General features: G+C 38.4%; 4 protein-coding genes, 1 long non-coding RNA gene and 2 pseudogenes across 6 annotated transcripts; 3 read left to right on the top strand and 4 right to left on the bottom strand.

Moving 5' to 3' along the window:
• Positions 1 to 16,384: 16,384 nt before the first annotated feature.
• Positions 16,385 to 19,382, bottom strand: LOC147544309 (Tetratricopeptide repeat (TPR)-like superfamily protein). The gene is made up of 2 exons (XM_086638314.1): positions 16,827 to 19,382; positions 16,385 to 16,738 (listed from the first exon to the last, which is right to left on the bottom strand). The coding sequence occupies exon 1, from the start codon at positions 19,314 to 19,316 to the stop codon at positions 17,016 to 17,018; it is 2,301 nt and encodes a 766-aa protein (XP_086494440.1). The 5' UTR covers positions 19,317 to 19,382; the 3' UTR covers positions 16,385 to 16,738; positions 16,827 to 17,015.
• A 5,113-nt stretch (positions 19,383 to 24,495) lies between these two features.
• On the top strand, positions 24,496 to 25,696 carry LOC147544308 (AAA-ATPase At2g46620 pseudogene; annotated as a pseudogene).
• Positions 25,697 to 36,551: 10,855 nt separating this feature from the next.
• LOC147544307 (uncharacterized) lies at positions 36,552 to 43,182 on the top strand. Of its 2 annotated transcripts, XM_086638384.1 has the most exons (3): positions 36,552 to 36,709; positions 36,960 to 37,291; positions 43,064 to 43,182. In XM_086638384.1, exons 1-3 carry the CDS (start codon positions 36,557 to 36,559, stop codon positions 43,089 to 43,091), a joined length of 513 nt encoding a protein of 170 aa, XP_086494510.1. In that variant the 5' UTR covers positions 36,552 to 36,556; the 3' UTR covers positions 43,092 to 43,182. The 2 variants fall into 2 exon arrangements, 1 of the variants encoding a protein (XP_086494510.1); XR_015224294.1 differs by lacking the exons at positions 36,960 to 37,291; positions 43,064 to 43,182 and adding an exon at positions 37,429 to 37,499 and having other exon boundaries at positions 36,603 to 36,709.
• A 2,544-nt stretch (positions 43,183 to 45,726) lies between these two features.
• Positions 45,727 to 48,011, bottom strand: LOC147544306 (late embryogenesis abundant protein At5g17165 pseudogene; annotated as a pseudogene).
• Positions 48,012 to 48,596: 585 nt separating this feature from the next.
• On the bottom strand, positions 48,597 to 49,268 carry LOC147544305 (uncharacterized). The gene is made up of 3 exons (XR_015224066.1): positions 49,039 to 49,268; positions 48,854 to 48,942; positions 48,597 to 48,778 (listed from the first exon to the last, which is right to left on the bottom strand). It is a non-coding gene; the product is annotated as an uncharacterized LOC147544305 (long non-coding RNA).
• A 23,068-nt stretch (positions 49,269 to 72,336) lies between these two features.
• LOC147544304 (uncharacterized) lies at positions 72,337 to 73,432 on the top strand. The gene is made up of 3 exons (XM_086637709.1): positions 72,337 to 72,568; positions 72,657 to 72,844; positions 72,944 to 73,432. The coding sequence occupies exons 1-3, from the start codon at positions 72,473 to 72,475 to the stop codon at positions 73,236 to 73,238; spliced, it is 579 nt and encodes a 192-aa protein (XP_086493835.1). The 5' UTR covers positions 72,337 to 72,472; the 3' UTR covers positions 73,239 to 73,432.
• Positions 73,433 to 74,283: 851 nt separating this feature from the next.
• Positions 74,284 to 77,232, bottom strand: LOC147544303 (cell division cycle 20.2, cofactor of APC complex-like). Its single transcript, XM_086637045.1, has 5 exons — positions 76,796 to 77,232; positions 75,991 to 76,263; positions 75,023 to 75,874; positions 74,705 to 74,914; positions 74,284 to 74,608 (listed from the first exon to the last, which is right to left on the bottom strand). The coding sequence occupies exons 1-4, from the start codon at positions 76,889 to 76,891 to the stop codon at positions 74,774 to 74,776; spliced, it is 1,362 nt and encodes a 453-aa protein (XP_086493171.1). The 5' UTR covers positions 76,892 to 77,232; the 3' UTR covers positions 74,284 to 74,608; positions 74,705 to 74,773.
• Positions 77,233 to 132,660: the final 55,428 nt, after the last annotated feature.

Below are 132,660 nucleotides of genomic sequence, written 5' to 3'. Positions count from 1 at the left end.
CCTTCTTCTTGCTTGACTAGAAGATAGCTTGGGAATTAGCTCACTTTATCCTCTCTACTTGATGTGGTAGAGTAAGAAATCTTAGAGAGAAATTCCACACTTTATTCTCTGCCCTAAGAGTGTTTATATAGAACCCTAATGAGAATACACCTCCTCAAAGGTTTCCCAAAACACCCTTTAGAATAAGATTTAGGGAAATAGTCGAAAATAGCAATTAATGATATTTTCTCAATTCCCTAAGGAGGAGGTGTCTAAACACCACGAAATTTTTCGTGCATACTACTGGGTATGTCATAAACTCACCCTCCAAAATTCAGCACAATCCGAGTCCCGGAAGTACCCGAACCGGCCTAGACCCAAAACCCTTATTTCGGGCCTTTTTGCTATCTTTTGCCCAAATTCTATTTAGGCTTGTGAGATATGTTTATGGGATATTCCCAATGTTATATCACACTCCCACTAGTCATATCATCCGATTAAATACCCATTCTTATGTGTAACCCGATGTAGGATCCGATAGAAGTTAGCCGCGAATTACTTCGTAATTCGACGATCGTAGTTGGTTTCTAGCTAAACACTACGACCCCTAAATCAATCGGACTTGATGATCTTCTTCATCAATTGTCCTAGCCGACATATTGCTCGCATTTCCATCTTGGTCGAAGGACATCTCCTTCAACTCCTTCAAAAAACACATCTTGTTGATTAAAAAACTTACTATAATATGGTTCACTATTTGAATTTTCCAAGTTACTATTGATCATGGAAATGAGTCATGAGAGGGTTTATGGTTTATATAAATAATAAAATTTCATCATTCATGTAAATATAGTTGTGGGGGACTAAAACACTCTATCTATCTTTTTTTTCTTTGTATAAATTAACCACAACCCTCTAATATCATCCATCGAATCTGGAAAGAATTTTCATCTAGATGTGCGCAATCACGCGTGTCCACCTAAAATTCTCTGTCATCCATAAAATTTCCTATCATTGATTTAGTTGTGACAAAGAGTGGAACTACCTTATTTGAGTAATGATAGAGAACAAGAAAACTAGACAGACTTTGGACATACATCTTATGTGGCTTGCTGTGATTCATGTTTTTAATGATCCTAATCTACTAAGCGACGAATCACGACATAGGATGTATGTCCAGAGTCTATCTAGTTTTTTAATGATACTTTCCTCAGACTGACGCCCCGGGTCCGGCCAAATCCCATCATTCATGGAATTGGAAAGTTATCAGAAAGCACTATGATCTTATATATAGTCATATCACTTGGGAGGTGCACACGGGGGAAAACATTAACATTTGGAAAGACAAGTGGATCCCTGGAGTTGACTAGCAAATTCAAAATATAAACAACTCAAGACTAGTGTATCTCAACTTATTAGTAGTAACAGGTGGGATGATAACATTCTTAGACAAAATTTCACTAACACCATCAACAACCTCATCAAAGCTATTCCTATTCAGGCTGAAGGAACCGATAAAAGGAAATGGAATCTAACTCAATCAGGAAATCATTCCGTCTGATCCATGTATGAACACTTGAGTTTGATTAACCAGTCTACTCCTCCTGAGGAAGTGAACTGGAATTTTATTTGGTATATTCCCACCATCCCTCGCATTCAGCTATTCATTTGGAAAATTTGCACTAAAGCGCTTCCAGTTCGTAAACGTATAGGTAAGTATATTGGTGATATGTTTAATTGTCCAAACTGTATATTAATAGAAACTATTGAACATGCTCTTTTATACCGTCGCCTTGCGAAAAACATTTGGTTTCACTTTAATATTATCTCGACTAATATCCCTTTGAATGGATACTCTCGTGGCAGAATCTGCATCAACTTAGTTGTAACAATTTTATGGCACATATGGAAAACCAGGTGTGATCACTGCTTTCAACAAACCTTATACAATGTTAACACTATTTTAGATCTTATTAAAACGTTTCCCAGGATTAATGCTGCTAAGTTAAAGGCTCACCATGCGACTGTTGCCAGATGGCAACCTCCACCCCATCCTTTCATTAAAATAAATGTTGATGCATCTTTTGTGAATGTTGAACAGCTGATCTGTACTAGTTTCATTGTACATGACTCTCAATCAAAATTTGTATTTGCTAACATGAATACTGCTAGAGCCAGAAACAGTGAGGAAAGTGAGGCGTTAGCCATTCTCAACAGTCTTATTTGGGCGAAAGAAAATAACCACATGCAGGTCATAATTGAAAGCAACAACATCAACTTGATCAAAACCCTTAATAACCCCAAACATCAAGTGCAATGGCAATCTTTGGTGCATATTCGTAGTATAAGAAACTTCAAACGTGATCTCCAGCAGGTTAAATTTAGTCACACCAAAAGAAATGCTAATTCTCAGGCAGACAAACTTGCTAAATGGTCTCAAAAGAAGGAAAGATCTAAAATGTGGAGTTGTATTCCCTACTTTCTTTTTCATATGTATTGTAATGCCACTCTAAATGCTTAGTTCTTAATATATTTATCCTTAACAGAAAAAAAAGGATTCAACTTGAATTTCTATCTAGGACCTAATCTAAGTTGCCAATTAATTTCCATGACGCAAAATTGTTAGATGCCAATAACCTAATCAGAATGGCCTTAACTTCCATCCTTCTATGTGTAAGTGCAAGTTTCTATTTTTTCAAGTTGCAACTATTAACTTTCTTTTCTCGATTCCAATTGTAAAGAAAAATCAATTCGAGTCGTCTAAACTTTGAGTTCTCATTAACCAAAATCGATTGTGTCAAATCGTAATTCGAGAATAAATAAGTTTGTTAAAGCATAAAGATAAACCTTGTGCTAATCATTGTTCTGTGTTATTGTCAACAACAAGACTTATTTTATAACAATTATAACATTATAAACAAGTTTAAATTTTGTGATTCTAGTACGGCTTAGTACTCGGTAAACCGAATACCTAACAAGATGAGCATATTTGTGAGGCATGGTATATTGGTACTAGTGATATAGTTATATAGCTAAACAGTAAATAGAGAGATGCAAAGTCAAAAGTTGAAAGAAGTTACCTCTTTTGGTGATCCAAGATGGTAAATTTGATGAACAATCTTAGTTTGTTTGTACAATTACATGCTTAAATTGGTGAATTAAATTAAGAGAGGATAATTCTAAGGCCCAAAAAAGGAGCCCAAATAGGAAATCCAACCCAATAGGGAATTATATCTAAAAAAAAAACCAAAATGTGATATTACCTTCTTATCCCCCCAAAAGAAATAGTTACCTCTTATGTCCCTCACTCATTTCCCGCCCAAACACATGCCAGCCAGCCTCTCTTTTTCTCTCTCTGACTTGATTAGACACAACCCACATGCCAACCTCTCTCTTTCTCTCTCGGTCTCCGCGCTCTCTCTCTTCATTCAAACGCTCTCTCTTGATTAGACACAAAACCCTCTCCATCTCTCTCTCTTCATTCAAACGCTTCCTCTCTATCTCTATCTCTATCTCGATCAAACTCTATCTCTCTTCATTCAAAACGGTGCATCTCTATCTCTCTCTCTATCTCTTTTTCAACTGAAATCATTTCGGCCATTAACCCCCTGAGAATCGAAACGTTACCGGCGAATCTCTCTCTCTATTAAAGCTATTTAAGCAACTTGATCTACTCATTTCTCTCTCTATTTCGCTCTCTTTCAACAAATCCAGTGCTTCTCTCTCTTGTTCGAGCATCATCAAACACAGGAACGTCTCTGTTCTTCCTCTAAATCTTCTTCCTCTCTCTGTTGTTGGTAAATTTTTAGGATTGTTTGAACATTTTTGGAGTTTCTTCTTTCAGATTTTTGGTTGTTGGTAAAGTTTTAGGGTTGTTGGTAAAGTTTTAGGGTTGTTGGTACAGTTTTAGGGGTGTTTGGACATTTTGGGGTGTTTTCAAACAATTAGGGTTTATTCTTTCAAGTTTAGTACTTTGATCTTGAGTTTGTTTGAACATTTTGGGTTATTTTTCAAAAAAGTTTTAGGGTTGTTTGAACATTTTAGGGTTTAAGTTGCTCTTAAGTTTGTGATAAAACATTTTGGTTGTTGTTTGTGATTTCGGAAGCATGCATCTTCACAGAAGGTAATTTGGGTGTTTATGGTTCTTCATCAAGTTTCTAGGTTAGGTTTGTTTTAACATTTATGGTTGTGATCCGAAAGTTAGGTTTCTGTGGAGACATTTAGTACTTTGTTTTCGATTTTTGGGTGTTTGTCTTTGTTGATGAAATAAATGGTTTATTTTAAAATTCTGGGTTGTGTTAAAGAAATTAGGATTATGTTTAGACATTTAGTTTGTGTACATACATTTTTGGTTTGTTTCAAACATGTGGGGGTCTAATACAAACATATCAAATTTTGCAGATAAATTTACAAAGATGGTTAAAGCTGCAACCAAAAAAGGAGATGCTCCTGCAACCAGACAACAGGCTCCAGTAAGAGCTAGCCCTAGAAAGAGGGCTAGTGAAGAGCCATCATCCGCTGGGCCTAGCAAAAAAGGCAAGAAAATAGCGAGTCCTTCACAGGCTAAGGTATGATATTCTATACACATATGTGAGAATCTCCTCTAATTAATGTTTGTGCTCTCACATTTCTTATAATGGTTTGGCATATTTGTTAGTGTGTTGTCATTCTGTAAAATGTTGCCTCACTTAATGATCTGTCATTATTGTGTAGACCATTAGCCCAGGCTTATTGTGTAGACACATTGCAAGATGATCTGTCATTATTTATAGTGATGTAGCATTCAGTGTAGTGTTCAACATTTTGTTGAATGCCCTGACATATCTGTTACTGTTTGTGTGAAGCATCGATCGTATACATCGAAAACGAGAGAGCCGATGGTGGAGGCTCAACCAATAGAGGCTAGGGAACAGAAGAAGAAAACTACTTTAAATTACAAATGTAATTTAAAAGCAGTTTTTAAGGTGGCGTCGGATTCTCTTTGGGACATGACTGAGAGCAAAAGAAGATGTTGTTCGCTTCCCCATTCGGGGCCTTCTTTAAGGCACTGACCAGTGGGAGTTTCCGAAAAGAGAATGTCATGGAGAAGCCTAACAAAGCCATATTTGATCTGCTCAACTGCTTCGACAAAGAAAGCCAAGCCTTCAACATCGGAGGGAAGATTATTTAGTTCACTCCCAGAGATGTTGCTTTGCTATTGGGAGTCCTCATGGAAGGACATGTATATGAAACATTCCCAACCAATGTCACCCTAGATGCTACAAAGGACCAGTTTCTGAGCAAGTATTTCAGAGACTGTATTGTAGAGGGCAAGTCTGCATCTTTTGGCGGTCCCAGCATCGAAAGGTCTTTGAGTGTGGCTGCAAGAACAAAGGCTTCTACCATTGAGTTCTTGAAACTCTGGATTATGTACATGGCAGCCACATTCCTATTTGCTTCAGCTGCCGGCTCCTCGGTTATCGGAAGTTTTTATCACAATCTCCAAACGGAGAGAATGATAAAAAGAGTTTCATGGCCGAGAGCTATTCACTCCTTCATGATGGAGAGAATTAACAAGCACTCGGAAGACCCGAGCAAAGCACAGGCTGCCTGACTCTGCTTCCCGTAAGTAATCCTGATCATGAACTCAAATGTTTCATAATTTCTTATAATGATACAAGTCAAATTAGTTTGTTCTGACATTCTGTAATATGTTTCATCATTATTTGGGGGACTAACACAATGCTGAAACATTTTGCAAAATGTATGGGAATCTTATAATATGTTTTGTCATTCCCTGTGATGATACAGAAAAACACTTCTGACCTATTTGTGTTTAATTTATTTGCAGTACTGGTATTGCATGCATACCAGGATCCATGAGCACCTGGTAGAGGAAGTAGGGGTAAGTCCAAGAATATCACGATGGATGATCGAGTCATTCTTCATTATAGGACTGGAAGCAGAATTGGCTAGCATTGAAGATGAGCAGGTAATGTGTTTTAACATTTACTATAATGTCTCTGTGATTTGCATAAATGTTCTAACATTGCAGATGTATGCATATTTTGGGAAGTGTTGAGATAATAACCATATGTATCCATCCTTGTAGGTGAAGCTGGAGTTGGTGCCGGAGACTGTTGAAGAGGAAGATTTGTTAAAGACAGTGAGAGGGTGGTGGTGGAGATGAATGATGAGGAACAATTTCATCTTTTAGATGAAATTAAAAAATTGAAGGAGGAAGTTGAGAGGTTGAGAGAAGAGAATCAGTTGGTTAAGAAAGAGAGAGAGAAGTATTAAGAGAGGAATTGGAGATGATGAAGAAAGAGAGAGAAGAGAAGAATGATGTTTTAGAATTTAATTTTGGTGTCGGAGGGGAGGTGGAGGGTCGAGAGGAGGTGATTGGTCAAGAGGAGGTGAGTGGTGGACAGGATGTGGAGGGTGGGCAGGACGTACAAGGTGGACAGGAGGTGGAGGGTCGCCAAGAGGTAGAGAGTGGAGATGGTGGAGAAAAATTAGATGGTGGAGAAAAATTAGAGGGTGGAGATGAAGTAAGAAATGAAGTAATGGTAAAGCAGGAAGTAGCACAAAAAAATCCCGAACAAGTAAATGTAGAAGCCCGCAACGAACAAGAAAATAATGTCGAAGCCCAAACTGGAGAAGCAGAAATAGACAACAAGGGTAAGAAGGCAATTTCTGAGTTTGTAAAGGGTCAATCTTCAGGTGATGTGCAAAACCAGGAGCAGACAGAGAGCCAAATAGCTGGGTCAAGTGAGTAAATGCTCACGCAATTTTTTATATCTGTTCACATTCTTGTCTTTGCTTGAAAAGAAGTTAAAAATGTTGAAGCAAATACCAAAATGCTCCAACATTTAACATAATGTTTTAGTTGAAGTCTACATTGATAAAGCAAATGAATATTGTTTTTTTAGATTCAAGTTGGTTTTATTTCTAGTTTTTTTTTAAAGAACGTATTAACTTGTGTGGAATCATTCTATCTTCTCTGAAATTCTTACTTATTTGTCAGATGATTGGTATGAACATAAATTGTTCCGCCATCGTTACAAGTTTTTTGATAAACAGTAAGTAAAAGAGTTTTATCGTACTCCCACGATGTCTTTTACCATGACAATTGAAGACTGTCTTTTACCACGAACGACAGTAGAGTGGTCGGCTAAGTAATAAATAAGAAACAAACAAGTAAGTGTTCTTCTCCACATAAATACGTAAAATGTTAGAACATTCGTGATAACGTTTATATATATTGATCAAGAATTGGAGAATTATTTATGTTAAGTTTTGCTTTTCTATCAAATGTTGACTAGTTAAACGTGTGGTGATGGGAACAGGTGAAAAGCAATTTCCGAGTGTTTTGAATGTAGGTCAAAAAGAGATGGAAGAAGTTGACTTTGAGCTGACTTGGCCTTCAACTTTCTTTTCAGAAGTTTGCGAGGTGGCAAAAGAATATGAAAATTATGATATCGTTGAGAATGAAAGTTCTTTCGAAGACGATTTTGTAGATAAGCCAAAGGTTGAAATGGTTGTAGTTGGTGAACAGAAAGATAAAAACAAACCAAACTCTTTGGTTAAAAGGGTAAAAACTCAGCCAAGAACCCGAACTATGACCGAAAAAGCAAAGCAACTCCAAAAGAAAACAATTAATGTAGAAGAGATTGTAGAGTTGGGAGCCCAAAGGTCAGAAGAGGACAAAGGTCAGAAGCTTGGAAACTGGAGAAAAAGCCTAGTCTGGAAAAATGTGAAGGAATAAGAAAAGGGTTTGTTGGAAGAATTCCTCAGGGATAGTAACAAAAGGTACGAGTAGGTTACTGTAATGTTGATGCACTAACATTAGTGATTGTGTTGTAGCATTTTGATTCGCTTACTGTAATGTCCCAGCATTCCTTGAAATGTCCTAACATTAGTAGCGGTGACAATGTATTTTCCAAATTTTGCAATACAAAGGTCTGGTTCAGTGACGGGATTAACGACATCTGTGGGAAACAACTCGATATGTTAATGAGAATCTGGAATGCGATTCACAAATCATTAACTGGGCGAGCTCCTTCCTCACTAATCACCAAAAATTGAAAGAAAAAAGTGTTCTATGCCTCCCATCCGAAATATATGTAAGTTAAGTGATTAGGATGTTTTTTGGAACCCAAAAAAAATACGCAGATGTTCTTGGGGAGCCAAAATTCCCTACGCAAGGAGAAAAGTAAGTGTTTTCACTCTTTATGATGAATGTTATATCAGAAACCTTTCATGTTTTCAGTCTTCTGACAAAAAGTCACGTCATTATTAGTAATGTGGTCTCATTTCACATTATGTTTCAGTATTGTCTCTGACTGTGGAAACATTATTTGTTATGCTTTAACATTTCCTTTGTGGCGTGAACAGCCCGGATTGTGGTCTCTTTGTAATTTTGAAAATTGAAGAGCTTCTAGAAGACTGCATGACAACCGAACCCAAAGAGCGTACACAAAACCCAGATTGGGTTTCCCTGACACAAAGGAAGAGGGCTAAGCTCACCCACAAAATATTGAAGGAGAATACGATATATTGGAGGATGGCCCGAGCTTGAAAGTGTGGTTGCCCCCACACATGTTTTTTTTGTAAAGGATCTTTTAATAAAAAATGAAGTAGTTTTTCAGGTAACGGGTTATGTTCATATCACTAAACCCGAAACGACTTCATTCTTGATTAGATTACAAACAAATATGGTTTGTAAATTATTTTGGGATGTTAAGTACTTACAATGATTTGGAATGAGATATTTATGTGGAAACAATATGATGTAAATTTGAATATATTATTATTTTTCTTCTTGAACATATGTGACATGCATTGAGGACAAAGAGTTTGTTTCAGGAAAGAACATACACAGAAATGTTAGAACATTCCGCCAAATGTTCGAACATAGTGACAAATGTTTGTGAAATATGTAATAATGTGCATTCATTAATGAGAATGTTCTAAAAAAACTGCATAATGTTGACACATAGTAAATAATAGCTAGCCATGTAAGAATTCATTCACTGAACATTTAGTAGAATGTTTTGAACGGTAAATATATTCACTAGACAAAAAAATATTTACTAAGACATTTAAGTCTATTTACTAAGACCAAAAGATTTTACTAATACATTCAACATAATGTAGAGACAGTCTCTTCTATGTTGAGACATATCGTTGAATGTTAAAGCATTTAGTAAATGTGAACTACAGTTGGGCTCGACATGTCGCACTGTTGTGATAAGCGGGTTGGTTGCACCTGCGACATATTTTTTTCTCCTCGTAACATCTCCGGAACTCTGCAACCGTGTTGTACGAGGTCTGTCGAGTGCCCTTTTAAGTAGTGGAGGAAGAGTCTTGGTTAATGGATCAAAAGTATAGGGTTCGTCAAAATTTGGAACGGAGTAAACACAATGTTGGTATGTGTTTCTGTAAGCCTCCACCGTCCAGACGGGATCATAAAAACATGTACTATCACCACGAGTCTTGTTGATGCATAGCATTGCATGTTGACACGGAAGCGAATCTACTTGCCAACGCCGACAAGAGCATGTGAGAGTACCAAGATTTACGGAATGGCGTGGAGTCGAATATACTTCATAAATAAGTGGGGCTGCCTCAACGTATCTCCACGTCTCCGCAACTTTGTATTTCGCTTGCTGTTCCAAGTTAATGGATGGGCAAAGAAATGTATTCCATCCAATAGCGGCGTCTCTATGCTTTCTCATCTTTTTCATAATCTTCCGTCTTATGGCATCCAACAATGCTGTAATAGGGAGGACGCGGGCTTTCTTTATCATGTTGTTGAAGCTCTCAGACAGTTGAGAAGTGATGGCGCCATACCTGTAACAAAATATTATAACGAATGTCACAAAATTTAATGGGATGCTTATAATAAACCATGTCGTGTTAGAACATTTCACGAGATGTGATAACATGTAACAGAATGACGGAACACTAGAAAGAATGCCCTTCCATAACGGAAGATATGATTAAATGTGAAAAAATAACTGAGTAAACTTAAAGTGTGTCGATAACAGGGTTAATGGTGTTTCAACATTTCAAGTGAAAAAATAAAAGAGTAAACAAAATACCTACCCCCTGGGAAAAAAGAATCGGCCCATGATTCTGGATTAAGGGATTGGAAAAACCTCTCGACATTGGTTCCACCCATCTCAACCATTTGTTCAATGGTTGCGTGATACTCACTCTCGGGTAATGTCCGTGCCGCCGTAAACATAAGACTCTGAAAATAACGTGACTGGCGCGCCCCGTTACGTATTCTCAAGTTCAGATTACATCGTAAGTGCCAAGCACAGAATGAGTGATGAGCGGTGGGAAAAACATTCTTCACGCCTTTTAGAATTCCAGCATGTCTATCCGAAATAAAGGTGTAACGTTTTATCGGATCCACCACTAATTTCAAATTTTGCAGAAACCAATCCCAATTATGATCATTCTCAATGTCCACAACTGCGTAAGCAATGGGGAAAAGACCTAACAAAAAAAGAAAGAAATACAAAATTATTTCTGTTGATGCATAAAACAATATTGCATAAGCATTTTCATAAATGTCTACACATAATTGGCGAATGAAGATTGACATATATAAATGATGCAGCATCGCACCGTCTGTCGCGACATTTTAGTTAATGTTCATAAAATCTTGTGAAGTGTTAGCAAGAACATTAGAATGTTAACGTAAGATATGAAAATGAAAACATACCGTCGTTTCCGTCCTTGGTAACCGCAGCTAAAATGCAGCCATTAAAACGAGTTTTTGCGAATGTTCCATCAATATAGATCACAGGGCGACAGTGTTGAAACCCAAGGATAGATGCGTGAAGGGCAATAAAAACTCGAACAAATCTGTTGGTAGTGGGCTCGATTTGCAAATCAATTCTGCTATTGGGATTAGTAGTCGCCAAAGCATCTACGTACCACTTCAACTTTGCATAGGAATCACCCTCCTGCCCAAATACTTTGTCCATCGCAACCTTCTTACCACCGTAAGAAAAGTAATAGCTCAACTCAACACCGTAATCGTCTTGGAACTTTTCTTTAACTTCAGCCGTACTCCAATCTGGGTGTTTTCTGATGTCTTGATCAATTAGGCTGCCAACAAGTTTACTAGACAACTTCGGATCCGCAGGTTTGAGAACAACATCGGAACAATCGTGTTTCGGTTCGTACTCTTTCAACAGAAACACAGATTTACATCCTAATGGTGCAACCGCATGGACTCTCCAATTACATCCGGGTTTAGAGCAAACGGCAGTCACACGACCTGGTTCATTCTTGATATATTTGTAGTTATTCTTGGTCGCAATGGTATATCGACCAAGAGCGTGTCGAAAAGCTTTGACACCACAGGGAAATATTTGCCCAATTTCAGTAAATATGTCGCCCCATGATTCACATACTAACTTCTTATCATTGTTTTGAGATGTAGAAAGTGACCTATCAGTTTCCATACTGCAAAATTGAATAAAATGTTATGAAAATATCGTCAAATGTCTTAACAGGTTGACAAATGTTAATATCAAATGGGAAATGTCGTATCATTTGGATGAATGTTCACACATATCTTTCACTGTCCTAAAAACTGGAAGAATGTTTTACCATGGTAAAAAAATGTTTGAGTTTCTGTGAAATGCATATTAACTGGGAGAATGGTGACATTTAACAAAATTTATTAACACATAATAAAATACTGTTAACATTTAACACAATATTCTACAAATCTAAACAATGTTAACACAAACTGTAAAGTTTTGTTACAAAAACAGGAAAGCTTTAGAGAAAATAACAAATAAACTGTACGGACAAATCAAAATGAACGTACAAACCGGAAATATGTGGTAAAATCATATGATCCACAAAGAAATGTCTGATCATTTCATAAAATGATGGTCACAGTGATCATTATATAGCATTGCAACAAATATGTTAACACATTCTAAAGTTAGGTTAACATTTAACAAAATGTTCTCAAAATCTCAACAATGAAAGTATAGAAACAGAAGTTGAGAGAAAAAACCCTAAACTGTACGGACAAAGCATAAACATTACGCACAAATCAGAAACTAATCATCACAAAAGAAGGATGAACAAATAATAAAAAGTTACCTGGTTTTATAGAAGAAGAAGATGATGACTGAAGTTTCTAAAGAGAAGAAGATGATGAATGACGGTGATGACTGAACCACGAAAACGTGAAAAGGGTTATCTCTCCTCGGCTCGGGTTTTGTAGAGAAGAAGATGATGAATGAATGAAGGTGGAATAGATTGAAGATGATGAATGAAGGTGGAATAGATGAAGTTTATGTCGGCTTCTATAGTCTACAGAGAAGAAGATGATGATGAATGAAGGAAGGAGCAAAGTAGAGAGAGAAGAAGATGATGATGAATGAAGGAAGGAGCAAAGTAGACAGAGAAGAAGATGATGAATGAAGGTGGAATAGATTGAAGAGATGGCCGGTAAGGTTAGAGAGAGAAGAGAGAAAAGAGGGTTTGGTGTTGGACGGTGAGGTAGAGAGAGAAACCAAACCCAGATTATGGAAGGAAGAGAGATATTTTGGTGAGGGAGTAGTAGTTGGATATATATATATAGGAGGGCAAAAGAGGGATTAGAATAAACCATTAGGTCTTAGAGATACAAGTTGGGAAGAGATGGAGCATAGGGATGTGTATTTGGGTTTGATATGAGTTATTATTTGATTATTGGGTTTTGGGTGAGATAATAATCCTTGTTGGTTTTTTTTGTATTTGGGCCCAAAATTTGGGCCTTTCATCAAAAAATTCTTAAATTAAGTGCTTACTTTGAGAGCAACACATACATTTGCATTAATTCCTTCACTTCTCATGCTCAAAGCGTTCTCAACTATTCTCATGAAAATTGATCTTAGAGCTGAGAGGTAGTTTCACAATTGCTTTTTCATGACATCTGATTATATAATGCTATACCTAGTAAATTGTTCATATTTAAGAAATTTTGCTTGTCATGATTAAATTCAATTTCTAACAAAAAAATAATATAATTCAGAGTTAATAGAAATAGGAAGGTTTGATCTAGTATTAAACAATTCATGTCTTATAAAATACAAATATGAAATGTTGGAAGAAACTGTATGTGATTATAATTTGTCAAGTTTAAAATTCAACTTTACTTAGGTTCTGTTCGGATTGTGCTTTTCAATTCTATTTCGATAATATTTATATAGATCATGATGATATTTATCTATGAAACTAGTGACAGTAGGTTGTTGACAAACAACAAGAACTAGTGACAGTTGGTCGTAATATAAGAAACTTCAAACGTGATCTCCAGCAGGTTAAAATTAGTCACACCAAAAGAAATGCTAATTCTCAGGCAGACAAACTTGCTAAATGGTCTCGGAAGAAGGAAAGATTGTATTCCCTATTTTCTTTTACATATGTATTGTAATGCCACTCTGAATGCTTAGTTCTTAATATATTTATCCTTAACAAAAAAAAAAAAGATTCAACTTGAATTTCTTTCTAGGACCTAATCGAAGTTGCCAATTAATTTCCATGACGCAGAATTTTTAGATGCCAATAACCTAATCAGAATGGCCTTAACTTCCATCCTTCTATGTGTAAGTGCAAGTTTCTATTTTTTTCAAGTTGCAACTGTTAACTTTCTTTTCTCGATTCCAATTGTAAAGAAAAATCAATTCGAGTCGTCTAAACTTTGAGTTCTCATTAACCAAAATCGATTGTCTCAAATCGTAATTCGAGAATAGGTAAGTTTGTTAAAGCATAAAGATAAACCTTGTGTTAATCATTGTTCTGTGTTATTGTCAACAACAAGACTTATTTTATAACATTTACAACATTATAAACAAGTTTAAATTTTGTGATTCTAGTACAGCTTAGTACTCGGTAAACCGAACACCTAACAAGATGAGCATATTTGTGAGGCATGGTATATTGGGACTAGTGATATAGTTATATAGCTAAACAGTAAATAGAGAGATGCAAAGTCAAAAGTTGAAAGAAGTTACCTCTTTTGGTGATCCAAGATGGTAAATTTGATGAACAATCTTAGTTTGTTTGTACAATTACATGCTTAAATTGGTGAATTAAATTAAGTGCTTACTCAGAGAGCAACACATACATTTGCATTAATTCCTTCACTTCTCATGCTCAAAGCGTTCTCAACCATTCTCATGAAAATTGATCTTAGAGCTGAGAGGTAGTTTCACAATTGCTTTTTCATGACATGTGATTATATAATGCTATACCTAGTAAATTGTTCATATTTAAGAAATTTTGCTTGTCATGATTAAATTCAATTTCTAACAAAAAAAAAAATACAATTCAGAGTTAATAGAAATAAGAAGGTTTGATCTAGTATTAAACAATTCCTGTCTTATAAAATACAAATATGAAATGTTGGAAGAAACTGTATGTGATTATAATTTGTCAAGTTTAAAATTGAACTTTACTTAGGTTCCGTTCGGATTGTGATTTTCAATTCTATTTTGATAATATTTATATAGATCATGATGATATTTATCTATGAAACTAGTGACAGCAGGTTGTTGACCAAAAACAAGAACTTATATTCCATTTTCTGTAAAATTGTAAGATTTGTGAACTAGTGCTCTATTTTGTGCAAAAATTGATCCATGCCAGCTATATTTATTTTGCACATTCTTCTTTCGACCATTTACTTTATGTTCACATTTTCTTGAATAAGGGTTATAAGATGTCCTCATGAATTATTCCTATCTGGCTTACAACAATATGCTCTTCTTTTGAACGTGATATATATGCTCTAGCATCTACTTGTATATGCTCCTATAGTATCTATCTGTAAATGATACTGTAATTTTTATTAACAATATACTTTAGCATCTTCTCCACTTCATCTTGGCCCTTATTTATGATTCCTGGTTTGGTCTTTGTTCACATCTGATTAATGCTTCAACAAATACCGTCAAAACATTTTAGCAAAAAGATGTACCAAATCAGAGCCGGTCGAGGTCGGGGTTACTTAACAATTGTATAAAAGTACTCTAAAAATGTTAAGCCAAACCAAGAAAATGGCCGAAGTGTTTGTAATAAAGGAAGGACCCGACCTCACATCTCAAACAAATGATAGCCCACACAATGTAATTGATTTTAGAAAAGAAGGTGAAGTTGCCCTGCTTTTGAGTCTGACGAATGATTTATAGTGCCCACACTCCCAAATTCATTCTCTCTGACAGCATTTCCAATGCAAAACTCAAAAACAAAAAAAGAATCTCTATTAGTTATATTTGTCTAGTTCCAATTGAGTTTCTCACTCCTAAATGGCTAAAATATGATCCTCAATTCTTGTGTGTTTCTAATTCAAAATTGTGAACTTGTTCGTTTAGTTATGTAGTTAAGTGGCACTGTTATTTTTGTAAGAAAGTAAGGGTGCTTTTAAAGGCATCCGGCCAAAAGGCTGCTCTGTTAGCACCAGGCCCAACCGCTCCTTTCTCTATTAGCACCGTTCAATTATGTAGGCACCGGTCAAGTGGAGTACCCTAACCCCTCCATCCATCTCTGTTATTCTTCACATGCTCACGGATTGGCTAATCCGTTTGTCTTCACATACTCACGGATTAGTCAATCCGTGAGTATTTCAGTCCACATAGAAAACAGAGACTTAACCTTGAAGTAGTTATTGGATAAACGATTAACAAGAGAAGAGGAAGAGAAAGATTAATAGACTAAAAAAGATTAGAGAGAGAGAAAGATTAGAGAAAGAGATGACAAGAAGAGAAGAGGCAATATTGGATAAACGTGTTGAGTTGAGGAAGACAGTGGAGAAATCAAAACATCCACCTGACCACCTCCTTGTTTTGATTCCAACATATAATCATCTTCATCGTCCGATCAAGTAAGCTCCTAACAAATTCTTGTTTGGAATTTCAATTTTATTTTATTTTCAACATCCTCTGTTTATCTGTAAGTCCTCTCTCTCTGTACTTGTCTGTTTTGTTTGCTCAATTTTTTCTCTCTAGATTCTTTAATTTCGTGGCCCCTGTTTTATTTGGTCAGATTGATGGTTTAATGTGGTTTGATTGTTGGGTGGCTTTAATGTGGTCTCTCTCTAGATTCTTCATTGTTTGGATCATGTTCTATCTTTTCACTTCAAGTAGATATTAAGTAGTTAATTTCTTAGTCCACTTTACATCTCTACCTAGCGTTCTGTTTTAGAAGAAAAATAAATACGTATTATTTTGGAAGAAGAAGAAGATAGAAGAAGCAAGCGAAGGAAAACGTTACCCACATGAAAAAACCGATGCTTATAAAGAACTCGGGTCAATGGCCATTGATTCGAATCAATAAAATTTCCGGATGCTAACAGCCTCTTTTGACCCGGTGCCTTTAGAAGCACCCAAAAAGTAATCAGTTATTTTGGAAATATACTAAGATATGATTTTTATTGATTGAAATTTAAATAACGACGAATTGGACAATTTGAGATGGATAAAATCTATGTACACATAACAGTGCGCCTATGACAACATCTGAACCCACAACCAAATTTGTAAAAACCATCGGTTCTTATTTTGTTCCCAACCTTCATCTCCCATATCTTGCCGTTTTATGAAGTAACCACAATCTTTCCTCTGTTAGAAAAGAAAGGAAATCCCTTGGAATGAAATTTAAGCTTCATGTCATAAGGATCTTGCTCTCTGCTAAAGAGGTACACTGCTCGTCTTCTTTTACTTCGTTCTTCAATTACCGTGAATGAATGAAGGATTACCTGCATGTAAAAAAAAAGGACATATGAATGACACAATGAAGAAGTATGATATAAATAAATAAAAATATATTCAGGCCTAGTGTTTCACCTCATCATGAGCAAACGAAGAACACCACCCAAAGAGAAGCGAGCTACATCTGAGCTAAGCATGGAGACGGAAGTCTTCTTTCGTTTCTCGACGGTGAACTAGACCTACGAGCTTATCACAAGTTTCACAACTAAACCCACTGAGGTAATAGTCTACCATGTCGACCATATGAAGTGAATTAGTTAGTTTCTATTCATCCAAGGGTTCGCTTGAAGTGAATTTTCGTGCAGGAACATAGCCGGCTTCGATCATTTGCAACCTTAACTCTCCTAACATTATATATATCTCAGGGATTTTCGGATGTGATCTATCTTCTACTAAAAACACATGAACATCGTTCTGAATTTCTATCCAACTTCGTCCAGGAACTTTTTTGACACCTCTAGTTCTCATCAATTTTCTCATTCTAGCAACATCTTCCCACTTACCCGTTGAAGCGTATATATTACAAAGTAATACATGAGCTGCAGAACTGGATGGATCCAATTCCAATATACCCTCTGCAGCTCTCTTACCAATCTCTACATTTCCTTGAGTTCTACAAGCTGCAAGTAGAGTTTTCCATACAATAATATCAGGATCAAACGACATTTGAGTGATAAAATTTTCTGCCTCTTTTAGTCGTCCAGCACGGGCAAGCAAATCAACCACACATGAACAATGTTCTCTTGTTGGAGCGATTCCGTGATCAGTTTCCATGGTTCTAAAGTGCTGGTAACCTTCCTCTACCAATCCAACACGACTGCATGCCGAAAGAACACCGACATAAGTTACATGGTTGGGTTTAACACCTAAATCTCTCATAGTTTTGAAGAGTTTGAGAGCTTCATCACCATACCCAAATTGAGCATAACCAACAATCAAACTACTCCAAGAAACAACATCAGGATTATTCATTGAATCAAACAATTTTTTAGCATTTTCAAGGGCACCCGATTTCGTGTACATATCGACTAATCCATTCATAACTAAAATCTCGATGTCTAGGCCAGTTTTGAGAGCATAACCATGAATTTGATCACCCATTTGTACAGAGGCTAAATTTGAACAAGCACCCAACACATTACTCAAAGTGATTTCATCCGGTTTACATTGAGACCTATTCATTAGCTTGAATAATTGAAAGACATCGTTTACCTGGTTGTGTTGCAGAGCTGCTGTAAGAATTGCATTCCAAGAAACTAAATCCACCCCACCTTTCATATCTTCGAAGATACTGAAAACTCGAGAGAGATCTGCACATTTCGCATACATTGTAAGGAGTGTGTTACAAATTGGAATATCCGAGTTAAAACCTGTTTTGATAATGTAACAGTGAACCTGTTGGCCTTGACAAAATGTAGAAGAACATGTGAAAGCACAGAGCAAACATAGAATGGTAATCCTATCAGGGACAAATCCTGAATGCCTCATCTGAGAAAATAAAGATAAAGCTTCAGTAGAGTCCCCACTATAAGCGAACCCAGCTATAATTGCATTCCACGAAACTATATCAGGCATTTCTATCTGAAAAAAAGCTGTTTTAGCGGAATCTAAGTTACCACATTTTGCGTAAAAGTCACCAAGAGAACAACCAGCAAAAGCATCTCTCCCGAAACCAAATTTTATACTCATTGAATGTATCTGTTTACCGTATTCTAATCGTAAAAGACCACTACAAGCACTAAAAACACTCCCAAATATAAACTCATTTGGGATGCAATTATAGACACCCATAGATAACATTTCCTTGAAAAGTTGCAAAGCTTCAAACTCATAACCATGCTGAGAGAACCCGCCGATGATCGAACCCCATGTTATTATATCTTTCTCAGAAATCCTATCAAACAAAGCCAATGCATCATCAATCAGATTGAACTTTGTGTACATTGCAACAAGTGCATTTTGGGTATTGAGATTCAAACCTGAATCAGATTTTAAAACTTCAGCATGAAACTGCCTCCCTAATTGAGAATCATTTAGACCCAAACAAACTCTTAACATACTTCCAAAAGCAAATTGATCTGGCAATATACCCAAACGACGCATCTGAAAATATAGATGAATTGCTTCCTTTTCTCGGCGATTCTGCGAATACCCAGAAATCATAGAAGTCCAAGAGACTAAATTCCTTTCAGTCATTTTATCAAATACGTTTCTTGCATCTTCCAATGACCCACATTTGCCATACATGTTAAGAATATGATTGTGTAAAATAACATCTGGTTTAGACTTTGATCTTATCAGATGATCATGAACTCTAAGACCATGTTTAAGAGATCTAAGAGAAGAACAAGCTGAAATCAAATGGGCATAAGTACTAGGTTTTAAATGGAAATGTGATTTATTTTGTAGGAAATCAAAAGCTTGGAGAGCTTCTTTGAAGAGTTTTTGTTTGCAGAGTGAACTAATATAGTCGTTGGTTGATTGTTCAGTTCTAAATTCAGTTGGACAGTTGAGGTAGCGGGTATTTGTCAGAATTAGTCGTTGAGGTTTGAAATTTCTAATCATTCTTATAACCTGTTGGGGAAGATGAGAAGAGAGAGAGAGTTGGGTTTGGCTGGAATAATGTGCATGTACCATGAATTTTAAGAAGGGTTATTTCCCAAATGGCCCCAACTTTGTGACCAGCTTCCTGCTTGACAGTAGGGGGTCAGGCAAGAAGCGGGTCACAGAGTTGGGGGCCATTTGAAAAATAACCCTTTTAAGAAATGTTATTTGCCCCGAAATAGGGGGCCACCACAGGTATGTCTGGCTCCCATTAGTCGGGCTACGTGGAGAACAAAATGGGCCGATCAGTGGGAGTTTGCCACATCAGCTTTCCTCCATTGGTCAGTCTCCAAATTCGGACCAAATAGCATTTCTCGTGAATTTCGAAGTTTTAAAGTGGTTAACTTAGTTTTTTGACTAATTGTATTCATTTATTTTCTTAAGGACGTTTCGGGAAACAAAAATATTTTAAATGGCACCAAAATTCTGGATGGAAAATCTAATTTTCTTTTCCTCGAGTTCCCAGAACCGCTTTTTCTCTTCAAGCTGACGAGAGTCATCGACAGACTGCCATCACCGGAGGCTCTTCAAGTAAAGAATTTTGATCTTCTTATTCTTCCTCTGATGTAGCAGAAGACTCAGAAATTTTTCAGACCTTTTTAAAAAACGTTGCAAAATTGAAAACTCATAAAGAATGAAGAAACTCCTTTAGTTTTATTTGATAAAACTAAATGAATTAAGCAACTACTAAATTCCCTTTATATAGTACTCCCTCCGTCTCACAATGATAGTCCATTATTCCTTTTTGGGTTGTCTCACAATGAAAGTCCCATACCATATATAACCTATAATATCCAATATTTTGGCAAATATACCCCTCTTTAATTCTATCAACATCAAGTGCATTTATTAGGAAAGATAGTGCATGCACTAGTTTTGTCCAATAAAATTCACTAGATTGTATTACAATAAATGCTAGCACTCTTATTTAATGAGGACAATATGGGAACACACAAAACGAAAATAAATCGGGTGAGTTTCGATAATGGACTTTCATTGTGAGACGGAGGGAGTATTAGGATTTCCTGTACCTAATTAAACTCGAATTAACGACTTTTACATAAATAAAAATACCATAATCTAGAGAGGAAATTATTTGTTTTGGTGAAAAATGATCACTCAATTTTTTTATGAATTTTTGGGCTTATAGTCCAAAAAACGGGTCCTAATAGTAGATATAATCCTCTCTAATTCTATAAAGGGTTTTAAAACCAATAAAATAATATAAATGGATATCTAGTCCATTTGGTCTCATCTAGAGAGAAAACACAAATCTCTAGAATAAATATTATTTCATAATCCCTAATCTAACCTTTCCATATTTTATAACTGATTTATCTTCGAAATCTATGCATATCTTTTTCCATATTTATCTCTCATATTTCTCTCCAATCATGTTTCTATTCAAAGTAAGGATATCTTCATTATTATCTTCCATATTTCTCTCCAATCATGTTTCTATTCAAAGTAAGGATATCTTCATTCTTTTCAGTAACGGAAACTCTTTATTTGATCTCTCTAAAACCGATTTAGTTGACAAACCTCCATTAAACTCAGAAAATCTTCTTCTTCTACATTATATTGCTGTCCAAATTCATCATTTATCAGGTTTAATACTTTCGAAATCTTTATAAACACCATTGTTAATATCTAATATTTCTTCCTATAACTAAAACCCTAATTATTTCGCTCTATTATAAAACGTATCAGAGTTATGATACATATCTATAAGATCTGTTTACTAATTCATTAACTTCGAATGTATGATATTTATTTTCTCTCTCTAAAATTTTCATAACTGTTTAAGATCTTTATGTTTATTCCTTATTCAATGATTCCTTCAAAGTTAGTATGTTATGTTTGCATCCAGTGATAATATCATATTTCTTTAGATCTATGTTTAATCTTCTGTTGTTTCTTATATTTCGTGAGATCAGATTATCAATCATCTATCAAATGTTTGATGTTTATTTTCTTTCTCTCTCTTAAAATTTCATTTATGTTTTTGATCTTGATGTTTAATCCTTCAACTCGAGTTTGACATTATTGCAATCAATCATCATAGCCAAGGTTACCAGATTCGCGGTACGTTCCGGTACGCGGTACGAAAACGGGTACGCGGTACGCATTTTAAAGTGTATCCGGTACGTGGGGGTATACTTATTCGGTACGCTAATTCGGTACATAATTCGTTTAATACAAAATTTCAATTCGTTACTTAATAAGATATTCCAGAATAATTGGTCTTTGGAAACTATCCTTAATTTAAAATCGGAGAAAGAAAAGCAGTTGGAGATATTATAGCAATTGTGCTTTACTGTTTAGTTTATAAAAAGAAGTTAAAACCCTAGATCTAAATCCAACGGCCACAATGTATTAGGAAACCCTAAAAATAACTGTATAAAAAGAAGTATTCTCTCCCCACCCCATCAACTGGCCGACTCTTACTCTCTTTCTCTCTCTCTGCCGAAAACTACTATTACACAAGAAATGAAAAACCTAATACAGAGGAATAGAAGGAAGAAGAAAGGATAAGTTATTGGCTTTTTGCCATCACCTAAACTTCATCTTCTTCCTCATATTACTCTGCATTTTTTTTCTTTAACCATTCACCAAGAATTTTATATCTCAAAAGAACTTGGAGCCTTCAACTCATAAGATCGAGGTATGTATTTGCTTCACAGAGTTCACCCTTCTTCTCTTAAAAACGATTCGCTAGATCGAGCGATCTGGTTCGCGAACGTATCCTGAAAGGGTTCGCGCGAACCAGATCCCGATTCGTGGGGTGTTCAAACGAATCTGGTAACCTTGATCATAGCAGATATCTTTAGATTTGTAGTTTAAGCATAATGATATTCTCATTTTTTTTTTTCTTCAGATCAGGTTTTCAATCCGTACGGATTTATGAAACATTTGTTCTTTCGTACGGTTACTCATAACAGAATTTACAGTACATGTACTTTATCGTAAATTACCACAATTTATAGTAAATTATGGGTAATTTATAGAACATTACCCGTGCTTTAACACCAAAACAGTACTCATTTCATTAGTAGAAATACTTCGCTTTACTATCAAATCTCGTGTACTTTGCAATAGAGTATATATAATTTACGTATTTCTTCATGTTCTTACCATTATGTATATAATTTACGTATAAGTGCACATAAATTGTGTATTATTTATTTACCATTACGTGTACTTTTCACCCAAAACAGTAGCCTTGATAAGTTTACCAAACTACTCAAAACCTTCAAATGTTGTCAAAATTTGACAAACATTATATATAATTACGAAACTGTACATGTAGTTTATTATACAATATATGATTTTCTTTAATGTATGTGTATTTATGTGTGTAGATTTGATATACCAGATAAAATTTCTAAGAGAATCGTCAAATCAAAGTGAGTCAACGAAACTAATGGAGAGTACATGGATGAGCACCATTTTTGAACCAAAGAAGATTTTGTACTTTTTTTTTGTAACAGAATGTAAAGGATGTGTAATGTAAAAGAAATTATGTGTAATTTATTGAACAAGACTCACATACATTTGATAAATTATGTTGTATACTTGACAAATGATGGTTTCTTCGTCATAAATAATACATAATTTACGTATTTGTTTCATAATTTGTATTCTATGTGTATTTATGTATGAATAAAACGAAAACACATCTTGCTTTAATGTTCCTAGAAAGATATACTATTTCCAAAACTGAAAGTTAAGTGAGAGAAAGTAATATATATGTTTTGTATATTAACCCCCAAATCACGCTAAATTGATCCTTGAAAATATACTATTTCCAAATCTGAAAGTTAAGTGAGAGAAAATTGATTTGAATCGAAAAAAAATTATAAATATCAAAAGAGAGAGAAAATTGATTTGGTTTCCAAATCTGTAAAGAGAGAGAAAATTGATTTGGTTAAGATTTTTGTTTTGAATTGATTTGGAAATAGATTTGCTTTCCAAAACGGTTAGAAGATAGAAAAAAATCAATTTCGGATTTATACGTTAGTTGCTTTAAATCCCCTAAATCACATCCACATTAGAAACATTCCAAATTGACCCTGGAAAATTAAAAATCCCGTGATTTTTGTAGGAGGGACATGGACGGTAGTTCTCTCATAAAGAATGGGTTATTATGTCCATAATGTAAAAGGACTAAATATCCATGTTTTGAGAAGATTGGATCATAAACCTTTTTTGAATATTATTTTGGTCTATATACCCACGGACTCTTTTTTTATACCTATGTATTTTCGTAATTTAAGACAACTCGCAAGAGGTTTGCAACAACTTTGCAAGAGGTTTGCAGCAGCTTTGCAGGAGATTTGCAGCAGCTTGCATGAAGTTTGCAACAACTAACATTGCAGCAGCTTTGCAACAACTTGTAAGAGAGTAGCAAAAAATATTGAGTTTTTAACCAAATAAATACAAATATTTGAACTTTTAACCAAACAAAGTACAAATTTTGGTCTTATAACAAAACAAATTTAACTAGTCTTTTTGACTTGAAATAATTTAAAATCGGGTCTTAGGCCAAATTTTCTAAATCTAGAACCTAGAAAGTTTCTTAAAAATATAAAGCCACAGAATATAATAATTTTTTACTAACCTAAAATATTAAATTACTAGATTTTAAGACATTTCAGATTCTAGAAATATCTTCTGAAAATCTCTGCATCATCCTCTAGCCCCACCACCACCTTTGGCCACCATTCTCTCCCTCAGATTCTAGAAATATTCTAGAAGTATCCTTATTTTTTCTAGTTTGGAGGTTTATTCCTAAATCGGAAAACGAGTTATAACGTGGGAGAGTAGGGGACACTCTCCTTCACATTAACAAAGAGCGAAGAAGAGAAAATGCTGGTGGTCGTCGGAAGAGGTGGGGGTGGGGGGGGGGGGGGGGGGGAAGAGAGGAAGAAGATGTGAATTTTTTTGAAGGATTGTCGTCAATGACATTTTTCCATTACCTTTGGCCTGCGTAAAAGAAGAAATGTTGGTGAAAGTTTAGGCAAAAAAAAGTTCTACTGAAGTTCTTGTACCTAATTTTGTCTTTTTTTTTTTCCGGGTGCGTTCTTTTAAGTACATTTATTCCTTTTGTATCTTCTTCTCTATCTTTCCCCAATTGAACATGGTATATTTAGCAAAACAACCTCAAAAATATACTAATGGTTCCTTCTTTGTCTATTGATATAGTAAAATAGCATAGGTAAAAAATAGGGATATTTAGTGTTTGGGTCAAGGATAAGTATCGGCTTTAGTGTTTGGGTCACATGTTTGTCCGTTATAAGGTCTAGGTCACGGACTAACCATTGACCCGTTGACTAATGACGGTAGTTACCGTCATTAGTCAACGAGTCAATGGTTAGTCCGTGACCCAGACCCTAAAGCCGAAACTTATTCTTGACCCTAACACTAAACCCGAGTTGTTGTGAGCCGTTCCAAGTCTCCTTTGATGCTGCCATGAAAACCGAGTTAGTCCCTTGAAATCCCAAACTCGAGGGTGCTTCCATGAACGTCCAAGCTGTTGCCACCTTCCATGAACCGAGCTCAACTCCTTCTCGTGTCGGCCTAAGCATTGGTCGTGCGACCAAGCTTTTGCCGGTTAATTCTCTCTCTTTCCCTCTGTTCAAACTCTCTTAAACCCTAATTCTCAAGAACCCTAGAAAACCCCCAACTTCAGAAAACCCTAAATTTTCCCCCCTTTTCATAATAAAAGGTGGAGATCTGTTCATTACTCATCCAACAACTTTCGATACAATCGCCATGGATTCAAATCTAAAAACACAAAGTAAAATCCGATCTAAAATCTTTTATTAAATCAAAACAATATTACCGTCGGTTAGTTTGTGTTTTTGGAAACGAAGTTATCTTCTTCACGGTCCTCCTGGAACTGGAAAATCACCATTCATTTCCGCCATGGCTAAATTCCTCAACTACGATATCTACAATATAGGTTTATCAAATGTTACTGATGATTTTGACCTAAAAATGCTTCTTCGTCAAACAACAAATCGATCAGTTATTTTTATTGAAGATTTATATTTATATGCGAAATCAACATCTATAAGTTTATCAGGGAGTTTGAATTTCATGGATGGAATTTTCTCTACTTGGCTGAAGAAAGAATCATGGTGATTATTATGAACAGCAAAGACCAAATTGATCCATCAATTTTAAGACCTGGAGGATCTGATGTTCAAATTTATTTCCCTCTTTGTGATTTTAATGCATTCAAAACTTTAGCTAATAGTTATTTAGGGCTTAAAGATCATAAATTGTTTCGACAAGTTGAAGAAATTCTTCAAACAGGAGCAACAGCTCGGGTTTAGTGTTTGGGTCAAGAATAAGTACCGGCTTTAGGGTCTGGGTCACAGACTAACCATTGACTAATGACGGTAGTTAACTATCGTCATTAGTCAACGGGTCAATAGTTAGTCTGTGACCCAGACCCTATAACGGACAAACATGTGACCCAAACACTAAAGTCGGTACTTATCCTTGACCCAAACGCTAAATACACAATTAAATGATTAAGACAAAAACTAAGTTAAAGAGATATTAGTAGTAAAAGGGGCTACTTCTCCCATCATCAAATAACTCCATCTTGCAGTAAAGAATTAGCCCCCTTTAAAAGCAAAAAAGTGTTTAACTAGTGAGATTCAATTAGATACAATGGTCACGTACCACTGCACAATGACCTTAAATAATTGTATATTTTTCATAAGCAACAAAATTAATGGGACTAACTTAAAGAGATTTGTGTGAAAAAGTGATTATAACTAGCTTTGTCTTTTTGCATTTAGATGGGTTTGTGCAAGTAAACAGAAAACTCTTCGGTGGAACATTTTTTTTTTTTGTTTTGTTGAGAATCTTGGGTGGAAGTGGAATTTTTTTTTTTGTTGAAGAGTGGGGGGGGGGGGGGGGGGAGAGAGAAAACTAGGAAGCAAAAGAGTTGTGAAGATCAGCAAGTGAGTGCCAAGAGCGCTTTCTAGCATTCTGACTTCCCCATTTCGCTAGTTTGTCTGCCATAAGGTCGTTCTATCGTGGAGTGAAAGAGAAGAGGATGCGATCGAAGTTCTGCCGAAGATGGGTAATGTTGTCTATGTGTTTGCGTGAATGCAAGTTGATTGCGGTATTGCTATTGTGGACATGCCTAATCAAGTTTTGATTGTCGCTTTCAATGTGTATGTGCCCAATGCAATAGCATGGATGATTGCGCGACATTCACATTCTTCTGCATTTTGACCTCTAGTTGTATCTGCTAAGGCTGCGATAAAAGCGGCGTGGGAATCGTGAATGATACAACCTATGCCTACTGGTTTGGATAAGGCAGTGAAGGAAGCATCGACATTAATTTTGAGGAAGGGGGCCTGAGGAGGAGTCCAAGGCTGAGATGTAACCATCGTTGAAGTGGTTTTGTTGGTGATCACCCCTGTAGAAGTTCCTTTGATTCTCATGATAAGCTGCATTAGAGATTGATCCTGTGACATGAAACATTTTTCACAACGCGATATCCATAAAAACCATAATATTTTCGCATAAAGGCTCACCTTCTCCGCTTATAGATCCTTCTAGTGAAGAATCCAATCGCAGAGACTAGTGATGTGCTCAGAAATAATATTGAAGTGAAACCATATAGCGTGAGATCGTTCACAGTGAAGTAAACCATGGGTGATCGTTTCAGTATTGTTGCAGTACTCACAATTGTAGATATTACCAATGAACTTTCCTATTTTGTCTGTTACGGTAGACTGTTCGTACAACATTTCCACATAAAAAGTTTGATTCTAGGAGTCGTAATAATGTTCCAAATGTGTTTCCATTCCCTCGTTTCATATGAATAATTGTTGGTGTCGAGGTGATTATACATCGAGCAAATAGTGAAGTTACCTGATTTGGTTAGGGTCCATTGCATAGTGTTTTCCTTATGATCCTGTAAATTAATGCTAAGAATCGCATTACATATGTTCATGTCAAAGCATTGATCAATGGTATTGGTATTCCATTAGTTATTACTAATAAGTTGCGCCACTATAATTAATTGGCTGTTAGTGGTGTTTCTCAGGGATGTTGGGTGGTCTGGTATCGAGTAGTCAGACCAAATGTTTTTTTTGGTATCCCAAAAAATGAGGCGAGACACATAATGTTTAACTAAAGATTTCCAGAACCAGGAATGGTTAGATTTTGCCAGGGGAGGGTTTTTATCCTTGGGATAGTATTTTGCTTTCAGGATTTTGGCCCAAGGGGTCTCATGGTTTTTATCCTCGGGATGCGCCAAACCAGCTTGCTAAGAAAAGCATGGTTGTTGAAAGTCGGGAGCCTGAATCCTAAGCCTCCCAGCTTACGAGGAAGGTATGTGGCAGACCAGTTGATGGTGTGAATAGAACGAGTTTTTCCCCCACCAGAATGACCGTTGGATGGTCTCAATGCGGTTGCTCAAGCCTTTGGGGATGGAGAAGCACTGCATCTGGTATCGGGGAACGACCGCAGCAATTGTAGAGATTACAATGAAGCGACCAGCTTGGGACAGGAGATTGGTGTGCCACTTGGGCAGCTTATTTTGGATTTGGTCAAGGAGGGAGGAGAACGCGTGTTTTTTATTTGTGCCAATGAAGAGGTGAGTGCCGAGTTATTTGTCTAGAGAAGAGGATTGATGGACTTTAGGTTGCGAACGATCATTCTTTTAAATTTCGGGTGTGTATTTTTGGAGAAGAAGATAGTTGATTTGGAGTAATTTATCATTTGTCCCGAAGCCGCACTAAAAGTGGTGAGGATCTTTTTAAGATTACTGATGTTCTCGAGAGAGTTCTGACCGAAAATAATGCAATCATCAGCGAATAGAAGGTGTTTGATTGTACGATTGGCTTTGGGAATAGAGAAGCCGATGAAATTATCCGGGGTGGAAGTGGAACTTGGAAGTAGTTTTTGTTTTGTTGAGAACCTTAGGTGGAAGTGGAACTTGGAAGTAGTGGTGAGTAATATAAGGGTTAATTTTTATTTTCGCCGGCCCCTAAAGATAACTAATTCACCAAAATGATCTCCTAAAGTTGATCAGTTTCAAAATGCCTCCCTATCTACTTTTTCTCAAATTCTTTTAGGGTTCGTTTGATACATGTGCAAATATGTGGGTAAGAAAGTTGTTTTCTTTCCCGCTGAAAAAAATGGATTTCTTACAAAACACACACAAAGTTAAGCGTTTGATATGACTTCAAGATCAAAATATACATATAACAACTCTTTAATCTGAAATTCTTTGTCACAAGGAAAATAGACAAATTACACATCTACATCACTATAATTTTAGCTCATTACTCTTGCAATAATTTATCCAAATGAAGCTACCATTCATCCTGAAAATTTGTCTAAAATTTCATTTAGTAAATTTAACAAACACCTAATAAGCACACATTGTTCTGAAAAATTTGTCCAAATATTGATTGAGTAAATCTAACAATCACGTATGAGCATCCAAAAACACAAAAATTCTTATAATTTTTGTGAAGTAAATTTGACCAAAAACTCACGATAACCCATCAAGTTATATGACTATTAAGAACCACCCAACATACCAACATATAAAGTTAGTTCAAGCTAACACATTTAGGGCAACATAAAGAGAAATCAGAGATTTTGAGATAGAGATTTAGAAATAGAGAGAGATTGGTAAAATGCTTACTTGATTTTGTCCTCTTTCTCCTGGCTTCTTTGTTTCTGTTGAAGGTAAGAAAGTGATTGATATGGAGATGGAACAACAATATATGACTGTAAGTCTATAGATTTCAAGAAGGAAGTAGTGATTTAGGCGGGAGATGAACCATCTGGTGGGAGAAATGAATCAAGTGGGAGCGAAATATTTTGCCCGAGGAGAGAGATCGCAGAAAGAGTGAGGAAGAAAGTGACTTTCTCACCTATTTGATGGTAAAAAAAATTAGCCTATTTTTCACCTTTTAATCCAATAGAAAAGTACTTTCTTACTCTAGGGACTCAATCAAATGGTGGAAAATGGGTTTTCTTAGGAAAGTCGACTTTCCCATCCCATTTTCCTACGCATAAAACAGACCCTTAATGACATGTAATTTGAATTCTCTTTTTGGCCTTGATTATCTTTTGTCAGATTTTGTTTTTTTTTGTCATAATAAAAAAGAGAAGTATTAGAGAGACCAAGTCCTCATCTTTCATCAATTTTTGTTCACCATCTTCATCTCCACCACCATCTCATCTTCATCTTCACCTCCACCGCAATCTCTTTTGCATCTTCATCTTCAGATCTTCTCCATCTCTCTTCATCTTTATCAGATAAACTGTCAATCCATCTCTTTATCTCTACCATTGTATCATATTCATCTGCACTGCCATTTCTTTTGTTGGGTTATGTTGTACTCTCCGTCTCTCCGCAGTTAAGGACGGAACCAGAACTTTTGTTAAGGAAGGGGGGGGGGGGGGGGCGAACTATTCTAGTCATAAATTTTATACATAAATAAGTCATAAAGATTAAACTCAAATATCGATTCAATTATTTGAGATTTCGTAGGGGGGACATCTATGGTTGAAGTTTTAGTATTGAATGTGAATCTTCTTCTGCTCCGTCAATATTTTTTCTTTTAAAAATTGACTGATTGTAGGAGATTTCCTAAACTGTAAATTGACAAAATATCGTACGAATGCTACACTTAATAGTAAACAGTAAGAACAGTAAGTAGACTAATAAAATAAAGGTTGATCTTTTTCGATGCCACTTTTGGATCGTCATTACTAATTCTACTACTCCCGCTAGCCATTTGAATTGTGCCAACATAAAATACATTTTTATCGATATTAGTTAAATGTTTACTTGCAAAAATATATACAATTAACTTGTAAATGGAGAGAAGAGAGAGAGAGACTATTTCTCGAATAAATTTATTTGCTCTTGAATTACGATTTGAGAAACAACTGATTTTAAATAATGAGAGAACAAAGTGTGGATTCTCGAATTGATTTCTCTTTACAACTGGAACCGATATACATTAACAAATAAAAAAACAATGGAAACTTGAAATAATAGAAATTTGAAATAATATAGACTTACAATAACAGAAACTTATGGCCGCGGTCATTCAAAATAGATGATTCCTATTAAGAACTCTAGGCGGTGTTAGAAACTTGTGTGAGATCATGGGGTTGTAGACAGGGACGGATCCAGGATTTTCACCTAGGGGGTGCGGATCTATATACTTAAATAATTTTTTTTTTTTTTGAAAACAGAGTAATTAACAAAATATTTATATTCATTAATTATATTAATACTTCAACGATTACAAATGCAATTGACATCAGAGAGTTCATATTTTGAAATGTTTTCACAATCGACTCATTGCCAATTTCATCTCATTCCAAGGTCCCTCTCTCGTTCTCTCTCTCTGTATTGTTTCTATTTTAGGGTCATATGAATTAGGGATTCTTCCAATTCTAACTGATTTAGATAAAGGTTTTAACAGATTAGGCAAATACAGAGAGAGAGAGTTCAATTTGCTTCCTGATTTCATCAATCTTCAAGCAATTTCGTAAATTTTCAAGCGATTTCATCGAAATCTTCAAGCAATTTCGTCGATATTCAATTGATTTCGTCAATCTTCAAGCAATTCCATCGATTCTAAGCGATTTTAGCAAGCTTCAATTTAAGTTTTCCAAAATTTGTGTTTTCAATTTACCATCTAAAAGGTGGCAAAAAAATTGGACTATTTCACACCTTTTTTTCACGTACGAACTCGATTTTTACATACAAATGGCCAATCAAACGAAAATTCATTTTTTTATTAGATTTTGCCTAGATCCTTATAGGAATTTAGGATAGTGGAAACTTGAAATATTAAAACTTAAAAATAGTTTGACGAGACTCGAACCCAGTACCTGACGCTCCTAGGCCCTCCAAATTTAAAGCCTTCACCATTGAACCAATTACTACTTGATGTTATCTATGAACACAATTAGGTATATATAGGTTTAGACACATAAATGTGAAAAAAAGCACTTTAAATGCTTGCTAAAGGATTTGAACCCACGTCCTCACAATCCCGCCATCAACCTAACCACCCTTTAACCACTAAGCCAAGGATTTCTTTGTGTCACCTTATTGCATCAGAAATCATATATTCAATTATACTTACATATATATTAAAAAAAGGTCTACTACTACTGAATTTCTTTTTCGGGAGGATCCACGGGGTGCGGCCGCACCCCCATGGATCCGCCCCTGGTTGTAGAAACATAAGGTGGACTTGTTAAGTTCTGGGTTAGGTTTGAATTAAAGAGGGGCCAATTAAGTTTAAAGGAACAATATATTTATAACTTAATATGTCATAAGATGGGAAGTAGTGCGGGTCAGGGGGCCATGGCCCCTCCTGGCTCATGCTTACCGACGTCCCTGTCCGCAGTACTGTTTGCGGAATTTCAGATATCTAATATCTAGCATTAATCGATAGATTAGGATCACATGCATAAGTCCGATGTGAATTAACACGAGAGTTATAGTCATACCTTAAAAAGCTTCCTCTCTAAGGAAAGAGAGTTATAGTTATATGCATAAGTCCGATACGAATTGTAGCTCTTCCACTTTAGATACACGAGCTCAACCACAATCACCATCAAGTTGTTAGCTAAAATCTTGAGCAATTCAAACTCCTCTTTTGGTAGTTTTACTTTCACCCTAGAACTATAAGAAAAGAGAGTTTCCAGAACCCAACGAGAATTCTTCAAGGAAGTCTTAGTGGGGGTTATTCGTTCAAAACTTTTATCAGATCTTTAAAATTCTTAAGATCTTTGAAGTTTGGCGCTATTGGTTTCGACCTTTTTTTAAGAGTTTCGAAGTTACGTGTTATTGATTCAGACCTTTATTTAAGAACTTTAAACTTTCGTGTTATTGGTTAAGATCTTTTTTTAATAAGTTTAAATTTTTTATGAAAAATTAAGAACTTTTAATGAAAGATCTGGCCCAGGAACTTTTTAAGACAAATTTACTTATAAATCAAAGATCCACCTAAACAGGTAGATCTTTGAAATTCTCACTTTGGGTGTACTTAAAAATTATTATCAAGCCCGTTTGTTGGGGGTGAGGGGTTTTATTCTAAAATGATACTTTAAAGTTTAGCCCTTAAAATAATATAACGTTCGTTGTAATCTCAAACATTAGTTTGGACGGCTTAGATTTGAAATAATATAAGTTTGATTTTAACAAAAAATTCCGGAGTTTCAAAGTTTCAATAAAAAAGTTTCCGAACTTTTTAATAATCAACGACTTTAATGTCCCGGACCTTTAAAAGTTTCAAACCTGAAAGTTTCTGAACCTTTAAAGTTTTGAACATTTATGTGCTAGAACACTTAAAAGTTATGAGATCTTTGGAGGCTCAGAACGAAAAAAATCTAGTAAAAAGGTCTTAACGAATAACAAGCCCTTAGAAGCCTTAATTAGAGAAACTCATGTAGAGAAGTCTACTCGTGTCTTCCTCCCCGCAAGAGTCGGCATGGTCTTCCCTATATACTTTTGGTAAAAAAAAAATCCTTTTTTAAAGTAGAAGTACTTCTACTATAAACAAAAGTACTTAAATTTTTAGTTGCCAAACAACGCGTTAGACAGGATTAAATTTATGTGCCACAAAAAATCAAGCAGAAAAAAAGATCATGGGACAATTTTTTCTCTCACTAAATCTAGTCTGGTCATGTACCCCGTCCAGGATTATGCCTGGCATAGTACATGTTTTGAAAACTAGTCTCTTTAAGAGGCTATCTTGGTGAGTTGGCCATAATGAGGCGAAAATGAATTTAATCCATTATATAATATATGCATGTTCCACGCCTACATATGGAAACTTTCTTTTATTATTAAAAATCAAACATAATTAGTAGTTAAATTTGAATACAATGAAGTTACTCAGATTCTGTTTTCTCTTATCTATGAACACATGAAAGAGGGCACCATAAAAATAATTAAACTATTATGATTTATATTAAAACAAATATCTAGCTAAAAGATCCGTCGCGCTAATAGTCTCCCTCCAAACGTAATAGTAAGAAAAATTGACTGAATCAAACATCTAAAACTTCAATCTCCTCAACGAGTATCATGCATGGATCTTTTGCTTATGTAATTTATATATAGTTAACTTAGAATCACGCTTTAGATGAAGATTGAGGAAACTAATTTCTAAAGCTTAGAGAATTACAGTAAACAAAGCGATATTTGAAGTTTTATGTATCTTCTACTACTTCAAGCATATGGGAAAATTTGTATAGAATAGGTGAACGTTCAAAACGTTTCTCTTTTTCTTTCTCCACAAACCATGATAATAATTTTTTCTATTTATAACTATATTTGTGAACAATCAATAAATTTTTATATTTTAAGTGAAAAATTGCCGTACGTACCATAGTTATTGTTTCTAACCTCTGATAGTTATTGTTTCTAACCTCTGGGTGTATCTATAGACACCCTTAGTTATTATTTTTGGCGACCCCTCCCGTAAAGTTCAAGAGTCATTTGCCTGTAACTGGACGTCAAAAGCAACCGTAGAGGGCGAATTTAGAATTTCCCTTAACCATTTATTCTTCAATTCTTTAAATCTATTTTAAATTAGAATAAGCAATTAGACACAACCTCCCCACTTCCTGCTTAATAAAGAACAATCTCTATTAAAATTGATCACCACCTTGACTCAAAATATTTCAGTCTTATTATATTTAATTAAGAATTTTGTGCTTAATGAATCTCTCAAATCTTGATCCTAACTTTTCCATATGTTTTATGTGAATCCCCCCAAATAATTTACAATATCTTCAACTTTAGAGCATAGATACCCAGTCAGATAGTAAATCTCCTTATATGATATTCAAAATATATATCCCAACTCTAATACAGTATTGGGACAATTATGAATTAATTATCTTTACTTTTAACTAGGAGTCTTACCTCATTCAAAATATGATATTCAAAATATCTCAACTGTGTTAAAATAGCTATTCTAATAGGGTATTAGGACAATGATGAATTAAGTATCTCCACTAATCCACTTGAAAAAAAGATAGAATGTTGAAGAAACCCTAATGTATGTACTACTAAATGAGGGGATCCTCCTTAACCATGGGCTAATAGTTGGTTGACAGTTGTTAAGCTTTCGCAATCCTTAAAACCAATTTCAGTTGGATGGAAGAAAAATTGAGTCAAGTAGATTAGGGGATGTAAAATTGACATTTTTTGATTCCAGACATTCAATAGTGGTAGGTTCATTTACTTCTTTCCTAGGTTAGCTAAATGGCTAAAACAAAAGTGCAAGAAACAAAAATAAATTAAGAGCTGGTGTGACTACTCTGTCAAAGTTACATGTTTAGAGTACTTAGATCTTCTTGATGCAATATTTTGTAAAGTAATTTTTCTCATTAATCTTTTGTATTTAAGAGTTTAAGATAATTTCTCTCCAAATAGTAAGACGACGAAATTATTCTTGTTCTTATGTGTACAAAGTTAAAATTCACAAGATATACAACATCCCCTTCATATATTAGATGGGGGATGGTTTATAAAAAAGTTCAAGAGAAACATGCTTTTGGATTTAGGGGTTGAAAATCGTGTTCATGTTACAAGCAGATACGGAGACAAAAAAGTACTAGCTTGCTACGCAGGCTATCGTCCTCGGTTAAGGATTTTCTAGATATCAAGTAATTTTATATATACGACCCAGCATTAATAAAAAAATATTACAATTACTTCATTAAAATATTAAATAGATAAAACTAATCAAAGCCTGCAATAGGTTAAAGGATTTGGAAGTCAATACCAACTTAAATTAGGAGGTAGACTAAACGCAACAAATAAATATCTTTATATTAGGGAGGATAAATCTAAGGCCCAAAAAAGGAGCCCAAATACCAAATCCAACCCAATAGGGAATATTATCTAAAAAAAAACTCAAAAAGTGATTTTACCTCTCTATCCCTCCAAAAGAAATGCTTACCACTTATATCCCTCACTCATTTCCCGCCAACAACAGGCTCTCTCTTTCTCTCCCTGACTTTGATTAGACCCGACCCACATGCAGCCTCTCCTCTCTCTCGGCTTCCGCGTTCTCTCTCTCTCTGATTGAACAACTCTCCACTATCTCCCTCCATCAAAACGATTCATCTCTATCTCTCTCTCTATTTCGATCAAACTCTCTCTCTTCATTCATACCGGTCGAACTCTATCTCTTTCTCTATCTCTTTTTCAAGCGAAACAACCACAGCCATTAACGCCTCTTTCATCCGAAACGTTACCGGCGAATCTCTCTCAAGCAAACCTATTTAAGCAACCGGATCTACCCATTTCTCTCTCTATTTCACTCTCTTTCAACATATCTGGTGCTTCTCTTTCGATTTCTCTCTCTTTCAAACACAGGTACGTCCCTGTTCTTCCTCTAACTCTTGATCGTCTCTCTGTTGTTGATAAATTATTTGGATTGTTAGAAAATTTTTGAGGTTTGTTGTTTCAGATCTGTGTTTGTTGTTAATATTTTAGGGTTGTTGGTTCAGTTTTAGGGGTGTTCGAAAATTTGGGGGTGTTTTCAAAGAATTAGGGTTTATTATTTCAAGTTCAGTAGTCTGATCTTGAGTTTGTGAGAAAACATTTTGGGTTGTTTTTCAAAAAAGTTTTAGGGTTAAGTTACTCTACAGTTTGTGATAAAACATTTTGGTTGTTGTTTTGTGATTTCGGAAGCATTTGGGTGTTTATGGTTCTTCATCAAGCTTGTAGGTTAGGTTTGTTTTAACATTTAGGGTTGTGATCCGAAAGTTAGGTTTCTGTGGGGACATTTAGTACTTTGTCTTTGATTTTAGGGCTCTGTCTTTGTTGATGAAGTGAATGATTTGTTTTATCATTCTGGGTTGTGTTGAAGAAATGTTAGATTATGTTTATACATTTTGATAGTTGTTTGTGATTTCGGAAGCATGCATCCTCACAGAAAGGTCATTTGGGTGTTTATGAATCTTCATAAATTTTCAAGTTAGGGTTGTTTTAACATTTAGGTTTCTGTGGTGACATTTATGGGTGTTTGTTTTAACATTCATGGTTGTGTAAAAGAAATTAGTATATGTTAAGACATTTTGGTTGTGTACATACATTCTGTGTTTGTTTCAAACATGTGGGTGTCTAATACAAAACATAACAAATTTTGCAGATTAAAAAGATGGTGAAAACAAACACAAAGAAAGGAGATGGTCCTGAAAAAAGACAACAGACGCCAGTGAGGGCTAGCCCTAGGAAGAGGGCTGCTGAAGAGCCATCCTCTGCTGGGCCTAGCAAAAAAGGCAAAAAAGTTGCTAGTCCTCAACAAGCAAAGGTATGTTATTGTATACACATCTTTGACAATGTCCTGTAATTAATGTTTGTGCTCTGACATTCCATATAATGGTTTGGCATATTTGTTCGTGTGTTGTCATTCTGTAAAATGTTGCTTCAAATAGTTATCTTTCATTATTGTGTAGACACATTCCAAAATGATCTGCCATTATTTATAGTGATGTAGCATTCAGTGTAGTGTTGAACATTTTGTTGAATGCCCTGACATATCTGTTTCTGATTGTGTGAAGCATCGAGGGTTTACTTCGAAGACGAGAGTGGCCAAGGTGGAGCCTCAACCAAAACCAACAGAGCCTAGGGAGCAGAAGAAGAAAGCTGCTTTTAATTACAAATGTAATTTAAAAGCAGTTTTTAAGGTGGCCCGGGAATCAATGATGGATATTACGGACGAGCAAAAGAAGATGTTGCTTGCTTCACCCTTCGGGGCCTTCTTTAAAGCAGTGACCAGTAATACTTTCCGAAAAGAGAATGTGATGGAGAAGCCTAACAAAGCCATCTATGATCTGCTCTACTGCTACGACAAACAGAGGCAAGCCTTCAACATCGGAGGGAAGATGATTGAGTTCACTCCCGGAGATGTTGCTTTGCTGTTGGGAGTCCGCATGGAAGGACAGGTTTACGAAGCATTCCCCACAAATGTCACCATAGATGTGGCTAAGGACCAGTTTCTTAGCAAGTATTTCAAAGACTGTATTGTAGAGGGGAAGTCTGCATCGTTTGGGGGCCCGAGCATCGAAAGGGCACTGAGTGTGGCTGCCAGAACAAAGGCTCCTGCCATTGAGTTCTTGAAACTCTGGATCATGTACATGGCAGCAACCTTCCTCTTTGCTTCAGCGGCCGGCTCCTCGGTGGTCGGGACTTTTTATCACAATCTCCAAACGGAGAGAATGATAAATAGAGTTTCATGGCCGAGAGCTATTCACTCCTACATGATGGAGAGAACCAACAAGCACTCGGAAGACCCGACCAAAGCTTCAGGCTGCCTGACTCTGCTGCCCGTAATTTTTCCTGATCATGCACTTAAATGCTTCATAAATTCTTATAATGATAAAAGTCATATTAGTTTGCTATGATATTCTCTAATATGTTTCATCATTAATGCTGAAACATTTTGCAGAATGTTTGGGAATTTTATAAAATGTTATTCTATCCTTGTGATGATACAGAAAAACACTTCTGACCTAAGATTGTTTAATTTATTTGTAGTACTGGTATTGCATGCACACTTGGATCCATGAGGACCTGGTAGGAGAAGTAGGGGTAAGTCCTAGAATAGCTCGATGGATGATCGAGCCATTCTTCCTTAAGGGACTGGAAGAAGAGCTGGAAAGCATTTCAGAGGAGCAGGTAATTTGTTTTAACATTTGTTATAATGTCTCTGTGATTTGATGAAATGTTCCAACATAACTGAATCCTGAGTGACATTGTGTGAAATGTTGGAGCATTTACATGCATCTTTACACATTTAATTAAATGTATGCATTTATTTGGGAGGTGTTGAGATAATAACCATATGTATCCCTCCTTGTAAGTGAAGGTGGAGTTGGTGCCCGAGTCTGTTGAAGAGGAAGAGTTGTTAAAGTTCACTGACAGGGTGGTGGTGGAGATTAATGATGAGGAAGTAGAAAAGTTGAAGGAGGAAGTTGAGAGGTTGAGAGAAGAGAATGTGTTGGTTAAGAGAGAGAATGAGATGTTTAAGAGAGAGAGAGAAGTATTAAGAGAGGAATTGGAGAGGATGAAGAGAGAGAGAGGAGAGAAGAATGATGTTTTGGAATTTGATTTTGGTGTCGGAGGGGAGGTTGATGTTCGAGACGAGGTGATTGGTCGAGATGTGGTGATTGGTGGAGAGGAGGTGGAGGGTGGGGAGGTTAGACAAGAGGTGGAAAGTGGAGATGGTGGAGAGAAGATAGTGGAACAGGAAGTAGCCCCAAAAAAACCGGAACCAGTAAACGTTGAAGCCCGCAACGAAAAAGAAAGTGATGCCGAAGCCCTAACTGGACAAGCAGAAATAAACAATAAGGGTAAGAAGGCAATTTCTGATGAGTTGGTAAAGGGTCAAACTTCAGGGGAGGGGCAAAACCAGGAGCAGATAGAGAACCAAGTTGCTGGGTCAAGTGAGTAAATGCTCACGCAATTCTTTACTTCTGTTGACATTCTTGTCTTTGCTTGAGAAGAAGTTCGAAATGTTGAAGCAAATACCAGAATGCTTCAACATTTAACATTATGTTTTTAAATCAGGCTACATTTGAATATTGCTTTTTTAGATTTAAGTTGGTTTTATTTCTAGTTTATTTTTTTTTAACCAACGTATTAACTTGTGTGGAATCCTTCTATCTTCTCTGAAATTCTTACTTACTTGTCAGATGATTGGTATGAACATAAATTGTTCCGCCATCGTTACAACTTTTTTGATAAACGGTAAGTAAAAGATTTCTATCGTACTCCCACGATGTCTTTTACCACAACAATTGAAGACTGTCTTTTACCACGAACGACAGTAGAGTGGTCGACTAAGTAATAAATAAGAAACAAACAAGTAAGTGTTCTTCTCCGCATAAATACGTAAAATGTTAGAACATCCGTGATAACGTTTATATATATTGATCAAGAATTGGAGAATGATTTTTGTTAAGATTTGGTTTTCTATCGAATGTTGACTAGTTAAACGTGTGGTGGTGGGAACAGGTGAAAAGCAATTTGAAAGTTTTTTGAATGTAGGTGAAAAAGAAACGGAAGAACTTGACTTTCAGCTGACTTGGCCTTCAGCTTTCTTTTCAGAGGTTTGTGAGGTGGCCAAAGAATATGAAAACTACGAGATCGTGGAGAATGAAAGTTCTTCTGAAGACGATTTTGTAGATAAGCCAAAGGTTGAAATGGCTGAAGTTGTTGAAACGAAAGAGAAAAACAAACAAAACTCTTTGGTTAAGAGGGTTAAAACTCAGCCACGAACCCGAACTATGACCGAGAAAGCAAAGCAACTCGAGAAAAAAAAAAACAATTAATGTAAAAGACATTGTAGAGTTGGGAACCGGAAGGTCGGAAGAGGAGAAAGGTGAGAAGCTTGGAAACTGGAGAAGAAGCCCAGTCTGGAAGAATGTGAAGGAACAAGAAAAGGGTCTGTTGGAAGAATTCCTCAAGAAAAGTGACAAAAGGTACGAGTAGGTTACTGTAATGTTCATGCAGTCCCAGTAATGTTTGAGCATGACTGTAGGTGTTGCATCATTTATATTCGCTTACTGTAATGTCATAGCATTCCATGAAATGTCCTAACATTAGATAAGGTGACATTGTTTATTCCAAATATTGCAGTACGAAGGTCTGGTTAAGTGACGGCATTAACGACATATATGGGAAGCAGCTTGATATGTTGATGATGAATCTCGAATGCGATTCACAAATAATTAACTGGGCGAGTTCCTTCGTCACTAATCACAAGGAATTGAAAGAAAAGTGTATGCTATGCCTCCCATCCGAGATCTATGTAAGTTAACTGATTAGAATGTTTTCCTATCGTCATCTTTTATATGAGTGAACATTTTGATAACTTTGTGTTTGTTCTACAGACAATGATAAAGTCCGAGGTCAACCAAGCTTCCATCGAACAAATGCTCAACCGTACGTTGAGTAATAATGCTGGGAAACCGGAAATATTATTTGTGTGTGCACCAATCTGCCAACAAACAAAGGGAGACGCAGCAAGGGGGGCACTGGACACTCTTGATATATAATGTATTTCTCCATCGGTGGACCCATTATGATTCGATGTCATTTGATAAGAAGATGGCCAAGGAGTGCTACGAAAATGCCAGGGAGTACGCGGCATATGTGGAGGATGTAATGGAAGAGGTGGGATTCACAATGTTTGGAACCCAACAAAAATATGCAGATGTCGTTGGGGAGCCAGAATTCCCTACTCAGGGAGAAAAGTAAGTGTTTTCACTCTTTATTTGTTCCAACATTATGATGCATGGTTTAATTAGTTTGAAATTGTTCCAACATTCCGAGAAATGTTGGAACAAAAACCTTTTATGTTTTAAGACAATTAATAAAAAGACACGTAATTATTATTAATGTAGTCTCATTTAACATTATGTTTCAGTATTGTCTGTGACTGTAAAAACATGATTGGTTATGCTTTAACATTTCATTTGTGTCTTGAACAGCCCGGATTGCGGTCTGTTTGTCATTTTGAAAATTGAAGAGCTCGTGGAAGACTGCATGACAACATGACCCAAACAGCGTACGGGAAACCCAGATTGGATTTCCCTGGCACAAAGGAAGAGGGCTAAGCTCACCCACAACATTTTGAAGGAGAATACGATATCTTGGAGGATGGCCCGAGGTTGAAAGTGTGGTTGCCCCGACATATGTTTTTTTTGTAAAGGATCTTTTAATAAAAAATGAAGTAGTTGTTCAGGTAACGGGTTATGTTCATATCGCTAAACCCGAAACGACTTCATTCTTGATTAGATTACAAACAAATATGGTTTGTAAATTATTTTGGGATGTTAACAACATACAATGATTTTGGATGGGATATTTATGTTAAAACAATATGAAGTAAATTTGAATATATTATTATTTTTCTTCAACAACATGTGTGACATGCATTGTCCCCTTAGAGTTTGTTTCAGGGAAGAACATACACAGACATGTTAGAACATTCCTTTTAATGCTGGGACATATTGACAAATGTTTGAGATATATGTAATAATGTTCCTTCATTCATGAGAATGTATTCAGAAAACTTCATAATGTTGACACATTGTAAATAATAGCAAGACATGTAAGGATTCATTCACTGAACATTTTGTAGAATGTTATAACATATTCACAAGAGAAAAAAATATGTACTAAATACCAAAAGATTTTACTAAAACATTCAACACAATGTACAGACAGTCTGTTAGATGGTGAGACATATCGTTGAATGTTAAAGCATTTAGAAAAATGAGAACTACAGTTGGGCTCGACATGTTGCACTGTTGTGATAAGCGGGTTGGTTGCACCTGCGACATATTCTTTTCCTCCTGGTAACATCTCCGGAACTCTGCAACCGTGTTGTTCGTGGTCTCCCTGGTGCCCTTTTAACTAGTGGAGGAAGAGTCTTGGTTAATGGATCAAAAGTATAGGGTTCGTCAAAATTTGGAACGGGGTAAACACAATTTTGGTATGTGTTTCTGTAAGCCTCCACCGTCCAGACCGGATCGTAAAAACATGTACTATCACCACGAGTCTTGTTGATGCATAACATTGCATGTTGACACGGAAGCGAATCTACTTGCCAACGCCGACAAGAGCATGTGAGAGTACCAAGATTTACGGAATGGCGTGGAGTCGAATATACTTCATAAATAAGTCCGCAACTTTGTATTTCGCTTGTTGCTCCAAGTTAATCGATGGGCAAAGAAATGTATTCCATCCAATAGCGGCGTCTCTATGCTTTCTCATCTTGTTCATAATCTTCTGTCTTATGGCATCCAACAATGCTGTAATAGGGAGAACGCGGGCTTCTTTACCATGTTGTTGAAGCTCTCAGACAGTTGGGAACTGATGGCGCCATACCTGTAAGAAAACATTATAACTACTGTCACAACATTTTCAGGAATGCTTATAATAAATCATGTTGTGTTAGAACAGTGCACTAAATGTATCAACATGTGTCCGAATGGCGGAACACTAGAAAGAATGCCCTTCCATAACAGAAGATATGATTAAATGTGAAAAAATAACTTAGTAAACTTAAAGTGTGCCGATAACAGGGTTCATGGTGTTTCAACATTTCAACTGAAAAAGAGTAAACAAAATACCTATCCCCTGGGAAAAAGGAATCTGCCCATGATTCCGGATTAAGGGATTGGAAAAACCTCTCCACATTGGTTCCACCCATCTCAACCATTTGTTCAATGGTTGCGTGATACTCGCTCTCAGGTAATGCCCGTGCCGCCGTAAACATAAGACTCTGAAAATAACGTGACTGGCGCGCCCCGTTACGTATTCTCAAGTTTAGATTACATCGTAAGTGCCAAGCACAGAATGAGTGGTGAGCGGTGGGAAAAACATTCTTCACGCCTTTTAGAATTCCAGCATGTCTATCCGAAATAAAGGTGTAACGTTTGATCGGATCCACCACTAATTTCAAATTTTGCAGAAACCAATCCCAATTATGATCATTCTCAATGTCCACAACTGCGTAAGCAATGGGGAAAAGACCTAACAAAAAAAAAATAATACAAAATTAGTTCTGTTGATTCATAAAGCAATATTGCATTAGCAATTTCTGAAATATCCAAACATACGTGGTAATGATGAATGACATCAATAAATGACGCAGCATCTCACTGTATGCAGCGTCATTGTAGATCATGTTCTTAAAATTTTGTCAAGTGTTAGCAGGAACATTAGAATGTTAACGTAAGATGTGAAAATGAAAACATACCGTCGTTTCCGTCCTTGGTAACCGCAGCTAAAATGCAGCCATTAAAACGAGTTTTGGCGAATGTTCCATCAATATAGATCACAGGTCGACAGTGTTGAAACCCAAGGATAGATGCGTGAAGGGCAATAAAAACTCAGACAAATCTGTTGGTAGTGGGTTCGATTTGCAAATCAATTATGCTATTGGGATTAGTAGTCGCCAAAGCATCTACGTACCACTTCAACTTTGCATAGGAATCACCCTCCTGCCCAAATACTTTGTCCATGGCTACCTTCTTACCACCGTAAGAAAAGTAATAGCTCAACTCAACACCGTAATCGTCTTGAAACTTTTCTTTAACTTCAGCCGTACTCCAATTTGGGTGTTTTCTGATGTCTTCATCCATTAGGCTGCCAACAAGTTTACTAGAGAGTTTGGGATCCGCAGGTTTGAGAACAACATCGAGACAATCGTGTTTCGGTTCGTACTCTTTCAACAGAAACACGGATTTACATCCCAATGGTGCAACCCCGTGGACTCTCCAATTACATCCGGGTTTGGAACAAACGGCAGTCACACGACCTGGTTCATTCTTGATATATTTGTAGTTGTTCTTGGTTGCAATGGTATATCGACCAAGAGCGTGTCGAAAAGCTTTGACACCACCGGGAAATATTTGCCCAATCTCCGTAAATACGTCGCCCCATGAGTCACATACTAACTTCTTGTCATTATTTTGAGATGTAGAAAGTGACCTTTCAGTTTCCATACTGCAAAAATTGAATAAAATGTTATGAAAGTATCATCAATTGTCTTAACAGGTTAACAAATGTATGAACATCTAGTGTAATGTCGCGGCACCAGAAAGAATGGCCTGGCATGCGTAGGAATGTTTAGTTATCGAGGAGAATGTCGTAGAATTATATGAAATGTGTGAGTTTATGCGAAAATGATGGATAACATTCTACTGAATGTTTCGAATATGTGGTATAATCAGGTGGTCCAAGAAGCAATGTCTGATCATTCTATCAAATGTTGGTCAAAGTGATAATTCAATTCTATGAAACAAATGTGTTAACACATGATAAAGTACTTGTAACATGTAACCAAATGTTCAGAAATTTTAGTAAATGTTAACACAAACTTAAAAGTTGTACCAGAAACAAAAATAATGTACGGACAGCGAAAGAACTGTACGGACACTTCAGAAACTAAGCATTAGACGAGAAGGATGAACAAGAGCATAAAATCTCATAAAAAAGAGCATCAACAGTTACCTGGATTTATAGGAGAAGAAGATGGTGATTCGAACAAGTTGATGGCTGAAGCAGAGTCTAGAAACGAACAAGTTGATGGCTGGAGAAGATGAATCGATATGATGAATGAAGAAGAGGGTTTGTATCTCGGTTTGCGTCTGTAGGTGATGACTGACCGAAGATGATGAAAATATTAGAGAGAGAAAGGTGAAAACGAAGATGATGATCGAAGAGATGATGACTGTAGAGAGATGAAGGTGGAAAATAGGGTTTGTGTTTCGGTTTAGGTAGAGAGATGTAGTGAAACAGATTTTGGAGAGAGAAAGTAAATCAGATTTTTGAGAGAGAAAGATATGATTTGTTAGAGTTGTTGGATATATATAGGAGGGCAAAAGAGGGTTTAGAAGAAAATAGGAAATCTTAGAGATACGAGTTGGGCCCGGATTGCACATTGGGATGTGTATTTGGGTTTGATTTCAAATATTAGTTGATTTTTGGGTTTTGGGTGGGTTAATAATCCCTATTGGGTTTTTTTTTGTATTTGGGCCCAAAATTTGGGCCTTTCATCAAAATTTTCTTTATATTAATCGGGAGTGCTACGATAACGAAGAACTTAAAAAAATCTTTTTTACACTTATCATTTCACTGTAATAACTACCGACGTAGTTTGTAAGGGTTTGGCATTTTATTCCACAGCAGTGGCATAATTGTTAAGCTTGATGTTGGTTTGAACTTCTCTCAAGATTTGACAACTCATCCGTAACACATAAAAAAAATTATTGGAATAATTTCACATTGGTTGTAGAAGGGACAGAGAGTGAATCTATAACTGTGAAAAAAAACCATTCATCTTGAGCTAGTGTTTTGGGGCGAGAGAGACTCAGTACCACCTAACAAAAACTATTAAGTTATACTAATCTTTTTCCTCTTCAATTCCATCAAAATTGTATCCTTTTTGTTGTTCACTTATGCTTTAATGCCGATCCTTTTATGGCTGTTTTCTTAATTTACATTTTCTTTTTCTCACTACATAAACGACTATATAAACGAACTTTTCTATAATTTTATAATAGTAACAACCATAGTCTATTTTGCAACAAAAAAAAACCATTTCATAATTAATCTCACTATCACTTCAACAACCACACAACAACTACTACAACCATACTATATAACTACTAGAGAGCCAGTTCCTTTTCCTCTTACCATTTTACCTTCTTCTACTATTAGTTCAAACCTTATTTCACATACCACATTTATTCTACAATTTTGTTATATCTTGGTACTTGTGAATCATGACCACCTTGATTTGGATTATGATGATCAATTTTGTTGTGGTTTTTCGACATCCTCTAGTGGACGAAACCAAGCTTTAAGTTCCAATACTGATTCAGGATTACTTCCACCACTACCACTCGTACCAGCCATTGGTTCTCCACCGTTGATTAGAGTTGATGGTGGCCCAAATACACCAGTGTGAGGGTTAGGACCCCAATACTTTTCAGATGAGGGCTGGATCACATCATCTGGTAATACACTTGCACACACCTGATCATCAATGTTCTTATCATACACCGAGGAGTAGTGTGCACTTCTCCTGCTTCATCACATATCCCATATCAATTCATGCCAAAATAATATCTCATCAAAAAAAAAAAAAAATTCATGTCAAAATAGTAGTATTACTTAAAACATAATTATCTATTGAGGGTATTATTTTCTGTTAACTAATAAACACCACATGGGAATATATACAAATTTTAAATTAGAAACACTAAACTAAATCAGCTCCTCCTTAACAAAAAAAAAAAAAAAAAAAAAAAACTAAATCAGCTCCGATCCGCAAACGGTCAAGTAAACTCTAGAATCTCGTGCCCCAACTTATTAAAATCCTATCTTCAAACATATATTTACCATGTCAGAGGGTACCAACAATGATCTGGTTTGATCAAGTAAGATAGTTGACATAGGTCAAAAACCCTTGGTTGGAGTGGGAAGAGGTATAGTCAGTCTTCCATCTTAGAGGTCAAGGGTTCAAGACACGCTAAACAATTCAAAAAAAGATAGCTGACATAACATCTTTGTTTTTAAAGTGATATAACATCTTTGTTAGTAACAATCCTACTATCTTCGATTTAGACATCATTCACACTCCTAATCTAGTTTCACGTGCATTTCTTAGACCACCCAAACTTCTTGAATTGACCAATCTACATTTCGAATTTTCGTATAAACATAGCCGAATGTAAGAAAAATATTACGCAACTAGTCTAGTTAGATTTCAATAGACACTTGTACGCAGGTGAATAACATAACAACAAGTTTACTACCTATCCTCGCAACAACAATATTCTATCGAGTTTTTAGGTCGGAAGAGTCACGATCGATTAAGATGGACGATTAGAACTTAAATAAATTTATTTTTTTCTCCCCATTCGTCCCACCCGAGATTTGGATTCGTTAGTGGTGGGGTAAAATAACATTTTTCTATAAAATGGGTTTTGGGAGTGCGTCCACATTTGATTAATTTCAATAAAAAGTCCAAAATTTCTTGGGGTTATTTTACCAAGTCTTTACTTATGGGAGGTTGGGGAACACAAATATTGCAATACACCTCATCCACTAAATACATCTCATCCTATTCTATGTTCCTCGAGATTTAATTTACTTGTATAAACCCTAAAAAGTGACACGGAAATAATGTAAAATTCCTATCAAGAATCAATTTGGGATAAACTCAAAAAGTCCCATAAACATTTAAAGTTGAAAAACTCTACAAGGTCATCAAGAACTTCGAAAAATCTCTCAACATAAAAAAAAATAAAATAAGAACTTCGAAAAATCGGTGGGTGCTGGCGCACCATTGGGGGCATTTAAACTTTGGTCGATCTAGTTTGACCAAATTGACTAGAAGCCTACCAAATGTTAAGTCCCAATTGACTAGAAGACAACCAAATGTTATCACCCTTTGGATTGTATGTCTCTATTCTTCTCTTTGTCAGGAGAGAGAGAGAGAGAGAGAGAGAGAGAGAGAGAGAGAGAGAGAGAGAGAGAGAGACAGGAGGATGAGATAGAGGCGAGAGAGAACACTGATGATAGTGATCTAAGGCGTTATAGATGAAGATTAGAAGTTAAAATACAAACAAGTTGATTTTGGAATTTAAGATCGTCCCCTAGTTAATTGGGCCAAACCAGATTGACCCACAGTTTACCTACCCACCCAAAACTAACTACATGCCCAAAGCATCAACCGAAAAATATTCTGAAATGAAGAAAAATCCGTCAGAAGACGTTTCAGTAACGATAGAGAGAGAGAGCAAATGAAATTAATTAGAGAAGAAGATTTCAAGGACTAATGACTTGAAATCACTAAATAATTCCACAGTCTAGTAAAAATTAGCTAAAATAATAAAGTTAATCGTGAGATTAGGTGAAACATTAGGGAAATAAGAGAACTAATGAATTAATTACCTGATGGTGATAGGAGAAACTGGTGAAGATGGAGAAGAAAGGAATTTAGATGGATGATTGGAGTTAGCATTCAAGAGTTGGTTTATGAATTTCTTGCTGAAACTTCCAAATCCTCGGCTTTGCAAATTAGCTGCCATGCAATAGAAGAGAGAGACAGAGTGAGAGAGAGAGAGAGAGATTAAAGAAATGAAGATTAGGTGTAGAAGACAACAACTTCAAGAGTGTGATTTTATCTCCTTGTCTACCCTATACAATCTTTATTTATAGCCAACTTTCTCTCTCTAGATTTTCCTCCACTTTCGGTCATTCTTTCTCGTTTCTCCCTCTTTCACCCGTCAAACAAGTAATTCAGCTTTTTCTTTAGGCCAGCGCTTTGGGGAAAGCTAAATAGTTTCCGGGGTGTGAAGACTTGGTCAAAAATTAGTCAATTTTGTTTGACAATTTTATTTAGGGGAAAGCAAAATAGCTTCTCCACCTCAGCTCTCTCTCTCTCTCCACCTCACTTCTCTCTCTCCGCCTCATCTTCTCTCTCCCTACCATTCTCTCTCTCTTCTCCTATTAGGTCGCCGGCAGGAAAATTTTCCGGCCGGCGACCATGAAAAAAAAAAAAATTTCAAACCGATAATCAAACAAATAAACATTAAGATTAGACAAATCAAAGACTAATGTAATGTTCAATACCTGCAAGCATCCACCGTCTGAAACAACTAGCTCTACGGGAAGAACATGGTGAAGATAGAAATCCGAGGAAGTTGAGTGAGGCACTCTAAACGAAGGTATCTCCTTCTTCCTCCTTGCTGACTTGAGAGTCTTAGGAAGGGTTTTCACAACAATGACATCCTTAGCCAATGCTACTATGAATTCGTCCTTATTATAAAGGTAAGCAAAACTCTTGAATTCAGAGCTGCCAAAAGAAATGTATCAAATGACTTGAAAAATTCACTTAATTACTAAAATCCGAACATGGGACGAGAAAAACCTTATTCCTTTGCTACTTGTTGTTGATTGGAGCTCAGCAATAACTAGGGTAGCATTCAGAAGCCGAGCAACCACAACCACATCACATATCTATAAGATCAAGAACATTAGACTTCTTCCCATAAACATGATGAAGAATAGAGAGCATCATATCAAAGAAAAAGTGGTTTGAATATGATGACATACTGAACTTCGGATTTGATGGAAACCTCCTTGTATCCTGACAGATATAAAACCATTTGTTTGCAAACCAGGAGCTGCAATGAGTTTTTCCCAAAATTAGGTTAACTTGTTCGAAGTATAGCTGTTATTCGACCCGAAAAAGAAGCATATACCAGAAACCTAACAATATAGAAAACACCTACAAAAAAGAACACTTAAACGCCTGCCATTTCCCCTCTGATCCTACCACACCAATAATCATAATGACAAGAATGACTTGTTAGAATAAACAATCTTCCTCAACAGACTGGAACTCGGGCGAAGGGAAACCCCTTCGCCGGAGTTTCTAGAGAGAGAGAGAGAGAGAGAGTGAGTGAAATTTTTTTTTTTTTTTCATGGTCGCCGGCCGAAAAATTTTCCGGCCGGCGACCTAATCGGAGAAGAGAGAGAGGTGAGGTGGAGAGACAGAGGTGAGGTGGAGAGAGAGTGAGGTGAGGTGGAGTGTTTTTTTTTTATTTCCCCTTAAAATTTATTTCCCCGGAAAATTTCTAAAATTCTACATATTCCCCTTAAAATTTCACACCCCGGAAACTATTTAGCTTTCCCCAAAGCGCTGGCCTTTCTTTAAGGCTTAATTTCATTTTGCTCCCAAAAGATGACCTAACTCATCAAAACCTCTTAAAATTGATCCGCTTCTCCAATGGTCACCTTCTTATATTTTCTTTACCTTTTACAGCATCTCCGCGGCAAAAAAAAAAAAAAACCTTTGAACGCTACGTAAGATGTTTGGAATTTTTATTAAAAGCTTTCTCCAATGCAACATTCAATTTGAATCTCTAAAATGATGTAGAGGCAGTTAAGTAGAGATATTTCACGATGACACTAGAGATATCTTTAATTGTCAAACTCATCAATATTTGAATTTCAACCAATAAAAATCAAGTCTTCAATGTCTTTAAAATAACTACTCCAAATAACTATGTCACATAAGTAAATAAACAAAAAATTTAGAGTTTTGTATTTTAGACAAAAAAGAATTAAGGATCTCTATTTTCGCCACCTAAGAGTGAGAATCTCAATTAGAACTTGACACATGAGACAAATAGTGACTTTCTTGAATTTTGCATTGGAGATGCTCTTACTCCTCATTCCAACATAGTTCCCTCACATGAAAAAATAACCAACACAGTCTCTCTTTCTCTCAAGGCCCGTTTGATATGTCTGAAAATGTTTGATTCGAAAACCATTTTTTTCTGATGGAAAAGAAAACAAAGTTTTTTTTTACGAAACTTCAATTTTTGGTGTTTGGTATAGGGGTGGGAATCGGTCAAATCGTCTGCGGGCCTTAACTTCATCGGCTGGTCTCGATCAAGCAACCAAAATCAATGTTTGCCTAATAACTCGATCCGGTCAATATTAACATTTCCCTATACCATTTTTTGCTTGTGACTGACTGAACGGTCGGGCCTCTCGGATATCGAGCATTCGTTCTCAGGACAAACCACCAAGTACAATAAAATAATACCTAAAATAAAAGTTCAAAATATTTTAACTTCATTAATTAAGGTTACATTAATGCATTAATGACCTCATTTGCTACAAAATAGAAGTTACAACATTGAGGGTAAACTATTTTTAAATTACAAAAGTACTAAAAATGTCACAATGATTACGAAAGAATTTCTCTTGTAAATCCTAGATTCTCAACATTCCATATTCAAAAAATGTGCATTAAGAAAAATTTAAAGTAATTCGTTATTTAGTTAGGATATGAAAGTTAACCCATAAAAGTTGGACTTAAGATAAAAATTATCTTAAATTTGTTAACTCGAGAAATGAGTCTGGGATTGTCGGAACAAAAATTGGATTTGTCTCCTAACAACCTTCGGATAAGAAGTCAGTAAGAGGATCAAATTGAGTAAAGGGATCTTTAAATTCACTTTGCCACCACTCTTTAAGGCAATCAATGCACTCCAACATTTCAGGAGTAAGACTACTCCTATAATCACCAAAAATTCTCTTCCCTAGAGAAAAGTTGTTTCAGAGGCCACTATAGAAGCAAGTACTGTAAAAACATCACAAGCAATTTGGGACAAAACAAGATAACTTTCGTTCTCCTTTCACAATCCAAGAACATCACGACTCAATTTCATCTGCTATAGGCGCGGACTCAGAGTTAAAACGAGTTATCTCCTCCGATGCAGAAACCAAAGGATCTGTTCGAGTTTGGTTAATTCTTTTCCATAAGGCATCCCTGCTAGAGGGGAGCCCTAGAGAATCAGAAGTAGCATATTCTAAAGACCCAACCACACCAGTTGCAGTCGAAGAAGAAGATGAAGCTAATGGAACAACATTAGTAGAAGATGTATACTCGAAAAATATCTCCCTCAACTTAGTAAAAATGTTGGAGGCCTGAACAGAAGGACACTGAGAAACAGAAGCTGAAAAATCAAAGCAAGATTCAAGCTCATTCAAGACTAACCCAACCTTATTCTTGTCGTGGGTCAATAACACAAGCAATGCAAAATAAAAGGGGAGACTGACCCTTACACTTGACAAGTTTCACCTTCATTAAGAAATGATATCAGAAAATAACTCATCATGTCTATGCTCTTTAAACACCTGGCATAAATCAAGCGAGTATTCTAAAACAATGTTAGTAGTAACGTAATTCACAACAGAAAAATGGTTTGTTGCATCATAAAAACTCCTAAGAAACTTACACAAAAAGTAACTCGACGTGTTTCCAATCAAATTCAGAAATAAGACATGGGGCAGATTAATCGGACAAAAATATGAAGTAAGAACATGCCTGCAAGGAATAGCCGAACTTAACATCAAGTAAGTCGAGTTCTATCTGTGTTTTACATCAAGTTAAAGTTTCTTTGCAGGCATCACGTTAGCCTCGCACAAGGCCTTCCTAGTCTCACTAACTTTAATGAATTCAAAGTTTGATTTCAGATGATCAAGCATTTCTGGAAATTCTGAAACTTTCAAACAATCATGAAAAACAAGATTAAGTCTATGACAACAACAAGCATGAAACAAAGATCCACCCAATGGTAAATTTGGAAACAACTGAATCAACTTACCAACATACACAGTATTAGCACTTGCATTATCCATTGAGAGACAAAATTATATCAGAAATTTTTCACTCAACAAGTCTATCATAAAGAACATGTGCAATGTTATATCTCGTATGTTTTCGTCAAAGAGTAAGATATAATCTTTTTTGAACACACCAGGGCCGTGGCTGAGAATTTGGGGGCCCTGTGCGAAATTTGAATATGGGACTTTAGTGTAATAGAAGTTACAAACAAAAATCGAACAAAAATGTTAGATAATTTATCAGTCAGTAGATGAAAACCATAGATGAGCATAGTTAGGCTAAAACGATAAAAGTAAATAAAATTCTTTGTACAAAATATATAGTTTAGATATTTATTTATCAAAAACACTTCAAAAGTTGAAATAAACACATCCAGAATAAAAATTTATTAAGCAAAAAATGTAATGTAGCATAAATAAAGATTGATAACAATTATACACTCAACCCGGAGAAATTTCAACAAAAAAAAACCTCATAGGGAGACAAAATGAAAAGGGCGGCCCAATTCCACATAGAAGTTTTGTGGTGAAAGAGGCACCAAAACAATAGTTAGTGGCGCCTATAGATCCCACCCAAGGACAATAAAAAACTTATGCTGGCAGTGGGAATCGAACCTGCGTCACTTGCGTTATAACCCACGTCCCTAACCAATGAAGCTACTCGGAGTTCGTTGTCATAAATAGCTACATACATGCTATTCAAATACAACCTCTGTATGAAGTAGGCCCCTTATTGTGGGAGGCCCAGTGCGAGCGCCCTGCCCGCACTGGGTCAAACACGGGCCTGGGACACACCAGTCTTTATCAATAAAGTGAGCCGTAAGGGACAAATAACTTAACCTCTAATTTGAAGATCACAAATCAGAAGTCACACTAATTTTACCATGAGCATTTACAAGAGTCAATTTTAGAGACTCATTCTTTTCCCTAAAATATTTCAACATATCATTTGGAGCAGTAGCTCTTGAAAATGATCTACAACTTGGATGAAAGCTATCATTGATTAAAAAAAAACTCAAAGTAAGAGTCCTCAACAAAATCGACAACTTAGCTGTGTTCTTTCTAGCCCTAACTTGGCTAAATGTGTGCCATATCCCCCAAGTTTGTTCACAACAATCTTACACTGATTGAGATCAATTCTCAGTCTGTTAGCGCAAGGTGTAGTGTGCCTCTTGAAACATGTAGTATCACTTCTTGACTTGGGGTCTCTGATATCTCAACACATCTTGCATTTGGCCATCTTTTTATCCAGAAATTTTTAGTACCAAAAATATCAATGAAATCATAATTAATCCAAATCTTAATAGTCGTATCTCTGTTGTAAAGCTTTATAGCTGCTGGAAAGACTTCAACTGCAAGAGCACAAGTAGTTGCAACACAGATATTGGTCGAAGGTTCACCAGGGTATGCAGACCATACGTTTGCAGGAACAACAACATGTGCACTAAGGCATGTATCCATAACCTCAATCCAAACCATAACAAATATTAGTTTGAAAGCAAAGCGCCACTTTCACAATAATCAGAGAGAGAAGAACTAACATCATGGGTAATTTGTTTAAGTGAACATGTAAGGTTGATCGGTTCAAACAGAAGTTACAAAACTGAACATTTCCTTTAACCTATTTTAAGAACACAGAGAATCTCATGAAATTAAACACACCATCCTACAGATTAGTTTACAAAAAGAGGGCATAACATCAGGATCAAAATCATTCGACCTTTATCTATGGCAACAAATAGTTTGCACGGTTGAAAAATAAACAGTATTATTCTGAAACTACTTTTTTTTTTTTAAGTAAATCTACTTTCCAAAAGAAAAGGCAGAATATATGATGATCAAGGCCATTACCTCAATTTATTCAAGAAACTAATTAGAGGGGCTCATCCAAAGAATCATTAATAGTCGATCTAGTTGATGAAACAAATCGCATGAACATATATGTATGATCAAATAGATGGCCATGTCAGATCATTTTGGTCAAACAGAAGGGATAGTCAGATCTGCTTGATCATATATATCGCATAAAAGTATAAGTACTGTAAGTAATAAAAGAAATAAAATAAAGTCGAAAGAGATTCTACCTTATATAACAAACTATCGAACTCAGATCAAACAAATTGCATGGACATAATACTTAGATCAAACAGATCGCATAAAGCCATGGATATATATGTATGATCAAATAGACGACATAAGCAGATCTGTTTGATCATATAGAAGGAATGGTCAGATATGTTTGATCAAACATATCGTATGAAAGTATATATTTGATCAAAGTATTATGAATAATAAAATATAAATCATAAATAAAGTCGAAAAGGATTTTTACTTTATAGAAAAGTAATCAAAGTCAAAACCAACAAATTGCACGGACTGATGGACATAATACTTTGATCAAATAGATCGTATGGAGCCATGACATATCTGTTTGATTACGTATATCGAATTGTCAGAATCTGTTTAATCAAAATATTTCAAGAAAACAAAACTAAAGAAAAGGAGAAAGAGAAACTGATTATTAAACATTTAAATTTTATAACTACAAATAGATCATATAATTACAAATGAAGTAAATAACTGGAAATGTTAGGGTGTCTTAAAGGGTGCTTAGAGGATGCCCAGTAAATGTATCAATTGCTAAGAACAAACCCTATAATTGTTTTTGTAAGTACAAAAGAAACCTAACATCTCTTGATCTACTTTGAAAAGACTATAGTAGCTACAAAACCATCTTTTGATCTACTTACATTCGTCTTTGCTTCTGGTTTAAGCAACAACTCACCTTGAAAGATCACCGAACTCAAAGCTCCTGACTTCAATCTCTCTTTGATTTTAGGGTTTTCGATTTCAAAGTTGATTTACAGAGAGAGATATGAGAGAGAAAGAGAGAGGGAGAAAGTCTTGATTATTGTTTATCAATCCCCCATTGAAACTGTTGCTTAAGATTGAGAAGGAGAGGGACGGGAGAGAGAGACGGTCGGGAGGGAGGAACATGAATGATATGATCTAGGGGGGGTATTGTTTTTTTTTTTTTTAAAAATCTTGGTCGTTCAAGATTGAATGGCCAGATCTCGGTCAATTTTTTCAACCCGCCACGTCACGAGGGTGACTGGACTGGGCATCCTCTAACTCTAAGTCACCCTAGCATTTCCGTTAAATAATAATATGAAAAATCGCTTAGTTCCACATTATTTATAACCCTAGGGTTTATATGTAGTAGAGGAAGAAAGCAGGTTGATCAGAAGATGGAGAAAGTCAGAGAACCTTAGTCCTTCGCAAGTTAATCAGATGAGAAAGTAAACCAGATTATCAGGAGAAGAGTTACGCTCATGTGGATTGATAAAAGTCTGAAAGACTCGAGAACAATGAAGAGTCTGAGATTCAAGACATAAGAGGCAGATAGAGATGAGGAGAGAAAAAGAGACAAAATGAGGTGGTTGAATGGGACGTAAGAGGGGCTTATATAGAAAGAGGAAAGGTTGTCTGGGTGCGATTGAAACCGTAGGGTTTCGTATTTGATATCCAATCGCCTCCTATATGAATAGTTTACTACGGCTCAAGGGTCTTGGTAGGTAGCATCGGTCAGTCAGTCGGGTCAGACATACCTTAGGGAACTTAACGGTCGGGTGTTTCAGGTACTAACTATCGGGTATTGATCGGTCAAGTCAATCGGTCCGGTAGCCCGGTCAATCACCTCTAACCGTTTCTTGTCTACTAAATAGCCGACTGACGGGTCCGGCATTCCCATCACGGTTATCGGGTACTTGCGGTCCAAAACGTACTAGGGGGGCCCAAAGCGGGTACCAGGCCTTCGCGCTGTTATCCCACCCCTAGTTTGGTATGCCATGAGAAAATTTAAAGGGAACATCTAAAGGCACCTTACGATATTATGGTCGACACCTCTTTTACACATAAAGGGGCAGCAATTGCAATAAGACCAAACGCCTTTAGAAGTTCCTAAATTTACTCTCACTCCCAAAATCGAGCAGACCAACAACTCCGCCTCCATCCTGCAATTAAGGTTATAGGAAGCAAATCAGAAACAGTGGAAGTTCGTCTAAAGATGAGGTGAGATTTAGAACCTATGTAGGAAGTTTCTTCAAGCAGATCTCTCGTAGCCACATAGGTTGGATCAGAAAGAATTTGGCTTCTTTACATTTTAATTTACCAATTAAACATTGATATGGCGATTGTGAGATAGAGAAGAGAGAGAGAGAGAGAGAGAGAGAGAGAGAGAGAGAGAGAGAGAGAGAGAGAGAGAGAGACACAAAGATTGAGAGAGGAAGGCCTCCGCCGATGTAGACTTCAAGAAAGTAAAATATTTCACAGATGTAAACTTTGTATATATATACACATACACATGATTATATAGTAGAAATAAATTAGACTATTAAGAAAATGAACCACGGTAAATTGGGTCAAACAAAGAGTCGTAATGGTAAAATGAACCAAAAGGTCAAAAGCGGAACAAAAACATGACATTTATATCCTAGTCTTGCTCAACCCACCTCGTATTAAATGTCAGTATCCAGATTTTGTAAAAATGCTTGTTTGGTCATCTCAATCGTTATTTTGCTTTTCTTTTTTTATTTCTATCTGTTAGTTCACTCCTTATTTCCGAAAGGAAAATGCTAAGTGTACTGACAAGATGAGTCACACGAGTAAAAGAACGGTCCAGATCAAAGTCAAATTTTGAAAAAATTGGAAAACCTTTTGTCTTTTAGTGAAAACGACTCATCATGTCAAGGATCTTGTCAAGGATTTTGTCATTGTAGCACTCCCGTTTTCGAAATGTTTTGTGACCGCTTTTGCATCCCCTTTTTTTTTTTTCTTTTTTTGTTGCTTTTCACCATATTTTCTCTATTTTCTTACCGTTTTGTCATTGATTTTTTTTCTGGAAGTATATTTTTCTTATTCTTTTTTATTTAATTTCGAATATATTCTTGTACTATTTTCTTTGTTGATTTTTGTGTCCAGATAGTTTTTCAACTTAATGATGATCGTATTTTGAAACTTTTTTACCATTTTGTCACAAAGAACTATTTATTCTATACCTATGTCGTCGTTAAAAACACGTGTTTGTCTACCAAACTAGAGTTTGCCTTGAACATACTGGTGTTTGTCTTAAACAAACTGGTGCTTATTTGTCATTTCTTTCATTTTTTTCTTCAGATAACTTGTTTGTCCCATTGGCCCAATAATGAACATACAACAATTGGTATCGAGCAAACCACAGTTTGTATCCAATTAACATCAATTTAGAAACTAATCTTATCAAACAAAACATTATCACAAACATATATACAAAAAACATCAAATATATATATATGACAAATCAAACACAAATAAAAACATCATCAAACATAGATCAAAACGGATATATAAAAGTACCAAGCTTTTCAACACAAACCGAAAAATCTCATCATTACTCTGATTATCAAGAACAAACAACTAGTGGCATAAAGCAAAAAACTGTATGTACCACAAGGTAATTCTGTCTTAATGAGAAACATGCGAACGTCACCCGCGTTAGTGGACACATCACGTCAGAAAGTGTCTTCTAATGGTCTAAACTGCCACCAAATTAATTAAATAATTATTTTTTTTTGTTGTATAGATTTTTAGTGTTTTTTTCGCCATTAGGCTAAATTATTTTGGGTAAACCATCATTTTTCTCAAGAAAAAGTGAGATTCAATTAATTTTTATAATTTTTTCCTTAGACAAGATATCATTTAGGGATGTTGATATCTGAATGACCACGAGATGGTTCTTTAAACTAGTTAGAGAGCTTGCTTTTGCCATCTCTTTCATGCCATGTAGGGGAGCTGATAATTGCCTACATATTAATCAAACCATTTAAACTCTTTCATGCTATGCTTCCGCCACTCGGTGCAATTGATGGATCGGATGGCATGCTTGTATAGGTATATCTGCCTGTACAATTAGGATTTTTGAGTCAACAGTCCAAAATATGGGGGGGTAAACCAAAAAAAAATCCACTCTTGCCCAAAAATTAGTTGCAGGTCCAAATGTCAGTTTTTTTTTTATTCCCCTCTTGCCCTTGGACGGGACTGAAGGAGTTGAAGGAGATGTCCTTCGACCAAGGTGACAATGCGAACAATTTGTCGGATAGGACAATTGATGTGGAAGATCATCAAGTCCGATTGATTTAGGGATCGTAGAGTTGTAGCTAGAGACCAACTACGATCGTCGAATTACGAAGTAATTCGCGGCTAACTTCGATCGGATCCTACAACGGGTTACACATAAGAGTGACAAATTGATCTAGGATATGACTAGTGGGAGTGAGATATAATCATGGGAGTGTCCCATAAACATATCTCATAGGCCTAAAAAGGAATTAGGCAAAGATAGTACAAAAAGGCCAAAAACAGGGTTTTTGGGCCTAGACCGGTTCGGGTACTTCTAGGACTCGGATTGGGCTGAATTTTGGAGGGTTAGTTGCTGATATAATAAACATTATATCTGCCAATTTTCGTGGTGTTTGGGCACCTCCTCCTTAGGGAATTGAGAAAATACCAATAGTTGCTATTTTCGACTATTTCCCTAAATCTTATTCTAAAGGATGTTTTAGGAAACCTAAAAGGAGGTGGATTCTTATTAGGGTTCTATATAAACACTCTTAGGGCAGAGAATAAGGTGTGGAATTTCTCTCTAAGCTTTCTTACTCTACCACATCAAGTAGAGAGGAGAAAGTGAGCTAATTCCCATTAACTATCAATCTAGTCAAAGAAGAAGGTGTTCTTCTTTTCCAACCACCATTGGTGTGCTAGCTATACAACAAGGTGGGAGATCAAATTGATTGCTCGTGTCCCAAGTAGAGGAGCTACGCTTGAAGCTCTTGGTCTTCTTCAATCAATTCAACTAGTTCGAGGGAAAAGCGATTAAGGTAATCTACTATCTCCATTAGATTAATTACTAGTTTTGCATGTGATCCTGGGAATACTAGTGTAGACATTAGATGTCATATTTCCGCTATAAACACTAGTAGAAGGGTGTAAATCCTTACAGTGGCGTCAGAGCCTCTTGCTATTAACTAGTTTTTGCTAAGAATCGAACTAATTTATATGCTTGATAGTTTGAAAATTGAGTTTATAAAAGTATTTTAAAAGGTGTTTTAAAAGGTATTTTAACTCATAATTTGATAGGATTCAATAAATTTTCAAATTGAGAATCACATTGATGATTAAAAGTGTTTTAAAAGTCTCAATTTGATTGAATTTCAAACTAATCCATGCTTGATTAAATTGATAGTTATGTTTAAAAGATTTTAAAACATAAAATTTGATCAATTTTGAATTGGATTCAAAGATTTTTCAAAATTGATTTCAAAATTGTTCTTTGAAAAATTTCAAAAACCTAGATTTTGATCCAAAATTGGTTTGATTAAGAGTTGTTTTTAAGTTTTGGAAACTTTTGAAAAACAAAATTTTGGAATTTTAGAATTTTAGAAGTGTTCTAAAAAGAGTAGTTTTGACTTTAGGAAGCTCTCAAAACAAATTTGAAAAAATTTAAAAGTTTCAGAAGTGTTCTAAAAGGAATTTCAAAAATTTAAGAAAAGTTTTAAAATTTGAAAATAGCAACTTAGAGTTGCATAAGAAAAAAAAAAATTTTTTTTTTTTCTTTTTGGAAACTAGGGTTTTGAAAAACCCTAGTGTCCGGCCAGGAAGCTTCCTGGCCGGACCAGAAGCTCCTGGATGCGTCCTCTGGACGCGTCCAGAGCAGCTGCTGAGACGCGTCTTGAAGACGCGACCAGCAGCTGCGACAGAAGCTTCTGGACGCGTCTTTGAGACGCGTCCAGAGCAGCTACTAAGGACGCGTCTTGAAGACGCGTCTTGAAGACGCGTCCAGGTCGCGTCTAAGACGCGACCAGCAGCTGCGAAGGAGCTTCCTGGACGCGTCTAGGACGCGTCCAGAGCACTCGACCAGACGCGTCTTGGAGACGCGTCTGGGAGGTTCTGGGTGTCTCGGACTAGTCCGAGACACCTAGTGCTGGTCCGGTCCAGTACCAGACACGTCTAGGACGCGTCTGGTACATGGACTAGCGTCCTGGCTCCGACCAGGCCTTGATAGGCCTCGGCCAGGACATGCCGGCCCTATGGGCCGTGTTATGTCCGGACCTTGTCCGAGCCCTTTTTGGGCTTGGGCCGGGACTTGTCTAGGACTTGTCCCGGGCTTTTTCGAGGCTTTTCGGACCACGAAAAGGGACCATCATTCGAGTGGGAGTTTTTGCCAAAATTTTTTTCGATTCCAACCAAATAATCCCAAAATCAATCCGGGCCATCCAATAGCCCAAAACGGATTTCTCTTTAAATTGATTTATGAAATCATTAAGAATCGAACCAATATTTTTTCCGAAATTGACCCGGGCTTTCTCGAGCCCAAAACGGAGTTTTTCTTAAAGATGATTTTAGAAATCATAAAAGATAAAACCGGAAAGCACCACTAGTAGAATTCTTCGAATTTAGACTTAAGGTCCGTAATGTGACATGTGATGTCAACAAAAGTATCTCCCAAGATAATCATGCATATATAATTCTTAGCCTTGATATATTATATGATTGCATGTGATGTGAATGCGGGAAACTAGTATGGCCATAGATTTATTTCTTTATTCTTGTTTTAAGCACGGATGGGTGCATGCTTTGTAATTAATTTTAATTTCAAGTTTATACGATCTGCGAATCGTTAGAGTCTTGTAATTAGAGTTTAGGGTCTATGAGTCCATTGAAGAAACTCGAGGATGAAATCCAAAGGCGAGTGGGAGAAATCAATGGAGGTTCAAAGATGGTGATCTAAGACGAACCAAAAGGCGAAACAAGAAGAAAACCAAGGGTGATTAGATCTTCTAGGTTAGGGGCCATACTAGGATCCATGTCTGCTTGATTTACTTTCTCGCGCGCATTTACTTACTTATTTACGCTTTATGTCGTGGATGTTAGTTAGGCTAAATAGTTCACTATAACAAACGCCAGACTAGCGTAAAAGTCCCCAAAAGTAATCTTGAGTAATCGCCTATCCAGATTAAGACACTCGTTGCGCCCTTGTTCGAGGAAGGTGGGTCGGCCTTCGCAGAGTACCTCCTCTACCTTGGGACAATGCGGGTAGGTCTATAGAAGAGGCCTACACGTCTAAATGGTTCTACTCAACGAGATCAGCAAGAGAGTCATGGATACTCGAGGCAAAAGGATAGATTAGTCATTCATTAATGAAATCTATCAACCAAGAGTCATAAGGTATGATCAGTGAAGTAGTTCGCTCACCCGGAACGACGGAGTCAAAGGGTAGGGCCTTCGTCCGCTTTACTTCGAAGAACTGGGGTCTTGGAATCACTTATTCAATCGGGGACGATTTTATATTGAATAATGTGGGAAAACTAATGTTTTTCAAAAACGATAACGAGTTTTAAAACTTTGCCATTTCTTTTATGTAGTTCAAAGATGACAAAAGATATTTTTAACTTCCGCTCACTTCTCGACAAGGAGAAGCTGAATGAGCACAACTTCCTTGACTGGGAAAGGAACCTAGGAATAGTTCTCAGGATGGAAGGAAAGCAACATGTACTAGAAACTCCAATTCCTGTATTGGATGATAATTCGACAAAAGAAGAGATAGATGAAGAAAGGAGTGTGCGGAAAAAGGCAGAGCCCGTAACTTGCGTAATGCTAGCAACCATGGAACCGACTCTGCAAGAGCAGTTCATAGACATGGATGCTTACTCCATGATGCGACAACTTCGGGAAATGTTCCAGAAACAGTCGAGATTGGAGAGGTTTGAAACCTCTAAAGCGATTATGGACATGCGCCTTGAAAAGGGAAAACCAGTTGGGCCTCATGTTCGTCAAATGATCAGGCTCATAGGCAAACTGGCTAAACTAGGTTTCCCTTATAGCCAACAGACAGCTACCGACACTATCCTTCACTCCCTCCATAGTGGTTTTAATCAGTTTAAGATGAACTACAACATGAATGGATGGGATAAAACGTTGGAGGAACTTCATTCTATGCTTCTAACAGCCGAAAAGGACGTCGCTATAGTGGAAACTAAGAAGGACGTTCTTATGGTACAAAAGGACAAAGGGTTCAAGAAAGGTGGAAAACAGAAGAAGAAAACCACGTCAAAAGGTAAAAGCAAACGAGTTGCCAAACCTAAAGACAAAGGTCCTCCTCCTGACACCAAATGTTTCTACTGTGATGGCAAGGGCCACTGGAAAAGAAACTGCCCTAAGTTCTTAGAGGACAAAAAGAATGGAACAATGGCTTCCAATTCAGGTATAAACAGTTAACTTATCAAATACTGAAAATTCCCAAACCTTGGTATATGATACCTAAAATTGCCCTTTCATTGTGAATGTACAGGCGCAGCTGGGAACTGAGTATTTGGCTAAGGAAGACAAGATCCAAGAGGGAGCAGAAGCCTCGACTGCTAAGGATGCTGAAAGGGATCGAAGTCTACTTTAGGCACTATTCTAGATTAATCGTTTTATAGTTTTTTTTTAACATCATCTCTGTACTAAGTATTATGGAGAATCAATAAAGAACTTTATTTCTAAATTGAGATGTTAATAAGTGCTAAATTTAACAAACTATACCAAAAGATTCTAAAATTGGTCAAAAACCTATAAGATAGGTTCATCCCAATCGGAAAGGGATGAGGACAACAAGTCCACTATAACCAAAACATGAATCAAACTGACAAGAAAGAAAGCCTTGAGTCAAAAACAGAGATTGATCTTCAAACGTACTTCTAACCTATCCATATTTGGAGTGTCCAAAAGGATTAAGATGAAGAACACGAATCAAACTCTATCCTCCAAAATCCATTTAGTCTAGACATAGCTTCTCACAAAACTACCAAAATTCCGTCTAACAGCTAAGCTTGTAAAAGCATTACAAAAACTAGCTAATATCTGACGCAATTTCTTTTGAAAGAAATTTGGGCTTCTTCCACAACCAATCAAGAGAACAAAGTGTTTGTTGCTCATGATAGTATTCTTCTAATAATTAGCACACCTGGTCGTCTGGGAGAAAAACACTAATTATTACAAGAATAAGTGGGAGAAAAGTACAAGTCGATTTAATTCGATCATGAGAAAAATCATGGAGGGTCATGAAGAACAATCATGAAACTTGTACAAGACGATTAAAGTCGACCAAGAGCAACAAACTGCGGCTCCTCGGAAAAGGAAAGGTTAAAGACATGATCTTATAAACCCACCGCACAAAAGCGAATGTCATTCGCCGGAGAACTCTCAAAACAAGTGAAAGTGTCTCTAAAGGAATATCTTAAAGTAATTGAGAAAATTCCAAATTGTTGTTCAAAAGCCCTAAAAGGTCAAATCTCAAAGACACAGAAAATAAAGGTTATTTCTGAAGAGATAAAAGACCTGCGCAGAAACGGAAACTGACTCTAGATTTTGGCTAGAACCCAAAATCATCGTGGAATCCATATCTCGTCAAGACATGAAGCTTGATAATTTAAGTCAACAAAAGACCTAAATTGGTTCTCCAAAAAACTGAGAAGGGTGGAAACATTCGTGTTTCCCGAAACGAGACAAGAAGAATAAAGATTCTTCCAATCAAGTTATGTCCACAAGCATGCTTCAGAAATCTATCGACGGATTAAAAGCACGCAAGAGTTAGAATCTTCGATTCAAAAGGCAATCAGAGAAATTTGATTCCTGGAGAATGAAGAAAATCTTGAATCACGAGTTTCAAGAAGGTAAGTGGGAGTAAACAAACCTTCCGGGTCCGTATGCAGAGTACATACAAAAGATTGAGTACGACATAAGGTGTTGTATAACAGTAACGAACTGACTCAATAAAGGACCACACACAAAAGGATAAAATGCCATTTTGGGCATCTGAATATCTATAAGCATAGATCAAAAGGATGATAGGATTAGAGAGACTCAGTACGCTGAGATGCTTGAGATCCGAAACAGAAAATCTAAGACTCGGAAAGTCTAAAAGAATTTCGACCCAAAAACTCATGACAGAGGGCGTTGCAAAACTCGGAGTCTAAAAGACACCGATGAGCTAGCACGCATGAGAGAGACATTTATGTTCGAAAACATAAAGTCAATCATGTTGGACATGATTAGCATTTAAACATCCGAATTCGGATTGGAAAATCGAAACACTACTTAGTACATCCTAGAAGGCTAAAGGATGAAGTAGTACAAAGTTGAACATGTCATCGTAGCAAACTTCCAGACATGGAAGGAAAGTAGGCTAAAAGTGTTTTAAGCCGGGAACTGTTGCAAATACTACACAAAGAATTAAAGGCCTTAACTCTAGTAAAGATTACTAGATATTATCAAGGTTGAAGATAGTAATCTTCAAATTAATTGATAATAAGCAAAGTTTAAAACCGACTACCACGGTAGTCAAACTAAACTGTCACCTAAGACATAGTATGAGATTCATACACAGTCTAAGGCATGAGGTATAAATTTTAAACCTCAACAAGTAAAACTGAGTGGGTAAAAGGAATTTTACGGAAGAGGCTCAGATTTACAACTCTCGTTATAAAAAATAATAAGAATTATTTCACCAGTCGTCTAAACTTGGTTTAGTGTTTAAACGACAGTCCATCGATAATAAAACGTTCCGAATAGGTTTGTCAGATACGTGATCTGATGAATGAAACCCTATTAAGTGAACTTGGAATAATTATTATCAAAAATCCCTGGTCCAGGTCATTGCATGGACAACAATGACTCACGAAGACTAGCACGGGAGTCGATGGGATAGCGCAGTTTCATGGGCTATATGAATAGTATATTCTATTCGACTACGTGGGTGTGTAAAAGGTTTATACACTGGATAACCCTCAAATGAGAAGTACATCACTCGTGATGAACGTCAATACTTCTCATAAAGACAATTGGAGAGATTCCTCAAAACATGAGTGCTCCACTCATCTTATGTAAGGAATGCCCGACTTTGGTTCCGTTAAACGCCGCGCCGTAAAAGGAGGTTATAAAGACGGATACTGGGAAGGACAGGATATACATGAAGTTAAGTGGGAGCGCAAGAATGGATTGTGTCACCCTAATCACATTAGGTACAAAGTGTCTCAAGGCCACTTGATGAGTAGCAACTGAAAATGCGTGGCCGCGCTCAAACGGATTAAAAGTTAATCGTTTGTCTTTTACAGTTGTACTCGGATATCAAGAAAGTCTGAATGACGTGACGTATCAGATGGGATACTAAATTGACACGGGAATCGAGGCATTGCACTTGTTCTAAGTCCAAGTGGGAGTCTGAAGGAGTTGAAGGAGATGTCCTTCGACCAAGGTGACAATGCGAACAATTTGTCGGATAGGACAATTGATGTGGAAGATCATCAAGTCCGATTGATTTAGGGATCGTTGAGTTGTAGCTAGAGACCAACTACGATCGTCGAATTACGAAGTAATTCGCGGCTAACTTCGATCGGATCCTACAACGGGTTACACATAAGAGTGACAAATTGATCTAGGATATGACTAGTGGGAGTGAGATATAATCATGGGAGTGTCCCATAAACATATCTCATAGGCCTAAAAAGGAATTAGGCAAAGATAGTACAAAAAGGCCAAAAACAGGGTTTTTGGGCCTAGACCGGTTCGGGTACTTCTAGGACTCGGATTGGGCTGCATTTTGGAGGGTTAGTTGCTGATATAATAAACATTATATCTGCCAATTTTCGTGGTGTTTGGGCACATCCTCCTTAGGGAATTGAGAAAATACCAATAGTTGCTATTTTCGACTATTTCCCTAAATCTTATTCTAAAGGGTGTTTTAGGAAACCTAAAAGGAGGTGGATTCTTATTAGGGTTCTATATAAACACTCTTAGGGCAGAGAATAAGGTGTGGAATTTCTCTCTAAGCTTTCTTACTCTACCACATCAAGTAGAGAGGAGAAAGTGAGCTAATTCCCATTAACTATCAATCTAGTCAAAGAAGAAGGTGTTCTTCTTTTCCAACCACCATTGGTGTGCTAGCTATACAACAAGGTGGGAGATCAAATTGATTGCTCGTGTCCCAAGTAGAGGAGCTACGCTTGAAGCTGTTGGTCTTCTTCAATCAATTCAACTAGTTCGAGGGAAAAGCGATTAAGGTAATCTACTATCTCCATTAGATTAATTACTAGTTTTGCATGTGATCCTGGGAATACTAGTGTAGACATTAGATGTCATATTTCCGCTATAAACACTAGTAGAAGGGTGTAAATCCCTACAGGGACATGCTGACGTTTTCCTGAAAAAAAAAATGTCCGGTAAATAAAATAATTTACCAGTACACGAAAAATTCAAAGTTTCAAAATTTTTTGAAAATTTGAAATTTTCAAACGAAATTTCAAATTCCCGCCCAGCAATCCATCTCTTCCCGGTAAATAAAATAATTTCCCGTACACAAAAATTTTCAATTTTCAATTTTTTTTGAAATTTTCAAACGAAATATTTTTTTTCGAAATTTTCAAGTTTTCAAATTTTCGAAATTTTCAAACGAAATTTCAAATTCCCGGCCAAATTTTCAAATTTTTTTGAAAATTTTAAATTCCCGGGCAAATTTTAAATTCCCGCCCAACAAAAGTGTCTAGTACAGAAAAAAATTTTCAGTAAATAAAATAATTTCCCGGTCACAAATTTTTTTTTTCAAAGTTTTGAAATTTTCAAATGAAATTTCAAATTCCCGCCCAAATTTTCAAATTTTTTTACGAAATTTCAAATTCCCGCCCAGCAAAAATGTCTAGTACAGAAAAAAATTTCCAGTAAATAAAATAATTTCCCGAAAAAAATTTCGTTTCCCGGAAATTTTTCGGTGGCTGTTCCGTAATTTTGTGAACAGTACATATTCTGATGGACGGGTTGTCAGATTATTTTTTAGAAAAAAAATCGTTTCCCGAGAATTTTCGATGGCAATTTTGTAATTTTCGATGGCATGAACGGTAAATACTTTATTTTCTAAGGGCCCTTTACGTAATTTTGACCCCCAAACTGACACATTGGACCTCCCTTTCATTTTTAGGCAACTTTGGATGAAATTTTCATTTTGGCCCCCTTTTTGGACCAATGGCCCAACCCCTCGTACAACTATATCAATACTCATTATAGATACCCAATACGTAGCACTGGCCATTGAACATGTTTATTAAAAATTAAAAACTAAAAAAGGTGGGGAAGTTTGAAGGCGGCCTAGTTTAGTGTTATATAAGCGCCTCCCTCAGAGCTCAAGGCAACACTGAGAGAAATTTTTGAAGGAGACACCTTTTAACACTTGTAGGGCGTCTTTAAAACTTCCTAAAAATGAAACAGAAGGGAAGTTATATAGGCACTAGAAGTTTTACAGGCCCAACAACCGATGTGAACAGTGTAATGGGAAACCATTTTTGTTATATACACTCACATCTTCTTTGATCTGAACTGATGTGAGTGTATATAACAAAAATGGTAAGTGCATTTACAATTTCCCCAGTGCAATTTGGGTAATTTTAAATGCACTCACCATTTTTGTTACATACAGTCCATCAAAAGGCATTTTTTCTTCCAAGTGAAAGGAGTTAGAGCATATAAAAGTCTAATTTTGGGCCCTAATCACTATTAAATGGTGTGTGGCCATAAAACTTCCTTTAAAAAAGAGAAATCAGCTCGGGTAGTTCATGTGCCATGTGGAAAAGGGAGCGACTTCAGCAATAATCAGGACGCCAATCATGACCGAGTCAGAACCGTGCAATCTCTCTCGTTTGGAATGGTGGTTGAGTTATTGGTCATATGATTTAGAAGTTAATGTTGCTATGATGAAGGACAAACAATCAAGAAAAACAGTAAAGAAAGTAAACGATCACACAAAACACAAGAGATTATGCGATTCGTTTGACGAAAAATAAATTTGTTCTATGAACCTTATTGTAGTGTATGACTGCAAAATTTAATTTGTTCTATGAACCTTGTTGGTTCTATCTCCTGTCATTGATGTTGTCATTATAGTTTATGTTGTTCTCATCAAGGTGAGATCCTGGGCAACTTACTGTTAGACGTATAGACGTCTGAGATTCCTTAAAGAACATTACGAAACACCATAACCCATAACCCAACTTCACATTCATCACAACCACTCCACAACCCTATGCCACAACCATCGCCATCACTCCATTACCTCTGCCGCAACTCCATTACCACCAACCACCACGTTCGCTGCAACCCCACCACTTCCGTCTCAACTCCACAACCACCCCTACGTACCACTTCACCACCATCACCACAACTCAATCACTCCATCACCTAACACCACTACCACAATATACCCCTCCACCACCATCCTTTGCAACTGTACCAACAACACCTGCATTTCACTGTAATCATCATTACCACAGATCCACAGCAACTAAGCTACACCACCTCTGCAACATCTCTTAGATCTCTACTACCACCTAATCTTCGTCTCTGCATCACCACCACCAATATACGACCATCACCATATCTCCACTCTCCACCAACATTATTGCACGACCATCACCATTGACTCAACTCCACCACCACCAACAACACACATCACAAACTTAGCATACTACTACCACCACCACCAATACTAAAACTATCATCACCCTTCCAAATAAAATTTAAATTTCTCAAATTATGATATTGATATGTGTAACTTAATTTTGTGTTTTATTTTTATTTTTTATATATTTTTTATTAGAATAATGATAGAAAACAAGAAAAACTAGACAGACTCTGGACATACATCCTATGTGGATTCCAGTGATTCGTTGTTTGTAGATTAGAATCATCAAAAACACGAATCACAACAAACAACATACGATGTATGTCCTGAGTCTGCCTAGTTTTTCTTGTTCTCTATCATTATTCTTTTTATTATTATCTTTAAATAAGTATATTATTATTTTAATAAGCACAGTAAAATAACATTCCTTTTTTTTTTTACCAAACACCACATCCTAGTTTTCTCTGATATAAAAGTATATTTATACATGGTATCAAATTATTAAAAAAATATTTTTCTTTAAGGACTAATAAAAACAAATAAGCTATATATGTACCTAAACGACTAGAAATTATTCAAAATGTAGATTTCACCAACAAAGCCTATTGTTTTTGCATAAACGTAGTTTAGCTGATTTCAATATATGTTTAGTCGGAATTGATTTTTTATTTTTACTAATGGGTGGGGATTGAATCGTTGACAATATATTAAGTTATAAATTCAACAAAAATAAACAGTAGGAAATTTGTTATTGCCAGCCGATCAACACCAACTATGAAAATGACACATTAAATTAAATAATAAAATAAAAATATGTTCTAAATTTGTTTTATAATTTTCTTTTGCAATGGACAAACACCTTATCAGGAAAGTCAAATTCATAAAAATAATAAGGATTTTTATAAAAAGAATCTATCTGGAATGCAACAGAACAAAAAAATTATAATAGCTAACATAAAAGCAATAGCGACTAGCGAGCATTGTTGAACTGATCCACCCTAAGAGCATCTCCAATGCAAAACTCAATCTTAGAAAATCGGAGTGCCACATACGATTTTCTGAGTTTTTCTTAAAAAATCATCTCCAATGCAAAACTCAACTAAGATCTCAAAGATGATGCGTCGAGAGTGGAATAGAGATATCTCAAGAGGACACTCTATTTTCAGAGTGTCCTCTTGAGATATCTCTAATTGTCCAACTCATCAATATTTAAATTTCAACCAATAGAAATCAAGTCTTCGTATATTTCTAAATTAACTAATTATATTTTTACAAAAATAACCATGACACGTAAGTAAAATAAAAGAGTTTAGAGTGTTGCATTGGAGACATACAAGAATTGAGGATCTCTATTTTCGACACCTAGGAGTGAGAATCTCAATTGGAACTTGACAAATAGGACGAATAGAGATTTTTTTTGAGTTTTGCATTGGAGATGCTCTAAGCAAAGCTCTCCATCCGCATAACCTAAGAGAGCATCTTCATCCGCGTATGTTTAGGAATTCGGATTAACTCTCAAATGGTTTCTCATTTTTGGCATTTTTTTTTTCTAATATGAGAAGCATTGGGCCTACAATTCCACTTCTCCTCAAATCAAACCATTTCAATTATCTAATTTCTATCTTTTTTTTTTGAAACTCAAGTAAATTTAACTCTTATTTATTAAAAATTAATCTAAAATATGACGGTAGATTGTAGTCAATTTCCAAAAAAAAGAACTATATACATAAATATATATGACTTAAAGCCTATTATTATGTAGGCAAATGTCCTCGTGTTACATACGATGACTAATAAAGAAGACATGTCATACTAATATTGTTCACTAGATATTCAAAATCACGGTTGGTTTCGATGTACCAATTCAATGACTAAACTCTGCGACTCGCTAGACCGAGTTACAACGGTAACGACTTGTAATTTTGATTTTACTTGTAACTGAATCAAAAAACACTTTCGCTCCGACTTAACAGAGAAACAATAAGGAAGAGAATACTTCAAAGTTTCTCTTTTTTTTAACTAGTAATATCTGTTGTCCAGAACATATGATTCGTACTTGAAACTCACTACTTATTTTAAATTGAAAAGAGGAAGAACATTCCTTTGGTGTTCTTCCGATTTAGAACTTAAAATTAGAGAACTTCTAATTTGAAAATCAGATAATCTTTGTTTTGAAAATTAGATGAGCGAAAAGAAAACCAAAACTCTTGAGGATTATAAAAAAGTGAGTATACATGTGACTACACAACCAAAGTGAGTTTTGTTTATCATTGACAATGGAAAATATACTTCATGTTTGATTGTTCACAACTACAAGTGTTGTCCTTCATCAAAAAAAAAAAACTACAAGTGTTGCATTCTCAACAATGTAATATTGTTTGGGTCTGTTTTTTTTTTGTTGAACTAATTGTTTGCGTCTGTTGATAACATAGATGTTCACAAGATATCCACATACATGTAAATGCTAAATAATTTAGATATCTCATTAAATTTTAGTTTGGATATCTTATGAAATTTTAGTCAAACTCTCATCAAATCATTACTCATTCATAATTTAATCCATCATTTCAACACAAGCCTCATCAACATTTGAATCTCTTATTTATATTTGGGGTTGACACTAATGTTATCATGTTTATCAAAATTTGAAAAGTGGGTTGCCATAATGTAGTTTGTTACAATTTTCAAATATGTGTGCTAGAATGTGGGAAGATTCTTAACTCTCAAGGAAAGAATTTTATATTAACACCAATTTTTATTTGCTTTTTTTTTTTCTTCTCACACCAACTTAACAAACTTGTTGGGTCAACATGATGGAACCTTTGACTTTCTATGGAGATGTTTTCTTTTTAATTTACCTAATGTCATATCGATGAAACAACAATCATATTGGATAATTAGCCGTAGTTGTGCACTAGTAAATCTCCTTTATACCGTCTGCGAGGTAATCTCGGGTTAATAAGTAGTTGAAGGGCGGAAACTGAGTTAGGGACCACCCCGGCTAAGAGTTGTTAGCTTTTTCCACTTGAAAATGAAAATGAGTCCTAAGATAATTGAGTAACCTAAAGGCGCCCTGTACGATTGTTCTTGGTATCCTAATTACACATAAAGACCTCTTAAATTTATTTATTTTGCAAGAGTAAGCAGGTTAAAGGGTCTGACCCTCAAAGTCATACAACTCAAGTAAACAACCAAAACAGAAAACTAATTACATCATGGATTGTTCCTTCTAAGCCTAACCTTCCCACAATAACAATGCTTGCTTATTAACTCCAGAGGAAGCTTGTGAATATCTAGCTCAAGAAATTTAACATCTGGCTTCATTTTTTATAAAAGTCTTACCATTCGATTTAATTCACGCACCACATGCCTAATATTGCAATCATCAAAGGATCCCACAATGCTTTAGTAAGCTTACATAGCCACCAAGCTCGCGAGGGAGGGGCACTGAAAGCAATAAGCAGGGCGCCTATTGAGCCACCCTAAGAAATTGCAAGAGTTGACACCTAAGTCTCCCCAAAATAGTTAAGAAGGTGAAAGATAGTGAGTTAGTGACCATACATACTTCTTAGTGATTCTTTTTTGTATTGGAGGTGAAAAACCGAGTTGGGGAACCCTCCAGCCAAGAGTTGTTGGCTTTCTGAGTGACTCTTTTGACCCTATTACACCCCTCTCCATAACAGTTATAAGTTGTTGCCATGCTGAAGCACCTTTGCATCTCTCTCTCTCTCTCTCTCTCTCTCTCTCTCTCTCTCTCTCTCTCTCTCTCTCTCTCTCTCTCCATTCAAGCAAATAGGGAAGACCTAGTAGTCCGCAAAAGAGGTCATAATGGAATGTAAAGTTTTGGTAATATGTATCTTAGTAGGTTCCTTAGGCATTTTAGCTGCTGTTTTTGGTTTTGCTGCTGAAGCTACAAGGATCAAGGTCTCTATCTCTCTCTCTCTCTGTTTAATATTATCATATCATATGAATTATTAATCTAAAACTTGTTATTGATTAAAATTAAATGCAGCAAAGTGATATTCGTTTTGATAGTATAAGAGGATGTACATGGCCAAGAAGTCCAGCTTCTGAACTTGGGTTGACATCATTTGTATTACTTCTTATTTCACAAATTACTATTACTATCTCAGCTAAGAGATTTTGTTGCACTACCTATTATACTTCCAAATCACTCAAATATCTCTCTGGGATTTCCTGGTAATTAATCATTCTATACTAAACCCATTTTCTTTCGATTTTCTTTCAATTTTCTTCGAATATCTCTAATGGTGATGCATAATTGAGTGACTGATGCAGGATAGCATTTTTGATAGCATCTTCCATGATACTAAGGACAGCAGGCACGAATAAGATACATGAACAACGAGAAGTCGGTTTTCGTGTCTATTGTTCTTACACAAGGCCTTGGTTCTTCTTAGGAGGCGCGGTTTTATCTTTAGTGAGTTCTTCTTTCGGAATCATTTATTACCTTGTCAGTTTATCATCATCTCCTTCAAACATGAACGACAACAACAACAAGAATGATCAACCTAATCATGGAGATATTCCCTTAGGCCAACCAGTCAATTCTCAACCTCAATTTGGTGTATAAGTTTTAGCATAAAGGGATGTGTAAACCTAAATCAGATTTCCTCTCATGTTCCTTGTTTTACTTTTGTTTGTTTAATTGGTTGAATTGGTGATTTAGATGTGCAATATGAGTATCTCTAGATCATTCTTTGATTTTTGTTTTTCGTAATCAGCTTATTTGTCTAGTTGTTTAAATGAGATTTTTTTTCTTGTTCAGTTCTTAATGACTACTAGTCTCATTTCTTGTTCTTCCAGATCATATGTTCTTTTCAGAAAACAATTTTTGTCTACTGACTCCGGCCTGTCTGTGCACATAGACGTCCCACAATGCAGTTAGGGACCAATCCGTTGGTTCTCGCCTAGTGCGACATATTTGTGAGTCTATAAAAGGTTAGGAGTCCTCAAATGTAGCAATCCCCGTTTTCTATCAGCAAGATAAGATATATATAGCAACCGAGGAAAGCCATTTGAAGTAACTTGTGAGTTCAGTTCCCCATTCTTTGCCAAAATGAGGTTGCACCAGTTGTTACATCGTGATGGTTACAGAAGTGTTACATGTAAACTTGTACATACATATGTAAATCAGCTCTCAACGATCTACCCGCAAATGTACACAATCTACCTGCAAATGTACACAATCTACCTGCAAATGAATGATGGGTTGTCAGACGCCACCATCCACCATTAAAACATTTATAGGCGGGCAGGTCAAACGCCTGGAGTTTACACCTCAACAAAATGAGAGATGGTTTGGCCGAGTTAGGCATAGATAAGTTAGCCACGATCCACCATGCATACCTATAATGTCACACACACAATATAGAGAAGAAAACATGTACCCAACTCAACATGAGAGATGGGGGGGGGGGGGGGTCCATCAAAAATACAAGAAAATGTCAATCAAAGACCATAAAAGCTGTTAAATACCATAAAAATTGATATAGAAAAAGACTAGTAGTCTTTCGTCCAAATGCTGGGATAAATTTTATCAATCTTTACTTCTTTTTTTTTTCTCGAAAGATATTAATCTTTATTTCAGTTGATACAATTTTATCAAAATGCTGCAATTTCAAAAACAAAACTGTATTTCATTGATTGCTGAATAAAATAATTACGATGTACAAAATGAATACAAGATGTAGCCAAAAAAGTACACAACTTGAGCTCTTTTCTTTGTTTCGATACCTATAATGTTGAAAATTGCAAGAAAAAAGAACCCACCCTATGAACGATTCCAGAGCTTAAAACAAAAAGAAAGATTGAAAAACAAAACAATATAAAGAGCTATTTTTGCCAAAACATGACTTGAAGTTGGTGGTGGTCCATCCAGGAACATTAGCAAAATCGCATTTGCCGACCGGTGTATCAGAATTTCATCATACAGCATTACATCTGCAAGAACAAGTTAATAAGAATAACTCGGCAAAACTAATCATCATCTGATTACAAGTATGGACAAGAAGGAGAAAGGAAGAAAACTGAACATACCTCACTAACAAGCATTAAACTACTTAGTGGGATGCTATCTGTCACTCTTGTATAATTTGTAGGAACAACTCATCGGATACGATTAATATTAGCGAATGGCTCTGGCTTCGATTTGGGTGCTGGCTTAGCAACTTCAGGAGTACCAAATACATTCCAAAATCTTAAAGTCTCATCCCCTGCTGCAGATGCTACAGTACATCCATCTGGGCTCTGAACACAGCACACAAATTCATGAATTTCAAGTGATTATAAAACCAAATAAACTACAATGTCTAATTGAATGGTTGGGAGATAGATTTGAGTTTTTAGAATCATTACCTGAGCCATGAATAGAACTCTAGAAGTGTGACCAGTAAGCTCAGCCATTTTAACCATAGACGGATATTTCCAAAGGGTTAGTTGGTTCTGAGTAAACCCATGTGAGCTCAAAAGTTCTCTTTCATTTTTGTTCCAAAGCAATGAACAAACTTGTGAACCAGTATCAATCGAATTCAAGCAAGCTCCAGTGTGGGTGTTCCAGAATTTGATACATCGATCACCTCCACCTCCACCAGAAGCAAGCAAGTTAGACTGGAATGGGCACCAAGCAAGGGCCTTTACTGCAGCTGTGTGATCTTCAAGTCTGTGAAGCCATTGAGTAGGAGAATTCGAAGAAGCTACAGATTTATCCCAGATGTGAAGAAGATTGTCATTTCCTCCACTTGCTAGTTGCTGACCTGAAGAAGACCATTTTAGTCCACAAACCTCTTGATTATGCCCTCTATATGTTTCGACAATATGAGATCTGATTCGAACATCATTGTTTACAATCAAACCATCCATTCCTCCAGTTGTTAGGATGTGATTGTTCCAATCGAGAGCTCCGACTCGTGATCGGTGGCAACCTCTGAGAGTTCGTAGTTGTTTGTTAGAAGTAGTATCCCATAATTGAACTTCAGAATTGTTTAATCCGATAGCTATGTGACGACCATCTGGAGCCCAACTAACACTCGTAACAGGCCCGTCTTCTTCGTCTAGTGTCAAGAGTTCAGAAGTGGATGAATCTGAAGCATCCCACAGGTAGACTGTGTTCCCAAGAGCAATTGCTAGGACATTACTACTACCCCAGTCAAGTAAATTCAAGTAGTAGTCATCTACGAGCTCTGGAGCATCTAATGTCCTCTCCGATGTCTATAAAATCAATAAATTTAGAACCGATAAGTACGTATATTATCCAGGAACTGATAAATAGATAAGTTCCTGAGATCAAATTTCAAAAAACAAGTGAATGGGAAGAGAAGATATACCTGAGGAATGGATCTTCTAGGCTTTGTTGGTTTTGATTGCTGAATAGATGAAGATGGTTCAGGAAACAATGGTTCAATAGGTGTAGGGGGCTTGTTCTTGAAAGCGAGGATTCGAGTTCTGTTCATGTTGAATGTCTCAGCCAGTAGCTTCCTGTAGGCCTCTTTTGATGGAGAACTTGCAACTGGGTTTTCCTTACCTTTCCTTGCTTCTGTCAGCATGAAGTGGGCATAATCGAAATCCATTGCAGATCGGTTCGGAATGAATCTGTCCAACTGCAATAACCAAAATCCCATCAGTACAAAGTTACAACTAATCTATTAAGAAACCCAAGATTTCAATACATCTCATCTCAAAACCAAGAGTCAACAAAACCAAAGAAACCCTAGATCTAAACACATGCATTTCATCTTAAAACCTAGGTTATTTAGACAATTAACCCCAAAAAAAAAAATTTGAAACCCTAGAAATGTTAAAACCCTTGGCTGGGATACTAATCTGCAAACAAGAAACCCTAGATTTTGATCAAATATGAAGAGGGAATCATCATAAAAATATGATCTTTGATGTATCTATCAAATCTCAAAATCAAAGAAAACCCCAAATCGTTTATAAAGAAAGTGAACTACAAGCAAACGAATAAATAAAGCTTAATTTTGGGGTACTCAATCTTAAAATCAAGAAACCCCCAAACAGAAAGAAACGGGTGAACTAATAATAATCAGGAAGAAAATTACTAAGAAACCCTAAAACTGGATCAAATCCTATTATAAAACCCTAAAATAAAGAATAGAATCAAGGACGTACATTTTCTCTGGAGTTTTTCCTGTGGAGGAACTGTTCTTGCAAAGGGTTTCGAGATTCAGATTTGTTGGATGAAGAGAAAGAACCTCCTGCATCCATGTTAGTAACAAAGAGAAAACCACAAACAATAATAAAATAGAAAGAGAAACCTGCAAAATAGAGTTATCAAGCAAGAAATAACAATAATAAAACTGAGCAAAATAGAGATAATAAGAAAAATTAACAGTAATTTAAGAGAATTAGAAAGTAAGAGAAATGATTAATGGGAGCGTTGTTGATTGATCTTAGAGAGCGTAACAATCAGAAAGCTTCAAGATCAGAAAGCAGCAGAGAGAGATAGAGAGAGATAGAGATTGTGAAGAGAGTGGGGTCTAGGGCAAAGGTATTTGTAATTGTAATTGCTGTGGATCTGTGAGAGAGGTCGAGATTGAATGTGTTCCAACGGCTATATGGTGATTGTAGAAAGTAACCGTTGAAATTTTGTTGGACAGAACTACCCCTGAAAATTAATCAAAATGAAGTAGTTGGTCCTGTTCCACAATTCCAGAATAGTCTCTTTTCTTAACAGTTCCAGAATAGTTTTTATAGTTCTATTTTCTTTTTTGAGTGTATGATTTGCGGTTCTCTAATATTTGCCAAAGCAGGCCACTTATTTGGGAATCCTCGTAGTTCTATAGGTATTCCTTCCGAGTAAGAAGCAATTAATGATCCTACTTTTGTTTGCCGCTAGGTTTATAAGCAATGTCTTTTCGGGTTAAAAGGCAATGTGTTTTTCACTTCAGACTTGTTGACCAAGTATGGTTGTGTTTTTCACTTCAGACTTGTTGACCAAGTATGGTTAGAGGCAACGCTCACTTCATTCTTTTCTGGCAAAAAGTGGTTGCTAGTGACCTTAATTCAACTTTATTCTTCATTTTTCTCTCTCTTCTTCTTCCTACTTCTCTTCTCTTTTCATTTACACCCTTTATTCCGGCAAAGGAGAATTTGGTTTGGATTTAGGGTAAATCCAGATCTCTTCGCCTGGGACGACGTCTGTGAAGGATTTATCCGTTCGGTCTGAAGGAGATGTCCTTCCGAAGGAGTGTCCTTCGACCAAGGTGGCAATGCGATCAATTTGTCAGTTAGGATAACGATGACCACACGTAAAGATCATCCAGTCCGGTCCAATTAGGGGTCGTAATGCTTTGCTAGAAGCCAACTACGATCATCGGATCAAGGAGTTGATTCGAGGCTAACATAGACCGGATCCTACAGCGGGTTACACATAAGAGTGGTAACTTGATCGGAGAGATTTGACTAGACGGGAACTGGCTAAAGTTGGATGGGATTCAACTGGAAAGGCCGAAAGGGTCCGAATGGAGATTCGGGACAAGATAGAGGAAGGCTCTTTGGGCCGGCCATGAGATGGCCGACCAGAGTAAGTGGGCCGGCCACATAAGGCCCATAGTGGGCTGCCCTGGCCGGCCACACTTAAGGGGATTATCAAAATACCCCAAAAAGGGTATTTTGGTAATTATCTTTTCTGTGACCCAGAAAATAGAAAACCTAATCTGAATGAGATTCTAAATAGGGTTTGTCTATATATTGGGACAGTTGAGAACAGAAAAGGTGTGGATTCTTCTCTAAGGAAAATATACAGCTCTCTCTCTCTCTGAATATACAGCTATTGGAGAGAGAGGAATATAGAGAGAAAGTTCCCATTCTATCAATCTAGTCAAGAAGAAGAGTTCTTCTCAACCTTCTACTAAGTCCTAGCAGTCTGAAAGGAAGGGAGATCAAGTCTATTCACTCGGTGTCTCAAGTAGAGGAGCTACAGTTGGAGCTCTCGATCTTTGCATGCGATTGGAATGGTTCGAGGGAAAAACGCGTTAAGGTATTTATCCCTCTCTAGTTCATTGATTAGTTTATGCATATAGGTTCTGGGCAATCTAGTGTTAAACATGAGATGTTTGAGATTCCGCTTACAACACTAGGTAGTGTATAGGATACACCAAAACCCTACAGTGGCATCACGAGCCGGTTGCATGAAACTATCTCTGACTAGTCGAATTAGATTCGAGCTTGATTGATTAGATGATTTTATGTTTAAATAGGGATTTAGACATGAAATTGATTAGTTTAAATTAGATTTAGACTTAATCGGATAGAAAATTGAAAGAGTTTCAATGGGAAATCTTTAAAATTTGGTGTTTTTGAAAAGAGTTTTCAAAATAAAATTTTAAAGTGAATGGTTTTTTGAAAAAGAGTTTTCAAATTGCTGAGTTTTGGATGAAGAATCATCAAAACAGCAGCAAAAAGTTGGAGTTTTTTCGAAAATTAGAGGAAACCAGGGTGCTGTCCAGAGACCGGACTGACCAGGACGCGTCCCAGGACGCGTCTGGCCAGTCGCGGACGCTCAGGACGCGTCCCAGTCCTTCCCGGACTGGGAATCCGAGAGCGTCTCGGATTAGGACGCGTCCGAGCTTCTCGGACAGAAGGACGCGTCCGAGAGCGTCTCGGACTGGGAGTCCGAGAGCGTCTCGGACAGGGATCCCGAAGGATCCGCGTCCAGCACCTGAGGTCGCGTCTTCCAGACGCGACCACGGAGACAAGTCCGGATGCGTCTCGGATTGGGAATCCGGACGCGACCAGGACGGAACCTTCCAGAACGCGTCTGGGACGCGTCTGGTGAGACCAGAAGCTGTCTCGGACTGGGAGTCCGAGAAGCTTAAGACTTGGGCAGAGCGTCTAGGACGCGTCTGCATGGTCAGGAAGCGTCTGGCCTAGGGCCAGGACGCGACCACCCGAGGGACTTGGCACGGTCTGGAACGTGCCAATCCGGGTCCGACCTTGGTTCGGACCTTGACCGAGACTTGACTAGGTCTAGTCAAAGGGTCCCTTGACCAAGTTTGACTTAAGTCTTTTGAGTTAGACTCGGGTCTTTTGGGCCTTGACTTAAGTGGGAGGGTTCGGTTTTCTTCTTCCGACTTTGACCATATTTTTTCCGAAAGCGACCCGGGCCCACCAAAGCCCGAATCGGAGTTTTTCCAAAACGATTTCAAAATCTTTTGAGATAAAACCAAACGAGCCATTAGTGGGACTTAAGGCACGTTAGACATAGAGATGTCGGTAGTATCTCCCGAAAAGCTATCTAGAACATAGCAAACCTAGATTCGACCTAAGTAAGCGAATCTCATACATACTTGGGTGTTTTATGAATGTCATATTATTATGTGTGTATGGATGTGAATGCGGGTTCTAGTATGGCCATAGAATTGTTCTATCTTGTTTTTAAGCACGGATGGGTGCCCGATGTAATTAATTTAATTTCAAGTTTTATACGATCTGCGAATCGTTGAGTCTTGTAATTAGAGTTAAGGGTACAATTGAGTCCATTGAAGAGCCAAAGGATGAGATCGTGGTTCGAGTGGGAGAATTCAATGGATGTTCGAGGATGGAGATCCAGGCGAACGGAGGCTAAACAAGCAAAGAACCTAAGAAGATTAGATCTTTTAGGTTAGGGGCCATACTAGGATCATATCTGCTTGATTTATTTTCTCGCGCGCATTTACTTATTTACGTTTTGTGTGGTGTATGATTATGTTAGAGTTCACAGTAATGCATGCAAACAAAAACGTAAGAGTCCCCAAAAAGAATTTTGAGTAATGCCTACCCAGATTAAGACACCTGTTGCGCCCTTGTTCATCGATGGTGGGTCATGCCAAAGCAGGGTGCCATCTTTTACCTCGGGACAATACGGGTAGACCTATGAAGAGGTCTACATGTCTAAATGGTTATTCTCAAACGAGTCAGCAAAAGAGTTTTGGATTTCGAGGCAAAAGGATGAATTGAACACAAAAGGTGTTATTCATCAACCAAGAGTCATATGAGATATGATCAGTAAGGAGTTACTCACCCAGGAGGGTGAAGTTAAGGGCAGTGCCAAAGTACGCTTAGCTTCACAGGAATGGGGTCTTGGAATCATATTATTCATAGGGGGACGGTTTTCATTGAATAATATGGCAAAAACTGTTTTTGCAATGATAATAAGTTTTAGGATTTTGTTTTATTTTCTTTTAAAAGTAGAGGATATATGACTATTAGAAAAGAGTTTTCCAACCTTCGTTCATTCCTTCAGAAGGAATTAAACGAAAATTATTTTCATGATTGGAAAGGAATCCGAGAAGCGTTCTCGAATTCGAAATAAAGAAAACGTCCGAGAATATATCATTCCTAATGTTCATTGGTTCTTCAGACGACTGAGGATATGATTATCCAAAGTCTTTTGTGAACATCCATAAAATTCTTCTCTCACGTAGAGATTAATGATATGGATGCATACACAACCATTCGACAACTAAAGGAAGAGTTCCACTAGAAGTCGTGAATGGAGAGGATGGTGCCTCTAAGAAAGTCGTCTTGAAAAGAACATTGAGGAAAAGTGAATCTAAGAAACGTTCTTAAGATTCAGCTACCGAAAGAATATAAGAAGAGTTCTTATGATTCAAAAGGTTAAAGGGTCGTTGTAAAAGTTTGGCTAGGCCATTCAAGGAAACTACCCTGAGTACCTGGAAGAGAAAAGAAAAGGAATTAGGAATTCTGATTCTTGTATCTTTGTTGACTAAGTTAATCTAGCAAGTTTTGTAGATTCCCTTTGTGGGAATCACATGCTTGACTAAAAGAAGAAAGGATCCAAGAGGGAGCAGAAGCAAGAGTTGCTAAGGATGCTGAAAGGGATCAAAGTCTTCTTTTAGACACTAATCTAGGTAGAACTTAATAAGAGTTATTATGTTCTTTTAGAAACATCAGATGTTTTAAAATAGTGCTAAATTAACGAAAGGTTCTTAGAGAACCAAGAGCGTTAACAATGATACGATAGGCTACAATCAAAGGATTCGGAGAGGTCAACTCATGTTTTGTCATTGGTCAAATTGACATAAAACACATGAAGAAGATCCAATGGTATGGATTTCTAAGTCTAATGATTTTGAATCATACGACACATGTGAATTTTGTTCAACGTGGCCATTTGACAAAGTCACCTTTTAGAAAGGGAGAAAGGGCTAGTAAACTAATAGTTTTTTTGTACATACAGATGTACGTAAAATTATTGGTACACTAACTAGAGTCAACCTGAATCCACTTGATGAAAATATAAGTCATTCGATTGGATTGAGATGATGAATATTTGAATCAGAAATTTGATGACCATCAAAAGAAGTTGAGAAATAGTTTCTCACCTTGCTCCACAAACACATCATATGGATGATGAGTTTAGTGGGAGTAATCGAACATGTGAGACATGGGTCGATATGTGATGGGTTAAGGCCAATCTTCCGAACACTTTCTAGGATATATTCTCAAACACGGTCGTTCTTCCTAGCTAACCATATTCCGTCAAAAGCTGAAAAGACACCATAAGAGTATGGGTTTGGAAGGGTTCCAAAAGTGGTCTTTTCTGAAGGTCTATAGATATGAAACGTAAATGGTTTCCGAGAATCAAGTTTGCATATCAAGAAAGAATATTTATTTATGGGATAAATAAATATTGGGGTTTCTTCCACAAGCAATCAGAGAACAAGGAGGTTGTTGCTCGTGATGGTGTCTTCCTTGAAATAAGAGTTATTTCAAGAAGACAAGTGGGAGAAATATTAGAAATCGAAGAAATTCGATCTGAGCAACAAACTGACACCGTTGTACCGATGTCAGAAGTCGCGATTCCTAACTATTCTGAGCCGATAGAAAAGGAAAGAGAGGAAGAGATGGTAGATCTCGGAGATCCTCCCGCGCAGGGCGAATGTGATTCGCAAGAGAACCCTCAAGGAGTTGAGAGTGTCTCGAAGTTGTTCAAACCCCTTATAGACCTTGAAAGCTCATAAATCTGTCTCAGAGGATGGGGATCCGGCTGAAGAAGAAAATGAGCTAGCTGTGACGGAATCACTCCGAAACATGGCTTGGAGCCATATGATCAGAATGGTATCCATGTCTGAAATCAAGTTTGGAACTTGGTCTATTTTGCTTAAAGGAAGGGTTCCTGTTAAGTCCAAATAGGTTTTTCAAAGTAAAAAACAGACAAGGAGGGAAACATTGGTGTTTCCCAGAGCATGACCATAATGATCTATTACTAGCAAAGGAATGTGTACATGACACATTCAGGAGGAAGTTTACTCTTCTAAAGCTAGTAAGAATGCAAGCTTCAAAATCCATCAAGGGATTAAAGCGAGCAAGTAGGAGTTGGAATCTTCGATTCAGCAAAGTAATCAAGAGTTGGTTTCTTTGGGAATGAAGAGAAATCTTGAATTTAAGAAGTTCAAGAAGGTTAGTGGGAGTGACCCAGTTTTCTTTGGTCCGGTATGTAGACGACATACTAGAGATTGAGAACAACATTCTGATGTTGAAAACAGTTTAGAACTGACTCAATAAAAGGACCACATAAAGGTGAAATGCTTTTGGGCACCAAAGATCTATGGAGATAGATCGAGAAGGTGATAAGACTTGTTCAAGAAAAGGTCTTGAAAAGTCCAATATGAAACACTCAAACGGAGTATTTCTACCCAAGTCTCATGGCACACAGCTTAGCAAGATTTAGAATCTGAAGGATTCTGATGAGCAAGCACGCATGAGAAAGATGGTTATGCAAAAGGCATAAGATCGGTCATGTGGGACATGATTAGCATTCGCCTCGACGTCACAAAATACTTGGAGTATTTATGGTCGTCACCAATCAAATCCAGATAAGCTGATCTGGATCACACAATGTACTTGAGAAGAACTTGTGTGATCTCGGTATGAAAATAAAAGGTTGAAAAGTCATATGTTGCAAACTTCCAGAATAAGATGACAATCTTGACTTGGAAGAACAGTAAGCTGGAAGGGTTCCAGGCAGAGTCTATTGCAAACTTTACAAATAAAAGAAAGTAGTTAAAACTTGGGAAGTTTTAATTCGGTATGGCGATACTGAAGATTATCATCGGATGATAACAAACAAAATCCATATAGATTTGATCTATTAACTAAACTGTCACCTTAACTAAGTATGGTGGTAATACTAAGGTCATAGGCATTAAGCTTTCCTGAAAAGCTTAGACTGGTAAACTTGGGGGTGTAAGGAGTTACACGGGAAGGCTCAAGATTTACAAACTCTTATTATCAGAAATAATTTAATTATTTCGTCGTTAAATCATGGTTTAGTATTTAATTGACGGTCCAAAAATAATGAGGAATTCCAGATAGGTTTATCAGATACGTGATCTGGTAAATGGAACCCTACTAAGTGAACATGGAATAGATTCATTATTGAGTCCCTAGTCCAGGTCATTGCATGGACAACAATGACTCAAGAAGACTAGCATGGGAATTGACTGATAGCGCAGTTCCATGGGCTATAGGAATATAGTATTTAAGTCAATTACATGGATGTAGATTGGGGAATCTACATTGGATTAACCCAAAGATGAGAGTTTTTTCAAGAAGTTGAAAAAGGCGTCACAAACTCTCATAGGCAAGATTGGAGAGATTCCGTAAACATGAGTGCTCCACTCATCTTATGTAAGGAATGTCGAACTTTGGTACTGTCAAACGCCGCGCCGTAAAAGGAGGTTATAAAGGCAGCATACTGGGGGAGACAGGATAGACATGAAGTTAAGTGGGAGTACAAGACTGGATGATGTCCTCCTATTAAGTTAGGAATAAGTATCTCCGGGCCACTTGAGGAGAAGCAACTGTGAAATGTGTGGCCGCACTCAAATGGATTAAGAGTTAATCATTTGAATTGACAGTTGTTCTCTGGATCAAGAAAGTCTGAAACGTGTGACGTATCAGATGGGATACTAAGCGACATGGGAATCGAGCATTGCACTTGTTCTAAGTACAAGTGGGAGACTGAAGGATTTATCCGTTCGGTCTGAAGGAGATGTCCTTCCGAAGGAGTGTCCTTCGACCAAGGTGGCAATGCGATCAATTTGTCAGTTAGGATAACGATGACCACACGTAAAGATCATCCAGTCCGGTCCAATTAGGGGTCGTAATGCTTTGCTAGAAGCCAACTACGATCATCGGATCAAGGAGTTGATTCGAGGCTAACATAGACCGGATCCTACAGCGGGTTACACATAAGAGTGGTAACTTGATCGGAGAGATTTGACTAGACGGGAACTGGCTAAAGTTGGATGGGATTCAACTGGAAAGGCCGAAAGGGTCCGAATGGAGATTCGGGACAAGATAGAGGAAGGCTCTTTGGGCCGGCCATGAGATGGCCGACCAGAGTAAGTGGGCCGGCCACATAAGGCCCATAGTGGGCTGCCCTGGCCGGCCACACTTAAGGGGATTATCAAAATACCCCAAAAAGGGTATTTTGGTAATTATCTTTTCTGTGACCCAGAAAATAGAAAACCTAATCTGAATGAGATTCTAAATAGGGTTTGTCTATATATTGGGACAGTTGAGAACAGAAAAGGTGTGGATTCTTCTCTAAGGAAAATATACAGCTCTCTCTCTCTCTGAATATACAGCTATTGGAGAGAGAGGAATATAGAGAGAAAGTTCCCATTCTATCAATCTAGTCAAGAAGAAGAGTTCTTCTCAACCTTCTACTAAGTCCTAGCAGTCTGAAAGGAAGGGAGATCAAGTCTATTCACTCGGTGTCTCAAGTAGAGGAGCTACAGTTGGAGCTCTCGATCTTTGCATGCGATTGGAATGGTTCGAGGGAAAAACGCGTTAAGGTATTTATCCCTCTCTAGTTCATTGATTAGTTTATGCATATAGGTTCTGGGCAATCTAGTGTTAAACATGAGATGTTTGAGATTCCGCTTACAACACTAGGTAGTGTATAGGATACACCAAAACCCTACAGTCTGGGTTTCAAACTCTGCAGTAACGACATAGACTAATTCCTAAGTAGTCACTAAGACGAGCAGTCTGAATGAGCTATTATGCTGATACTAAGCTTTTCTTTGTTGAATCCATTAGTTAGAAGGTGTGGAAGTTCAAGAGTGGTTAAAACTCTCAACTAAAGATTTGATTGAGCAGGTTGAAGATGGAATAGTTTATAAATTGGGAATCGTGTTTAGGTTTTTTTTTTTCGTAAGCACGTTGAAACCTCTTTTAATTAGATTGGGGAAGATGGGCTATCTTGTTATGATGTTTGAGTGTAGAATCTATTCAAATTATTTTACTGATTTTTCTTTTCGTGTACCAATCTTCTTTCTATTTGGTGGATGGGTTTGATTTTTCATCTCATATTTCTGTTTCATTAATTTAAACCCTAGAATCACTCCTATATTTCTCATTCGTGGAGAAAAGAGGAAAGAGATGAAGAAAATTTTGTCGGAGGATAAGGAAGATGGGCATTGCCTCCTATTGACAACATTGTCACTAACCATTTGTAGATTTGCCTTCAACACGAAAAGGCATTGCCTATAAAATCACCCTTTGGTTTTTGAGAAAGGCCCCGTGATGCAGGCGGATAGGCGTGTGGGCCCACGTCCACGCGTGCCCACACCCTATTGAGTCATAATAGTAGTTTATTTAGTAGAAGAGAAGTTGCTTTAATTTGATATTTCCTTAATTTTAAGTTTCTATGTTTGAGTAGTTTATTATTTTAGGAATCCTAGTTTGAGTCTATCTAGGATGGTTTATTATCTTATAAAAGGAGATCTAGTCTATGTTATTATTCACCTTGAAGAGAAAAACAACTGAAGTTATTAAGAATTTAAGTTTAGTTTATCGTTTCTTACAGTTTTCTTTGATTGTTCTTAGTTTATTTTATTGTTCTTAATTATTCCGTTGCGTCTACATCAAGTGGTATTCAGAGCCATTTTTTTTAACCAATCACAATGGTTAATCCTACCATTCCTACTCCAACAATCAAAGAGAAGACACCAACTTTTGCCTCCGAATGGGACAACATCAACAAAAAGTTATCCTCGGTTACAAAATTGGAAGAAGCTTTCGAAAATCACAAGAAAGAAACTATGGAAAAATTCGATCAAGTCAATGATTCGATCATGAAGCTATCTAAACAACTCGAAGGCATATGTAAGTCTCCCTCTTTTACCACTACTCCTTCTTCTACTACTTCCATTCAAGCATCATTACCACTTCCAACCACAACACCAACTTCAAATTCCCTACTTGGACAACCTAACACTACCCCAATCCCGATTCACATCAACCCTACATCACCACTATCACCGGTTTTCCCACTCACATACATAAACCCCACAACACCACCTTTCTCCTTCAACGAACAACTAACATCGAACAAACCCGAATCGTTCTCCCATTATTTCACTACCAACCCAAGTACCACCCAACCATACCCCTTTCAAACACCAAGGCAATACTATTCACCGAACACCACCCCACTCGAAACCCGAACCCAAGGCCACCGAACCAAACCCTCACGGCCCAACATGGATACACCTATTCGCCAACACTCTCGTGCCATCTCTCCACATCTCACGCCCAACCGAGGAACACCCTCTCCTCACCAACAAACCGATAATCACCACCCCTCCCATCAACACGAACCGGAAACCGTCAACCACCCAACCCATGATTTTACCGATAGCTACAACCCTAACCGAACCCGTATACCCGAACTGGTACTGAACCGACCCACTCCAAACCGAGACATAGGGTTCCCATTAAACAATACCCAAAACCGAGAAGACCAATTTGAGCCCGACTACACCCATTACCATCATGAAGCCCGTCAACCTAACCGATCCCACTTTTATGAACCGGCTAGATTCAAAAACCGACCAACCTCTACGGAACCACATCATAACGGTTCCATGCAACGTAACCGTTATATTCGTCCCCGTCCCAAGTATAATGATCCGGATGACTATCACCTGGAGGATGATCACGATTCTCCACCACCTTCTTCTATGTACCGTGTCCGTATGGACGTCCCGGCTTATGACGGTTCCATCAACATTGAAAACTTTTTGGATTATATAGCTCGAATGGAAATCTTCCTTGATGTTATGCAGGTTTATGGACAAGAACAGGTTAGATGTGTCACTTGCTATTTTTCGAAAACAGCTTTAACATGGTGGAAACAAGAATCTGAACAACGACGGTTATCAAATCTTCCTCCCATATCCTCGTGGTCTGAACTTAAACCACTTATGATGGCCCGTTTCCTCCCTCCCGATTATGAAAATCAGTTATGTCTGGAATATCTTCGTTGTCGTCAAGGACGACGTTTAGTTGAGGAATATGCCTCCGAATTTCAGCGTTTAAGTACTCGGCTTAATCTACCCGATACTGAATCCATGAAATTGGAAAAATTTAAGGATGGTCTTCGAGGTGACATTAAGGATCTTGTCAACCTCCGTCCTTTCTCTTCCGTATCGGAATGTATTAGTGTGGCTCGATCTTTTGAATCGGATTCTAGATCTATTTTCAGGGGGAACTACAATCGTCCTAATTATATTCGACAACCTACAGATGATATTGATCTTTCGAAACAAACGGATGACAGAGCTAAGATTGTTCCTGAAAATCCTTACAAAAAACAACCTCCAGGTAAGTGTTATCGTTGCTTTGAGACAGGTCACTATTCTAATAATTGCCCATTACGTGGCAAGGCAAATTTAGTGGAAAAACAGGATTACTTGGATGAGGAGACCGATCATGTCAATATTGACCCGGATTCAGGTGACCGTGTTATGTTAGTAACTCGTCGGGTACTTTTTACTCCTCTTGAACATGACCTTTCTCAACGGAAAAATTTATTTGTTACACGAGGAACGATCTTGAACAAAGTTTGTACGATTGTTATTGATAATGGGTGTGTGGAAAATTTGATTTCTTCCAAACTTGTGGCTTACTTGGGTATTCCTACTATTCCTAAACCACACCCTTATCATACTGCTTGGATTCAATCCGGTACTGCAACCCGTGTTGATCGAATGTGTACCTTTTCCCTCTCTTTTGGCTCTTTCTATTTATCTGACATTACTTGTGATGTTACCGATATGGATCTTTGTCATATTATTTTGGGACGTCCTTGGCAGTCGGATGTAGATGCTATTTACAAGGGCCGTTTGAACGTTTATGAATTTCCATGGATGAAGAAGATTATCACATTGTTATCGATTACGAAAGGATCTGATGAACTTGCTTCCATCTTACAATCGGTTCGGGACGAACCTTCTGGGGAACGGGGTGCTGATGCAGGCGCATAGGCGTGTGGGCCCACGTCCACGCGTGCCCACACCCTATTGAGTCATAATAGTAGTTTATTTAGTAGAAGAGAAGTTGCTTTAATTTGATATTTCCTTAATTTTAAGTTTCTATGTTTGAGTAGTTTATTATTTTAGGAATCCTAGTTTGAGTCTATCTAGGAAGGTTTATTATCTTATAAAAGGAGATCTAGTCTATGTTATTATTCACCTTGAAGAGAAAAACAACTGAAGTTATTAAGAATTTAAGTTTAGTTCATCGTTTCTTACAGTTTTCTTTAATTGTTCTTAGTTTATTTTATTGTTCTTAATTATTCCGCTGCGTCTACATCACCCCGACTTCGGGGAATAAAGGAATATCACCCTTTGTCAAAAAATGGCTTTCCGTTAATCAGCAAAAAAATCGAGACTTGATGCATGACAGAGTCTGTTATGAATGGATATTCCGTCTGGTTGATAGATACTCCTTCTCCTTGCTCCCGCTCCTTGCTCCTTAGAATCCTAGGCGGAAAACCTGCAAAGGGTTCAGAAATCGCTCCGACGCTCAAGACAGTCAGATTGCTCTTTGCAGTAAAAAGATTGAGTATTGATTGAACCTTTTTGGAATGTATTTATCTTACTTAGCATGCCTTGAAGAAGGCGATATGATGCCTTTTTATAGGCTGAATTGGACCGACTATGATAGACGGTGTAGATGAGGCGGTTATGATCTACCGTTTGGGAAGTACATTATTGTTCGTAGTTAGGGTTTCCTTTTTGACTTATCTCGTATCTAGGATAAAGAGAAGTTTCTATGTTCAAGAATACTTTGTAGATATCCAGCCGAGGTGATTGATCTTCTAAGAGATGTTTCCTCCTTTGAGACTCTTGAAGCCTAAGTTGCTTAAACACTTAGGACCTCTAACCGACTGAGATCTTCAGGAAGATTTGGCATTAAGTCGGTAAGGGTACGACGCGCTTCTGCCTTCCCAGTTTAGGGCGTAAGGCATCGACCTTGCGTACGTGGTCCCCCTTACTCCTTTACAGAACCTCAGGGCTGACCTGATTGTGTTTTAGGCGAAGCAGGCTGGAGCCCCTTAGTTGATCTTTGCCGACCTCTCAATTTTGGGCGTAGGTGGCAGATCGTTGCGGGTCCGACTGTCCTGTTGCCTTAAGCCGGGTTGACTAGTTGAACTTTTGGTTTATTTTTGACTTATTGACGTTGGTTAACGATTGAACATTTTGTGCATCATCATGAGTCCCGCCACTTCTTAGTCGAAAGTAGAAAGCTTAAATAAATTTTGAAGGCAATAGGTATACCTGGACCAGAGCTGTTTTGTGAAGCCTGACTATCTCTTAGGTTTATTTCCTGAGCTCTATGCTTCGGGACTAGCTTCAGCTTTTGGGCTGATTTCCACGTAATTGGGTTCCGCGTTCCGGAGATGATTTTGGTTGAGCTGTTTTGCCCACAACGAAGTTGATTTCCTCGCAGCTGAGCTCGTGTACGTAGTCTTCGCTTGCCAGAGTTGTTCTATCAAAACAAGTTAAGTGGTGGATTCCAGAAGGTGCACCCACGTATTGGTATACGCGTGACATATTTTGATTTCGTGCCTTGGTAGGGGAGTTTTTGTTTTTTTGCTTGATTTTGTGATGTCACAGATTTAATCTTCTGATCATGCGCTTTCGGCGTTAATCCTTTGGGTAATTGTCCACGGTACCGTTGTTGCCATGCGCGGGGTACGTGGCGTTTCCCAGGCCTGTCTGTCTTCAGCCGCGATTTAACGCTTAGTCATTATGACTTCGTACATTACGGAGGTACTTTATCCTTTATATCTTTAATGTTTTCCCCTATTGAGGAGAACTCTTTATCTTCTTCTTCCACTATAAATTAACTCCTTTGTGATCGAGTTTTCTCCAAGAATAACTTTACTAAATCGTTTGTTCTTCTTAATATTTCTCCTTGGCTCCTGATTTTTGGTGAATTCGCGATGAGACCCTTGTTCGAGTTTAAGCTTGATTCTTCTTTGATAAACATTTTTCTATAATGGCAGTTGCGAGGGTAAGAAATCGCGGGTCAAGAAGTCAGCTGGACCGGGTCGTTGACTAGACGTCGAACCTCCACCTGTTAATAATTTTGCGGGCACCGACAACGTCTTTGGGCTTAACCTGTGACAAAAGAGACAACAACACAGTGACCGTGAGGTCTTAGGGGACACCGGGATGGTGCCGGCCTAAGGGGGCTCGACGGTCAAGTCAGTAAGCTTGCAAGAGAAGTAAAGTGTACGTGGATATTAGCCTTGGAATGTTACCGTTGGTTGGATAATGGTCGGAGCCTAGGCACGGCTCGTAGAGTGGCCGGAGCTCGCTCTCTACGGATGACTGACTTGGTTGGAGAGTGGTTATGGCAGCCTATGAGGCATGTCCTTGAGTGAGGCAGCCCTGGAGTGGTTTGCCTTGTCCAAGGGTATGTATCGTAAATAAAATGATAGGCTTTAAGGTCTGACCTTGTAAATCTTCACGGAGGTGAGGTAAGGGAAGCCTGAACTCTTGGAGAGATAAAGTAGCTTGCCTGAGTTAGGAGAGATAATGGTGGGTCGCCTATCCTCGATAGTACAGTCGTCTGGTCGTCCAGGAGAGAGCAACGTAGGTCGACCTTACTTGGTTGTCAGGTCGTCCAGGAGAGAGAAACGTAGGTTGACCCTTGAGAAAGGCTTGTATTTGGAAGGGTCCCGCACTTGACAGGGGTCCTTCACTTGGAAGGGTCCTGCACCCGACAAGGGTCTTGTACTTGGAAGGGTCTTGCACCCGGATGTCAGATTGTAATTGTATTTAGGTAAGAGGAAGGAAGCTCGATGGTTTCTCAGATGCTCGATCTGTACGAGAGAAAAATTGGATGTTAGTACTGAATCTGTACTCGTTGTGTTTTCCTCGAAATCAGATGATCCGTATCATCATCTTCTTGGTCCTTTTATAGAGTCTTGGGTCGACCGTTGCCTGATGATAGTTGTCATCTTTAATGGTTGTAACGCATGGGTTGTCGCCATTAATACGGACTTCGTAACCCCTGATCGGACATATCCGGGATATTGTCGTCATGAATGAGGGTAGCGTCTCTCCAATGGGTACAAGGTGGCAGGTTCGCTGAGGAGATGAGGCCTGACCTCTTTATCCAGAGCTGGAAGTGGTTCACATATTCCAACCTGGTGAGGAGGCGAGGCGAACCTCTTTCTCCGAAGCTGGTGATGTGACACGAAAATGTCATATTTGGAGAGCCTAACTTAGACTCTAATTAGTCCTTATCGAGTGTTATCAATAATATTTTATGTGTTTTTCTTGTTAGGTATCATTTTTGGAGATAAACATGTAAACCGGAATAAAAGGAACGAATTGTCACTATCATTTCATGTGCCGAAAATGAGAGAAAAAGATTTCAAGCAAATCATATGACAAGTGGAGTCAATGACGAGTCCGACGGTGAAAACGGAATTCAATTCGGAGTTCGGACGGGGAAGATATGAAAGAAAGAAGCCAAAGTCTTTTCTTGAAGGCACTCTCCTTTGTTTCTAGTTGGGAATCAAAGTCAACCCCAAAGAAAAACCAAAAGCCCACAAAGAAAAGGATTAGAGATTTTAGAGGCACCTCTTTAGGGTCCAAGGTGAAATGGTCTAAAGACTTAGTCAAACTTTGACTAAGTCTAGGGTTTGACTCAAGTTAGAGAAAAGGGGTCAAAGAGACTATTCATCATCTTCTAGGTTGGAAAACAACCAAGCAAGAGAGAGAGAAAGGAGGCTAGGAACTCTAGGGTTCTTAAGAACTTGAAGGTTGAAGAGAAAAGAGAGAAGAAAGGAGGAAGATCCGGCCAAGCTAGGCAGGCCGGCCTAGCTTTGGGCGGCAGCAGCTCGAGCTGCTCGAGAAATCGGTTCTTGGGACGGCATAGCAGCATGGGACGCGGGAGCTGCAGCACAGCACAAGGGATCGGAACAGCAGCTGCTCCGAGTACGAGCAGCAGCTCGGGCTGCAATCAAGGGCAGCAGATCGGACGCCAAGAGGAACAGCTCGGGCTGCAAGCTTTCTAGCTCGGGCTGCAGCTGCTAGCACACGAAACAGCACCGGACGCGCACCTCCATGCTCGGGAAAAGCTTCCTTTGGCCCGGATCCAAACTTTTTGGCCGGAACTTCATCTTTTTGGCCGGATCTTGAAGCTTCTTTGGCCGGAATTATTTAGGGTTTCCGGCCACTATCTTGGTCCGAAATCTTAGGGCTTTTACTCCCCATCATCTTGGCTAGCTTCCCATGTGGTTTGATTTGGTTTTGGACTTGAAATCTTCTAGAGAGAGAAAGCTAGGGTTAGCTTTAATGGAGGTTGTGTTCTAAATGGAGAAGATGATGGTGGTCGCTATGGGGAACCCAGAAAATTGCTAAGGGGAGGTCGACTGCAACTAAAAACTCATATTTTCCGACGATCTTAGCCTCGAACCACATCGAAAAAGGGGGATTCTCTCATCATTTTCTTTCCATTTCTTATTCAATCACCATGTTTAGCTAACTTTAGTGTATCGATTATGTTTAATATGATTTGATGTTTTGATTATGAATTGATGTTCATTTAATTCGATTATCGTTTTGATCGTATTTTCATGTGTCTTGTCAAGCACTTCGCATAGTTAATAGACGAAACGAAGTATTCGATATCGATCGTAGTCTAAGTCATATTTTCATGTGTCTTGTCATGCACTTCACATAGTTAGGCGACTAGACAACACTTTCGTTGACTCGGGATTAACCGATTATGATGTTTGTTTGACTAAGTATGATCTCCGGATATACGTAGTGCTTATAGACATCACCTTAGGAGTCGAACATCGATTATACTTTGAAACATTAGATCGGACTACACATAGTCGTAGATTTATCATTATGGATTCCCGGACTTCGACACCTCTCTCGCTTATTTGTTGCCCGAATCGAGTCTTACCGTCTCCTGACTCCTTTTCCTCCGACACTTCTCTCGAACCTCTCTCGCCCGTTTTACTTATATTGTTTAGTTAGTTTTGCTTGTTCTTTTGTTTACTTATTCGATCAAATACCCCCATTATCTTTGTACCTTTCCTTTTTAGTCTAAGTTAGTTAGTAATACCTAGACCGGCGAGTGAGACTCCTTCGTTATCCGAATCACTATCCTATCCTTGGATCGACTCCGGTTTTACCGGTTACTACTTGATACCTCCGCTTGGGTATGCAACCTTTTCGGGTGCATCAGCTGGAAGTGCTTCTACACTTTGGCGTTGCTTCGGGTGCCCGAAGATAAATGGGTCTGGCTCATTAGTCATTAATTCATGGGCTTGGTCACCGTCTAGGCCCATTAATCATGGATTTCTAGGGGCGCTCCTGGTGACGTATTTTGGCCATACAATTTGTCCCCCACTCTCTAAGTTGACGGAGTGCGGAAACGTAGAGAGTAGTTCGAAGTCATATATGGCCAATTCGTTGCTCGATTTTGCTGCATTCGTAGCACAGTTTGTGTCCCGTGGGGACTTGTTCGCGAGAAATGTCGCGTCCAATGAATTAGCTCGGTGCTTACAGTTGGATAAGCCAATGTCGGATTGATTCGATAATTTTGGTAAACGTTTCCGAAGAAAATTGCTCTAGGAGATAAATTTGCAAAATTAAAATTATCCGTCTGACGACAAATTATTGGTGAGAAAACATGAAATTTTTTCGATCACTAAAGGACGTGCCGGAAATTTTGACGGAAATAAATGTGACTTAACAAAGGCTTGTTGTTGGTGTACAAACAAAATAAGCATAAGCTGAGCAGAGTCACTTGTTGCAAATAATATTGAGACAAAGTATTGGTGAAAAGTCAGTTGGTTTGACAAAAAATGAAATGTTCTTGGTTAGCTGCTGGTGTACCCGGAACATGTGTTGATGGACCTATAAGGAAGTACAACGTGCGCTTTGGTCGAAACCCAATGCAATGGGAGAGCGAGCAAACTGACTATTGTAATAAAAAATGCTGTTTGGAGCGAAGGTAGAAAAGCGAATAAGTAGCGACCCTATCAAAGGCTGCCATCTGGCTGAATATTTTTGAAAACACGTGATTCTATCAACTATTGAATCTTATATTTCGGTCCCATATTTTCCCACGTTTTGCTTTCAGTCCCTCCACCAAAAAGCAAGAACCTTGCTTTTCAATCTACTACCCTGCTTCCCTGCCAAGTAAACCCAACTACCATTTCTCTCACTACCCAATTCATAACCATAAGCCACACCCAATTCATCACCATTAGTAGCACCCAAATCATCACCATCATCATCACCCAATTCATCATCATCATCCTCATCATTATCACCCAATTCATCATCATTATCATCATCACCCAATTCATCATCATCATCCACACTTTCAAGTATCCCAATCCCTACCAACCCCAACAATTAGATACAAAATCAATACTTACCCAATCACCCAAAATTCCTTCCCTGGCAATGGCAGAAGCACCCATCTTCTTCCTTCCAATTCCAAATCCAAATGGGTTGAATCCAGCTCTGCTGCTGCTATATTACAATGGACTTAATTTGGAGGAGGATCAAAGAGTGCATCAGAGCAAGCAGTCGGTGGTGTTCATAAACGACTATTGCAATCAATTAATGGTGGAGAAGGGTATTGATCGAATGTCTCATCTTTCTCGTGGAGGAGGATTGCATCATAAACGACTATTGCAGTCCATTAATGGTGTTTATTCTGTGGAGTTAGGGTTTTGGCTTAGAGAGAGAGAAAGAGGGAGAGATCGGTCGCTGGGATTGGGCTTATTTTCTTTAGAGATGATCTGGGCGGTTAAAATGACCAACGGTCCAGATCATATTATTTGAAGAGGGACTGAAAACGAAACACGGGTAAATATGGGACCGGAATATAACACTTCAAAAGTAGAGAGAATCACGTGTTTCGAAGTCTTCTCCGCCAGGTGGCTGCCTCTCATTGAGTCGCTATTCATTCGCTATTTATGTGTCGCTCCAAGTAGCATCCCTCCTTTGTCAGTCTGTTTGCTCATCCTTACATTAACACATATAATGGGCCCACACGTAGGAAATCAGTCTGTTTGCTCGTCTATTACAATAGGAGGGATGCTACTTGGAGCGACACATAAATAGCGAATGAATAGCAACTCAATGAGAGGCAGCCACCTGGCGGAGAAGACTTCGAAACATGTGATTCTCTCTACTTTTGAAGTGTTATATTCCGATCCCATATTTAACCGTGTTTCGTTTTCAGTCCCTCTTCAAATAATATGATCTGGACCGTTGGTCCTTTTAACTGCCTAGATCATCTCTAAAGAAAATAAGCCCAATCCCAGCGACCGATCTCTCCCTCTTTCTCTCTATCTAAGCTAAAACCCTAACTCCACAGAATAAACACCATTAATGGACTGCAATAGTCGTTTATGATGCAATCCTCCTCCACGAGAAAGATGAGACATTCGATCAATACCCTTCTCCACCATTAATTGATTGCAATAGTCGTTTATGAAGACCACCGACTGCTTTCTCTGATGCACTCTTTGATCCTCCTCCAAATTAATTCCATTGTAATATAGCAGCAGCAGAGCTGGATTCAACCCATTTGGATTTGGAATTGGAAGGAAGAAGATGGGTGCTTCTGCCATTGCCAGGGAAGGAATTTTGGGTGATTGGGTAAGTATTGATTTTGTATCTAATTGTTGGGGTTGGTAGGGATTGGGATACTTGAAAGTGTGGATGATGATGATGAATTGGGTGATGATGATAATGATGATGAATTGGGTGATAATGATGAGGATGATGATGATGAATTGGGTGATGATGATGGTGATGATTTGGGTGCTACTAATGGTGATGAATTGGGTGTGGCTTATGGTTATGAATTGGGTAGTGAGAGAAATGGTAGTTGGGTTTACTTGGCAGGGAAGCAGGGTAGTAGATTGAAAAGCAAGGTTCTTGCTTTTTGGTGGAGGGACTGAAAGCAAAACGTGGGAAAATATGGGACCGAAATATAAGATTCAATAGTTGATAGAATCACGTGTTTTCAAAAATATTCAGCCAGATGGCAGCCTTTGATAGGGTCGCTACTCATTCGCTTTTCTACCTTCGCTCCAAACAGCATTTTTGCTGACGAGGGATGCTACTTGGAGCGACACATAAATAGCGAATGAATAGCGACTCAATGAGATGCAGCCACCTGGCGGAGAAGACTTCGAAACACGTGATTCTCTCTACTTTTGAAGTGTTATATTCCGGTCTCATATTTACTCGTGTTTCGTTTTCAGTCCCTCTTCAAATAATATGATCTGGACCGTTGGTCCTTTTAACCGCCCAGATCATCTCTAAAGAAAATAAGCCCAATCCCAGCGACCGATCTCTCCCTCTTTCTCTCTCTCTAAGCCAAAACCCTAACTCCACAGAATAAACACCATTAATGGACTGCAATAGTCGTTTATGATGCAATCCTCCTCCACGAGAAAGATGAGACATTCGATCAATACCCTTCTCCACCATTAATTGATTGCAATAGTCGTTTATGAAGACCACCGACTGCTTTCTCTGATGCACTCTTTGATCCTCCTCCAAATTAAGTCCATTGTAATATAGCAGCAGCAGAGCTGGATTCAACCCATTTGGATTTGGAATTGGAAGGAAGAAGATGGGTGCTTCTGCCATTGCCAGGGAAGGAATTTTGGGTGATTGGGTAAGTATTGATTTTGTATCTAATTGTTGGGGTTGGTAGGGATTGGGATACTTGAAAGTGTGGATGATGATGATGAATTGGGTGATGATGATAATGATGATGAATTGGGTGATAATGATGAGGATGATGATGATGAATTGGGTGATGATGATGGTGATGATTTGGGTGCTACTAATGGTGATGAATTGGGTGTGGCTTATGGTTATGAATTGGGTAGTGAGAGAAATGGTAGTTGGGTTTACTTGGCAGGGAAGCATGGTAGTAGATTGAAAAGCAAGGTTCTTGCTTTTTGGTGGAGGGACTGAAAGCAAAACGTGGGAAAATATGGGACCGAAATATAAGATTCAATAGTTGATAGAATCACGTGTTTTCAAAAATATTCAGCCAGATGGCAGCCTTTGATAGGGTCGCTACTCATTCGCTTTTCTACCTTCGCTCCAAACAACATTTTTGCTGACGAGGGATGCTACTTGGAGCGACACATAAATAGCGAATGAATAGCGACTCAATGAGAGGCAGCCACCTGGCGGAGAAGACTTCGAAACACGTGATTCTCTCTACTTTTGAAGTGTTATATTCCGGTCCCATATTTACCTGTGTTTCGTTTTCAGTCCCTCTTCAAATAATATGATCTGGACCGTTGGTCCTTTTAACCGCCCAGATCATCTCTAAAGAAAATAAGCCCAATCCCAGCGACCGATCTCTCCCTCTTTCTCTCTCTCTAAGCCAAAACCCTAACCCCACAGAATAAACACCATTAATGGACTGCAATAGTCGTTTATGATGCAATCCTCCTCCACAAGAAAGATGAGACATTCGATCAATACCCTTCTCCACCATTAATTGATTGCAATAGTCGTTTATGAAGACCACCGACTGCTTTCTCTGATGCACTCTTTGATCTTCCTCCAAATTAAGTCCATTGTAATATAGCAGCAGCAGAGCTGGATTCAACCCATTTGGATTTGGAATTGGAAGGAAGAAGATGGGTGCTTCTGCCATTGCCAGGGAAGGAATTTTGGGTGATTGGGTAAGTATTGATTTTGTATCTAATTGTTGGGGTTGGTAGGGATTGGGATACTTGAAAGTGTGGATGATGATGATGAATTGGGTGATGATGATAATGATGATGAATTGGGTGATAATGATGAGGATGATGATGAATTGGGTGTGGCTTATGGTTATGAATTGGGTAGTGAGAGAAATGGTAGTTGGGTTTACTTGGCAGGGAAGCAGGGTAGTAGATTGAAAAGCAAGGTTCTTGCTTTTTGGTGGAGGGACTGAAAGCAAAACGTGGGAAAATATGGGACCGAAATATAAGATTCAATAGTTGATAGAATCACGTGTTTTCAAAAATATTCAGCCAGATGGCAGCCTTTGATAGGGTCGCTACTCATTCGCTTTTCTACCTTCGCTCCAAACAGCATTTTTGCTGACAAAGTCAGGTTGCTTGCCCATGTGTGGTCCCATCACATTTGTGAATGTGAGGGTGAGCAAGCAAACTGACAAGGTCAGGTTGCTTGCCTACTGCCCCACTTAAGTTGTACATATCTTTATATATAAATTATATTATGCTTTCTTTTGGTAGGCCCTACTATGCACATGTTATTAAGTTTACATATGTGCATACATGTGTAGTTATACGTGTACATGTTATTTTACTTTATTTTCTATGTTCTTTTTAATGTGTATTTATTTTTGGAACTTCCCTTTTTTACTATTCAATTATAAGGTATATAATCCATATGTGCACATCATACTTATTATTATTATTAAAAATGTACATACCAAAAATAAAAGGAGGGTACATACCTATATGAATTCAAATGTTCCCGGATATATATTTAATTAAATATATATACCGAGTGATGTCGTTTCGTGGGACGAACGATTTATCACGTACCGACCTAGTAAATATCGGTCACCTGTCAGGGTCTTCTGACGCAAATTTTCTAATCGAGACAGGCTCGTGAGACGGGACTACCAACCGAGGCAAGACGCATGTCAGGTAGTCCTGACAAAATTTTGAATGAGGCGGGACTACCGATCGAGGCAAGGTATTTACCGTGTAGTCATGACATAAATTTTCTTACGAGACAGGCTTATATAGCAGGACTACAAATCCAGGCCAGCTATGTACCGGGACATTAATATGTATAACGAGACAGGCTCGCGAAGCAGGGCTATAAATCCAGGCAAGGTATTTACCAGGTAATTCTTATATATATTTTTAATGAGGCAGGCTCATGATGCAGGACTCATGAGGCAGGCTCATGAGGCATGACTCATGAGGCAGGTCTACATATCCAAGCAAGGTATTTACCGGGTAGTCGTATACTTTTTAATGAGGCAGGACTCGTGCGGCAGGCTTATGAGGCAGGACTACATATCCAGTCAAGGTATTTACCGGGTAGTCCAAACATATACTTTAATGAGGCGGGCTCATTAGGTAGGACTGTCAAACAAGGGAGTCCTGACATAAATTTTTAATGAGACTGGCTCATGAAGCAGGACTTATGAGGCGGGCTCATGAGGCATGACTACATATCCAGGCAAGGTATTTACCGGGTAGTCCAGACATATACTTTAATGAGGCGGGCTCATGAGGTAGGACTGTCAAACAAGGCAGTCCTGACATAAATTTTTAAAGAGACAGGCTCATGAAGCAGAACTTATGAGGCGGGCTCATGAGGCATGACTACATATCCAGGCAAGGTATTTACCGGATAGTCATATATTTTTTAATGAGGCAGGTCCGGAGTTCCTGGCGAGCGAACCTAGTGCTCTTGTCGAGGCACGTTGTGATGTTATCAAGGCAAGGCTTATGTGCACTTGACGAGACGGTAGGACAACCGATCAAGGCAGGGTGTCTGCCTGTAGTCCTGACCTAAATTTTTTAAAGAGGCAGATCCGGAGCTCCTGGCAAGGCAGACTTAGTGCTCTTGGCGAGGCACGTGATGCAGAGCTGTCAATCAAGGCAAGGCTTATACGCCGAGGGCACTTGACACAAACATAGTGAAAGCTACTCAAATCGAGGCAAGATTGTAGAGTATGGCTACTGACCGAGGCATGGCTTAAAAGCCGAGTGCTTATCGATCGTAGACTTTTAATGAAGCCTGTTGTAATCAAGGAAGGCTTGCGAAGCAGGGCTACAAATCAGGCAAGGCTTATATGCTGAGTGCTTTTGATCGTAGACTTTTAATGAGGAGGAGCTGGTGTGCTGATCGAGGCACGAGCAAGCTTATCGATTGAAGGCAAGACGAGTTTGCCGAGTGCACTTGGTGTGGACTTAGCTGATTTGCCAGGGTGTAGCTCCGCCGATGAATGCCTCATATCCATAAGGGTAAGGGTATTACCCTTTACAGACACATATTGTTTGCCTCTTTTATCCATAAGGGAAAGGGTATTACCTTTTACAGATAATTTATATTATACCTGCATTGTGTTTGGCGTGGCCAAAGCTCGTAGCGTTTTGGCGAAGCGTGGCTTGCCTTGTTTGAATACTCAAGTCAGTGTATGTTGAATGTCGTGATGCGTTTGAGATCCGTGGAGGATGACTGTCCATCTATCCCCCTAGTCTGAGCTTAGAGCTTGAGAAGGTCTAGGGTTAGACTAAGTTTCGTGGCGTTGAAGCCCTTAGTCTGCTTTGCATAGACAAAATATGAATTGAGTTGAAACATCATCGTATTTGAAATAATATTGTCTTACAAGAGAAATATTCATGTGATACGAGCAGTGTCGTTTTAGTAAAGATCTTTTAATATCAAGACTTTTACATGTACTCACGTGAGTAGAACTGAAGTCTGAAGCAGTGCGGAGCTGGCTTGCAGAGCTAAGCCGATTTTCGGAAGAGTTGGGGTCTGAAGCAGTACGGAGCTGGCTTGCAGAGTTGGGCTGACTTTGGGCAGAGTTACGGTCTGAAGTAGTCTGGAGCTGGCTTGCAGATCTGGGCAGTAGGCAGAATTGGAGTCTGAAGTAATGCGGAGCTGGCTTGCAGAGCTAAGCCGACTTTCGAAAGAGTTGGGGTCTGAAGCAATACATAGGTGGCTTGCAGAATTGGGCTGACTTTCGGAAGAGTTGGGGTTTGAAGCAGTACAGAGTTGTCTTGCAGAGTTGGGCTGACTTTGGGCAGAGTTACGGTCTGAAGCAGTGCGGAGCTGGCTTGCAGATCTGGGCAGTAGGCAGAACTGGAGTCTGAAGTAATGCGGAGCTAACTTGCAGAGCTGGTTATCTTCAAGTGGGGTTGATGCGGAGTTGTGTTTACCCTTATTTGTCTATTGGAGAGATAAAGTGATGTCGTTGACTTTTGCTTGGCAAAGTTGTCGTTGTTTCCTTCCGACGCCCAAGTCAGTAGAAAAGATAAATGACAACTTAGTGAATTGAGTTAGAAATAGTACCATTTTAGGTGTCTTGCATTCCAACTGTTGTTGATGTCCAGACCTTCCTGTGAGCGGAGCTTGTATGCTCCCTGTCCCACAACTTGGGTGATCAGGTAAGGCCCTTCCCAAGTGGGAGCTAGTTTGCCTGCTCCTGGCTGCTTGGTGTTTTGAAAGACCTTTCGAAGTACCCAATCCCCAACTTTGAAGGATCTGATTCAGACATTTTTGTTATAGTGAGAGGCTGCTCTCTGTTGGTAGACGGCGTTTCTAATGGCCGCTCTGTCTCTTAGCTTGTCAATCGTGTCGAGGTTGTGGTTAAACTCGACCTAATTGCTTTCTTCTTCGGTCCACTAGTACCGTGCGGTAGGGACTTCTGTTTGAGCTGGAATCACAGCTTCTGAACCGTAAGCTAATGAGAAAGGGGTTTCACCTGTCGGTGTCCGCACAGTTGTTCGATAAGCCCATAGTACTGCTGGTAGTTGATCTGCCCACGCTCCTTTAGCTTTTTCTAGTTTCTTTTTTAGAGAATTCATGATAGTTTTGTTAGAGGATTCGGCCTGGCCGTTGGCTTGAGGATACCTTGGGGTTGAGAAGCTGAGCTTTATACCCCAGTCTTTGCAAAAGTCTTGAAAGGCGAAACTAATGAATTGAGATCCATTGTCAGTGACTATCTCCTTAGGCACTCCAAACCTGCAAATTATATGTTTCCACACAAAACTCATGACCTCTTTGTCTTTTATTTGATGGAATGCCTCGGCCTCAATCCATTTAGAAAAATAATCGGTCATAGCCAACATATATACGCGTTGGCTTGGGGCAGTGGGAAGTTTCCCCACTATGTCCATGCCCCATTTCATAGAAAGCTAAGGTGATAGTATGAAATTTAATTTCTCTAGAGGGAGGTGAGAAGTTTGTGCGAACCTCTGGCATTTGTCACAACGTTTGGCATGACTGATTGAATCAACCCTCATGGTCGACCAGTAGTAGCCGACAGTCAGAGCCATATTGGCTAAGCTACGACCACCAGGGTGGTTTCCACATTCTCCCTCGTGTAATTCTTTTTAAAACATACTTACCTTCTTCTGGAGTGATGTACTTGATAATAAGATCTTCGAAGCAGTTGACCGTCTAGTATGCAGCATCTTGCAGCCTTTGTTTTTAACCTTCTGGCTTCGTTCTTATCTAAAGGAAGCTCGTCATTGTTCAGGTACTGTATGACAGTGGTCATCCAGGTGTCAACGGTGTCTGTAGCTGCTACTTCTGGCGGTGGGGTTCTCCAGATGGCTGGCCACTAGAGCAGGACCAGAGGTATGTCTTATGCTACCTTGGTTTGAATGGATGAACCGAGGTTTGCCAAAGCATCTGCATGCCCGTTTTCAGCTCTGGGTACCTGCTCATACTTTATCTCGTGGAAATATTTTTGTATTTCCTTGACATGGTCCAAGTAGGCTGTCATCCTAACATCTTTGGCTTGGTACGTACCTAGAAGTTGGTTGACCACTAGCTGGGAGTCAGACCTTACATCAAGGGTCCAGATCTCCAATTCTTTTGCCAAGGTCAGACCTGCAATTAAAGCTTCGTACTCTGCTTCATTGTTATTTGCTTTAAATTCTCACCTGATTGCTTGCTGGACTACGTCCCCCTGTGGGGAGGTCAGGATCACACCAAGACCGGCTCCGTTCATATTACTTGACCCATCCACGGATAAGGTCCATTTTTGGGGGTCTGGATCAGTGAGACAAAGCAGGTGATGGGGCGTCAGTTGAGTATGTCGCAGGGCTATGAGCTATCCTTGCGCTCCTTTTGGCGGCTGAATGGCTGACTCTGCTTACTTCCGAACCTCCAGTGATCATCGAGCATGTCCTTGTTGGGATTGGCGGTTGTGGTTCCTTCATTCGTTCGTCCCTAAGTGCGAGCGTCTACTTCCCCTTGTCTGTTAGCAGATCCGCAAGGTGCCCTCTTTTTAAGAGCTCTGCTACCTCCAATCACAAGGCAATACAATCTCCAGTAGTGTGTTCGTGATCTGAATAAAACTCACACCGCTTGGAGTTGTCCCTTTTGTCGCTTGGAGTTTTGGTCTTACCTGGCCATCTCATGATGTTGCCCATACCTTTCATTACGGCTATTACTTCGTTGGGTTCAACATTGAGGTTGTACTCTGGAAGTCTTGCCCTGGGAGGAGCATGGACCTTCTCGTCAGGTTGTCTGGATGGAGGATCTAGAGGTCTCCTGTTCTCCCTTTGGTTTGGACGCTTTGCTGGGTATGGGTCTCTGTTGCCTCTGTGTTGCGGTCTGCGATCGGGACCCCTGGATCGTCGATCGCTATATTGGTCGTCGTAGGGATACCCTTTGTTTCGGTGGAGTCGGAACCCCAGGTATGCGTGTAAGTAAAGCCTCTATGTCTCCTAGCCTTTTACCCAAGCTCAGTTCTAGAGAATTATCTCTAGGGGAGTACGGATTTGTAGGAATATAAGTCCCATTAGCCTGTAACATAGGTACAATATATAAAGGAGAAAGAGTAGAGGAGTGAGGCGCAGCCGTGGTCTGCATTGTTGGATGTTGGTTGTCATCCAAATCTGGTTGAGTGACTGGTCGGCTTGAGGTACCCGCCTATTTCTGTCCTGATTGACTACTCCAGAGCTGTTGAGCGAAGGATTGGTTGGCTCGCCATGCCCCCTGCTGCTTCAGTGGTCCTTTCAGCCCGTTCGTCGGGATTCTGCTCTGTCTGCCTAGGGGCAACTGGCCTTCGAGGTGATACGGCTACAGACAGCTCTGTAATTTTTTTCCTACAATAATTGATTTTCGGCTCTGACCAAGATATTCTCCTCTTCCAAAGCTCTGTATCATTGCGTGTTCTCTTGCATTTGAGCTGTTAGCACTGCAAGTTGGGATGCTACGTCGAGGGGAGTGTTAGTCATCTCTTGTGCCATTGGGGTAAGCTCAGTAATTAGTAGTCGGGCCCCTCCTTCTAGCGCCAAACTGTGAGGGTAAGAAATCGCGGGTCAAGAAGTCAGCTGGACCGGGTCGTTGACCGGACGTCAGACCTCCACCTGCTAATAATTTTGCGGGCACCGACAACGTCTTTGGGCTTAACTTGTGACAAAAGAGACAACAACCCACGTGACCGTGAGGTCTTAGGGGACACCGGGATGGTACCGCCTAAGGGGGCTCGACGGTCAAGTCACTAAGCTTGCAAGAAAAGTAAAGTGTACGTGAATATTAGCCTTGGAATGTTACCGTTGGCTGGATAATGGTCGGAGCCTAGGCACGGCTCGCAGAGTTGCCGGAGCTCGCTTTCTACGGATTACTGACTTGGTTGGAGAGAGGTTATGGCAGCCTAGGAGGCCTGTCCTTAAGTGAGGCAGCCCTGGAGTGGTTTGCCTTGTCCAAGGATATGTATTGTAAATAAAATGATAGGCTTTAAGGTCTGACCTTGTAAATATTCACGTGGGTGAGGTAAGGGAAGCCTGACCTCCTAGAGAGATAAAGTAGCTTGCCTGCGTTAGGAGAGATAATGGTGGGTCGCCTTTCCTCGGTAGTACAATCGTCTGGTCGTCCAGGAGAGAGCAACGTAAGTCGACCTTACTTGGTTGTCAGGTCGTCCATGAGAGAGAAACGTAAGTCGACCCTTGAGAAAGCCTTGTATTTGGAAGGGTCCCGCACTTGACATGGGTCCTTTAATTGGAAGGGTCCTGCACCCGACAAGGGTCTTGTACTTGGAAGGGTCTTGCACCCGGATGTCAGATTGTAATTGTATTTAGGTGAGAAGAAGGAAACTCGATGGTTGCTCAGATGCTCGCTCTGTACGAGAGAAAAATTGGATGTTAGTACTGAATCTGTACTCGTTGTGTTTTCCCCGGAATCAGATGATCCGTATCATCTTCTTCTTGGTCCTTTTATAGAGTCTTGGCTCGACCGTTGGCTGATGATAGTTGTCATCTTTAATGGTTGTAACGCATGGGTTGTCGCCATTGTAGGGTTTTGTGTATCTTATACACTAACTAGTGTTCTAAGCGGAATCTCAAACATCATATGTTTAACACTAGATTGCCCAGGATCATATGCATAAACTAATCAATGAACTAGAAGAGGGATAAATACCTTAACGCGTTTTCCCTCGAACCATTCCAATCGCATGTAAAGATCGAGAGCTCCAATTGTAGCTCCTCTACTTGAGACATCGAGTGAATAGACTTGATCTCCGTTCCTTTCAGACTGCTAGGACTTACTAGAAGGTTGAGAAGAACTCTCCTTCTTGACTAGATTGATAGAACAGAAGCTTTTTCTCTATATTCCTCTCTCTCCAATAGTTGTATATTCAGAGAGAGAGAGAGCTGTATATTTTCCACTAGAGAAAAATCCACACCTTTTCTGTTCTCAACTGACCCAATATATAGACAAACCCTAATTAGAATCCCATTCATATTAGGTTTTCTATTTTCGGGTCACAGAAAAGATAATTACCAAAATACCCTATTGGGGTATTTTGATAATCCCTTAAAAGTGGCCGGCCAGGGCAGCCCATCATGGGCCTTGTATGGCCGGCCATCTCATGGCCGGCCCAATGAGCCTTCCTTCTATATTGTCTCGAATCTCCATTCGGACCCTTTCGGCCTTTCCAGTTGGATCCCCATCCAACTTTAGCCAGTTCCCGTCTAGTCAATTCTCTCCGATCAAGCTACCACTCTTATGTGTAACCCGTTGTAGGATCCGGTCTATGTTAGCCGCGAATCAACTCCTTGATCCGACGATCGTAGTTGGCTTCTAGCAAAGCATTACGACCCCTAATTGGACCGGACTGGATGATCTTTACGTGTGGTCATCGTTATCCTAACTGACAAATTGATCGCATTGCCACCTTGGTCGAAGGACATCTCCTTCAGACCGAACGGATAAATCCTTCAGTCTCCCACTCGTACTTAGAACAAGTGCAATGCTCGATTCCCATGTCGCTTAGTATCTCATCTGATACGTCACACTGTTCAGACTTTCTTGATCTGGAGAACAACTGTAAATTCAAATGATTAACTCTTAATCCATTTGAGTGTGGCCACACATTTTCCAGTTGTTCCTCCTCAAGTGGCCCGGAGATACTTATTCCTAACTTAATAGGAGGACATCATCCAGTCTTGTACTCCCACTTAACTTCATGTCTATCATGTCTCCCCAGTATGCCGCCTTTAAAACCTCCTTTTACGGCGTGGCGTTTGACGGTACCAAAGTTCGACATTCCTTACATAAGATGAGTGGAGCACTCATGTTTACGGAATCTCTTCAATCTTGCCTATGAGAGTTTGTGACGTTTTTCAACTCCTTGAAAAACTCTCATCTTTGGGTTATCCAGTGTAGATTCCCCCATCATACACCCATGTAATTGACTTAAATACCATATTCCTATAGCCCATGGAACTGCGCTATCAGTCAATTCCCATGCTAGTCTTCTTGAGTCATTGTCGTCCATGCAATGACCTGGACTAGGGACTCAATAATGAATCTATTCCATGTTCACTTAGTAGGGTTCCATTTACCAGATCACGTATCTGATAAACCTACCTGGAATTCCTCATTATTTTGGACTGTCATTAAACACTAAACCATGATTTAACGACGAAATAACTAACTTATTTCTGATAATAAGAGTTTGTAAACCTTAAGCCTTCCCGTGTAACTCCTTACACCCTCAAGTTTACCAGTCTAAGCTTTTCAGGAAAGCTTAATGCCTAAGACCTTAATATTACCACCATACTTAGTCGAAGGTGACAGTTTAGTTAATAGATCAAATCTATATGGATTTTGCTTGTTATCATCCGATGATAATCTTCAGTATCGCCATACCGAATTAAAACTTCCCAAGTTTTAACTATTTTCTTTTATTTGTAAAGTTTGCAACAGTCTATGCCTGGAACCCTTCCAGCTTACTGTTCTTCCAAGTTAAGATTGTCATCTTATTCTGGAAGTTTGCAACATATGACTTTTCAACCTTTTATTTTCATACCGAGATCTCACAAGTTCTTCTCAAGTACATTGTGTGATCCAGATGAACTCATCTGGATTTGATTGGTGACGACCATAAATACTCCAAGTATTTTGCGACGTCGAGGCGAATGCTAATCATGTCCCACATGACCGATCTTCATGCCTTTAGCATAACCATCTTTCTCATGTGATGAGTCATGAAAATGCCTCATCTGAGTCTCTTAATTTGGGTTAGTTAGTCGAATTCGAGCAGTTACTCTGATAAATTACGTGTTTCTCTTTTTCAGGTGTCTTTTACGGAGTTCGGTGTGAAAAATGATTAAAAACGAGATAAAGACACACAAAAGGGCATTTTGGTCATTTGGAGATTCTGATATTTTTTAGTCAATGTTGATAGCCTGATGAAAATTAGAGTCCAAAACTAACCCAACGGCGAAGACGGAAGTTAAATCGGAGTTCGGACGAGAGAGATAGGGCGAGTCAAAGTTTGGGTCAAAAATATCATTTGACCATGTGCTGAGAGGACACGTGGCGCTGATCAGAAACTCCATATCCTCGCGCGCGGGATGCTCTCGGTCGTTGCTGTAGGGAATTCGGGACTTAAACGGGATAGAGATTAGGTGTATCGCACGTCCTCTTTACAATGCTCCACGAAGGAATCTGACGGACGTGAATGAATCCGCGCAGATCAGCAAAGCAGGGACAGCATTCTAGCTCTCTGTTGATGAACCGGAAGGTAGCAAATCCCTCCTTATTGCCAGCTTTCATTAACCGACTGGTTGGAACCCAAATTATTTGGGAATATCTTTATTTCCTTCTCTCTTACTTTATTCTCCCTTCAAAATAAGTGAAGAGGGGGAAAGACCATGAAAATAGAAAAGGAAAGAGAGACAGAGATGGAAAGAGAGACAGAGATGGAAAGAGGGATTATGAGATTATAGAAAGAAAACCGAGGGAGAGAAGGAGAGGAGGAGATCGGCTGGGTGATCTTATCGACTGGATTTACTCCTCTGTTTGTATAAAACAGAGAGGAGTCATCATCATTTGAAGACATCTCGGATGGGATGAAGCTCTCGAGCTCAAATTGAATCGAAATATTAGAGAGAGAGAGAGAGAACAAATCATCACTCGGCTGGGGACAGAGAAGAACAGTACACCATTATCATAAAGGAGAAACTCAGCTTATCCATCATTATTGATCATCTCTCCACCATTGAAGATTAAAGCCGAGAGCTATAGAGAGAGAGAGAAAGAAATTTGCAGTTTTCTGTTTCTTTTCTTTTCTTCTTCTTCTTCTAGTCCTTCTCTTAGTGAGAAAGAGAGAGTTAGATTAAGAGAGTTGAGAGAGAGAGAGAGAGAGATATTGTAGAGAGAGAAAGATTGAATCAAAGTTTATAAAATCCATCATCATCTTCTTCTTCTTCTTCTTCTTTCTTTATAATCACTCGGTTATAAACATTAGAGAGTGTTCATAGTTTGTTTAGAGAGAGAAAGAAACAGTATAGAAAGAGAAATAAAGAGAAAACAGAGAAGGAGAAGAAAAACCAGGGAAGGAAAATTATTTTCTCACCGACCGGGTATGACATTTCAAGATTATAAACGAATGTCTAGAAACAGTCCGATTAGTGAGTGGAGTAGACCATATGAGCCTGATCAATCTCATATGACATTAGGAGATTATCAGCAAATGTGTAGAGATGGTCCGATTAGCGATGGATATGGTCCGACGCCAAATATATATGAGAGACCTTATTGTCCACACTATTCTGAGACCAATGACTTTAGAGACAGGTATGATCCTAATATGTACGGAGGAAGTTATTATCAAGAGTCTACGTTTAATTACACTAGCGAACCTTATTATGAGGAGACTCTTGAAGATAGATCTCGATCAGAGTCCGAGAGTCGTCTTATTGAGATTATGTCACAATTTGCGACTCAAATGCAGCAGGATACTGAGTCCTTGGCTCAACAGATGAAAATGTTTAAGTCACAGTTATTCGCCGACGAGGAAGGGGGTTCACCACCCCAAACTCAGGAAGGTACTAGGTACGATGACGAGGTTAATACGTCTAACCCTAGTACTAAGTTAAATGTCGATGAATTTACTGATAATACCCTAGAGCCTGAAAGGTCTGATGACCTTGTTGTCTTGCTTCCTCCACCTATGTCATCTCACCATGATAGGACTACACTAGACATTGATATTCAAGATGATGGCTCTATGAGCAAGTTTGGGAATGACACTATTCTGAACTTTCCGACATTTGAGATTTGTAAGGAGTCAGCCTTAGATGAAATTCTAGGAAGGCATGATATTATACCTGACTGCGAGGCTTCAGATGTCTTTGAGGACATTGATAACGTTAGAGACATGTTAGATACTTTGTCAGACTGTGTACCTAAGGAAACCATGGACCTTGACCTGGTCCCCGAGCATATTGCCTTACCCTTAGAGTCTAGTTTGACCTTTCACATGGTCTCAGACTCGGTTGTTGATCCCTTTTGGGACACTTCAGATGTCTCCTCTAGAACGTCTATGGAAATAGTGGATATTCTATCCACTAAGCTTGCAGATGACTTTCTGCCTTCGACGGATATATTGGCCCTTCATTGTTATGTCGATCCTTTTGATGACTTTCTAGTCATTGGTCCGAGTATTTATAGTTACTTAGTGGACTGTGCATCCACTAAGTTTGGGGATTGCCCCTCTTCTTTGATAGTCTCACATGCACTCTCTGCAATTCAAAAAAATGTGAGACTATCGTTCACCGAAAACTTTGTGTTTTGGGTGGACCCACAGATGTATCAATTATTGGTTTACAGTTAATCACATATCTGTAATCCAGTAGGTATAATTCTTCTATTTTTTCGAGTCATCTGTTTCGTCTGGCTGAAGACGTTAAACTTAGCGCTTTCTGGGAGGCAACCCACGCTTAGGACTTCCGAATCAGGTAATATCTCTCCCTTCATCCTGTTACTTTTGCATAGTCTTCAGAACATTGAGGACAATGTTCGGTTTAAGTTTGGGGATAGGGGAATGAATTTTTGCTAAGTCCTTATTTCAAAAACTCAAAAGGGTTCAAAATTTCAAAATTTTTGGATTGAAAATGTGAGTCTAGTTGTTTTTGCTTGTTAATAGTTATAGAGTCTAGTTGGTTGTACTACACTTTTGCTAAAGGTTTTTCCACGAATTTCGAGTCTTGAAGTTGTCTGTGCACTAGCCATGTGAGTGTTAGATAGGTGAAGAGTGGACATTTCTAAGAGAACTTAATCGATCATTAGTGGAGACTTAACCTATGTGAGATTCTGAGCCTTTCTTTTTGTTTTGAGTGATCTCTTCTGAGCTAACTCTGAGTAGAATGAAGAGCTACTCAACCTCGCAATATTCATTAGAGCTCAGTTGATCTCTTGAGTTCAAATTTTACAACTACTAGGGATGTCATCAGGAAGTAAACCTTTCTCTTGTAGTCTGAGAAACTTGAAAACAGTGTCAACTAGAGGAAGATAGAAATCCATTTGTTAGAACCCTGAGAATAAGGCATGAAGCAAAATGAAGAGAATATTACCAAGGAAAGAATAATGTGAAGAAAGTAGTATTTGTATTATGAGTCGTATAAAAAAAAAAAAAAAAAAGAGAAAAGAAATAGAAAAATCAAATAAAAAAATGTTTGTTTAGTTTAAGTGTTTATCCCAAAGTAGTTCTTGAAGATTTGAAGACGTCGAGTTCTCAGGAGTTCTAGTCACATCATCATTAGTGTCTATCGACCTCTAGGAAACACTGCTAGATAGTTGATCAGGTGAGAAGAGTTGGTTAGCTTCCCCATTCCGTATTAGTGGTTGTTTCCTTCCGATGAGATCAGTCGTTCATAAAGAAATTTAGTCCATCTTTTGTAATGTGTTGAGTTTTCTTTCATACTCATACTCGCACATTGAGTGAGCCATTTCTGAGTGACTTTAATTTTTGAGTGTATGACCGTGAGGCAGTAGTCGAGGCGAAATGTATCGAGACGGTAATCAAGGTCTTGTCTTTTCAGAACCGAAATGATACTCATATTGGCTGGTCACGTGCACTTCGAGTCTTGATTACTAGTGAAGAGATTTTTAGCATTTGTATGGTCTGGTTGACTTGGATTTTATTTCTATTAGCTTTCAAAAACTTATCTCAGATAAGCATTTTTAGTCCATGTCATATTTAGACCCTTCTGGATTTTTGAGATCTTTGAATTTTGTGGGTATATTCACTGCAAACCCTCACGAGACAAAACTCGTCCTCTAGGGTAACCTAGAGGTTTAACGGCTTGTTGCACGGGCTAAGTGCAATCGTGATTCCCTACGAAAGTGGTGAAGTGGGTTTGGTTTTATTTTTTCTGTTTTGCTCGAGGACTAGCAAAATCTAAGTTTGGGGATGTTTGATGAGTCATGAAAATGCCTCATCTGAGTCTCTTAATTTGGGTTAGTTAGTCGAATTCGAGCAGTTACTCTGATAAATTACGTGTTTCTCTTTTTCAGGTGTCTTTTACGGAGTTCGGTGTGAAAAATGATTAAAAACGAGATAAAGACACACAAAAGGGCATTTTGGTCATTTGGAGATTCTGATATCTTTTAGTCAATGTTGATAGCCTGATGAAAATTAGAGTCCAAAACTAACCCAACGGCGAAGACGGAAGTTAAATCGGAGTTCGGACGAGAGAGATAGGGCGAGTCAAAGTTTGGGTCAAAAATATCATTTGACCATGTGCTGAGAGGACACGTGGCGCTGATCAGAAACTCCATATCCTCGCGCGCGGGATGCTCTCGGTCGTTGCTGTAGGGAATTCGGGACTTGAACGGGATAGAGATTAGGTGTATCGCACGTCCTCTTTACAATGCTCCACGAAGGAATCTGACGGACGTGAATGAATCCGCGCAGATCAGCAAAGCAGGGACAGCATTCTAGCTCTCTGTTGATGAACCGGAAGGTAGCAAATCCCTCCTTATTGCCAGCTTTCATTAACCGACTGGTTGGAACCCAAATTATTTGGGAATATCTTTATTTCCTTCTCTCTTACTTTATTCTCCCTTCAAAATAAGTGAAGAGGGGGAAAGACCATGAAAATAGAAAAGGAAAGAGAGACAGAGATGGAAAGAGAGACAGGGATGGAAAGAGGGATTATGAGATTATAGAAAGAAAACCGAGGGAGAGAAGGAGAGGAGGAGATCGGCTGGGTGATCTTATCGACTGGATTTACTCCTCTGTTTGTATAAAACAGAGAGGAGTCATCATCATTTGAAGACATCTCGGATGGGATGAAGCTCTCGAGCTCAAATTGAATCGAAATATTAGAGAGAGAGAGAGAGAGAACAAATCATCACTCGGCTGGGGACAGAGAAGAACAGTACACCATTATCATAAAGGAGAAACTCAGCTTATCCATCATTATTGATCATCTCTCCACCATTGAAGATTAAAGCCGAGAGCTATAGAGAGAGAAAGAAATTTGCAGTTTTCTGTTTCTTTTCTTTTCTTCTTCTTCTTCTAGTCCTTCTCTTAGTGAGAAAGAGAGAGTTAGATTAAGAGAGTTGAGAGAGAGAGAGAGATATTGTAGAGAGAGAAAGATTGAATCAAAGTTTATAAAATCCATCATCATCTTCTTCTTCTTCTTCTTCTTTCTTTATAATCACTCGGTTATAAACATTAGAGAGTGTTCATAGTTTGTTTAGAGAGAGAAAGAAACAGTATAGAAAGAGAAATAAAGAGAAAACAGAGAAGGAGAAGAAAAACCAAGGAAGGAAAATTATTTTCTCACCTGGAAATCGTTTCCGGGAAGACGAGAAAATAATTTTCCCTAAGGGTCTGTTTGGCAGAATTTTGGGAAAACAGAAGGAAAATCTTTCCCTAAGGACCTGTTTGGTTCTGAAATAGCAAAAAAAGTTAAGTTTTCTTCTCCCTCTCCTTACTTTATTTTCCAATTTCTTTTATTTAATGTCCATGAGTAAATAATTCTTTATCTAGGGTTTTAGATGAAGTTTCAATAATTATTCTAATGATTAATTTATTACAGTTTCTATTATTTTAACGATAATATCTTCCGGGTTTTTAGACCATCCATGGACTGAAAACCTGAGTTATACAAAGAACAATCGAATTAGACCAAATTAATTTGTCGTTAGAATTGTTAGGAAGACGGATTCAGAAAACCCTAGGCTCTCCCCCATTTGAGTTCCTTGTATCATTTGTAATTATTTTCTTTCCATCATTTTATTTTAATATTTTATTCATTTAAAAACCAAAACCAAATTATTTTAAAATCTTCTTACTTCCAAGTCTTAGAATAGGTTTCACTTAGTCTCTGAGGAACGAACCGGTCTTACCGGAATTTATTATAACTTGACACCCGTGCACTTGCGGGTGTAGACCTAATTAGGGTAACCTACTAGGCCCATCATTGATGAGACATGAAAATGTCCCATCTGAATCTCTTAACTCGGGTTAGTTAGTCCAGTTCGAGCGGTTACTTCTGATGATTTGTTTCTTTTTCTACTCAGGTACCTTTTTCAGAGTTATGTGTGCAAAACGGATAAAAGTCGGAGAAATGCAGACTAGGGGTATTTTGGTAATTCTGTGATTCTGATCTCATGATCAGTATTAGTGCTCGGATGGAAAGTAGAGTCCAAGACGAACCCGTAGGCGAAAACGGAAGTCAAATCGGAGTCCGGATGAATAAATTAGAGCAAGTCAAAGTTCAGGTCAAATTTGGTATACTAAAAGTCAAGAGGGACACGTGGCATGCATCCGGCAAGAAATCGAATGGACCAGGGAATGCGCGGGCTACTTTCTGTCACGTCCAGAGGTACACCAAGATATACGCGTGATCCGAACAGCCCAAACCGACTCGATGACGTCAGCTGACGTCATCATCTTCGTCTTCCTTTTATAACCGAGAGCTGTCTAAACTTCTTAAAACGGAGACTTCACCAAGATTCCGACCGACTGTAACAGAAATAGAAAGAAGACCGAGAATGGAAGGAAATTTGTTGTTTAACCGAGAATGGAAGGAGAATCAAAAAGGAAGAATATAGAAAGAAGGAAAGAATGAGAGGAGATGGTAACATTCGGCTGGAAATAGAATTTAGAGAGAGAAGAGGATGATCACGGCTATAACAAGGAGAAACAGAGAGGAGCATGAATGATCTCTTCTCCACGACTAAGAAGGATTTTCAGAGAGGGAGAGAGTCGACTATAAGATAAACAGAGAGGAGTTTAGACAGAGAAAAACCAGGGAGCTCGGCCATTGAAAGAAGAGACCGAGAGCTAGAGAGAGAGAAAAATTGGTAGTTTCTGTTTCTGTTCTTATTCTTCTTCTGATTCCTATCTTTGTGACAGAAAGAAGGTTAGAAAGAGAGAGTTAAGAGAGAGAGAGATACTGTAGAGAGAGAGAGAGATTTTATATTAATAAAACCGATTTGCTTCAAAATCTCTTTATCTTCTTCCTCCTTCACTGTCTCGGTTATAAAGATTAAGAGAGAGTTTCTGTGTTCATTAGAGAGAGAAAGAGAGAAGATTGAAAGAGAAAGAAAGAGAAAACAGAGAAGGAAAGAGAAAAACCAGGGAAGGAAAATTATTTTCTCACCTGGAAATCGTTTCCGGGAAGACGAGAAAATAATTTTCCCTAAGGTTCTGTTTGGCTGCTTAGAAGGAAAAAAAAGGCGAAAAAAGGTGTTTTCTTCTCCGATTCTTTTCCTTTCTTTAATGTTATTCTTTTCCTTCTCTTTAATCATTATAATACTCTCATCTATCATGAGTAACTAACTTTCCCGATCTAGGATTAAGGTTAAGCTTTAGTTTTATCTGATTTTCTGACTTAATCTCTTTTAAGTACTTAAATATTTTGATTTCTTCGCGTATCTTTTACGATAACCCCTTTCATTAGTTATACTTATGTTTGATGGTTCATATTTAGGCTTTAGGTCTTTAATGTATCATGCTTACGTTTGATATCTAATAGTTAGAGTACCCGTGATTTTATGTACCGAAATTGAAAGTTTTAAAGTAAGTGTCCTGAAAAGTAAAGATCATCCGAGGTTGGTTATTCTTCCTTGAGTTATAAAAGAAGAAGATCTAAATTGCATAAGTCAGATGTCATATTTGCTAAAGTGGATCCTGAAACCCTAGATTCTCCCTTCTCATAGATTCCCTTTATCTGAATATCAACTTTAGTATTATTTAATTTTTAATTGCTATTTATCTTTTTATTATTTGAAAAAAAATATTACCAATCAAACCACTATTTTGAAGACATAATAGTTTTAAGATTAGAATTGAAATTTGACTTAGTCTCTGAGGAACGAACCGGTCTTACCGGGATATTACTACTTGACGCCCGTATACTTGCGGGTGGTGACCTATTTAGGGTAACTTTCTAGGCCCATCAAGTTTTTGGCGCCGCTGCCGGGGACTAAGTTTGAATTTGTCTTATCTTATTTCTATATTTGGAAAGTTTTATTTTTGGTAAGTTTTTATTTTTGGACACTTTGACTTGCTTTTCCATTTTTGGTGTGTAGAACGCTAAGGAGCGAAGGAAAAGGCGCAACAAGGAGAGGAGCTCAAGAAGGAAAATTTACATTTTATTTTTAGTATTTTTTATTTTTGGTGAGAGAGAGACTTTTAGACTTTCTAGTTTTTATTTTTGGTATTAAAGTTTTGACCCTAAATTGGAGGGCTTTATAAATTGTAACCGAAAACCAAAACGAAGCCTCGGGTTCGAACACTCACGGGAGAGTGACCCGGGTCGTCTGCAAGGAACATCGCCCTTCTTGAACGGGAGGTAATTTCTCTAATCACCCACGAAGCCCCTGTCAGTGGGTAATTGTGTGTTTTGTGTGCCTAATTGCTTGATCGAATTGTTTAGTATAAGCATTCTAGCAAGGGCAATAACCCAATTGAAAGATAGGAGACGGATTTCATCACCGTTCTCTTGCCCAAATAGGTAACAACATTCACGATCCTAAACCTCACCTAAAAAACTAAAATCTGATTTAGACATTAGCCCTTAAGGTGACGAGCTCATAGGATCTTTGGAACAATTCAGGGACTTGATTTTTATTTGGGCATTCCTAAAGGGAAAGTTCACTCAACTCTTTATAAGGTCGCCTCGAGAAGAGGAAACGTTACCAGGTTGGACGGCTATCACAACGTTTATCGTTGGTCGTCTCCAAGAGTTGTTTGATCGTAGTACTTGGACGGAGTAACCCTCATAACAATTATAGTTCAAGCTTTGTAACGAAGTAGGAGCTGTCTAGATTTTTAAGGGAAATCTGACCAACTTGTCATTCGTCTAGATTTTGTTTAGGTTGCTTGGTGGAGTCAGACTGATTGTGTTTGCTTTCCTCTAGGGTCTTCGTAGTGATTCCTCGGTTTTCGATTTTAAAAAAAAAAAAAAAAAAAAAAAAAAAAAAGTTTTGTTGAGAATATCCTTGGTCATTGGGCTCTAGTTTATGCCCGATAGATATCGTGATAAGAGAGGTCGTTTCATCAGTAGAGAAACACATTTAAGTAATCTTTTAGCGAATCTCTCTTTGAGTGACACTATGGGTGAAAATCCAGCCCAAGCCAGGGGCGAAAACCCACCTATGACACTCAGGGATTACATGAATCCTACTAGAAAAAGTCAACCATCAAGCATAAGGTTACCTCACTCCACGACTCACTTCGAGTTGAAGCCGAGCATTATTCAAATGCTCCCTACCTTCCGTGGGGTTGAGAACGAGAACCCCTACCACCATCTTAGGGATTTTGAAGAAATTTGTGGGACTATGAATCTCCCCAATATGCCTGATGAAATTTTGAGACTTAGGTTGTTCCCTTTCTCTTTAAAAGAGAAAGCAAAATCTTGGTTGTATGCCTTACAACCTCATTCCATTACTAAATGGGAAGAATTAAGCAATTTGTTCCTTCTGAAATTCTTCCCTAAACACAAAACTATCACTTTAAGGCAAAGTCTTAACAGTTTTGTGCAACAAGAAGGAGAGTCTCTCTATAACTATCTTGAGAGGTTCAAAGAACTTGAACTACAGTGTCCACATCATGGTTTTGAAAAAATGAGACTAGTCCAGATTCTTTATGATGGACTAAATTATTCAACTACATCCATGGTAGAGTCATTCTGTAATGGCGGGTTTATCGGTAAGAGTGCTGATGATTGCATGACATTTCTAGAAGAATTGGCTGAGAAATCCCACCAATGGGAAACTTCTAGAGGACTTCCTACTAGGGCAAATCCTACTCCAGGTAAAAGTGGCATCTATAGAGTTGATGAGTCAGAACTTAAACTCCCTGCCATGGCTAGAAGAATAGAAGCCCTAGAGCTTGGTCAGCCTAAAGCATTCAGGGAAGATCCCACTCAGGTCATGAGTGTTGGAAATGAATCCACCTCTTATCCATGCTCCGTCTGTGGAGACCCTTCTCATATAGGGAACAAATGTACCCTATTTCTTGGTTCTGCTGAAAAAGAACAAGCTTATGTTCTTTACCAAAACTCTAGGCAAGACAATCATCAGAAGTATGACCCTTATTCTAACACGTATAATCCAGGTTGGAGAAGTCATCCCAACTTCTCCTGGTCCAAGAGTCAAAATCAGGGTCAGCCTAGTAGTTCAATAAACCCTCCTGGGTTTAATGCTCCATGGAATCCTTATGCTCAGCCTAGTGCACAATATCCTCCGGAGAACAAGAACTCTCTAGAGGAGGCCTTCATAAAACTAGCTAATAGCCAAGTAGAGACCAACCAATCCTTGAATAGTCTGAAAATCCAGGTAGGTCAACTTTCAGAAGCCCTTAGCCAGAGGGAAAAGGGTATGTTTCCTAGTCAAACTGAGCAAAACCCAAAAGGTACACTAGGTAAACAACCAATGGATCAGGCCAATGCAGTAACCACCCTTAGAAGTGGTAGGGTAATTGACAATAAGGTAGGAGTTCCCGAAGATAGTGAACTAAACACTGAGCAACCCACCTTACCAACTAGTGTCTCTAGTGAAGAGCCCGAGAAGGCTCCTGAGTCTGAGGAACCACCTGTAGTGCCTGAGCCTTACATTCCTAAGGCCCCATATCCTCAGCGTCTCGTAGAGCCAAAGAAGAAGTCTCAGTTCGAGGAGATAATGGAAATATTTAAACAGGTCAACATTAATATTCCATTACTAGATGCAATTAAACAGATCCTCGTTTACGCTAAGTTCCTTAAGGACCTATGCACTAGAAAGCGTAAGATGAATGTGCATAAGAAGATCTTCTTAACTCAACAAGTGAGTTATATCATCCAGCAAAACCTTCCACCTAAGTACAAAGATCCAGGAAGTCCTACATTACCTTGCACTATAGGGGACCATAAGATCGAGCGAGCTTTGTTAGATCTAGGTGCCAGTGTTAACCTTCTTCCTTACTCTGTGTACTTACAATTAGGTTTAGGAGAAATAAAACCTACTTCTGTAGTTCTTCAGCTGGCAGATCGGTCTGTCAGACGACCACGTGGCATAGTAGAGGATGTTCTGATAAAAGTTGGTGAGTTTATCTTTCCTATAAATTTCATCATCCTAGATACTGAACCAGTTCATGATACCCAAAGTCAAATCCCTGTCATTTTGGGTCGACCATTTTTAGCTACATCAAATGCTGTCATATACTGTAGAAGTGGTCTTTTAAGATTGTCATTTGGAAATATGACGGTGGAGATGAATATTTTTAATGCGGGACTTCACCCTGATGACATAGATGAGTTTAGTGGGTTGAACTTGGTGGAGTTATTAGTTCAAGATGCATTACCAACAACTCAATCGAGAGATCCTTTAGAAACTCTATTGGCACTTTTATGCTTAGATGAGGAAGCTAGTGAGATAGATACATAGCAGAGTCTACTTCCTTATTAGTATCTGAGTCGATTAGTTTGCACACCTTAGAGTCACCACTTCCATCGTATGAGTCAATTGTTAGTTCTGACGAAACTTTCGAGGGACTTCTAGAGGAGCGAGAAGTCGAGGTCATGTCATCTTCGGTATCAACACCTCGTTTTATCCATAATCTTATGGATAACCGCGAAACTCTTTCCAGAAACGAAGATGATGAATCTTGGCTGCTCAATCTAGTAAATGAGAATGATGACTCGCTTGACTTAGTCAAGGACCTGGAGTTCTTTAAGGACACTAATGACATCATAATCACACAAATTATAGAGGGTTTATCTAAACCAACTTTGGTAGAGCTCGAGTCTGGTAACCGAGTGATTCCTTTGGAAGTACTCAACATACCTGTTTTGGAAACCGCTAGTCTAAGTATAGATGTCTTTGATAGTCCTCAAGATCCTCTTGCATTGTGTCCATCGGGAGCATGTTGGGAAGTTGGTGCAATCTCTCACTTGGTTTCTCCTCCCTACAGAGATCCTTTCTATCAGGACTATAGTTCTGCTAGTCCATTGCCAAACTTAACGACTTTATTGTCGTCTAAGTTTGGGGATTCTTACCTGATCACGATAGTCTCACGGGTACTGCAACATATTTACACAAGTGTGAGACTATCATTCACTAATCACTTCGTGTCTTGGGTAGATCCTCAGATGTTTCGCCTATTGGTTTATGGAGATGTTACTTAAGGGTTGTTGAATCATCCGTATCGTCTGGCTGAAGACGTTAAACTTAGCGCTTTCTGGGAGGCAACCCACGGTTAGGACGTTGGAATCAGGTAATATCTTTCCCTTCACCCTGTTATTTTTGCATAGTCTTCAGAACATTGAGGACAATGTTCGGTTTAAGTTTGGGGATAGGGGAATGAATTTTTCGCTAAGTCCTTATTTCAAAAATTCAAAAGGGTTCAAAATTTTTCAAATTTTTGGATTGAAAATGTGAGTCTAGTTGTTTTTGTTTGTTAATAGTTATAGAATCTAGTTGGTTGTACTATCCGTTCGCTGAAGGTTTTTCCATGAATTTCGAGTCTTGAGGTTGTCTGTGCACTAGCCATGTGAGTGTTAGGTAGGTGAAGGGTCGACTTTTCTGAGAGAACTTAATCGATCATTAGTGGAGACTTAACCTATGTGAGATTCTGAGCCTTTCTTGTTGTTTTGAGTGATCTCTTCTGAGCTAATTCCGAGTAGAGTGAAGAGCTACTCAGCCTCGCAATATTGAAAGAAGAACTCATTTGATCTCTTGAGTTCAAATTTTACAACCACTAGGGATGTCATCAGGAAGCGAACCTTTCTCTTGTAGTCTGAGAAACTTGAAAGCAGTGTTAACTAGAGGAAGATAGGAACCTCATCCATCATTTAGAACCCTGAGAATAAGGCATGAAGCAAAATGAAGAGAATATTACCAAGGAAAGAATAATGTGAAGAAAGTAGTATTTGTATTATGAGTCGTATCAAAAAAAAAAAAAAAAAAAAAAAAAAAAAAAAAGGGAATAGAAAAAAAAAAAAAATGTTTGTTTAGTTGTTTTTGTTTATCCTTAGAAGTAGTTCTTGAAGATTTGAAGACGTCGAGTTCTCAGGAGTTTTAGTCACATCATCATTAGTGTCTATTGACCTCTAGGAAGCATTGCTAGATAGTTGATCAGGTGAGAAGATTTGGTTAGCTTCCTCATTCCATATTAGTGGTTGTTTCCTTTCTATGAGATCAGTCGTTTACGAAAAATTTAGTCCATCTTTTGTAATGTGTTGAGTTTTCTTTCATACTCATACTCGCACATTGAGTGAGCCATTTCTAAGTGACTTTAATTTTTGAGTGTATGACCGTGAGGCAGCAGTCGAGGCGAAATGTATTGAGAAAGTAATCGAGGTCTTGTCTTTTCAGAACCGAAATGATTCTCATATTGGCTGGTCACGTGCACTTCGAGTCTTGATTACTAGTGAAAAGATTTTTAACGTTTGTATGGTTTGATTGACTTGGATTTTCATTTCTATTAACTTTGAAAATCTACCGGATAAACATTTTTAGTCCACATCATAAATAAACCCTTCTGCATTTTTGAAATTCTTGAATTTTGTGGGTATATTCACTGCAAACCCTCACGAGACAAAACTCGTCCTCTAGGGTAACCTAGAGGTTTAACGGCTTGTTGCACGTGCTAAGTGCAATCGTGATTCCCTATGAAAGTGGTGAGTTTGGTTTAGTTTTATTTTTGCTCGAGGACTAGCAAAATCTAAGTTTGGGGATGTTTGATGAGACATGAAAATGTCCCATCTGAATCTCTTAACTCGGGTTAGTTAGTCCAGTTCGAGCGGTTACTTCTGATGATTTGTTTCTTTTTCTACTCAGGTACCTTTTTCAGAGTTATGTGTGCAAAACGGATAAAAGTCGGAGAAATGCAGACTAGGGGTATTTTGGTAATTCTGTGATTCTGATCTCATGATCAGTATTAGTGCTCGGATGGAAAGTAGAGTCCAAGACGAACCCGTAGGCGAAAACGGAAGTCAAATCGGAGTCCGGATGAATAAATTAGAGCAAGTCAAAGTTCGGGTCAAATTTGGTATACTAAAAGTCAAGAGGGACACGTGGCATGCATCCGGCAAGAAATCGAATGGACCAGGGAATGCGCGGGCTACTTTCTGTCACGTCCAGAGGTACACCAAGATATACGCGTGATCCGAACAGCCCAAACCGACTCGATGACGTCAGCTGACGTCATCATCTTCGTCTTCCTTTTATAACCGAGAGCTGTCTAAACTTCTTAAAACGGAGACTTCACCAAGATTCCGACCGACTGTAACAGAAATAGAAAGAAGACCGAGAATGGAAGGAAATTTGTTGTTTAACCGAGAATGGAAGGAGAATCAAAAAGGAAGAATATAGAAAGAAGGAAAGAATGAGAGGAGATGGTAACATTCGGCTGGAAATAGAATTTAGAGAGAGAAGAGGATGATCACGGCTATAACAAGGAGAAACAGAGAGGAGCATGAATGATCTCTTCTCCACGACTAAGAAGGATTTTCAGAGAGGGAGAGAGTCGACTATAAGATAAACAGAGAGGAGTTTAGACAGAGAAAAACCAGGGAGCTCGGCCATTGAAAGAAGAGACCGAGAGCTAGAGAGAGAGAAAAATTGGTAGTTTCTGTTTCTGTTCTTATTCTTCTTCTGATTCCTATCTTTGTGACAGAAAGAAGGTTAGAAAGAGAGAGTTAAGAGAGAGAGAGATACTGTAGAGAGAGAGAGAGATTTTATATTAATAAAACCGATTTGCTTCAAAATCTCTTTATCTTCTTCCTCCTTCACTGTCTCGGTTATAAAGATTAAGAGAGAGTTTCTGTGTTCATTAGAGAGAGAAAGAGAGAAGATTGAAAGAGAAAGAAAGAGAAAACAGAGAAGGAAAGAGAAAAACCAGGGAAGGAAAATTATTTTCTCACCTGGAAATCGTTTCCGGGAAGACGAGAAAATAATTTTCCCTAAGGTTCTGTTTGGCTGCGCAGAAGGAAAAAAAAGGCGAAAAAAGGTGTTTTCTTCTCCGATTCTTTTCCTTTCTTTAATGTTATTCTTTTCCTTCTCTTTAATCATTATAATACTCTCATCTATCATGAGTAACTAACTTTCCCGATCTAGGATTAAGGTTAAGCTTTAGTTTTATCTGATTTTCTGACTTAATCTCTTTTAAGTACTTAAATATTTTGATTTCTTCGCGTATCTTTTACGATAACCCCTTTCATTAGTTATACTTATGTTTGATGGTTCATATTTAGGCTTTAGGTCTTTAATGTATCATGCTTACGTTTGATATCTAATAGTTAGAGTACCCGTGATTTTATGTACCGAAATTGAAAGTTTTAAAGTAAGTGTCCTGAAAAGTAAAGATCATCCGAGGTTGGTTATTCTTCCTTGAGTTATAAAAGAAGAAGATCTAAATTGCATAAGTCAGATGTCATATTTGCTAAAGTGGATCCTGAAACCCTAGATTCTCCCTTCTCATAGATTCCTTTTATCTGAATATCAACTTTAGTATTATTTAATTTTTAATTGCTATTTATCTTTTTATTATTTGAAAAAAAATATTACCAATCAAACCACTATTTTGAAGACATAATAGTTTTAAGATTAGAATTGAAATTTGACTTAGTCTCTGAGGAACGAACCGGTCTTACCGGGATATTACTACTTGACGCCCGTATACTTGCGGGTGGTGACCTATTTAGGGTAACTTTCTAGGCCCATCAATCATCATGCATGCTTGCTCATCAGAATCCTTTAGATTCTAAATCTTGCTTAAGCTGTGTGCCATGAGACTTGGGTAGAAATACTCCGTTTTGAGTGTTTCACATTGGACTTTTCAAGACCTTTTCTTGAACAAGTCTTATCACCTTCTCGATCCATCTCCATAGATCTTTGGTGCCCAAAAAGCATTTCACCTTTATGTGGTCCTTTTATTGAGTCAGTTCTAAACTGTTTTCAACATCAGAATGTTATTCTCAATCTCTAGTATGTCGTCTACATACCGGACCAAAGAAAACTGGGTCACTCCCACTAACCTTCTTGAATTTCTTAAATTCAAGATTTCTCTTCATTCCCAAAGAAAACAACTCTTGATTACTTTGCTGAATCGAAGATTCCAGCTCCTAGATCTTTAGTCATGTTCTGGGACACACCAATGTTTCCATCCTTGTCTGTTTTTCACTTTGAAAAACCTATTTGGACTTAACAGGAACCCTTCCTTTAAGCAAAATAGACCAAGTTCCAAACTTGATTTCAGACATGGATTCCATTCCAATCATATGGCTCCAAGCCATGTTTCGGAGTTATTCCGTCACAGCTTCTGTGTAGCTAGCTCATTTTCTTCTTCATCCGGATCTCCATCCTCTGAGACAGATTTATGAGCTTTCAAGGTCTATAAGGGGTTTGAACAACTTTGAGACGCTCTCAACTCCTTGAAAGTTCTCCTGCGAATCACATTCGCTCTGCGCGGGAGGATCTTCGAGATCTACCATCTTTTCCTCTGTTCCCTTTTCTATCGGCTCAGAATAGTTAGGAATCGCGACTTCTGACATTTGTACATCACTGTCAGTTTTGTTGCTCAGATCGAATTTCTTCGATATCTAATATTTCTCCCACTTGTCTTCTTGAAATAACTCTTATTTCAAGGAAGACACCATCACGAGCAACAACCTCTTTGTTCTCTGATTGCTTGTGGAAGAATCCCCAATATTCATTTATCCCATAAATAAATATTCTTTCTTGATATGCAAACTTGGTTCTCGGAAACCATTTACGTTTCATATCTATACACCTTCAGAAAAGACCACTTTTGGAACCCTTCCAAACCCATACTCTTATGGTGTCTTTTCAGCTTTTGACGGAATATGGTTAGCTAGGAAGAACGACCGTGTTTGAGAATATATCCTAGAAAGTGTTCGGAAGATTGGCCTAAAACCCATCATTGATCGACTCATGTCTCACATGTTCGATTACTCCCACTAGACTCATCATCCATATGATGTGTTTGTGGAGCAAGGTGAAAAACTATTTCTCAACTTCTTTTGATGGTTATCAAATTTCTGACTTCAAATATTTATCATCTCGATCCAATCGAATGACTTATATTTTCGTCAATTGGATTCAGGTAAACTCTTTGAATCCTTTGATTATGGCCTACAGTATCAGTGTTAACGCTCTTGGTTCTCTAAGAACCTTTTGTTAATTTAGCACTATTTTAAAACATCTGATGTTTCTAGAAGAACATAATAACGCTTATTAAGTTCTACCTAGATTAGTGTCTAAAAGAAGACTTTGATCCCTTTCAGCATCCTTAACAACTCTTTGCTTCTGCTCCCTCTTGGATCCTTTCTTCTTTTAGTCAAGTATGTAATTCCCTTGGGCTCCCACTGAGCCTCACATCCGGTCTTAAATACCTGATGAAGGGAGTCTACAATACTTGCTAGATTAACTTAGTTAACAAGGATATATAAATCGGAATTCATAATTCCTTTTCTTTTCTCTTCCAGGTGCTCAGGGTAGTTTCCTTGAATGGCCTAGCCAAACTTTTACATCGACCCTTTAACCTTTTGAATCATAAGAACTCTTCTTATATTCTTTCGGTAACTGAATCATAAGAACGTTTCTTAGATTCACTTTTCCTCAATGTTCTTTTCAACACGACTTTCTTAGAGGCACCATCCTCTCCATTCACGACTTCTAGTGGAACTCTTCCTTTAGTTGTCGAATAGTTGTGTATGCATCCATATCCTTAATCCCTACGTGAGGGAAGAATATTATGGATGTTCACAAAAAGACTTTGGATAATCATATCCTCAGTCGTCTGAAGAACCAATGAACATTAGGAATGAGATATTCTCGGACGTTTTCTTTATTTCGAATTCGAGAACGTTTCTCGGATTCCTTTCCAATCATGAAAATAATTTTCGTTTTAATTCCTTCTGAAGGAACGAACGAAGGTTGGAAAACTATTTTCTAATAGTCATATATCCTCTACTTTTAAAAGAAAATAAAACAAAATCCTAAAACTTATTATCATTGCAAAAACAGTTTTTGCCATATTATTCAGTGAAAACCGTCCCCCTTTGAATAATATGATTCCAAGATCTCATTCCTGTGAAGTTAAGCGTACTTTGGAACTGCCCTTAACTTCACCCTCTTGGGTGAGTAACTCCTTACTGATCATATCTCATATGACTCTTGGTTGATGAATAACACTTATGCGTTCAATTCATCCTTTTGCCTCGAAATCCAAAAACCTTTTGCTGACTCGTTGAGAATAACCATTTAGACATGTAAACCTCTTCATAGGTCTACCCGTATTGTCCCGAGGTAAAAGATGGCACCCTGCTTTGGCATGACCCACCATCGATGAACAAGGGCGCAACAGGTGTCTTAATCTGGGTAGGCATTACTCAAAATTCTTTTTGGGGACTCTTACGTTTTTGTTTGCATGCATTACTGTGAACTCTAACATAATCATACACCACATAAAACGTAAATAAGTAAATGCGCGCGAGAAAATAAATCAAGCAGACATGATCCTAGTATGGCCCCTAACCTAAAAGATCTAATCTTCTTAGGTTCTTTGCTTGTTTAGCCTCCGTTCGTTTGGATCTCCATCCTCAAACATCCATTGAATTCTCCCACTCGAACCCCGATCTCATCCTTTGGCTCTTCAATGGACTCTTTTGGACCCTTAACTCTAATTACAAGACTCAACGATTCGCAGATCGTATAAAACTTGAAATTAAATTAATTACATCGGGCACCCATCCGTGCTTAAAAACAAGATAGAACAATTCTATGGCCATACTAGAACCCGCATTCACATCCATACATACATAATAATATGACACTCATAAAACACCCAAGTATGTATGAGATTCGCTTACTTAGGTCGAATCTAGGTTTGCTATGTTCTAGATAGCTATTCGGGAGATACTACCGACATCTCTATGTCTAACGTGCCTTAAGTCTAATTTTCTCAAAATTTTGACTAATGGCTCGTTCCGGTTTTATCCTAAAAGATTTTGAAATCGTTTTGGAAAAACTCCGATTTAGGCTTTTGGTTTGCCCGGGTCGTTTTCGGAAAAAAATATGGTCAAAGTCGGAAGAAGAAAATAGAAACCTCCCACTTAAGTCAAGGCCCAAAAGACCCGAGTCTAACTCCAAAGACTTAAGTCAAACTTGGTCAAGGACCCCTTTGACTAGACCAAGTCAAGTCACGGTCCAGGTCCGAACCAAGGTCGGACCCGGATTGGCACGTTCCAGACCGTGCCAAGTCCCTCGGGTGGACGCGTCCTGGCCCTAGGCCAGACGCTTTCCAGCCCCACACACGCGTCCTAGACGCTCTGCCCAAGCCTATCCATCTCGGACTCCCAGTCCGAGACGGTTCCTGGTTTCACCAGACGCGTTCTGGAAGAAACAGTCCCGGTCGCGTCCGGATTCTCAATCCGAGACGCGTCCGGACTTCTCTGTGGTCGCGTCCTGAAGACGCGGCCTTATGTGCCAGACGCTGATCCCTCGGGATCCCAGTTCGAGACGCTCTCGGACTCCCAGTCCGAGACGATCTCGGACGCGTCTTCCTGTCCGAGAAAAACTTGGACGCGTCCTATCCGAGACGCTCTCGGATTCCCAGTCCGGGAAGGACTGGAACGCGTCCTGAGCGTCCTCGACTGGTCAGATGTGTCCTGGGACGCGTCCTGGTCAGTCCGACTCCTGGACAGCACCTTCTTCCCTTCCAATTTTCAATTTCTTCCAACCTTTTTGCTGCTGTTTTGATGAATCTTCATCCAAAAACCAGCAATTTTGTAAACTCTTTTCAAAAAACCATCCACTTTAAAACTTTCTTTTGAAAACTCTTTTCAAAAACTCAAAATTTTAAAGTTCTCCTATTGAAACTCTTTCAATTTTCTATCCGATTAAGTCTAAATCCAATTTAAACTAATCAATTTCATTTCTAAATCCCTATTTAAACATAAAATCATCTAATCAATCAAACTCGAATCTAATTCGACTAGTCAGAGATAGTTTCATGCAACCGGCTCGTGGTGCCACTGTAGGGTTTTGTGTATCCTATACACTAACTAGTGTTCTAAGCGGAATCTCAAACATCATATGTTTAACACTAGACTGCCCAGGATCATATGCATAAACTAATTAATGAACTAGAAGAGGGATAAATACCTTAACGCGTTTTTCCCTCGAACCATTCCAATCGCATGTAAAGATCGAGAGCTCCAATTGTAGCTCCTCTACTTGAGACACCGAGTGAATAAACTTGATCTCCCTTCCTTTCAGACTGCTAGGACTTACTAGAAGGTTGAGAAGAACTCTTCTTCTTGACTAGATTGATAGAACGGGAGCTTTTTCTCTATATTCTTCTCTCTCCAATAGCTGTATATTCAGAGAGAGAGAGAGCTGTATATTTTCCACTAGAGAAAAATCCACACCTTTTCTGTTCTCAACTGACCCAATATATAGACAAACCCTAATTAGAATCCCATTCAGATTAGGTTTTCTATTTTTGGGTCACAGAAAAGATAATTACCTGATGTGACACGAAAATGTCACATTTGGAGAGCCTAACTAAGCCTAGTTAGTTCGTTTTGAGTATTATAAATAATATTTTATGTGTTTTTAATGTTAGGTACCTATTTTGGAGTTAAACATGTGAATTGGAATAAAGGGAACGAATTGTCACTATCATTTCATGTGCCGAAAACGAGAGAAAAAGACTTCAAACAAATCAAATGACAAGAGGAGTTAATGACGAGTCCGACGGTGAAAGCGAAATTCAATTCGGAGTTCGAACAGGGAAGATGTGAAAGATAGAAGCCAAGGTCTTTTCTTGAAGGCACCCCCCTCTTTGGTTCTAAATGTAGAGACAAGATGAAGGCACTCCCTTGGTTTTTAATTAAAGCCCAACGCCAAGTCCAAGCCCACAAAAGAAAAGAAGAAGAACAAGACAAAGAAGAATCTTGGAGGCACTCTCTTTATGGATCCAAGTTTGAGTCAAAGTCAAAGTCTTGACCTAGGGTTTTAGGAGGTTTAGGCTACTATTCATCATCTTCTTCATTCATCAAAAAAATCAACAACCAAGAAGAGAGAGAGAGGAGGAGGCTAGAAACTTTAGGGTTTTTGGTTCAAGAGCTTGAGGGTTTGAAGAGAAAGACAAGAGAGAAGAAGGAGGATCCGGCCAAATCATAGGCCGGCCAGCACACTAGGCCGGCCTAGCTTTGGCTGGCCGAGCAGCAGCTCGGGCCGCAGCACTAGCAGCAGCTCGGGAGCTGCTCGAGAAGCGACCAGAGACGCGGCTGCAGCTGCAGCTGCTCGGGACAACAGCAGATCTGCTCGGGACAACAGCAGATCTGCTCGGGACAACAGCAGATCTGCTCCGGACAACAGCTTTACGCAAGCTTTCTAGCTCGGGCTGCAAGCTTCTCTCTATCTCGGGACGTGGGATGGCAGCACGGGACAGCATAGGGAAGGACGCGACATGCTCGGGACAGTGTGCATCCGGCCGGGACAGCACCTATGTGGCCGGATTTCATGGTTGGCCGGAATTTCTTCAATCTTTGGCCGGATTTTTATAGGGTTTCCGGCCACTTTCTTGGCCGGAAAACTTAAGGTTTTTACTCCCCTCATTCTTGGCTTGCTTTCCATGTAGTTTGATTTGATTTTGGACAAGAAATTTCTAGAGAGAGAAAGCTAGGGTTAGCTTTAATGGAGGTTGTGTTCTAAATGGAGAAGATGAGTTCCGCCCCGCGGCCTGGCGCTTCTAATGAAAGCACCCTTAATTTATTATCTGTTTTCGGAATTCTTCCCTGGGCTTTCAATGAGGCCATGCCTTGGATTTCAATCCGAGATCATCCCTTGGGGTTAGTTCATTCTCTTGGTTAGTTGATCTCTTGCTTAGTTTATTCCATTTACTGCCCCGTTAACAAGACCAAAACTGCAAAAGAGATTCGCCTCTTGCTTTCATAGGCGAGACTTGGTTATTGATTGTTTAGAAAGCCAGGCCTGCGAGAAAGGATGGCGGTCGCTATGGGGAACCTAAAAAATTGCTAAGGGGAGATCGACTGCAACTAAAAACTCATATTTTCCGACGATCTTAGCCTCGAACCATCATCGAAAAAGGGGGATTCTCTCACCATTTCCTTTCCATTTCTTATTCAATCACCATATTTAGCTAACTTTAGTGTGTCGATTATATGAGATGAAATGTGATGAATTCGTGATTATGTTTAATATGATTTGACGTTTTGATTATAATTGATGTTCATTTATTTCGATTATCGTTTTGATCGTATTTTCATGTGTCTTGTCAAGCACTTCGCATAGTTAATAGACGAAACGAAGTATTCGATATCGATCGTAGTCTAAGTCATAATTTCATGTGTCTTGTCATGCACTTCACATAGTTAGGCGACTAGACAACACTTTCGATGACTCGGGATTAATCGATTTAGACGTTTGTTTGACTAAGTATGATCTCCGGATATACATAGTACTTAGAGACATCTACTTTAGGAGTCGAATATCGATTGTACCTCGACACATCAAATCAGACTACACATAGTCGTAGGTTTATCATTATGGATTCCCGGACTTCGACACCTCTCTGACTTATTTGTTGTCCGAGTCGAGTCTTACCGTCTCCCGACTCTTGTTCCTCCGAACTCTTCTCTCGAATCTCTCTCGCCCGTTTACTTTTATTATTTAGTTTAGTTTTCTTGTTTTGTTTCTCATTCAATCCAAAACCCCCCGTTTATCTGTATTATTTTCCTTTTTAGTCTAAGTTATTTAGTGATATCTAAACCGGCGAACGAGACCCTTTCGATATCCAAACTACCTTCCTATCCTTGGATCGATCCCGGCTTTGCCGGATTACTACTTGATACCTCCGCTTGGGTGTGCAACCTTTTCAGGTGCATCATTACCAAAATACCCTTTTGGGGTATTTTGATAATCCCTTAAGTGTGGCCGGCCAGGGCAGCCCACCATGGGCCTTATATGGCCGGCCCACTTACTCTGGTCGGCCATCTCATGGCCGGCCCAATGAGCCTTCCTTCTATCTTGTCCCGAATCTCCATTCGGACCCTTTCGGCCTTTCTAGTTGGATCCCATCCAACTTTAGCCAGTTCCTGTCTAGTCAATTCTCTCCGATCAAGCTACCACTCTTATGTGTAACCCGTTGTAGGATCCGGTCTATGTTAGCCGCGAATCAACTCCTTGATCCGACGATCGTAGTTGCCTTCTAGCAAAGCATTACGACCCCTAATTAGACCGGACTGGATGATCTTTACGTGTGGTCATCGTTGACCTAACTGACAAATTGATCGCATTGCCACCTTGGTCGAAGGACACTCCTTCGGAAGGACATCTCCTTCAGACCGAACGGATAAATCCTTCAGCCATTAATACGGACTTCGTAACCCCTGATCGGACATATCCGGGATATTGTCGTCATGAATGAGGGTAGCGTCTCTCCAACAGAATCAAGGTTGCAGGTTCGCTGAGGAGATGAGGACTGACCTCTTTATCCAGAGCTGGAAGTGGTTCACATATTTCAACCTGGTGACGAGGCGAGGGCGGACCTCTTCCTCTGGAGCTGGAAGTGCTTCTACACTTTGGCGTTGCTTCGGGGCGCCCGAAGATAAATGGGTCTGGCCCATTAGTCGTTAATTCATGGGCTTGTTCACCGTCTAGGCCCATTAATCATGGATTTTTAGGGGCGCTCCTGGTGACCTATTTTGGCCTATACAGCAGTGATAATAGGTGGGTTTTTCTATAATTTTTGTGATAACCCTACTTGCCATTTCAGATCTTCCCACCAGAAAGAGGTGGGTCCCGGTACAACCTCAAGCTTCGTTCGCCGAAAGGGAGGCGATGCGGGTGGTGCAGAATTCTTTCCTAGGGTTGTTTTATTCCTTGAGCACACCAAGTGGATTGTCTTCTCAGGACCGGATGAAGCTTTGTGTTTCTCCGATTTATTTGTTTGCAGTTTGGGTTTCTCCATCTTGCCCTTTTTGTGTTGTTTAATGGCTTTTGAGGGCTACTGATCTGTACTCTTCCCTTCTTGCAATTTCTTCTGTAATAGATCTGAGCCTCCACACTCGTCTCGATGTCCTTAACTGTAATTTCGTCTTTAATAGATTTTCTCGAGAATGAATAAGAGTTGTCGGAACTGTTCACTAT

The sequence above is a fragment of the Eschscholzia californica genome, unplaced genomic scaffold (assembly GCF_041429995.1).
Source record: "Eschscholzia californica isolate CP2 unplaced genomic scaffold, dmEscCali1.0.p SCAF_4, whole genome shotgun sequence".
Taxonomy (NCBI): Eukaryota; Viridiplantae; Streptophyta; class Magnoliopsida; order Ranunculales; family Papaveraceae; genus Eschscholzia; species Eschscholzia californica.
The sequence above is the reverse complement of the archived record's forward strand: the minus strand, read 5'-3'. Positions and strand labels throughout refer to the sequence as shown.

Coding starts and splice junctions, on each gene's coding strand:
- LOC147544309 (XM_086638314.1), bottom strand. CDS start 19,316: ATGATTAGAAATTTCAAACCTCAACGACTAATTCTGACAAATACCCGC.
- LOC147544307 (XM_086638384.1), top strand. CDS start 36,557: ATGGTGAAAACAAACACAAAGAAAGGAGATGGTCCTGAAAAAAGACAA. Junction 36,710..36,959: donor CTAGTCCTCAACAAGCAAAG/GTATGTTATTGT, acceptor GATTGTGTGAAG/CATCGAGGGTTTACTTCGAA. Junction 37,292..43,063: donor ATCGGAGGGAAGATGATTGA/GTTCACTCCCGG, acceptor TAAATGACGCAG/CATCTCACTGTATGCAGCGT.
- LOC147544304 (XM_086637709.1), top strand. CDS start 72,473: ATGGAATGTAAAGTTTTGGTAATATGTATCTTAGTAGGTTCCTTAGGC. Junction 72,569..72,656: donor CTGAAGCTACAAGGATCAAG/GTCTCTATCTCT, acceptor AATTAAATGCAG/CAAAGTGATATTCGTTTTGA. Junction 72,845..72,943: donor TATCTCTCTGGGATTTCCTG/GTAATTAATCAT, acceptor TGACTGATGCAG/GATAGCATTTTTGATAGCAT.
- LOC147544303 (XM_086637045.1), bottom strand. CDS start 76,891: ATGGATGCAGGAGGTTCTTTCTCTTCATCCAACAAATCTGAATCTCGA. Junction 76,264..76,795: donor GGAAAAACTCCAGAGAAAAT/GTACGTCCTTGA, acceptor TGGTTATTGCAG/TTGGACAGATTCATTCCGAA. Junction 75,875..75,990: donor CTAGAAGATCCATTCCTCAG/GTATATCTTCTC, acceptor TTGATTTTATAG/ACATCGGAGAGGACATTAGA.